Source organism: Candoia aspera, chromosome 2, assembly GCF_035149785.1.
Source record: "Candoia aspera isolate rCanAsp1 chromosome 2, rCanAsp1.hap2, whole genome shotgun sequence".
Lineage (NCBI taxonomy): Eukaryota > Metazoa > Chordata > Lepidosauria > Squamata > Boidae > Candoia > Candoia aspera.
Window position 1 is genome coordinate 211,386,808 of NC_086154.1, and position 126,450 is coordinate 211,513,257.

At 38.1% G+C, this 126,450-nt stretch overlaps 1 protein-coding gene across 1 annotated transcript; it reads right to left on the reverse strand.

Annotated features, from left to right (window-relative positions):
- Positions 1-20,205: 20,205 nt before the first annotated feature.
- On the reverse strand, positions 20,206-110,213 carry PRDM6 (PR/SET domain 6). The gene is made up of 7 exons (XM_063296727.1): positions 109,664-110,213; positions 91,520-91,827; positions 50,703-50,830; positions 44,211-44,335; positions 39,783-40,125; positions 25,895-26,071; positions 20,206-20,487 (listed from the first exon to the last, which is right to left on the reverse strand). Exons 1-7 carry the CDS (start codon positions 110,211-110,213, stop codon positions 20,373-20,375), a joined length of 1,746 nt encoding a protein of 581 aa, XP_063152797.1. The 3' UTR covers positions 20,206-20,372.
- Between the last annotated feature and the right edge of the window lie 16,237 nt (positions 110,214-126,450).

Below are 126,450 nucleotides of genomic sequence, written 5' to 3' on the forward strand. Positions count from 1 at the left end.
AGATAATGTGTAGTCCAGCCTTCTGGGACAGGTTAGGACTACAGCATCCAGAACTCCCACCCAACATGGCTAATGCCCCAATGCTGAACATTTGAGGAGTTGTACTTTCAATGCATTTTCTGGATGTCAGGTTTGGGAAAGCTGTTGTGACTCTTTTTATTTACCTCAGCATCTCATAAGCTATCACTTGAAACACTTGTCCCAATCCAATGTTCCTTTGATTGCGTTAAACAGATCCTGTTCAGAACTGAAATAAAAAACACAGCTGGAACCAAAACTGGGATCTGCTGAGTTAGAATGATACAGTATGTTCCTCGGCAGCAGTCTTCTCTGTAAAGTGGCAGGATGACATAGCAAGCTGTGGACAGAATATGATACCAAAGCACCATCTCAAGATTCCAGAGTTTAACATCTTTATAGCAGAACACTTTTTAAAATAAAAAATTGCCAAGTCTATGGGGCCTTCTTAAATTCCCAAATGAAAAGTTCAAGAATTTATGGCAGCACTGTTAGATGTGGAGGCCAAGTAAACTCAGAATGTTGATCTTAGTTATGTTTAAATTTCTCCTGCCTTCTGGCACTATGAGCCATGGTGGGAAGAAATAATTTACTCATGATGCTTGGAGTATTTAAAGACTCAGGAGTACCAGGCTAGAATATTGAGGGCATAATTTATGTCATTGGTATGGAATTTGGCTAGTAAAGGTGAGGTATACTTTCCCTCTACTTTCTTACAGTGACTTCGGTAGCAGACAATCCCAATATCACTCAAATAGAAGGAATGGAATGCAGCGTTGTGCCAGCTGCTCTTACTATCAGACTTTAATATTATTATAAACAAAGAGTTTTGACATATGAAAACCATTTTTGCCAACTGGAACTCACACTTTTTCATTGTTGTAAGAGTCACATTTGGAGCCCTGTCTGACTCCTTTCATTGTTGTTGTTTTAACTATACATAGACTATATTTATGTGGCTTGTTTTGGCAAGAGGGTGTCATATACAAATATCTTAAAAAAAATAGATACATTATCCAGCTTTGGCCCAAACAAATTATAAAATTAAAAAGTTCCTCAAATAAATAATGTCACTTGACAGTTATAAATAATCAACCTAGGTTTGATGATTTGAAACTATCCAGTGTCAAATGAATGGTTCTGATTTTTCAAAGGTTATATCTCAAATGTGAAATGAAGACCATATCTAATTTCTTTGATCAGACATTGCTGGGACACTTAAATTAATTGTTTTGTAAATATGTTTCCCAGGTTTTGTAGTAACGTTTTCGTGGCAACTTATAATAAACTGTATCAATTCATTTAAAACTAAAAGCGATTAATACTACTTCAATAAAAAGCAAGATCTAACAATGCAAATAAAACTCAGCAAAATCTAAAACATTAAGAACATTTTAAAACCTCAGTTATTGTTCTAAAAACATTTGATTAAAGAGGAAAGTCATTATACTTTCTACCTTTACTCTGAACTGCCTTTGTGACATCATGACATAATTAAATGTTGTTGACTACATGTTTCATCTCATGCATTCTTTGAAGTTGTTAGTGATGTAATGTGACCAGATGTGGGATGTTGTGGTATCATCCAACAGTCCTGGCATCCTCATTGGGTGCTCAGTCAGAAAGAAGATGGAGGTGGAAGTCTCAAAACTGTTTTGCACGTGTGTTTGATTTGTTTATTCTGAATTCTGTCAAAGCAGCTATTGATTGGGCTGCCATGAGCTGAGAATACAATCAAGAAAATGAGTATGGGATTTTAATGTAATCCTCAATCTGAACTAGTCTTAAATTATTTCATTTCACATCAACAAAGTAATTGCAGATGATGTGGTGATGGCTACCACCAAGTCAGGCAGCAAGCATTTTATCAGTAGAATTATGATGAAATTTCAAAAAGCAGGAAATTTTAAGATCATTAGTTAAGGCTACTTTTTAAAAATTTAGAAGATAGCTATAAAGGTTCCCAAAAAAACATTTCATGTAGTCCAAGATACATACAAATGGTAATCCTGTAAATCATTGCATGGTTACTTGATAATCATTTTGGAGCTGAAACTGTACATTTGTTTAAATGATAAGATATAACAAAAGAGTTAATTGACTCAAATCTGTAACTTGATTCAAATCTGGAACTTTTGATATTCAAATTCAATATGTCTCCATCATGTAGTTGCCTACACATAAGTGTTTTATTTCAGTATATAAATATTAGCTGTCCCTAGACTATGTTGGAAATAAAACATTATATAATGGAAGTGATATATTTTCCCCCTTTAGATTCCTCTATAGATGCCTATGCTGTGATGTTCCTTATTTAACAGATTTAGCTGCTTTTATATCACTTCCCTTATTGATAATGCTATAGCTATAAGTGTTTGTTATAAACATAATTAGGATTTAAGGTATCAGACCTGACTATTGGTTGTTTTAATGGTGTAGCTGGACATTCTTTTAAAGTTCAACGCACACATCCTTTGAAGAAGAGGATGATGCTTGCAGAAATAAGGGTGTTGTGACAAGAAAAAGAGATGCTGTGTTTATTGATCAATAAATCACAGTCACTAGAACTGACCTGCTGACTTTAAGTTCTGTAGGTCAAGGAACTCTGTGCTGTTTTGCAACTTCACCTCTTTGGTGAGTCTCTTAATCAAAACTATAAAGCTAGACAGTACATCAAACAATAAAGTTTGGGATGTTTCGGTAGCTTGTTTTAAATGAGTAAATTGCTCTGTAACAAGTTCTGAGGAAGAGAGATGTCTACTAAGGTGTTCAGTATTTGTTGGACCATATTTGCAGTTCTGAGAAGGGAACACTGGGAATTGGGGTGGGAAATCCATTTTGCTATCAACGATTCCCCCTGTCAAGCAGTCTTATACTGTAGCCTTTTTGTCAGCTTTGATTTTAGTAGAATTTATGACTGAGAAACTAAATGAAGAATTGCTGCCGCATGAGACAGCCCTGAACTATTAATGTCTATTTGTATTTCGCTACTGATTTTGGTTTAGAAAAAATTAATCAGTGGGTCATATTGTTAGTGATACTACACCACATCCATACATACTTACACATACATACACACACAACTTATGGAACACACACACACACACAAATACTCAACCCTACAAATACAAGTAATCAGTGTAAAACAAAATGCTAGAACTCATCATTAACTAAACAAACCATACACACAGACACCAAAAGACACAGAAACAAAAAAAGTGCAATAAAAATTTAGAGCACCATTGTATTAAATCTGAAGAGATACAAAGTATTGTTCGGCATTAAAAATAGTTACTAGACACCTAAAGCAAAATCTCATCAATTGTCCTCTGTAAATGGTGCAATGTATAACAAAGAGTTGAAGTATAAGAAATTATGAGACTGTTTATATGGAAGGAGGTACCTTGGACCAAATCATTTTGAATTGTGTTCATCAAACCAGCACCTTAAGTTCTAGACTTTTTTGTTGGAAGTGTTAGCAAATCAGCATGCATCAATTAGCATGTAAATAGAGTTTGTCCCATGATGCTTGTTAGAGGAAGCTGTTTGTTACCACTCCTCCTTCCTCCTTCCTCTCTCTTCCTCCTTCTTCCACCAGGAGCAAAGCATGCAGCATGCTTTGCCTCCCGCTCCATCTTTCTGGGAGCCATGCGGTGGGCCTGGAATTCCCATTTTCTTCCATGCAGCTCTTGGCAGCTATAGGGCTGAAAGTTTAGGCTGAATTAAGTTTAGAAAAAATAGAAGATACAAGGAACATCATTTTTCCACTGAAGATGGATGTACTTGGACCAAACAATAAAGTCAGTAAGATTTTTTTTTACTTATCTTAAACTTACTTTGTCTAAGTGTGTGATTCTTTATGCTTGGGAGGACTGAATGTGAAGGATCAATAACCTGTGTTTTTCTGACATGCTCATTAAAGCTATTTTAGATAATATTCTTTTTCTGTGCACAACTTCCTCCACTGTGTTAAACTCTGCTCCATTATGTGGTCTGAGCTGGCCACTAAATGGCTTCAATTTTAATGTTTTTTTTCCCATGTATTCTTATAGTTCAGTGGCAGGTAACATTTGGGTGCACTGAAGTCTGCAGTGTGATGATTTAGTGATGTCATCTAGGATGGCTGAATGTTCAGGGCTTGGTTTTGGGGAAAAGTGGGGTTGAGTTTATTAAGCAGCCTAAATACCCGATATAAAAAACAGTGCCCAGTTGTATTTCTGTTTCTCAGTAGTTTGTTGACAAAATTTAGATTCAGAATTTCTGGGAAGTTTGAACAGCAAAAAAATGGATTCAGATGTGCATGCAACCAATAACTCTTGTAACAGCCAAGGGTAATTAGGATATAAAGTACAAATGTCAGATGTCATCCTTTTCAGATTATGTTATTCCAAAAGGGGTAAAAAAAACAATAGAGAAGATGCATTCATAATTTTGAAAACTGCTTTTTCTGAGCAAAAAAAAAAATGATTGAAATAAGTCCTTATCTTTGTTTTTACAATTTAATAGACCTTAATTCTGACTTATTTAATTTGACTCTGCCTAAAACAATATTTGGTAATTAAACAATGTAAGTAAATACTTGCAGTGCACAATTACTGTAAAAATCTTTCATCACTACAGTGCTCAAGAAAATAAATCATGACCAACCTATCTTCAAATAACATTTGTGACTCCCATTAGCAACCATTTGTTAACTGCCTAAGATAAAAGTGGGGAAAAAAAACCAGACAATAGTTTACATTCCAAAGTATTTATGTATGGCCCAGTACTGTTAGACTTACTCTCAAAAGTATAATTTATTTGTACTGTTTTTGGCCATCAGTCCTTTTCAGAAATTGGTTTGAGAAGACTTAGCAGGATCATTCATCTTCTCTTCAAGAGGTAATCACTAGCAGTTTTATCAAAGTGAAAGCTCTGTTTAGGTATGCAACTGTCTAACATATTATAATTACAGCATCAAACATTAGAAGCTGTACAGCATATTAGTGTTAACTCTTCTTTCAGTTTGCCCACCTCAACAGCTTATGATGGGGGTCTTCAGGGCCTTCTGCTATTCACACAAGCACAGGCATCAAGAACCAATATTTTCAGGAAAATATAACATAGTTTCCATAATGCAGATCTACAATAATTGCTAGGAGACTATTATTTTAGGACATTTATTTGTTGAGTTAGGTATAAATTCCATTGGTGTACATCACAACTATTACTACCTCCCCCTCCCCTCCTCCTCCTCCTCCTCCTCCTCCTCCTTCTTCTTCTTCTTCTTCTTCTGACTTGTGAACTCTTCTGATAGATTTATGCTTACATTTTAATAGAAGAGGCAGTGGAGAACATAAAGGTGTGACTAACAGGAACATGACATAATGTTTTGAGATACACTGACACTTCCTCCAAACTGGAGAAAGGCTTTCTTCTAAAGTAGTATGGGAAAATTTTAGTGGAATCTGTGGGAACTGAGAAGGTGGTACTCTGGCATCCTGTTTGGAAAATGCTGGCCCCTGACCTGTGCCCAAATTGAGCATCATGTACCAAATCCATGCTTGCTCTGAGACCAGTTGGAAGGATAAAATGTCTCTGTCCTTTGACAAGGTTTTAGAAATCTTGGAGAGCTGAGTGTCAGAGCATCAAAAGAAAATAGGATACTTTGTCATGCTGTTTTTCATTCATTTTAATTAATGATTCTTGTCTTGACATTATAACATCTGTTATTCTCCTTTCCCAAAAAATCCCTTTCCTAAGTATCTTCACATTTAAACTTCTGAAATTTTGCAGGATTCTGAAATAAAACAATCTCTCTGCTATATTCTATTTTCATCCTAATTGAATAATAAGAGTAAGAATACATAATTTTTTAATACTTCCAAATGCATGCTTTTGAACAGTAATATTGGCTTATTTGTATGGAATGGGACAGATTTGATGTTTTACATGTAAGTTTCATCTAATATTCAAGAAATATTTAAGTTATTAAATTTAAAAACTCTTGCATCAATCCATCTGAAATGTGGTTATTATATCTGCAAATATATCCAACTCCATCAACAAGAATAAGTTATGTCCATTTTCATCTCTAGGGTGACAGGAGATAGAAGAATTTGAATTTTCTGAATTGACATTCAGACTTGTGCCCCTGAATCATCCAAAGTCAATTGGGCTGCTAACACAGCCCTAATTTTGTTTCTGGAAATACTAGGAAGTTTCCTATCATTTCAGTCAAGTCTGAAAAAAAACTAAATCAAGAAAAAATATGTAATACAAATCTAATTATTTTAAATACTATATACAAATAAATGCACACACGCACACACCATTAATTATTTTAAAAGGAAATGTAATGTATATTTTCCTTTAAACGTGGCTGAAGAAAGGAATTTCACAGTCTGGAACAAAAGACTTGGAAGTATTTACCAGTAACCCAGGGAGACTTCGAATACTAAGTTTGCTTAGGATGAAAGCTGATTGGGGAAAAAAGGAGGAACAAGAGCTTAAGGATATAGATGCATGAAATGTGGATAGAAGGTATGCATGTGGGACCAAAAAGGTAACTTTGCAAACCTTTGAAGAGCAGGTGTCTGGAAGTACAGGAAATAGACCTTCAAAAGAATACAATTCTGCCTGTCATTAAAAAAGGGAATATTTCTCATCTATCGTCTGTCTGTCTTCTGTCTGTCTGTCTCTCATCTCTCATCTATCTGCAAGCAACAGCTGCTGTGACCTATTGATCATTCATGTCTTACCCAAGAGAAGTAAGAGTGTTCTAGAACTCTTCTGCATCTTTATGCCTTGCAGGTTGGCCATGCTGGCTGAGAATTGCACGCCTGGAGGACACATGCTTAGGGAAGGTGACTATAGACTAAGAGATGTGTGATTAAGTTGATGGTTTTTACTAATCAAAAGAAGAGAATATATGTAGCTCAGGGTTGAACTGTTGTGTTTCATTATGCAACTAGGTAACATCCTCAGTGCACTGATGGAGTTACCTGGCTGGGTAATGAAATGTCTGCAAGCAAACAACCAAGCTCAGAAAACACCAAGGACTCCACGTTCTTTACTAACTTTAGTGGAGCTATATTATTTCACATCTGCATTAATACTTTCATCTTCCTAAAACATGAATGTTGGAAATATAATGTAGGAGATGGATAAAAGTCACAGCAAGGCTTGCTCAATAACTATAGCTATGTGTTCCCATACTTTTCATTATACTTTCTATGCGGAACATTAATTTTGAATTTCCTGTCTTTTTAGTGGTTCAGCTATTGATTTTTTTTTTCAAACCACACACTAAAAGGAAAAAAAAAAACCTAAAACCCACACTACAAATAATTTCCACTTCTTAAGAGAAGGACACTCTTAAATAGATTCAGCATGACAGCTCCATCACTTTGCTAACCTAAGGTGGCCAAATCACACTGTGCTCCTTGAATAAAAAAAAGGACCTGAGTTCAGGTTTTAGTTGACTATTATAATATGAGTCATGGCCATGAATGCCGAGATTATGGAAAGAAAATTTATTCCACTGATGTCCTGTGCCAATGCAAACAAAAGAGAGTCCTTTTCTTAGAAAGTTCACTTGATGTAACTAAATGAGGAGGGTTACTGTGTGGAACAGTGAGATCATGACTGAGATGTGTGAGAGTCAAATGGGAAATTAAAGGAAAATGGATAGCTATGGAGAGACTAGAGTGATTAGAAGGAAAAATGCTAACCTTAACTGCAGGTGGCTTACAGTCCCTTAGGGGCCAACAATTCCCCTGACAAGGAATCGTAGAAGAGTCAGAAGGGAGCTAAGTGGTCATCTAACCCTCTGAACACTGCAGGATTCACTACACCATGCCCTGTAGATGACTATCCAACCTCTGTTTGAAAACCTCCAGTGGAGGGTAAGAAACCACTTCATGTTGTAGCTTATTCCAGTGATCGACAGCTGTTATAGTTAAGAAGTTCTTCCTAATGCCTAACCTGTATTTACATCCTTGAAGTTTCATCCCATCAATTCTAGCCTTACCTCAGGAGCATGTGAGAATAAGTCCGAATCCTCTACAATGTGACAGCCCTTCAGATGTTTGAAGACAGCTATTATGTCCCCTTTCAACCTTCTCTTCTGCAAGCTAAACATATCTCGGTCTTTTAACCGTTCCTCATAGGACCTGGTTTCCAGTCCTTTCACCATCTTGGTAGCCCTTCTCTGGACTTGTTCCAGATTATAAATATTGCTTTTAAACAAGGGTGTGCAGAACTGAATGCAATATTTCAAGTGAGGCCTGACCAAGGCAGAGTTGTTGTTTATTCGTTTAGTCGCTTCCGACTCTTCGTGACTTCATGGACCAGCCCATGCCAGAGCTTCCTGTCAGTTGTCAACACCCCCAGCTCCCCCAGGGACGAGTCCGTCACCTCTAGAATATCTTAGGTTAGCAAAGTGGTGGAGAAGGCAGAGTAGTGAGGGATAATTACTTCCTGTGATCTGGACTTCAGGCTCCTCTTGATGCTCCTCAAGTTGCCGTTGGCCTTCTTTGCAGATGCATAATACTGTTGGGACATGTTGAGCTTGTGATCCAATAGTACACCCAAATCCAGAAAAAAACCCAAGACTTTTCCCCTACTACCCTCCAAGTTTTTCTTTTTCTTTTTCGTTTTTGATAATAATGAATTCAGTAAGACAAGGCTCTTACATAGTGTTATCCTTTATTCTTCTCTAAATGTTTTTCAAGAAGAGGTAACAGAAAGATTTCTATCTATGGTATCACAGCACTACAGTCCCCACATACAGAGAAGCAACATATAGAAGGGCGGAGAAGCTTGTCAAAATCTTAAAACTTCATTTTAAGTCTCAGACTAAGAGGAAAGAAAAACTGCTGTTAATAGTGACAGCTCAGAAAATGAGACGGAATGAACATCTAAAGGCAAAGGTTGTGCAGTAAGTGTCTTGTTTTCCCATTTTACCTCAACTATTTTTAAAAAAATGTGACTACAAGGAAGAAGCTAAATTCAGCTCTGGTGGCTGGATTTCCTAGTATAATTTCCAAGGAGGGTGCATATAACACTGTCGGTGCACATTGGGTGCCAGTTTGCTTCTGGGTCCAATTCAAGGTGTTGGTTATCACCTTTAAAGCCCTACATGGCATAGGTCAAGGTTACCTAAGGGACCACCTCACCCCGTCACATCGACCCATCCCACCCAGCCAGGCAGAGAGGCCATGTTGCGGACCCTGTCCATGAGAGATTGTCAATTGGCAGGGTCCAGGAGGAGGGCCTTCTCCGCTGTGGTACCTGACCTTTGGAACAAGCTACCCTCGGAGGTAAGGCAGGCCCCCACTCTTGGCCTTCTGGAAGGGGGTTAAGACCTGGTTGTGCCACCTTGCTTGGGGTGGGAGGGGGGATAGTCAATCTTGGGGTGGTTGGCACCATGTTGGGGCCAATGATAACATTCTTACTCACCATCTTGAATTTTATATTTTATATTTTGCACTTATATATTTATATGTATTTATATGTATATTTATATTGTTTTATTTTAACAATATGTTATTCTTCTATTTTTAATTGTTTGTAAACTGCCCAGAGTTGTTATGAAATGGGCGGTAAAGAAACATGGCAAATAAATAATAAATAAATAAATAATAAGAGAAACATGTTAATTTGGATGCATTTACATGTTTATTAATCCATTACCTCAAGTATTTGTGCAAGTGCTGGTGGGCCTGCAAAAATACAGACCACCACTAGAGGACTCCAAAGAGAAGTTAAAATAGGGTGACAAAAATGGGTATTCTTTATATTTCTATTTTCCCTAAAATATCCATTAAAAATGACAGAAAAGGTGGATTTTTCCATGGCTTAAAAATTTATAAAATCTATATCTCTAGCTATAATAATACATTACATGTACTATATAATTAGATATTACATATCTAATAGATATTTACTATTGTTAGTTGCCATTATATTTTATTAATATATATTCTAGAACACTAAGCAGCAATTTAGTTTTACAAATATGATGCAGAATCATTAGAAATTTCCATTCCACAAAGTTAGTAGTTGAAAAAAGCAAATCATACAAATAATAAAACAACAGCAAATCAAAGAACAAGAACAAGAAGTTGCCATATTCTCACTTACCCTAAGTTTATAGGTACCATGGGCATATAATTACGGGTTTTGCTTATTTCACTGTGCTACTGTGTTTTAAATGATCACAACCAGTAGAACTGAAGTTGCAATACTGAAACTCATTGCTTTTGAGTACTCCTGTTGGTCTGCTAGGAAAAGTAGTCTAAATAACTGCAAAGAATTCATCCTAAACCAGCTTCAGTCAACCTATTCCAGGTTAGCTGCCTGTGGTTCCAAAATCTGTGATTGGCTCTTGCCATTATTTCCTTTGCCGCCTTTCAAAGGTGAGAAGGTGAACTCAAGAATCTGGGTTCTTCTGAGACTCCCAAAGAACGGACTTAATTCTTACCTCCCAGGTGAACCATTTGTGTCTCATTAGTTTATGACTGATTGCCCAGGTTGAAGGGGAGGGCTGAGATATAATCCCCTGCAGCCTGAATCCATACAATTTCATGCTTTCAAGAACTCTGCTGGCAAAATGAAAGCTGCCTAACTTTGTATGATTGACTAGCCAGGCCACTTGTAAACCAGCAGGCCATCTGTTGGCCAATTACCTGGTTATTTTCTCAAGTACAGTAGTTTTATACAATTATTCTGCCACAGTGGTTCTGGTGCTTATACAAAAGGTCATATAACACGAGGAACAAAACGAAACAAAACAAAAATGACATACTGTTCACAGACTGAAGGAGTGTTTTTTCAAGTGGCATAAGGGGTGAGTTAATGCACTAATCATTGCTTCTTGACATATATGGCTGCAATGAAAGCAGGTTCTACAAGGCAGCGAAGGTCCCTCAGAGGGGAACATGGCTGGAGCATTGAGATTTGGTTTCCTTTCAAACGTGAGATCAGGTAACAAGCACAGCTTGAATTTCGGCCTTGAGCCACTAGATGGTGATCCATTTAAATTAGGATCACGCAGGAGGTGAAAGGATTGTAAGATGTTGAATTAAAAAACACCTTTATTTCAGGAAAGACTAAAAGTGGACCTCTTTTTGCCTTGTCACATCAGAAGCCTGCTTTTAGCCTTTTCTAAAATGAAGTCCAGGACCTTCTGGGCACTTCCAAAGAGCGGTCAAGCTGAACCCTCAAATCTTTCCAAAAAGTTGCACATTAACACAGAAATATTTCCACTGCTGTGCTCGGTCAACCCCTCCAATTATCCAGTCGTTCTCTCCAGCTGGCCAATGGAAGTGGGCAAAAAAAGTCTTTCAGCCAGCTTCCTACCATTATTCTCCTTCTTCCTTTGTTTGGGGGTAGGGGGACAACTGATCACTGTGGAGATGGGGCAACAAAGCAATCCCTTGGAGAAACTGAAACTGGGTTGGGATAGTGGCATCGTGCTTTGGTCACCGAAGGGAAGAAAGAAATTTTATTTATATTTATTTATATTTCATATTTTGTCACTGCCCATTTCACTGAGAGCAACTCTTAGGAGAACCACAGGAGGAAGGAACCAGGTGGCATGATAAAGTTAAAGTTCCCACCAATGGAAATCTCCTGTCCTGCAGCTCATTGAAAACTTCTTGGTTCCCCCCTCCCCCCCAGGAGCACCAGGGTTCACATAAGCCATAATGTGATCTGTCTAGCTTAGCATATTATATGAATATTATGGGATATTGTTATGTGTGAGTTAGGTCATATCTAATCCCATCTATTGACTCTGTGAAGGAAAGTATTTAATATTTAAAGTGCATTTAGAGCACAGTTGAATGGCCTCATTGCAAACGAAGCAGCAGCTCTCCTGATCCATGGGTGGAAGTTGTATTGTGCTTCTGGTATGTGATACAAATGAAGAAAAAGCTGCTGAACCTGAGAAAATAATTTATATTTACTTTGAGATGGAGAGAAATTCAGAATTGAGAAGGACTGCCTAGAGCCACTCTGGAGTTCATTACCGATTTCATGTAAAACTAATGCAATAGCTCAAGCTGCCTGCTCATTGATTATAAAAAGGTTCTACCCACTAACCCATTCTGGGTATGCATTCTCTTGGGGAAAAGTGGTGAATGGTCACAAATTGGCATGAGCAAGAAAAGAGTCTTGGGTTTAAAGCTAAAAGTGAATGGAGATATCACTTCCAAGCTGATCTTTTCAGTCTTCACATGTTTCATTCATTGAAATATATTCATATACCTCAATTCATACACAGCCACATCCCCTGATTCCACGGCCACAACTGGGGGGGGGGGCAAGGCGCCGCACTGGTGGGGCACCAAAATAAGCCCTGGTGGAGTGCCAAAATGAGTCCTGGGGGGCACCAAAATGGGCACGGAATCCATGTTTGCCCCGGGTGACACAGACCCTAGTTGCAGCCCTGCCTGATTCCCATAGTGTTTTGTTTTTTAAGTTCACCTCTCATTCTCTTTCTCTCCCTCTCTCCTGCTGTCTAACAAATTGGTGGCAAAACACAGAAAACTGCCAGAAGGCAGCATCTTCATCCTTTGTCTATTCACTTAGCATATATTCACCGTATTTAACCCCAATGTCCATTCAAAATACACCAACCTGTTAGATGGTGGGAGGAAGCAGGATTAGAAAGAAGAGCTACCAATGGGTTGACATATTCCATTGTGGTGGCTCTTACGATAACTTATCTTCAGGAAGTCCTTCTTCCTCAACTTTCAGTCAGGGTTCAGCTAGGCAAATGGGTTTTATTTTCCATATTGACTTTTTTAGAGTAAAATATTCTAAGGAATATTTCTCTACCACATTCTCTCTAATGACCCTGAACTCTCTCCAGGAGCATTATTTGTTGTGAACTGGACAAACATTACTGTGTTATAATTACTTTTAATTGATTAAAATATGAGTTAAGGGTAATTGTAAGCATGGATCACTGACCTACAATAATCTGGTTGCAGTGCCTATTTGGGAGAGTTCTGAATTCAGAAGGGATCCTTTCTATTTCATTGTTACATCACACACAGAAGAAAATGACTGCAGTTATTCTGAGATCAAAGATACATTAATAGCTTACTTTCAAATAGCTGGGGATTTTTTTTTACAAGAGAAATGATGCAGAAAGTAGTCCTTTCAGGACATAATGATTAATGCATTTCTAAGTCCATAGTTTTGAATATTGATATACTATGAGTTTTTCCTAGTTCCTATACTGAAGCATTTTATTGTGAATTTTACATGGTGGTTAATGAATAACAACAACAATAATATCACAAGGAGCGGGGGTTGCTGCAGGCAGGCGCTGTGGGGTGTGGACAGGCAAAAAAGCAGCGGGAACAGGAGCAACTTCTGTGGCTTCCCCACTGACTTTTCTTGTGGGAAGCCGGCAGGGAACATCAGAACTTGCAATCACGTGACCATGGCTTGCTGTAACATTGTAATTGTGAGCCAGACACTGAGCATATGGATCATGATCACGTGACCATGGGGACACTGCAATGGCTACAACTTTGCAGACTGGTTATAAGTCTCCCTCATTTAGCACTGTTGTATCTTTAAATGGTCACTGAACAAGTGGTCCTAACTCAAGGACTACCTGTATTAAATGCATTTAAAATATAAGGCCTTCAGACAAGGGTTCACAATTATAGAAATATTTGCCCTGCCAGACAGGTATAGATAACACCATCTAGTTGTGCTATTAAAAACCTACATTCCTTTATTAGAATTGCAAATGCACATATATAAATAGGGGGCCATCTGGCCCAGTTTTACTAAACTGAAACTTTAGCGAAGTACACATTCATCTTCCCCAGTCTTTCCAATTTTCACTACTGAGCAAATATGGTTTTCATTGTTTCTTCTTTCTAAATAATCCTATTTTCTGTGTCCTATGTCTTTGATATAAACGTTTAGGATAGCCCCTTTTTTCTTCTTCTCCTGATTACCTCTCTCTTTCTGATTCATATTCCAACACTGAATTAAGTAGTATTATGTACTTAATTTTGTCCATAATGCAAGGATTACTCCTTTTTTGCTTTTATTTTAGGGCATTTTAAAAACATATAGCCTCTTTATTTTTCCTTTCCAGTATATGATGCTACCTAATAAAATCTACTTTTTGGCATAATACTTGCTGCTCATATAACGTCATAACTTGAACTTGGTGTTTCCTACCGTCAGTTTTCTAGAAAGAATTTTATAAAGGACAAACTTCACTGAATCAACATGTTTGTGGGCTGGTATTATTCAGAACTTCTCTGTGGGTATATTAGCCACTGAAAATGCCTGGAAGATTTAGAGGCAGTTACAGTCTGTCAGAAGTAGCAATCACTCAGATGATTTTGTCACTTCAGTTTTGAGTGGTGAATGGAATGTCCCTGTGTACTAAGGGAATACACCTCATCTGGTGACAACCAGCATTTATTTCATCAAGTGGAATTCCTACACATGGGTATTCTTCCAAATTATGGAGGGTGCATTCTTTAAAAAAATGGAATGAATGAGGAACTTGCATGTCTGGATACATCTAATTATGTTGAGATGAGCTGCACCAATATAACCATGACAATAAAATACATGAAATACATGAGAAAATACATGAGGCACATAAAAGTACAAGCAAATATGTTTCTTTCTCCTTCCCCTCTAAAAATACCTTTCGTGAGACTGCTGTTTCACTGCATTTTAGTATTGGGGGGAAAATGTTGAATACCTACATTTAGAACCAGTATCCACGGATCACTCAGGATACACTTTTGTTACCTGCAGAAGACATTTAAATTGCATGCACTTGCTGTCATCTCATGTAAAAAATGGCCAGCCTTTTGCATGCTGAAGTCTTTCATGAATTGCCATGGATTTTTAAAGAGCTTTTTCTACAAGATTGGTTATCACTGCTACTACAATGAAAGAAAAGAAAAACATAGACACTGACTTCCTCAGCAACTGTACTATGTACTGTCAAGTACTTTGATAAGATACGAAAGGCACATGGCTATAAATGACCAGCCGTCTCTTTGAATGCTTTTGGAAAAGAACAACAAAAGGCTATCAAAGTGGAGGCATGTCAATATCCCTTAAAATCATGCACTACCTCAATGACTACATTCTTATTATTATTACTTAATGATTTTATTAGATTTAATGGCGACCCAATTCCATTTAGATTGGACAGTTTACAACAGTGTTTTTCAATCTTAGCACCTTTAAGATGTGTGGGCTTCAACTCCCAGAATTCCCTAGCCAGCATAGAATCATAGAATCATAGGGCTGAAGTCCAGACATCTTAAAGTTGCTGAGGTTGAGAAGCACTGGCTTATAGTATTAAAAGTAATAAAACAGCAAAACAATAAAAAATCCCAAATCGTCCATATCTGCGGTGGGGGGGAATCCTCTTTTGAGTAGTACCTTTTGTGCATCTTTCCCTTTCCTGTTCTATACTACTGGGGAAATTCTGATCGGTCAGTTTCTCAGTTATATTAACAGCTGTTCTAAAGCCAGGCAATCTGGTGTGGATTCTCCAGAGTTTGGCCTACAGCTCCCATGCTTCCCTGCCACTGGCTATTTTGGTTTGGGCTGATGAAGAATTGAAGTCCAAAATATCTGTAGGGCACTGGGTTAAGGAATGACTCTGACAGGCTTTCAAGATTCTGTTGTTATACCCTGCAACAATAAAGTAGCATTCCTGGAATTCTTGCCATGTCTGTTTCCTCATCTGGCCTACCTCGAAGGGCTGACATCAATCTTGAAAACCTGCCAAAGTTTCTCTCTATTCCTTCTTACACTAAACAGAATCAAAGTGGGATTATATTGAATTCTTTTCTCATGTGTTCCACTTTCCAGGACTGAGTTCTCATTTTTCCCTCCCTTAACAGTTCATCCATTCCTTCACCAGGGTTATCTTATCTCCACATTCCTTTTTAGCCCCATCTTAATTTTTCTGACACCCCCACCCCCCTGCAGACACCCATGTGTAGGGCGCATCTGTGGCTTGGAATTAAAAGAGACTCTTCAAGGCTGGCACACTCCAAATTCCACACTGGAATTGTCTGTGCTGACTAGAGAGTTCTAGGAAGTGCGGTTCTCGTTTGTGGGGGGATGCTTTAAATGCTTCAGAAGTAAGTTTGGTTTACTTCAAACCCTAAAACACAGAGGTTTGTAATAGTTGTCTGTGGTGTTACTGTGCACAACATTGCATTAGTACCATCAAATTAGAGAAACTGTTAACCCCCAACACATTCTACAGCCTTGTAATTTTGCTCCAAAAACAAGTAAATTAACATTGCAATCTGTTGCTTATGTATGTATGTCTTTTGATTCTAATATGATCAAAACTGGAGAAAATTGCATCTTATGTATCTTCTGGTGGTGTTTATTGATGCATGCCAGTGAGTCAGAAACACTAGGACTTAAATTTAAATTGATTCTTGTCCTCGAAATCAGTGAAATCAAATTTCTTACCTACCAAACACTTTGGATTCCTTTTCTTAAGTATGAGCCATTATAAGCTATTTTGAACAGATGGGTCGTCCAAACCCTGCAAGAGGTGACTTAGCACAAAAACATGCCAGGAGACACATTATTCAGAAGCAATGTTGTTGATCGTGCTGCTGTCACTCATTCCACAACCAACTTCCTTGAAGTGGACCTGGCTTCCTTCCTTCAAAATTTAATTTGATGCAAGTTGTGCCCTGGGACAGGGGGAGAAGTATTCTTGTGGTAGAATATGGTTTAGAGGATTTTGAAATCAATGAGGTTTACCTCCAGATAATATATTTAGCATGAAAGCTAAAAGTATAGAATTTTACTATGATTTTTATTATGCTCATACCTTTACTAATAATTACCTTGACTTAGATCCAAAGGTTATTTTCCTTCTGACTGCTGGAGAAAAATGATGGCAGATCCAAATAGGTTTTTATATTTATACAAGACTTTGTACAAGTGCATAAAAGCTTTTGTCAACCTGTTGAAGCCCTAAAGGAGCTTGACTCTTGGTGACTTCATGACTGTGCATGTAGTGTATCTGACAGTTAGTTTCCATTTAACTCAACAGAGCTTACTTTTTTGATGAAATGTATAGGATTGTTTTGTTAAATTGTATATGCTTCAAGCCATGTCTTCTTTATTCACCTAATTTAGGTACTATGTTCTTCTTCACATTAATTTAAACAATGGAAAGTCTGATGTAAAAAACAACAATCCTATTATAACACAAAGTTTTGGTGACCACTTTATTAATCTGAAAGAGGAGATTTGGTGGCACAATAAATTATTGAGTCCCTTTTGGGAGATGGGTGGTGATAAATTTGATTAATAAATAAATAAATAAATAATATCCAATAAATATGTGCTGCTTTTGAGGTGGTGTAATAGTGTTCTAAAGCCTTTTTTTCTGCAACAGATTAACATGGTCTAATTTTTAATCTTGCACTTGGAAAGAAAAGAAGACAGTAAACAACACACTGAAAATGGGAAGCACACATAACTGGCCTACTTTCCCAGATTGAACCACAAGCCACGTTTATTAAAATCTGTTGAAGACAGAAACTTTTGTAAGGGAAGCTCAACACTGATTTCCTGGGTACAGAGTTTGGTTAAAGCCAAGTATTTGAAGCTTAGAAAAGACTTGATGATGTAGTAGATCACTAGATGACTTTTGTAGAGTTCTAAAAAGCACTTAAAGAGATGCATTGATACTTCTAATCATAATGCAGTCCACAAGCTAAACATGCCAGTTTTGTTGGAGTTAACTTACTTAGTTGGGAACAAAGTACAAAATAAGAAGGAAAGATTCTCTAGTGCCCTGGATGGTGCAGAAAGTGTTTTATATATTGCACTGAGAAAATTCACTGATCAAGCCCTCAGGCCTCCCATTGTTAGAAAAGCACTGCTAAATACTCTAGTATGCACTTTGGGACTACTGTGAAGTTTCCAACCTCAGTTCCAACCCAGAAAATCCATTGATGTTCTTGGGTGCCAACAGCACCAGATCCTTAAGGCCATCAGAGTTGACAAATGAAGCTAACACTATGCAGGCAAGAGTTTCTTCTAGATCTTTTATTATTGTTACTTTGTTATTTCAATTTTATAATGTGTATTCATATTTATATATTTTTGTCTGCTATTCTTGAAATAGAAAAATGTGATTAAAAAGTATGAAATACACAACTTGCAGCTCTTCAATTCTGTATGTTTAATGGGACAAAGGTGCCTAGTTACTTTTCTAAATGAACCAATACATTAATTCAAGAGGTTTATGAATTATATAGTCATGTTTTCAATCATGAGGTAATGAGGTAGGGTTCTAAAGGCAAAAATGGCAATTACAGTTTATGCCAGCTAAATAGAACTGAAGCTGTCATGCCAATGATGACCTTCAGAATTGGTTTGTACAACATAATCAGTGACATGATGATGATGATGATGAAGATGATGGTGATGGTGATGGTGATGGTGATGATCTCTTACAGCACAGGCCATCCTGAGAATTAGAATAAAGGACATTTTTATCCACATAACAGCAATACATATTGTATTTGATTTCATTAATTTGTTGATTTAACTGTCTGTGTGTTTATATCATCAACACCAAAAGTGGCCTTTATAAATCTTTTGATTTGTTTTTGTTACTAAGTTTTTAATTCAACATTGTAAATTTAACCTTTAATATTGGGCTAACCCCATAAATCACAAAATTAAGGGAAGGAACTAGGGCCAATCATGGGCTGGGTAGGAAGCCCATCTTTCGTGGCCTTAGATTAGTTTTTCGCTACATTTGCTACAACATTCAACTTATGTCTTATTCTCTTTTGGTGCCTTATACATTTTCATGTATTTTCAGTTTTAAAGGCCTTAAAAGCTGGAAGTGGCCAAAATCTCGTTGGCTGTCTTAGAGGATCTGCAAGGAATAAATATTACTCTGAAGTGACAGGAATGGTTATGAGTTCAATCTTTAATATAAAGTCCCCCTGCCTGCATGGTCAACTGAGATTAATACAAATAAGATGCTTCAACAAAAAATTTAAATTGGTCATCTAATGCACATTTGCCCCACATAACCACTTAATATGATAGGACTTTCTTTCATGTAAATATACATAGGAATTGACTGTGCATCTTTACTCCATCATCTTATGCTCAGACGTTATGCTCACCATTACAAGAAATTGGGAAAGCACTTGATATGCACATAGAGTGGAATAAGCTCAGATCATCTTAAGACTGGGCTTTTTGAACATCAGGAGTTACTACAATAATACCAAATGTCTGGGTTCAGGAATGAATTTAGCTCTCTGTCCATGTGGTAATCGCTATCTGGACTGCCTGTATTTATCTATGTTGTACAATAGAAAATTGGAACTGAATTTATCCTGTAAGATAGCTGTATAGCATGAACCTGTTTTTGGATTGTGTGGATGCTTGTAAAATTTTTAAACATGGACAAATTATATTGATTTTTCTTCTTTATAATGAAAGACTGCTTCTTGCTATACCATTTTTTAATATTATGATTTCAAGCATGATACCTTTATATAAGAGAGTGTCACTGTTTCACTGAAATTATTATTCATCAGTTATGAATAATATGTCTTGTTCATTAAAGAAGACAGTTTTTGAAAACTCTACATATTTCAAATGCTTTCCTTATGGATATTTTACAACATATATATCTACAGATTTATTTAACATTTCTGGGATCTCCTTGGCCAGTGCAACACTGGCTAATGAAAACATTTATACAAAAAAGTGCACAAAATGTGAATTCTGAACCCATGGAAATGAAATGTCCATTAGTCAGAGGAGGGCAAAGATGGTCCTGGAACACCTTCTCTCTCTTGTCATTTAGTCTTTTTAAACTACAGTCCAGTCAAAAGCACGGCAATCCAATGGAACCCTGAGAGGAACATACACTTGGGTCCACTGAGTCGTGCTGAAGAAAAAGGTGCAACAATAAACAAGTCCCTGTGCATTTGCAGTCATAGTTATGGGCAGAAAAGCCCTTGACATTTGTTGCTTTGGTATTAAATAGCAATTATAAAAGCTTTTAGAAATAAAGCAATACGTGATGAGGAAGGGCTGGAAAGGCTAGAAGGCTTAGATTTCTTGTCCACTGAAATCCGTCTCATTCTTAGTCATAAATAAATAATCTCTTTTCTGGTTTCGCTTCCATGCCAGGATCAATATCTCTTAACATCTTACTTATTTTATTACTGCTCTTGGTTTTCTGGGACTGATTGAAAGTTGCTCAGAGGAAATCTTTGGTTTTGCTTAAGTGTCCGTGACATTTAATCATGACTTTCCTTGCAGTTTAATTCCAACCAGTCAATCAGTTAATCCACTTCAATTGATTCTGTGCTCTCTGTTATTGGCTTGCACTCATTGGGCATCCTCTGGTGTCGACTCAGCTGGGTGGCTTGGGTGAAGCTCCTCTCACACCTTTCGCACCTGGAAAAGGCAAGAGAGAAAATTGAGACTGGGGAGCTGCTCCTGGGGGTCCTGGGCTTCGTCTTATCATGCCTAATCAGAACAGACACTCAAAAGTGGCTTCAGATTTTACCGGCTCAAGAGGTTTAATTGGTGGCTACTTCCAAGGCCTTGATGCCTATGATGGGACAAGGCCTGTCTGATTCAGAACAAGGGAATCTGTCAATAGATAGGGGAAGGTGATTTCTCTAGAGAGGCCTGTCCTACTGCAGCTCTGATCACTGTCAGTTCAAATAGATAAAGAACAAAAAGAGATTTTTAGGAGTGAGCCATCAAAGAAGCAGCTTGTCTGCAGTTTTCTGCTCTGTAATCCCTCGGAGAAATTGATGACAAATAGAATTTCACCTCCTGCTAATTTAAAACCAGGACTCTTACCTATTGGAACAATCATGAAACTGGGAAACAATAATCACTTCTGTATTTGTCTGAGATTACTGTTTAGCCAATATGATATAAAGGAGGGTTATCATGGATAAAAACAGACTTTTTAAAAAATGTTATCATGGAATCACTATGTTGCTGAAATGGTCAGTGAGAAAACCCCAAATCTCAGCATTGCACATTCCATTGCTATTTCTCCCCATGGATTTAAATGATACGTTGAGATAATGAATACATTAAGATGCAGGGTTTCTGTGCGAACATCCAAGGGAGGTTCATAATTCAAAGAGAGAGAACTTGACCTCTTTTAGATAAGAATATATTTTTCAAACTTTGGCCCTTCAATAATCTGACATAATATTTGGTATAGATACTTGGTAACACTTGAGGAATCTATTGGAGGTAAGTATTCTTTTCAGTAAGGTCCATCTGAGCAAGCCTTCCACAATCTAGTGCCCTCTCAATAATTCAATTCTTACAATTTTAGCTCCCAAGTTTATAGCCAAGCAAATAAAAAAAACCTAGCAAGAAATCTGTCTTAGATCACTTTCTCCAACTAAATCCTCTCCAGATATGTTGGACTACATGCTGGCTGTGGAATTAAGCATCAGAATCATATCAGGCTGAGTAAAGCTCTCAGAGATAGGCTGTATTAGAAAGAATAAAGCCTGTATAAGAACTTGATTATATCACATGGATTTCAATTGAGTTTACAAAGGAGATGCTTGTAAATTACAAACTACAGTTTTAATGTAAAGTTGATAGAATCATATTAACAGTGATTTAAGATGCCTGCTCATAATCCAAGATACCTTTATGGGAAAAAAAATTATTATGAAACGTAAGGAGATGCTGCTCATGTGCATCTTCTTTCTATTGTAAATATTATATAGAAAATGAATTAGCTCATTATGGATACATCAAAAGCCATTTATAAGTATACTGTATATAATTTCAGAATGGTATAAAGTATGCAATTTTTAAAAAAAGAAAATTATGGTTTGAGAAACCTATGGCTTGAATGTTATGAATTCATTCATCTGATCACTACTTCCAGTCTAACATGTCAAGATCTTTAAGTTATGTTTCTTTGATTGTTTCTCTTGGAATATTTTAGTAGCCTGCTCTACTGTTAAAAACTGCACTGTGATCTTGACAAATGTAAAATGTCAGCTCTAATGTATCAGACCTATCAGCTCAATGAAAATAACTCAGAAGTATTGATCACTTAATGATTTCTGGTGTATTCATTAATGTCTATGTGCAGATCTTCCTCTCTCCAGAGTTCCTGAAATGCTGATGACACATTAGTGTATTGCTGATTGTTTATTAGAAAACTGATTAGTTACTGGATTAGTGTGTCAAAATATACTACCTTTCATTGCTTGATAAACTTGCAAATTATGATTTTTTTTCATTATGAAGACCTTAAAATCAATTCATTTTTAGGCTTAGTTTCTGTAGTACAATGCAGTGATCTTTTCTTAGATTTAATTTTTTTTCTTTCTCTTTTCTATACCAACATAGCTACAAATACATTATTCGTATAATATATATTTCATGTGTGTGTGTGTGTGTTTCTATCTATCCATCTATCCATCTATCCATCGTCATCATCATCTATCTAATCTCTGTCTATCATCTATCATCTATCATCTATCACCTATCATCTATCATCATCTCTATCTCTATCTCTGTCTTTGTCTCTATATCTCTATCTAATCTATCAATCATCTATCTATCATCTATCAAATCTCTATCTCTATCTCATCTCTATCTAATCTACCAATTGTCTATATCTATCTATCTATCCATCCATCCATCCATCCATCCATCCATCCATCCATCCATCCTCCAAGTCAGTGTTGACTCCTGGTGACTGCGTGGACAAGTCCCTGCAGTTTTCTTAGCCAGATTCTTCAGATATGGTTTGCCACTGCCTCCTTCCTAGGGCTGAGAGAGTGACTTGCTTAAGATCACCCAGCTGATTTCATCACGTTTCTAGCCTGATACCTTAACCACTACACCAAACTGGATCTCACCTTCTCACTACTGAATTAATAACAAGCATATCAAAGATGCAACTGAAATCTGAAAACTTATGAAATGAGGAGTAATTCTCCTGGATCATAAAGTAGAAACTTGTTCCTACTATAGTGATACCATACCAAACATATTTCAAGTAATTTCCATGTAGTATTCATAATGTATCCACATATAAAGGCATGAACATAACTAGTCTAAGTCCAAAAGAACCACCTACTGAAACAAAATAAAATGATACTTAGAGATTTGGGATTATTAATAATGCAACAAATAAATAAATTTTAAAAATCCTTCATACAAGCTAATATTCATGGTAACCATTCTACGCCTCTAGTGTAGCCAACAGTTAAATTCAATTTTTCCTTATGTCTGAAGGGAATTTCAAATGTGTGTTTTTATATGTGTGTTTTATAATTAATATTATAGTAATGTAATGTAACTGCGGTGGTGCTGCGGGTTAAACCGCTGAGCTGCTGAGCTTGCCGATCGGAAGGTCGGTGGTTCGAATCCACATGACAGGGTGAACTCCTGTTGCTAGTCCCAGCTCCTGCCAACCTAGCAGTTCGAAAACATGCAAATGTGAGTAGATTAATAGGTACCGCTTCGGCGGGCAAGTAATGGTGTTCCATGTAGTCATGCCAGCAACATGACCACGGAAGTGTCTATGGACAAACGCCGGCTCTTCGGCTTTGAAATGGAGATGAGCACCGCCCCCTAGAGTCAGACACGACTGGACTTAATGTCAAGGGAAACCTTTACCTTTACCTAATGTAATGTAATAATAGTATGTGTATTTATATTTAGATACAGTATGTACACACATACACTGGAATGATAGAACTTTTGAGAAGGTACAGTAACAGGCCATTGAATTAAATTATTCCAATTTATTATTTCATACCTTATAAACTCTTACATATGCTATTCTCTAAATTATGATATATCTATTGAGTAAAGATTTTGGTCTTAACACAAAACACTACTGCCATTTTCAACTTAAACAATGCTTTTAAAATTGTATCTTTTACAATTACTTTTTCATTATATAAATGTCTTAATATTAACTACCATACATCTAATATTGGTAAATTCTGTATGTAAAAATCCTGCATTCAACTGAAGTCATAAAACAAACAAAATCAATGTGATTCACATGTATCACATGAATAGGTTCTAGGTAGCTAAGCAGTTTGTTTCATGGATGGAACTGTACTGAAACCACTCCAGATTAATTCAGATATTTTAGAACATACAAAAGAGAAAGAAAATTAAAGAAAAAAATGTAGCACTGGCTCTTAGTGGTGCAAATTGCAGTTTTATCGGAAACATGACAAAAACAGAATGTTATGGGAGTGGAAAGTAAATGGAGTCAACAAGGTTACATATAAGTAACATCTTAACATTAAAAGAAATCTATTTTCCATTTTGACCCGGAAGCCTGTACAATTAATTACTAAAATCTATTTACACAGCAACTACATAAAAATCAATCTGAATTGCTAGTTTTTGGCTTCCCTTCCATTGGCTGTATTAATCCAATGTAATGGTTCAGTAGGCGCCATTTGTTGACAGAGCACTATTGTGTCATTCTAGTTTCAAGCTGAACACTGATTGAGTTGGATTTTGGAAAACATGGAATCTTGTCTCCTTCTCTTCACACTCTAGACATCCCTGTGAGATAGTCAATCATGATTTGTATGACACTTAAGTAACTTGATAGTTATCTCTCATATCACAGTATACTAGACACAATGTAATTTCTTGATTGATTGATATGCCAGAGCAATCATATAAAGTGACAAAACGCAGTGTCGGTGAATGCATGCTCCTTAGCCTGATTTGGGCAACACGTGAAAAAAAGTTATGGACCATTGCTAGTACTTCACCTAAATATGATAGCGGCTACCAAAAGCTGTGCAACAAAACCATTCTACAAACAGAACCTGAAACTGTATCTCCAGTCTAGGTTCCTTTAAGTGCTAAAGTGATACCAAATCTTGCAAAGCAGCCAAATCTCAATATGGAATTCAAATCAACTACAGTGGGGTGATGGGTAGAATATAGGAGGACAGACTCACTAACCCCTTTCTGCTGCTTTTCATTCCTCCATATTGATATCTGCTGTCTCTTGGCTAGATTTGGGAGGCAACTTATTAAAAGCCCCCGAGGGGAACGACTGAACCAGAATGACTTTGATTCCATCTATGGCTCTATGGATATTGTTGGACTACAACTCTCATCAGCCCTGTGAGCATCACCCTATGCCAAAACTAACATAATTCATAGCTCAGTATCCAGAAGCCATGTTTCCATCCCTGAATTAAACTCTAAAATATTACTCGTACTTAAAATTGCTACTTATTATAACAATATAAAATGATATAACCATATGCTTATGTAGTTTTTTCTATCTGAGAAAAATTCTGTCTTAAAGTATGCAATCACTGTTGGTATTGCTTTGATATTCACTGATTGTCCCTGCTTTGATATTTTTCAATATACTGTACATTGCATACCCTTGAAAAACCCTTCTATCTGTTTGGCATTCTTAGATACTATTACTGGAAAGATTGTTACTGAAAACTTAAAAAAAAACCACCACCACCACCGCCACCATTTTCTGGTGAAATTACAGGATTATGTAACTGAGATATAGATAGATGAGGGAGGCAAAGGTAGAAATAAAAGTAGAGGTAGATATATACAGTAGATATATGGATACTGTCATAATCTAAGGACTCAACTAGCAAGTTGATTGCTGCCACATATCTTTCTCCTGAACAAATGGCACTGAAATAAAGAAGGAGCACAGCCAGGCTCCCAGGTCTGTCTGGTATTCAGAACTTGAATTCCAAAAGGACACCTCTGAAAGGGTGGTATCTATTCATTTAGCCTAGTGCTCTAATTCCCTTCCTGCTCATTTGAGCCTTCGGTTACTTACTTAAAGGGTTTCTCCCCTGTATGTGTCCGGATATGATTGTTGAGTGTAGTAGCACCAGCAAAGGCACGACCGCAATAGCCACACTTGAAAGGTCTGTCACTGGAGTGAGTGACTACGTGGTTCCGGAGCTCTGAAGGTTGGGAGAAGGATTGGGAGCAGTGTCCACACTGATAGGGCCTGCAGAAAATAGAAACACCCAATGTGATCACTACTTTTTTTTTAAACTGCAGCACATGGAAAATCATGTGGGTGGTGCCGCCAACTTTGGTTGCTTACTTCAAAAGGGAATTTAATCGTGAGCTTTCTTAAACTTTGAAATTTTCGGTTTCTCATCTTCCCTGCTGATGTCCTCCACGTGTTAAATATCATCTCCTATAATTCCTAGCAAGCACTGTCAATAGCTATGCTGGCTAGATGTTACCAACGTCCAATTCATCTGGGGGACATCAAGTTAGGGATGCATTGTCTATATAGTCTTTTTTTTAAAAAAGTAGGGAACCTCAGTTTCATATAAGGTCCTCCTGAAAAAATATTTTCACTGCCTCCCTCACAAGAAAACCTTAAGCTTATTACCATCTCCAAACAGTAGCATCTTTGATTCTTCAGAGAATGTGCAATGTAGTTGTTACATATACTCAAAGAATCCAACAGGGTGCTCCAACTATTTTCTGTTTGGAATCCCTAAGGCAGGTCATGCTTAATAAATCAGGGACTTGGAGAATGGTCTCAGTCTGGAATTCAATCTTCAGTCTGAAAGCTTTCACTGCTGAATATAACAACTCTTCTATGCTATATATTATCAATGCCTATGGAATCTAGATACAGGCTTTATTCATTAATTCTAGAAGACTCTTAGAACAGCTTGGAGTTACTTAATACACTGGAAGCTAGGCTAGGCACTTTTTCATTTTATTTTACTAAGGCATTTGGTCCTGATGAGCTCCTGTCTGTGCTCCTTATTCAGTAGTGCTGCTGTCACATTCAGGACTCATGTACATGGTCTGTATGTGCCTTTCTATCAATAATACCAAGGTATGTATACAGGCAGCCCCCCTCCAGCTCTGTACTCAGTACATGCAACTGCTGTTAGAGCAAGGGCAAAAACACACACAGAATAAGTCTGTTACTTCTAACATTATTATATAAATCTTATTGGTAGTGTAGAGATCTATTTGGGTAGAGAAGCATCTCAACAATATAAAAATTGAAGCGTGTGTAGATTTGTTTTGCATGTGACTATGCCTGCTGAGGTGGGAGGGGAGATATATAATCTGGATTTTGCAGCCAATTGTGCAGGATCTATGATGTTTCACTTTGGACTATGGTATTTTTAAATGTGTCTGTTACTTTTAAATCAAACAGCAAATGATTTCATCTGATTCATCAACTGCTTGTGTTACTAAGTTCAAGCATAAAATACGTTGTAAACTCCACCTAGAATCACTAGAATATGCAGCATACAAATGGATAGATATGGATGGATAGACGGATAAATAAATAGATAAACAAGCCAATATGTATAGACCTTAATTTATGGTTTTGGTAAAATCTAACATCCAACCATTGCTTTTTGATTGCTTTTCGTTTTTCTTTCTTGTGCATGCTCTCTCTCCTACATGTATACACACTTCAAGTGTTATGCTATATACGTGTTATATAGATGCTAGTGAGATCAAATATTAGGCAGACTGGTTGGACAGGCAAAGGAAGCTAGAGCACTAGTGTCTCCTTGTTATTGGAGATATCCAAGGATAAAACATAGCAAATTAAGCCACTGAGGGCTCAAGAGTAAAAAATGGAAATACAGTTTGTATACCCTAATCAAGTTACCACTTTTAAAATCTTTAAAATCCACACCTTCATTCCAGTGGATCTGTAAATTCATTGAATCCAACTGGAATTAGCTTTTAGGATTTTAGCCTAAGCAAAATCAAGTTGCAAGTTTCCAGATATTCCTAGTAAGTTCACATAAAATGAAAACCTTGATTCAGCAAAGCCAATATAAAAATATCTTACGCTTGGAATATTTTAAATATACAAAGGAGAAATGTATGCCTCTTTCTTTTTCCATAATAATAATAATAATAATAATAAAAATTCATTATTCTTCATCTTAACTACATATATGGCTGGTTTCATGTCTTTATATAATCCCATTCTAAAACAATAGGTTTCTTTCTTTTTATATGACATAAACTTTATTACAGTATCTTATAATGCTGCAAAGTCTAAAGAAAAAAACCTACAAGAAAGTATATATATAAACATGTTTACTTAAAATGCTACTAATTTCCAGAAAAGCAATGCAACAAAAATACATTTAAAAATTTTTTTTACTGCTTATATGAGATACTCAAGTTCTCTGCAGACTGTAGCCTTAAAGGCAGAGATTCAGTTCAAGGTAATAATGAATATTTCTGAAGACTTCCATGAATTGAAACCAACATTCCTGAAAGGCAGTGTCCTTATGTGTTCCTGTCATCTTCAGCTGCATGATGTCCCATTCAGTGTTTGACTACCAAGAAAGACGTGTTTGGCAACAAGACAAGACAGGACACCCTGGTCCTAGAAATCTCTTCTACAGGAAGTTCAGCGGGCCCATTCTTTCACAGAGCTTGCTATTAGAATAGAATCAAAGGAAATTGATGCTGAGATTTTTTAAAATCTACATTCTTTTAAAATCTGTTTGTTTTAAAATAACTTGTAAGGTTTTGTTTTGTTTTGTTTTTTAATTGAGGCAGAAAAAAATGCCATGAAAATAACTCCTATTATGACAAATACCCATACTACATTTCAAACAGATTGAGGCTACTTTGTGCAAATGGAAAAAGTGTGTTGATGAGAAACAATGACACTCCTTCCAGAATATAATGAAGTTCCCTGGTTGAAGGAACGGAATAGTCTAAAAAATGTACTGGTATTTTCCTCAAAAGAAAACAGTCATTAAGTCAATCATCTAGCTAAAACAGTTCACCTTGTTGTACAACTGTCATGGATGAAAGACTAACAAATAATGGAAGGAATAGGAAAAACTATGGTCCTCTGTCCCCAAATCTCTTAACTCACTCCCCAAATGCTCATCTTAAGACATTCAAGGGTGGTCTGCTCATAAGAGTCACCCTTACTTGAAGTACATCACTGGATCTAATCCTCTTTCCTCTCCTTCCCATCATAGCATTTAATCCAATGCAGATATGGGTTCCATGTCGATATAGCTGCATCAAGGTGACTGGAGCTTTGAGAAGATTATAAATTAGGATATGTTGTACTGATCTACCCCCAAAATTATCCCAATCTATCTGAGAATTCAGGCTTTATCTGAGTGTGATGCACAGCTCTGGTTAACAATTGTAAAGTACTTAAAGCAAGATATTTAAAAAGAGTTAAATACCTTGGACACTGTTCAGTTGTACTATATTGTACTATACATAAAGTTCTGATGCACCCTTCCTAGAGAATAAGCTCAGTCAGGCTTACTATACTTTATCCTGGTACCTTACATGATATGCTGTTTTTTTATGTTCTGCATCAGCATCAAGTAGGTCTTGGTATCCATGACAACTCTTCCGTTATCCTCCGCCACCCTCCCCGGCTTTCCACCATTATGTCCACAGTAAATGCTAGAGCTAAGCTGCTTGAACACCCTAGTACTTACTTCTGAATGCCTAAGCTTACCCTGGGGATATACATCTTAAATTTCAAAGCATGTAAATGAAATATGTACATATTCTATTTTTACACTGCCTTTCCCGTGTCACATTTCACTGTGTGCTGTATATGGATATGGATATGGATAATGCTGTAGAAATCTGTATCAGATCAATTTACAAACCTATCCTGTGGCTGCCTGTCAGTCTCAAAATCACACATACAAAAGAGATGGTACAAAACAATGAAAATTCAAGAATATACACAGAAAACATATCAAAATCCAGTATCCCTTATCCCCTTGTGAATTATAAGAAAGTTCATTGGGGAAGGGAACACATGACAGCACCTTTCAAATATCTGAAGGACTGTCATATAAAAAAAGGGCAAAAACTGCTACCCTAGACCTGAAGTCAGATCTAAATAGTTTAAGTTACAGGTTGGCTTTCCACTGAACGTTAGAAGTCTTTTCTCAGTGGTAAGAACTATAAAAGAATTAAACATTTAGAAAAAGATAAGCCCTTTCTTGATGCAGGTGTTCAAGGAGAAATTGGGCCTGATCTAGCAGATTTCCAGTACTGTATGACATGTGGGATTGGCTTAGAAGGCCAATTAAATGGGATTATATGAATTCTGCACACCTCTTCAATGCAAACAATCTGTTTTGCCTCAAAGAAGCCTAAGTTAGCTATACTGGTATTTCAAAGCTAGAAGGCAGAAATATTATTTTATAGCCTCAGAAAAACCTGGGCTGTGTGTCTTCCGTACACATCCTGGAAGCTACATTTTATAGTTATATTTTTTTTATTTTGCTTTCCAAAACGAGACAAAATAATTCACTTGTTTTGCCTTTAACTAGACAGCTACAATTAGTAGCCTCCTTTTGTTGAAAACACTCTATGTTGCAAATGGAAACTTCAAAGCACTTGATTAAGCATATTTACTCTACTGGCCCTTTTATTTATTTATATTTAGTTTCTATCAATCTCCTTAAAAAATAAGGACATATCTTTAAGCACCTCAATGATTTTAGCCCTGAGGAGCAAGCACCTTAAGCTACAATTCCTAAAACCTGTATTTTTAATGATAATTGACACTGATGTCTTACCAGTGCTTTGTTCTGAACAAATACATATTGCTGAAGAGCTAAAATCCAGAGCAAAGGAAAGAGACAATGGTGACCAGGCCTACAGAACAATTCAATTAAATATAAAATAAAATGTTATCCCTCATTCATCAGCTGGACTGCTTAATTGTGACTACTTGCATCACTGATCACCAATACTATTATTTTACAGTGCTTCAGAGCACTGATCACAGAATTTTTTCGCTTGATTAATGACCCAGCTTTGGTCAATAGTTCAATACTATATTATTTTAATTACATTATAAAATCTGTGATGAGTGTTCCACAACAAGTTTCAAATGAAAGGTTCTATAGCTGTAAGATACCAGTTGAATTGAGATTATTTAAGGATTGGAAATGGAATTTTGGTTTTCCTAACATTAATAATCAGATTTCCAAACATTATTTGACCATTTCTTATGTAAAGTGCTTGCAGGAAGAAATAAAAAAGGAATTCTTTTCCTTTCTGCTGAACTATCATAAAGAACTTTCAGTAAACCCTAATTCTAATGCTACTAATAAATAGGATTTATGCATGCATGCATGCATGCATGCTAGTAAATGAAAAAGAATTGTCTTGAAATAAAATCCTGTAGAATCCAGAACTATATCTTTGGAATGATAATGCAGTATCCTCCAGGCTGATATATGTATTACACTAAATTTATTCAGCACTTTGATATTAAATTTTATTATTGGATAATTTTCATAAATATGATTGGTTGCTAGACAGACAGACCGGCAATCCCTCACCTCCTTGTTCTAATCTTGCCATCCATTTACAGGTCGTTATTGCCCTTTGAAATGCAAGACCTTTGATCTGAGGGTTCACTTAGGACATATTGTATCTATGTGCTCTGAAAATCCTGAGCTCTGCTTGCACTGGGGTGGAGAAAAGTTCATTAAAAAATACATAATGGTTTTCAGTACACTGTCTTCTTTTGTTCTTTCTTCTGTATAATTAATACATAAAAAATTATATATGCTTTTTCCTTCATTTTCCCCTTTGTTCTACAGACTTTCTGTAGAAAACTTGCAATGTATGAAACATGCCCTGCCTTTTTTTTTAAACCAATGGGAAATGTTTCGGAAACACAGTGAGAAGTCTTCCTTGCATAAGTGGATACATAACATTTTAATATGCTGAAGACTTGGGAGTAGCTCCATTTCACAGAAAACTCAATATATGCAGAGTTCAGATTTTTAAAAAAATCTGGTATTTTACATACTAATATTACATATTAATACTTCTTACATTCTAATACTATTATGATTGGGAGGTTTTTTGTTCAAACGAACTATTTTTGTTCAAAGGAACATTTTTTGTTCAAAGGAACTATTCACTTATATAGAAAGTAAAGCTGTGTAAGTTATCAAATGTATAAAAATCTACCAATGATTAAGTATTTCACTATAGTGTATTATTTTTTCTTAAAGCACTTAATATTAGAATAGAATAGAATAGAATAGAATAGAATACTTTATTGGCCAAGTATGATTAGACATACAAGGAATTTTTATTAATATTAAAGCGCTTAATATTAATAATGTGTTGTAACAAGTTATTTTTAATATTACATTCTTTTAGTAGAAAGATACACCAAGATAGGCTGTAATCATGACCAATTGATTTTCTGACAATGAGTGGGATCATTAACATTTATTAGCCCCTGGTCATCTATTTTTTAACTAGTACCACAATAAACAAATAAGTCACTAAATAAAATCAATTAATCTCTTATTTCAATGTGATTAATTTTTTTCTGCAAAATCGAATCATTCTTTGTTTATAAACAATAACCTCTCTGAAACAATTGCAACCGAATAGGAGATACACTAAGCCCTTAAAATTTTTCATAAAGCCTGCACATGCTATACTTTCATCATTTTTTCATTAAAAAAATGCACAGTGATTGCTTAGCATATTATAGTAAGTCATTTTCTGAAATAGTGGTTCTATTATGGAGAAATCACCTCATGAGATGAAGGGGGAAAAAGCCTTCTTCAAACAAGTCCCTTCCAGATATTCTGCTCCTATTGGCTGAATCTAAGCTTTCATGTAAAGTAGTAAAGATTAGCATAAGCAAGAATATTCAGTTGTATCATAGTGATGTTACACAGAAATAGTGCACATATTTTAAAATATTAAATTACAAACAAGTAAATTTACAGGCAAGTAAATTTACAAACAAGTAAATTTACAGAGATTATGCAAGAGGAATTGAATGTTGAATTTGATTGATTGTCAGTTCTTTGATAGCATAGTCAAGGTATACACAGAGAAACAAATCCTGGTAACATGTCCTTGATTATTTATTTTATATTATCTTCAAAAATGTGATGTAAATATGGAGGATATCCCACACTGGGTAAGGAAACCGTCATGGCTATTGCAGAGGTGGGGTAGGGGATGGGTAACAGTGCTACTGGTGATAATATGTAACTTGCAACATTTTAGGCATATCTCTCTAAATACCATCTTTTGGGAAATATGAGCAGGAGGATGCTGTTGTTCTTATGTGTTGCTTGTGGGCTGTGCATAGATTTCTGGATAATCACTATCAAACAGAAATGGTGGACCACATTGCATAGTTCTTAAGATCAAATGCTGTCATGTAATAAAAAAGGTACTCCAGAGGATATATTTGAAGAAAATTCAACATACCATTGCTCTACAAACACAAGCCTCTAAGACAGATACATTTGTGTGCCATAAAAGGTCCGCAGCTGTGCTGCATCAGCAAGCCAAAGTAACTGACAGGAAGTGCTGCACAGCCAGAACCCCACAGCTGGAACATCACCAGGGGCAGACTGCCTCCATCTTTCCTTCCAAGTCCCAGCAACTTGTGATGTCACGGCACACATCTCATGCGTATGAGTTGTGTGCCGTGAGATGAAAAAGGTTGAAAACCACTGCTCTAAGAACTTGAAAAACTCAGTAATAAAAACAAGAGCTCAAAACACAGCAAATCCCACTGTTTTTATGGAAAAGGCAAATTAGACACTGATTCGCACATATCTCATGATATATGCTTGCATACAGTACTCTGTATTTATTACTCTGTCAACATGTTATACATAGGACAATTTATCAAATTAAAATTTGCCACAAATGTTTTTAAAAAATTATATATGAAACTGTCAGGGAGAATATCCAAATGATCCAAAATATATATTAATCATTTAAAATGCATTGTAGACTGTGCATGACATCAAAAAATAAAGATGTATATTTTAAGAACTGCTTTTTAGTTCAAAAATGCATTATGAAAAAGTTATGTTTTTTTTTAAAGTCACTTTGATTGAAGGCTTCTGCTTACCCCTTTCTGGAGCCCCCCAAATGGGATTGTTGGGAATTTCTGCAGCGGAAAAACAGAAGAGAAAAGGGATTTCTAATCCTGGTTCATGGAATAATGGGTCAGTTTGCCAAGAACCAGGCAAAAACAAGCAAACAAGCAAACCAAATCTTGGAAACCCCTCAGCCACTTACTTCTAGGTGTGTTTCTAAATGTTAGTCTTTAAGTTGTTTCCAGGAGAAGCACAAATTTATTTAGCAATTTAAAAAATGCATTCTAGTGTAAGTGGTAGCGGCATCTATGGAGAGGAGGCGATATCAAAAACTGAAGATGGCAGCCTGACCTGCTTGCAAAGCCATGCCCCATTTCTACACGGGGCATGGCCTCCATCATTCCTTTTTTTATTCTTCCCCTCCCACACCTGGTAAGACACTATGTAACTAAAATGGTGAAAACCATTTCAAAAAAATCTAATTAGTATAAATTTCAAATATTGCCTACATACAAACTTGAACATACTTGACTTCTGCCCTGGGGATATGACTATCTACCATGAATTTTAAAAGCGGCCATTTGCATATTAAATCATATAATTAATTACTACTAATTAATATAAATATTAAATATTGTTCTCATATTATTACTCTGAAAAAAATTCCATGAATTTCTTGCTTATAATAGTTTTTTCACAATTCAAACTATGCCATAGGGACCATAAGACCCCTCCCCTCCTTTTTTTTATCCATTTAATTGTATCTGATTCTCGGACACTTCCTGGACAAGTCCCTGCAGCTTTCTTGGCAAGGTTTTTCAGAAGTGGCTTGCCTAGGGCTGAGAGGAGCGACTGGCCCAAGGTCATCCCGCTGGCTTTGTGCCTAAAACAGAACTAGAACTCACGGTCTCCCAGTTTCTAGCCTCAACCACTACACCAAACTGGTTCTCAAGACCCTTTTACAGCACTACAAGGGTTTGGCTTCAGATTTCTGGAGAGCTTAGGGAAGGCTGTTGTGTTGCCTTATAGAAGAGCTATTAGAAACAGCACAAGGTGTCTAATTACATCCTGGGAGCAGGTCAAATTATTTCTTTGCTTTAGAAATAATCCATCATAGTAAATAGCCTCAAATGATTTCTTAATTTTTTTAATAAAAGAAAAAAACATTGTGTTTAAATTAAAATAGATACTTACTGTCTAGAATGGGAATAGAAAATCTGAATGAAAGAATTCATGCAGTATATATTGTAAAAGAAACAGTCAAAAGTTACTACTGTATTCCTTCAGTAGAAAACAGGCAGAAAAACATAGATGGATTTGGTGAATATATTTCTTCTCATTTAGTGGGAATGGAAGATATCTGCAAAATAATTCTGCTTCTTTTTGAAATGCCATATATCATTTATGTAGAAAGGCATTTGCACTGTGCCACTATAATCCTGCTACAGGCACTGCATGTCTTTGTTCTTGGCACATATCACTCACAGTTATTTTATGGTCACATCTAGGTTGGGCAATCATCCATAATATCCATAAATCAATGGAAGTTAGTGAATTACAGGTGAAAAGTATCCAGGCATGACTTAGGAGGAACTGACTTTGCACATGCAAACCTATCTCTGCTACCCTGCGAAGTAAGGAAGGGTCCATCATACTCCTATTCAGTAATAATGGTGGAAGGGATGGGTGAAAGCACCAGTGGGTTAAGTGTGTTACTATCAATCCAGGTGGATTATTAATTTATGCTGATGTTTGACTCTCTGCCTAGGCCAATTTTCTCAACTCTAGCACCTTTCAGATGTGTGGACTTCAACTCCCAGAATCCCCAAGACATGGCTGGCTGGGAGATTCTGGGAGTTGAAGTCCACACATCTGAAAGGCGCTGAAGTTGAGAAACACTGGCCTAGGAGAATATGACTTGGAAGTCATTTTGTTGGCAACTTAAGAAAAGTTTGTTTATTTATTTATTTAATTTATGTCCTGCCTTTATTATTTTTATAAATAACTCAAGGCAGCAAACATACCTAATACTCCTTCCTCCTCCTATTTTCCCCACAACAAGTTGTCCTTCTTCCCCTAGCCGTCCCTGCTCTCAACAGACCAACTCTGTGACTACTTCTTGTAAAATAATTTTAATGTCACATCCAGTTTTTGACATCAATGGCTTTGTTAGGGTGAATAGGGTGTCCTCTTTGCCTCCATGCAGTGAATTGCTTTGCTAGAAGTGAATCTATGTTGCTTTGCATGGGCCTAATGATCACATAGTATTAAAGATTAATGACATTATTAGCCATACATTATGCTTGTATTCATGTGCATCATTCTACAATTCACCCAGAATTGTAAATACACGTACCAGTTAAATTTCTTGATTCTCCCCAAATCTAGCTCCAATATTCTCCTCTGCAGAACAGCAATAACCCTGACAGGAAAATCTTGTTCATTTCTTCTATTGCAAGATATTTTACATTAAAACCACAGATAATCTTCCAGCAAATCTATGACCTAATTCATAGATCTCGACTAATCCAATGGAAAAATTTTCAGAGTGTATGTTCAGCAAATGGAAAAAATGTAATTCTTATCATATTCCAAGATAGAAGAATAGTTGACCAAAGCCTATTGTTTCTTAAGGAAGACTGAATAATTGTCTCTACTCTTTTAATGCAGAATTGTGATAATGTCAATTTCCAAGTTGTCCTCCTTCTCCTAGCTGTCCCTACTCTCAACAGACCAACTCTGTGACTACTTCTTGTAAAATAATTTCAATGTTGCATCCAGTTTTTGTGTCCAGAAAGCAAACCCAGAAAGCTGCTTATAATGAGACTTCATTCAGGTCTGTCTTATGTAGGGTGTTTGAAGAGGAAGTTTTTTCCTCATCCCCTGGATTGACGCTATAGCCTTTTTCTGCCACTGAGTTGACCCTTCCCCCAAGCAACTGGTCATGGATAAGCTGAGGTGAAGCAGACCTTCACCTCCAAGAACACTGTGATAACCTTATTTTGGTTCATCACTATCAGAACGTTGATCTGTTGGTGGTGAAAAGTCTCAGTATCTAAATTCCAACCTGTAGCTTCTCAGGTCAACAACGACACCATAACAGTGCTGCCAAAGAACCACACTTTGTCTTACTGCTCTACACAATTAAAGAAACATCAACAAAAAGTGCAAGCACAACCTTCTCATGCATACAACATCATTCTTTATTCGGTGAGAAAAAATTTGGCTTGCTAATACATACCACTGGGAAACTAAAAAAAAAAAAAAGTACAATACTCACTGCTACCGTTACTGGCTACTGATTGAAAGTTGTGCTTTCTACTACCCCTTGCATAGTTTGGACTATTCAAATCTTCCATTTGGTAACCGCTACTTATTTTACTGGGCTAGGAGCAAAAGGAACACTTTTATTGAAGTTCTCATTCATAAGTCTAGAGCACTTGCAATGTCTGAAAAAGGCCCCAGAATTGGTATGTTGTATGAGTATCAGGAATAAAAATAATTGGGGTGGATTTCCATTGATACTAATATTAATGGTAGATTTCCATTAATACTTTTCTTCTTAGTACATGTGGAATCTCCGGATAAATTCAAGCATTGTTCTTTTATAGAAGGTGATGAAAAACCTCTTCCTCCCTCTCACTTCAGACTATGCCAGCCTTATAGCCAAACTGTCATGAGCACTGATGGTGAGCAGGAGGGGGCCCCTACCCAGGGGGGAAAACGCATGCGTAGTAGAGAGAGTTTGGGCTGTCATTCAAAGAGAACCAGAACAGACCCGCCTTGACTTTTGGGGCTTATCTGTCTGGGTTTTCCCACACTTCTTCAGTTTGGTGGGATTCTGTCTACAATAGCAGTAATAAAACACTAGAGACTTCTTCCTTGTCTCGGCGTGGTTCTTGCTTAGTCGGGACACAAACAGCCTAAATGGCTGCTGCTTGAAGACTGCTTTGCGAGTTTCAGCATCAATACAAGGTTAGGGTTAAGATCCAACAATAGGTTGGGTCATGCTTAGGAGCATGATTATAAGTCTGGAAGGCAATTTTGGAAGGCAATAGAAACTTGCATTTTATTGGTGGCAGTGCTGTTAACTATTCGTCCTCATGGAAACACTGTTGACACAGTAAAAGCATTTAGGAGGAAATTAAAGCAATGAGCAACACTGGAAATTGCTACCTCTTACAAGCATTTTGCCAATACCTGCCTTAGATGTAAAGAATTTGGGAAAAAAATATATTGACAGTCTATCTTATTTTTTATCCTTAAATATGTTATTGTAGATTCTTTTAGCTATGATTCAGTGTTTTGCACATTTTAATGCAGTGAGAATACCGGCATGAATTTAATCCAAAGGTCTGATTTCTTACAGGCACAGAATATTCGATGCACACATATGGTACATACATAGAGTATTTTGGAAAATTACCTAATTTACTTCAGTGGAGAAATCAGCACCAAACACACATCTTGCCATGCAACCTGTTTCCTGCCTTTATTGAAATGAACAAAACACTCTGAAAGGTTGCTGTGTATTCACTCAAGCCTTTGTAGATCTCTGGTTGACCCATCCTTCAAATTCCTTTGGAAATTTTCAAGCAAAATTGAAAAGGCCTTTTTTTCCCCCCTCTTGGAAATTATCATCTAGCAATTCTACAAGCTTTTAATTTGTTCTAATGCAAAGCCCACATAGAAGGTTTACTGAAAAGAACGGAGGTTGCACAGTAAAAAATATGATTTACGTATTTTGATGAAATTCCTATAAAATGACAGAAACGATTTATATATGCAATGACAATGTATTAAATATTTGATGAAATGGCATATTGTTTTCCAAAACTTCTTTCCAACGCACTAAGGCTCCTTCTCACCACTGAAGTAGCAGAAGCACAATACCTGTGGATTGTTTCCCAAATGATTGCTCCAGGACATTCAATTGCTTTTGTTAAAGCACCTCTTTGTCACTAAAGGAACAACAAAATCCCAAACAATATTTTTATTGGGTTAATCTGATTTTTGCCTTTTGTGCTGCCAGCTATCAAGATTGTCAGATAAACCAGATTTGATTCATAAATAATAGTTCCATTATCTCTACTGGGGCACTGGTCAGGGTACCTGAAATTTTAATTCACTTGTTCAGCTAAATTTCATCCTCAGTTCATGGCCATAAAATTCTGTATTGACAAACTTTCAACCAACTTTGACTCTGAGGTATCTAGTCAACATTTTTCTTCGGTGTGGATATTAGTTTATTGAATAAATGGCATCTGTTTTCCTCCACATCACTAGTGGAGTAGGTATTTCCTTTTGACAGCTTTGCACGATTTATGGCTTTGCATGCTCTGAAGAAAAATAGTACTAAGCAAAAAATTCCAATTCATTACCCCTTAGTACTTAATTAAGTTCATACACATTGCACACTATAGGTGAACCCTGAAATGGCTATGACAGCTGCTGAGCCGCAAGTAATATTATCTCTCAAAGATAGAATGACTTTTAATTATCTTGACCTCTTTTTCCCCATCTGGTATATCCATATATTTTCCTTCTATTTTGTCCCCACCCCACCCCTTTCCAAGAGATGTACCAAACCAAGATTATATTCTTAGCTATTTTCTCTTATCTGTGTCTTTAGGTACCCAATATTTTCACAAATAATAACCCTAACCTACGGCCATTATCTGTATGTTTCATACAGCAGCAGATGAATTGCACTGCACAGGTTCCTCCTAATAACACTCTGTTGCTGAAAGGGGTGACAGCCTGATAAAGCAAAAGCAATGCCGTTTATATCAGCAGATACAGAAGTAAAGAGTGCCCATGTTTTACCTGTCAGGATTCTGTGTGCAAACATGCATTTGCAAGAGGATCCGCTGGGTGAAAGTCTTAAAGCATTGCCCACATTTCCAAAGATGCCAGTCACTAAACTCAGAATTTAATTGGCTTGTTGATGTAGGACTTGCAAGAACTCGTTGATTTTTTACACTGATCTGGTTAAATCCTGATTCGATAGAACCTGATTTATCCAGGAGAGAGAAATTCCTGTTACACGGAGTCTGCGGAAACACTATGGATCGCTGTGGAGGGGCAGAGGGTAGCTTGCTACTTTTGCTAAATGGCTGGAGGGTGTCTTGTCTTGACATGGCTTCCATTACAGTTGAAGGAACATTCACTAGGGGAAAAGAAAGAAAGAAAATAATTCCTAACATGATAACAAAGCCTTCAGAAATATTTAAAAAATAAAAAATAAAAGCATTGGCATAACCTACTTACCCTTCCTTGTATTTAAGATAAAGCACTGAATACTAATGAAGATAAAGAGATAAGCATTGCAGGGAAATGTTTCCTGGTCTACAAGTGCAGTCGTGTATGGTGGACAGGAAGTGGTAAAATAGAATGGACTATACATATTCCAAGAGCAGACTAGAGATTCCATTTCTGGGTGTTTCCTCATGCAACAAATGTCATGTAAGTGGAGGCACAGCAGAGCAACAAAGAATATATCACCCATTGTGATAGTTTTCTGTTTGCAGGAGGCATTAGAAAAATGGAAACTCTTATGTGCAAAATGTGGTACATTCCAACCTACCATTTTAAGAATTTTATCACCATTTTCATAACAATGGCAACAAAGTTAGTTTTAGTTCACTGTAAGAATGTGAAATAGTCCTGGATATATATACCCATCTAATATTTATAGATGAATTTTGCGATCATATCCTTGGGAAGTAGACATTGTACACAAACATTTCAGATGACAAAATGTATTCCTCTATGGCTAAACAAGAAACTAATTTCCTACATGATCACCCGCCCATATCTCTCTGCATTCTAGTAGGAAGTGGATGGTGAGAAATGGAGAGAGTCAGCAATCTCAACTTGCTATCAACTTGAGGAACTGAAAGTGGAGTTATGGGCTGAATTAAGTCTGCATCCTTTATAAAGTAATGGTTGACTTTGCAAACAAAGGCTAAACATTTACTTGGAGGTCAGCCTCACTGCCAGTTTAGGCTTGGGGTGTAAGATTCATTATAGCCCTTAAGTTCTTGGAAGTGCTATTGCCTGAAGCACTGCTAAAGAGTTGCTAGGGATCCTGAAAGTTCAGGATGGTTATAAGAAAGTGGATTAGCTCCTATCTAAGACAGTCGGTCTATGATACCTACACAAAAGAAGGCCTGCCGCTAACAGCTTTAGTAATATTGGCTTTTTTGCTCAGTGGCTTGATAAGTCCTAGTTACATTAAAAAATGCAAGAGAAAATATTTTCTTTGAGAAGAGGGTGGGGATTATTTTTGTCCTTTTGATTTGGCTTCCGATTTGGCTCACTACAGTATCATCAGACAAGAATAATTCTCATGCAAAAGGATTCACAATGTCTTTGCAGTAAAAGATCTTTGGATTCTGATGTCTGTAATGAGTCTGAGAAATCAGTGGCTAATTCAGGACCATATTGTTATTTCACACAAAATGAATGGCTTGGATCCAGAGGTGCAAGAACTGAATTCCTCCTTCAAACGGGTTTTCCACTGTTTCTTTTGGATGTAGCACCCTTTTGCTCCTTTTATCATCCATGTGAAAATCAGAGAACTCTCTGGAATGATGTAGGATATGGTTTGAAATGGGATGTAGCTGCAAGAATAACTGATGGAGACTGGAGACTTCCACATGTTTATATGGAATAGCCTTCAGCAGGGGCAAGAAACAAGTTTTGTTCTCAGAATATTTAAATTTTATATTCTTGATTAAGAAACTGACTAGATCTATGTTATCATTCACGTAATTTTTAATTATGTAAAATGTTAATTAAAAATTAATTTAAGCCCCCAACAGGCACATTATGGCGGAATAGGAGTTCTAAACTTTTGCCCTCATGGACCCTCTCATACAACTAGTTTCTGCTGCAGAAGGAAAAACACTTCTGCAAAACCCATGGAAACTTCCAATCCAGTCCACGCAGCAGGCATCCCAAAGGGCTACAGTGAAGGCAAATGGTTCATACCCACTTCCTGATGTACTCCCAATCCATTTTTTAAAAAAGATCCAAACAATCCAAAGTAGTGTGAATTCCATCAAACCTAGTTTTGTCTGAAGATCAGAATCTTATTTTAAGAGAAAAGAAATTAATCTTACATTTTTCATTATTTCTCTTTTGCAAATTTATACTCATTAAGAAAAATTGGCATAAAATTGGTATAAAATAAACTTTTTACACAAACATACATGAAGAAAAACGATTTATTAGGCATGCAGTCCAATGCAGATGAACATAAAAATAAATCTTGATGTCTTCTATATTTTCTCCAAGCAAGCACTTTCTGGACGGAATAGGATGGGCGCAGTCCAAGTCCCTTCCCTTAAATACTGCCAACTTGTGATCTGAGGAAGTGCATCTTTTCCACTGCAATTCTTGCCCTACGGAACACCCTCCCTCCTGAGATCTGACAGGGCCCACCCTTTTAGGAGGGCCCTTTAGGAGAGCACTTAAGACTTGGCTCCTCCCTCAACCGTCGGAATAGGGAGAGGTCAGAGTGGGAGGAGAATGTGTGGGTAGTGCTGGGGAAGTGGGGCTGTGGCGCCAGGTTTTTCTGTTTCTTGCTTTTACTGTTTCTTGCTTTTATTGTGTATATGTTCTTTTATTCTTGGTTGTAAGCCACTGAGAGTTTGGTTTAAGATTGGCGACTATATAAATGTTTAAAATAAATAAATCTGGGATCCTATCGTGAAATACTATTAATTTACTCATAGTTACTGAGACTGAACCTCCCTCCCTCTCTCTCTCTCTCTCTCTCAGAACAAATTCCACTGAACTCAGTGGAAGTTATGTATGAATACACATGAATAACATTATGAACAATATACTAAATTGCACAGAGAAAGTTAGTAAATAAAATTCATTTTTCAAGTGTCACAGATGTCTAAAGTAACAGTTGTTTGCAACTGTTACTAGGATGTGTGTGTGTGTATGTGTGTGTTTAATTGACATATTCCAGAAACCATAAAATTAATTATATGTCCAGTAACCAATAATATCAATGACTCCTCACACTTCATTTCATGTGCTTCCTCAGCTGGAGCAGAGATGGCAATCCATTCTATCCACATTTAAATGCACTTCTGCTTTTCCACAATGCATATAGCCCTCTGAGAGTCAAAATTTGAAAATATCATGGCGTGATTATTATAAATTTAGTACCACGGTTGTTTATTCATTTATAGAGTGTCCCTGGTGTCCATAGCACTTTCCAGAGAACAAGAGGATAAGTTTGTTGGAGTTCTAAGGAATTTATCATTTAAAATTTGACACATTGCAAAATGGAGGAAGTGGGGAAAATGCAGGCAGGATAAATAAAAACAACCAAAAACACAGGTTGTGTTCAGCTGTAAATGCTTAGGTTTCATGACAGGCTAAGTTACATGCAGGCCATGGGAACAAAGCCATTATATTAAAAGTTGCACTGAGAAAGTGGGCATACTGTTGCATTATTTTTTACTATGTCTCCCCATTATATATCTGTGGATGTTGGATTCAGCATCTGGGACTGCCCATGATGCAGTGGCTAGAAAACAGTTACAGCTGATGCACACATACAGTATATTTGGACCAGTTCCCTCCCTTTTAAATGCAAACCTCTCCCATTCAGGTTAAACATAAAAGTGTGTATTTCTTTATGTGCATGAACAGCAGCAATGTTAGTTTCCCATTTACTTTTTTTTTTAATTAAAGAGAGGTCCACAGAACCTGGTGTGTATCAAGCGAAGCATCTGTGTACACAATGGGGATGTGACAGCTTTTGTGATGGACCAATGACAAATTTCACTGCTGATCTCATATTTCACAATGATTTATAAAATTGATAATACTTCATACTGCTCACTAAAGTGATGAATTTTTCCAGCTCCTAACTAACATCTTAATGGGAAGGAAGGGCATGTCCAGTGTATTCATAAAACTCTCTTTTGTAGTCCACTGCTTTTCACTTATTTGTGTTTCAGTGCTTAAGAAAGCAAACCCTCAAGTTAATGGACTTCAGATACAACAGACAAATGTTTATTGCAATCGTAAGTAATAGTGACATGTCTTGTACTATCATATTACTAGTTTCCATAGTTAGCACCTTCAAAACAGTTTTTCATACCTAAGGTGGAAAATTTGTGCTTGTTTGTTGACATGGTTCAGTTCCTAGGGTAGGGACCTACTTTAATCTAAATACAAAACATGAATGCATAGGATACTATGTTTAGATAAAGTGGCACTTACAGTTCTCATCCTGTGCAATGCACTGCAAAGGGATTCCGAAGAAAGATGTGTAGCTGTCGTTATACCACACCAACAACTCTGTGCCCCTGGGAATATCCATGCAAGCTCGGTAGAATATATTTGATCTGGTTATAAAACAAAAGAGAAAGAAAGAAAGAATGAATGAATGAGTGAGAGCCCAGGTATTTTTATTAAAGAGCATCCACCTGATCACCAGCCCAACTGAGTGAAAACAGTATAGCCTAGCAAAAGCGATGCATTCTGGTGGTCCCAGATATTACAAGTCAAGCTGACCTAATTCCTCTTTGCAGAAACAGTCATCTCAGGACAGATATACTAGTACCAACCTGCATCTTAAGGTGAAGTTAAATACAGAAGAGATGAGGGACAGCTATTAGACTGATAAAGTGGCTACCATAAATGACATTTTGAACTTCAGTACCATATGTAGATCTCAGCAGCTGGCTGCATGTAGCTAACCACTTGTTTGTCTCATAAAACAAATCATGTTCTGACCTGGCTAGTATTAGGATGGGAGACCACCAGGGAATCCAAGGCTGTAGGCTAGACAGGGAAGCCAAAACAAAATCCCAGAAGGCCGCAATGGCAAAACCCTTTGGTTTTGCTATCAAGGACACTGTAGGGATGTGTCCATATAGTCACCAGGAATCAAGCTCAATTTGAAGGAGCTTCTCCTTTTTTACTATGTATAGTCTAAATGTATTATGTATTTTTAAAAATTCAGTATTGTTTCAGGCTGCATACTTTTTTTAATTTTTAAAAGAAAGTTGAGTAATAAATAAAGATAGTGTCTCTCAGAAGTACAGAAATAAAGCAGAAAATAATGTAAACTCTTAGCTTATTTAAAGGTGCCTGATAATAAATTGTGCCCGACTTCCTTTTTGAGACAATTTAAAATATATTTTTTAAAACCCATACTTTTGAAATATTTTTCCAGCTTGCAATGTTTTGTCTACAAATATATTTTAAAGATATCATGCCTAAATAGTGTATTTATACTTGCACAGTTTTAGAGTGTAATCCTAACCCCCTGAAGTTGTCTAATGGAGAAAAATACCATCATAGATAGCTTGGCAGATAAAGAGCTACCACCAGCTGGTGATAGTTGATGTGACATTTCAAAATGAGATATTCCAGGAGTAAGAATATATCCATTTTGTTAGCATTCAGTGGTTTAAAATTGATATATAAATTATAAATATGTTACATGCCTTCTTCAACAGACAACACAGAACCATCTTGCAGGTTTTTAAAAGTCACTAATTTAGCCAAAACTAAACAATGATATCTGTAATTTATCAGCAAAGACAGCTGTCTAGCACAGTGGTTCTGGACCTTGGCAACTTTAAGCTGTGTGGACTTCAATTCCCATAATTCCCCAGCCAGCAGTGAGTCAAAGTCCACACAGCTTAAAGTTGCCAAGGTCCAGAACCACTGTGCTAGCATATCAGAATGTTCCAAGTGTATTTCATGAAAATAACAGAATCAGTGATAGTAATGATCTATCCAGTAATGGGAGGCTAGTTGTTGTGAGTGGTTCTGAACATTCTGAAAGTTGGCTTTAACGTAATTAACTGATTCCTTAACTCAACTTTTCTTCATCTTGTACAGTAACCTAGACAAAGTTGGGCTGCTTTAAGCAATAGCAAGGAGATGCTGTGTTCATTATAGGTTGAAGCCCTTCTTCCAATTCATTTACATTCCATCCCCCTCTGTGCCTGTGCACATAGGTTCACACACACACATGTATACCTACTCAAATGAAATCCATCTGATTGCATCAAGGCATGCTGTCATTTAGTTGTGCTTAGCACACCTGAGATCTGTATAGACTGGGCGGAGGGATGCCCACTAAACTAGAGCTATACAAAGCAGGCTTCTCCTAACAATCCATTTGTTTATTCATTCATACTTCTCTTTATGTATCATCTTATACTATAGCTCAGGGTTCCTCAACCTTGGCAACTCTAAGCTGTGCGGACTTCAACTCCCAGAGCTGGCTGGGGAATTCTGGGAGTTGAAGTCCGCACAGCTTAGAGTTGCCAAGGTGGAGGAACCCTGCTGTAGCTGATATAATATTTTCTTAGAAGGAAGCACATCAATCTGAAACAATAATGGGAGGCTACATACAGCGGTAAAACCAACCTGAAAGGAGGCATTTAGGAGCCAAAAGAGAAATTATTATCTTGACACTCTAGCTTGTCATTTAAGCCAGTTACAGTAATGTAAAACATCCTTATATGTGATGGATAGCAATTCAATAAATACAAGATGAGCATTCCTTTCTACCTGGAATAGTACCCTGCAGAATGATACGGCCATAGTAGTAAGGAAGGACCATTTGTAACACCACCTTGTGTGAAGCATAGATATAAATGGAGTTTTGAAAAAAGTTGAATCTCAACTGGTTCCTGCAGTGAAGAATTGCTAAAAGCCTGAAGTTTGAGATAAAAGCTTGCAGGGTTGGTAGGCCTTAAATTTAGTCTCTTCGTAAAAAATTGGCTAGAGTGGTGCAATTTGTTTCTTGTGTAACACTGCCGACATAAGGAGAATCCTTAACCACATTTTTCATGGCAGTGAGATATGCACTTGTCAACATATTTTGTCACTGCAAAGTGGCTCTTGGCAACAGGATCATAAAGATCAATAAAAAAGTGCAGATTCTCAATATTTTACGAGCAGCTGCAAAAATTTCATTTATCTTGTTATTTTCCTCGCTTACTGCCACCCTGTCTCAGGAGGGCACTGCTGGCTAAGCAGAATGCTTTTTCCCAACCTTCTATGAATATCTGACAAAAACTCAAGCCTTGCACTCTTTCCTGCCCTCACTCTCTACCCCTCCCACTATTTCCACCCCGAGCTGTACATTTTATTAATTCTTTCCACCATTACATAAAAATCAAATTGGGGCAGAGTTATAAATCACCCGCATCTCCTGACTTTGGAGAAAAAAAATAGTCTACTTCGTACTTCACCCTTGTAACTTTTCATCTCTCTGTTTGGTTTCACCTAACATAAACATAGCAGCCCAGCAAATGAATGTGCTAAAGCCCAATGACACACTTTGGTGCTGAAAGAACTGAACTGTTTTCGAGCAATGGGTGGTCTCTGAGGAGTAGGCCAAAAAAAGAGGAAAAAAACGTGTAAGCATACACCATTCCTTACAAGCTTACAAGCTTCCAAAACTTGCAGAAATCTCTGCATGCTGAAGTACATCAAAGGGATTTTTCCTCTTTCGGATAATATTTCCTTTGCTGACATGTATTTAGTATTGTGGTTGGATGACTCATAAAGATAGCTTCGTGGCGTCCCAACGCAGTTGAAGCAGAACACATGCCAACAAACATTATTGTCAGCTTCAAAATAAAAACAAAACGTTCAGCTAAGGGTCAATCAATCAAGAGCTCTTTGAAGAAAATTCCATTTAGATATTACAAATCATAACAGAATGAATTTAAACCAGCTGACTTTCAGTGAGGAGGACGTCCATGTACAATAAAAATTAGATGGATTTTCAGAGTCCAGCGTTTTTATTTCTTTACACTTGGATTTAGTCCCTGGTGATAGATGCCAGGTTTTTTTTTAAACTGTGTTTTTAAAAGCAATGGAAAACAGATCAACAGAGAAAACTCTAAGCAACAGTTACAGAATGGAGAGTTGTACGATCTGTTTAATATTGACAGATGTTTAATGGTTACCCATGGTTGCATTTTGATTGAGATTTTGTCTTTCTGCTTACAAATATGCACAGTTTAAGCCAGTAAATTATTGGGGGAACATTGTTCCTATGCAATCAACTATATCCGCTGTCTGGAGGGGTTCTTCTACACTCCTTTCTTGGAAAGAGCAAGCAGAAGTATGACATCATTCATCTCTCTCTTTCTGTCTTTCTCTAAGGGGATATCAGACGTGACACAGGGCTCTACATAAGGGCAACATATGTTCACAACTGTCTGCTTAGATCAGAAAATACCTAGATTACAAACACACCATCTACACTCCGTTGTTCAGGCAAGATGAGTGGCAGGCCTGGAGGGAGGAGTTCCATCACCACTAGCACCATACCTGATGTGGCACATGGTGCAATGTCATGGCCCCCAACCTCTCCACTGTGCTTCAACAGCTGTAAATAGTGTACTCTTTAGGACTCCAGGAACAATGTATTAATGTCCATGCTAGTTTTGCTATTGATTAAAATATTTGCAGTCCGCCAAAGCAGGGATCTGAACACAGTGAATAAAAGAAGGACAAACCAGGTTAACAGCAAGTCACATTAACAGAGCTGACAGTAAAACCTCAGGGAACGGACTCAGCCCCTTAGAAATGAAACAATCCAACCGCAGGATAAAACTGTCCAGCTTCACCTCCCTAGGGAAGGAACCACACACAGAGAAGTCTATGTTTCCACCAACATGCAGGATGAGCTCTTCATGAGGGCGCCCTCAACATTCTTTTACTAATAATATTTTACTGAAACCTGTCTTCTCACAGAAAAAGTTTAGCGGCCCAAACTGGCAAGCTGTTTTCCTTTAAATTCTTATTATCTACTTCCATGTTTAAGTCAGGAAAAAAAAAAAGGCATAATGGCCATTGTTTCTGGGTTGTGAAGCTACTTTTTTTTTCTCTTATTCATCTGTGAAAATGATTTAAAATTAAAAGTTGATGCATTGTAACAAAACAGCTAATACAGCAGTCGCCAAATTGGCCATATTGCCATAATGCCTAGTTGTGCCAAATCACTGTTTCTGATTTTAAAAGGGAAATACTGATCACTGGAAGTTCATCTATCTATGCAGCTCATTTACCAGGTTGTTGGTTTACAAATATGAGTTCTACATCCAGGTACAACTTCTCATGTTTGACCTTTATTTCTTACCTAACTATAGGCTCTGGTCTTCTTACAGACACATGCTAGCAGAAGGTGTCGGCAGAGCTTTCTGGTTTTCCCACAGAGGAACTGATATTATTGTGAGTAAAGGCAACTACGTTCCAAACTTTTCAAGCCTGCATGCCATTTGAAAAATGCACAAACAACACATGCTGTACTGCGCAAAGCGAGGTCCTTGTTCCCCCAAGCCTGTCTGCCCAAGAATGGTACTAAGCATCTACAGCTGCACAGAAGAGATACATCCAGAAGTATAGTCTGATAAACAGACAAAACACTTTATTAAACACTGTGGGACTTCTCCCCTGTTCCGTTCTCTTTATTTTGGCCCTGATGTGTGCTCAGTGAAGCCACTGGAAAACTTTAAGAGACAAATTTCTATCCCATGATAGTGTGGTGTTCCTTACAGATAACAAAGGTAAAGGTAAAGGTTTCCCTTGACATTAAGTCCAGTCGTGTCCGACTCTAGGGGGCGGTGCTCATCTCCGTTTCAAAGCCGAAGAGCCGGCGTTTGTCCGTAGACACTTCCGTGGTCATGTGGCCGGCATGACTACACGGAACGCTGTTACCTGCCGCCGAAGCGGTACCTATTAATCTACTCACATTCGCATGTTTTCGAACTGCTAGGTTGGCAGGAGCTGGGACTAGCAACGGGAGCTCACCCTGTCACCCTGTTGGATTCGAACCGCCGACCTTCCGATCGGCAAGCTCAGCAGCTCAGCGGTTTAACCCGCAGCACCACCGCATCTGAGATAACAAAACTCAGACATAAATGCATTGTAGGCTTATATTTCTCAACATTAACACATACAATTTTCTAGCCATTTTTCTACAATCATTGTAGAAGATGCAAGTTCACTTTAAATTAGCAGTTGGGAACTTAACTGCCAGATGACCTTAAAAGGGAATTAGACAATTTTATGATCTATCAGTGGACAGGACAGCTATATCCAGAGCTGCTGCCAAAGGAGTAAATCAAGGTTACTGGGAATAAGTGCAACTGAACTCAGTAGAGGTTGCTTTCCATCAATATGCATACAGTATGCACATTATAAATAAATGAAGCTTCAGTCCAATCTAACATGGCTCATGGTCTGTTTTTAAGACTGGAGCCTTAAATATGAACTCCTCTGCCAAAAGGAAACCAGGAAATCAATTCAATGATTCAGATCAAAATGTATTTTTGCACTGGCTTTGTTTTCTATCAAGAGTTTTTGCAGGACACAGCTCGAGTGCAAGCATGTGTGCTGCAACATTATTTAACACTTTCTGCTAGCTGATATTGTGCACCCCTAGTTCAGGTGATTGATTGTTCTTATACTAACAGAAAGTCATCACAGGATGTCGGTGCAATTTTTGCACACAAACATCTTGCACCCTTTCAAGAAAAGCACTTACCTCTAGATGCAACCTAGTAAGCACAGCTTCTCACAGTAAGAGAATTTACAAAGCCAGTTTCTTGCTGCAGTGAGATATGCTATTCCCAAGGCCTATTTGGTTGCTTTCTGGCACACATTGGTTTGACAAAATGTTTATCATAGCAAATAAATTGAGATATTTGTAGAATAAACTGAAGTGGAGCTCACCTGTACTGGACTACAGTTAAATTTTGTTCCCCACAGTGGCGTGCACATCGAATATATCTCATCCAACTTGACTTACTGGGTTCCCCGCCATCAATAAAGTGCTGTAGTGTCCCATCCTGGTCATATATCTGTAAAGAGGTCAGAAGTCAAGTAGTTAGAATGAATCATCAGCAGTCATATTTACTGTTGCTATGTGCCATTCTCAGAAATTTATTGCAGTGAGATTTCGCAGCTTATTAATGCTCCCAGAAACCAAAGGAAACGAATGACAACATATTTTTAGTGGTAGAAGTTTGTCATGCTTTTCTTATCAGGTTAATCTTTCCTACATTTAGCGTGTTGCTCATGTATCAAAGATGCAACCATATTTCCCAAAGAACATTTAACCTATTTTGACAGAGTAAGCTTAAATAATGAACTGTCGTATAAACACACACGCATACACATATGGGATCTGAATGGGAAAGGCTGAACAAGGGTCAGTACTCACTGAACATTTTGTTGTTGTTGCTGCTCTACCAAAATCTTTCCTGTATTTCCCAAAGCGACTTACAAAATGTTAAACAGTGAGGAGGAAAATGAGAGAAGCCACGCTGGGAGAAATGTATGATATTCCTTCACACCATCCAGCTGAAGAAATGAAATTAATAACTGAAACTGAAGATCCAAACCTAATCAGGGCAGGGATTCTCCAATAAGGCTGCAGCTTTACACTGAGTTGGAGTACGCTCATCAGCATCCATCCCTGAAGATGAATTTAGCAAAAATATATACAACTTCAACTATAGGAAGAAGCCTCATAGAAGTTAGATTCTTTTCACTCAGCATTATTCTGATTCTCAGACAAAAAATTTATCCAGCCCTATTTGGAGATAAAACTTATTGAACAGAGGACAAATTTGATGCATGTATTCTACATGGAGTTAGTCTCTCAAGAGCTGGGAACCCATTTAGGAAAAAGTATCCTTTTTAAAAAATTACACTCTTCATGTTGATAGGAAAATCATAGTCTAAAGGTCCTGTATTTTTACCTAATGCCTTTTCTTTTGAGCTTTATTCTTCTACCAAGGTTAAAGAAACAATTGTTAAGCAAGATTGTGAATGTTTAATATTTTCTTTTGATGGCACAGATTTCATAGCTTTTTGGTCCTATACAGAATTAGAAACCCAAGACCTAAGTGAAAACAAAGCAAGGAGATTCTTTAGGGCTCATAGCTCCAGTGTAAAAATAACTGAAAATATAATTATCCTAAAGTAAGATAAAGTAAAACTTCCTCTTTATTTTAAGTTATCCCATCTATTTAGAATTGTGGGTTTGATACATTCAAATACTTGCAGAACTGCTAATTATTGCCATTGTTGACAATTGGCTTCCAATATTTCCAAACATTCAAATGTATGCTGAAAATGTATTTAATAACTGTGTTATGTAGATATGAAAAAGCCAGAATTAACTGAAAAATCAAAGCCTCTGGGAACGAAGGGGCACCATGATTGAGTCACATTTTGGCTCCCAAAGCCATTAAAAGTTATTTACAATGTAAAAACCTTAAAACAATATTACAAACGGATTTTCTGAACACTTAAAGAATTCAGCTGTGATAACTAACAATTATTACTTCAAGAATCCAAAACAGCTGTCTCCAGTCTTGTCACCAAGATCTGTATGGGAATGAATTATATTTATTTTAATATAATATTTATGATCTATAAAAGCAAATACACACAAAAAGATTGCCCATACACACACAGCACTTGTCAAAGCTAATTTCAATGGAAAAGATTTAACTTATGTCAACAATATTTCAAAGGGGTTCATGTAAAGTTTGCAGTATATGTCACAAAGGAATAAAATAAAAATACTGAAATGTTATGTAATAAATGCAAATTTTAAAGTGTGTAAGGCCAGGACAAATAATAACATTAGAATACTTTTACAAAAACATTCTTAGGTATAATACAGGGCAAATACAGGGCAGCAAAGAAATGTTATTATCTTATACCTTAAAAAATGACAATGAAAATTCTATTTACCAGATTAAGTACAACAGGCTTTACATGGAACTTTTGTAAATATGCCATTTGCACCATTTTACCACATTTGGTACCAACGTCATTATACAGTGTAAACTACAGTAATGGTATAATTTCATATTTAACCAAGGTTGATGAATAAAAGACATCCCTCCCCACAAATAGTCCATTAAAATGTTCCGCTGTATTATTTTATCCAGAAATAGGATACAGTTCTATGCAATGTCCCTTGGAATGACCCCAGTTGAATATATAGATATATGGATGTCTATATTAGTTCATGTACATACAGTTTATATACATCATTTTCCATTTTTTACAGTGTTGTTGATAAAAGGGTTGTACACGAGATGGGTGGCAGAGAAATTCAATATATAAATAAATAAACAAACAAATAAATAAAATGTTTATAATTTAATTGTGTCACCTGACATTAGTATATGTGTAAGGCTAGCTTTGTCTGGAATACAAGACAGATACTGTATGCTTTTGTGGGCTTCTCTTGTGGGCTTTTCCTTTTTTTGTGTTTGTGTGTGTGTGTGTGTAAGTTATATATAAAAAAGGGAAATAAAAACTTGACTGAATGAAAATCCCCCATCCTTACTCTTTATAGGTTCACATATTGTATAATCAAGTTTAACAGAAAATGTTTAATTTTAAAGGAGCAATGTCATTTTATATGTTACAAACATCTTTGATATTGTATGAACTACATCAGAAACAAGTCCAATTTTAGGCTTCAGTTAAACAATAGAAAAAAAGAAAAAGCAATCATTTGGTACCCATATGTTCAAGAACAGGGTGGAAATTTGTTCAGTTTGTTGCTGAAGACTGATAGTTTTACAAATATTCTAATATTTATGCCAACTGCAGAAGCTTAGAAATTCAGAAATCCCGTAACAACTTATTTTTCTTTTCCAATATTCAAATATACCATCGTTCTGATGAAAAAAAAAATCTGGCTTCCCTTCGTTTCAATCAATATATGTTGAATTTTCTTCCTATCGGTATTCCAGCCATGCTGGATAAATGTATGGCTTTGGGCCCCATCTTGCACCATTCATTTCCTGGTGGTATGCTTCATATGAAGATATTATCTGAGAACCCAGATAAGGGTGGGTAATCCTTCCTTCCAACAATTTTAACTTAAAACCTTCTGTACAGTACTTACAGTAAACTCACAATGTCACAATCAGAAAGAAAAAGATAAACCTTTGCAGTACAGGTAGTCCTCATTTAGCAACCACAATTGGGACCAGCAACTTGGTCGTTAAGCAAAATGGTCACTAAGTGAAACTGACACTGTGCTTATGATCTTACTTCAGCTTTCTTTTGGCTTACAGACCTGCAACATTGTAAAGTTATTTTTTCATCACTGTCATAACTGTGAACGGTGTCCTTATTTCCACAAACCAACTTTCCAAACTTGTGGTAGGGTAGGACAAGGACACCACACTTTAGATTAGGAGCTTCTGAACGTCCCAATTTCTTGTCAGAAGTTCTGCCACTTCGTTTATCCTTTCTGCCTTACCCGCAGATCCTATGAACATGTGAACGGACATATACATGCATAACTCCCTTTCTTTTAATTAATCTGTCTACAAGAATATGAATGAAATTTTCAATTTTCAAATTATACTGGGGGGATATATCCCATGTTTCAACAGGAAAACAAGATTAGGAGATCTCTATTCACTCATATCAAATCTTTGCCCCAAACACCACATTCTCTAATTGTTTATAGAAAGATTCCATTCGCAGAATGGTGGGATATATGCATTTTTTATTTTTCTACACCTGATTGAAAAGTTCAATATATTTTTGTGAACTTTAGTTCACTGTGATAAACAAATATTTTCAATACTAAAGTGGCCTATATATTTTCCACATATGTGTACAGAATATCTAGTGGATACTTTCATGTTTAGAGGTATTTTGAATTCAACTCTGTTCGTTGTTTTTATGTGATCTGATTTCCCTCCTCCCCAGTGACTAATCTTCTGTGCTGCTCTTAGTCAAACTCAACACTTAATAGCACAAGGATTGTTTAATGCCTCTGTGTATCTACTGTAACCATTCATCATATTACATGTTTAGACAAAAATAAAAGAAAAAGCCAAATGGCTAATTTTGCTTAGGGTGCTGAAGCAATTTCAACTGGTAATGGCTCCAATTTTGACCAAACTATATAATATGATTTACTCCCTAATAGGCTACAACTTGAAGGAGATTATGTAGTAAATATATTGAAAGAGTGGCAACTTTGATGGAGTTGTGAACCTGATATGGCAAATAGTAGTCCTAATATGTTGCAAATACATTGCAAGAACTTGTGAATGCATCTGTTCCCCATCCTTGTTGCCAGGAAGTATTTCTGGTTGCAAACAGTGGTGTGTAAGAACAGCTTTGCATCAATCACAGCTTTGGTGTGACTAATTTCTCCCCAAAGCAGCCCACATGTTATGGACTAACTTGTCCTGACTGAGTGTACTACATTTTCTCTGGTCCATCCATCCCATCTCCTTGTTTCATTTTGGGAACAGAGAAAAGCTGAGAGGCTCAAGTTTGCACAATACTGCTTTCATTCCCAGTCTCTCCAAAGCAATCTGAAGTGGATCTGCCAGTTGTTTTGCCAAACAAGGAACAATATGAGAACAATATGAGAGCCTAATGAACCAACCAGCTAACCAAAAGAAGCCTGCAAAAAAGTTGAGTCAATGCTTCGTCCAAGCTATTACCAATCCTGAAGCCACAAATTGTCCCTTCCTTCCATAATATATAGAAGAGAATTAAAATAAATGGATACACCTCACTCCAATTTATGCTAAGGACCTTTAATTACTTGCAGAAACAAAACAAAACAATATCCCTGACCTCCACCCCAGGCACTTATAATGGGATAAAACTGCCAGACTACTAAGTCATCATTCCTTCCGTATTGAAAAATACTGCCACAAAGCCTGAAAGATATGAAGGCGGCATGATATCATATTATCAGTTTTGCAACCAGACACTTTTCCTAACACCTCTAATCATGGTTAAAGGCTACAACAGTAGCTAAAGTAGGAGAGCGGGGCAACATGTTCTAAATAAAGTATACACGTTTTAGGCTGGAAGGACTGGTACTCATTGCAAGGCACCTACAGTCCGTAACATTTCCACTCCATAGCAGTAAACTAATCACCTTGCTGCCACTCACACTTTACACAAAAGGGGGAATTTTTTTTTAAAAAGCTCCAAGCTGTCTTTGGTAGTTACTCTCCAGGGTGAAAAGAAAGGGAGAACAGGCCCTCCTCCTCCTCAATTTCATTCTTGCTAAGAATATGCATCAGTCCCCCCACACCCCCAACAGTGCTAACTGTTGGTAGCAGACAGTGGTGTGCAGGAACCATTCCTCTTAAAGGACCCATTAGGATGGCTGAAGCTCAGAAGCTGACAGGTGGCAGGCAATCCCTGCACTGAAGCAGAATGCCCAAAGGTTCTTCAGAGCTTCATCACTGCAAAATGAAATACTGCTTTGCAGGAGTGGTGTTCTGGGTTGCTGATAAGCCATTTTTTTTCCTTTCAATCTGTTGTTGAACTTAACCAATGATGTCAGATCATTTATTCTGAAGCTTACTTTGAGCTGGCACAGAGTCCTTGTTTAGAAGAACCCTCACTTATTCTTTTCAACTAAATTGTACCAGCTGGTGGAGAATCTTGGGCTTACATGAGGTATAAACTATAACAATATTTAGTATTTATACACTGCTTTTTCTAAACACTCAAACACATTCAATATTAAGTATCAGCTTCCTAAGATAAAAGCAGCATTATTATCTCCATGGAATGGGGAGTGGACTAAGAAAAGATAAAGGCTTGTTTGGCTTAGGGCTAGTGAAGGGGTTAGGGTATCCCATTGGAGCTCCCTGCCAAAAACTCACACTGACTTAAGATTTCAACAGCGAATCCTCTGTCTCATCCTTTATGTTTATTATAACTGCAACACAGAGATTTTATTGTGTGTACTGGCATCAGCATTTGGGGCCATATACAAAACTGTAGAAACACTTACATAAAACCTTATCTCAAATTTAATTTGGATTGTAAATTTCACTACAGAATAATTTATCACTGTAGACAAGCCCAGATTCCCTTATTCATTTTCTCTGGCACATCCATCCCAACTCCTTGTTTCACTTTGGGGACAGAGAGAAGCTGAAAGGCTCAAGTTTGCACAATAACATTTTCCCTGTAGGGCTACCAGATGTGAGCTGCACATATCCAGATGATGACACAGATGCCTAACACTTTGCTGCTATCTACTGATCATTTGGATTTTTGCTGAAATAATTTATATTTCAAGCTAAAATCACAATTTTGAAAGACTTAGTCTTACAAAAAGACTGAAGTTTCAAAGACTTACACATATTATTTTTAAACTCTTTTGCAAGGATTCCAAAATGAAAACACTGTAAAAAGTTTTGTATATTTTGTAACAGATGAACCGTCAAGTTCCCAGGATGATATTTAAAAGTTCAAGTAATAAAATATATGGTAAACTATGTCTGAAATCCCCCATAAAATAAATGAGCAATGATTGTAAAAGCTGGAGTCATATTTTCATGGTGATAAAAGCCCATTATGTTGCAATTCTTCACATTCATTAGATGGAGGATAGAAAAGCAGCACGTTTCCTTGTACGACTAACCCTTAAAGTTGCATCCAGCTGGCATTTTAGAAATTAGCGAAAAGCCTATGTTCACATTGTGTAGTAAAACAAGTGCCCTTCCCTTCAGTGTGGCTTTTGTTCAGTATTGTGCCACATATCACAATGTTGGTTAAGGCTGGTGTTTTTGTTTTTGCAGAGATTAGAATGTTTACATCAGAACATGTTCCCTTCACAGGAGTCCTTCAGAGTTATTCAACATTTCCCCTGTCCTACTTATCTCTAAGAGTAGCAGAGGCCATAGTACAAAGTGGACCATCAATCATCTCGGGTCTTCTTCAGGCATCTCTTGTCAGCTGATCAGAAGAAAACTTTGGGAAAGAGCTTTCCATTATCAGAGCATGCTTTATGATCAGAATAAACCATAACCTTCTTTACTTCTTTCTTGGCAAAACTTTATTATACTAGAAAAAAACCATGACAGTTCATTCATTTTGTTCCACCCTGGAGCCAGATGATGTTTGACTGAACAGACCCACCCTCTTTGATCTTGCAGCCTATTGAGAGTGCCCTACTGTGGGAAAAAAAAAAGATCCTTCCAAATTAAAGAGAAATATTTCTGCATCCAGCTGTTAAAATGTGGCATATTTGCCATTTTTCAGTGTCCTGGCAAAGTGCCACCTTTCAGGCTGTGTTTCAAACCTATCTTTTTTCCCCTTTTCTCAGCAACGATAGCCACAAATATGTTCAACATCACTATATAACATCAATACCAAAAGGGAAAATAGAAGTAATACTTCATATCTCTGTGAGCTTTATTACAAATATTTATACATATTTCTCTTATGTGAGTGTGTATGTTTGGTTTTCTAAGAACTATCTAAATCAGAAATTGTTTTGAGCATTATATGTTACATGATATGAAATACCAAGTTTTAAAATATCTTTTACCTAAGAAAAATGAATTTCACTTTAGTTCTGATTACAGTAACCAAACCATGAAGTGAAGCTTGTAGAGGCTTCGTTTACAAATGAAAAGTGTTTGGATGTTATTAAGGGTGTTTCATGGGCACTTGAGCCCACATCAAAAAAGTGGCTCCAGTATAGCAGGAGCTCGTTCTGTTTAAATTAAGACAAACTTCTCATGAAAGCTTGAATAAACATTTAGATTTAAGCAATCAAGAAAATCTGTATCTTCTCATATTTATTAAGTGCAATTTTTAGAGTTATAAAAACTTCTGTCACAAATTGTGTATACTGTAAATTAAGTATAGGCCACATCATTACAGTACTTCCCCATCTGTTGAAGTGAAATGAGACACAGTAGATCCTAAATTCTCTTTCGCGTCAGCTGACTCTCTTTCTTTTCACTTCTAGGTTTATTCATATGAATAAAAATCACATTTAACTAGATGCTGGCATATTCATAGCCTCTGGAACTTCCATCCCACTATTTATTTTAGAGAATGAATTACTTGCACACAAAACACTAATAAAATGCTACAGTTTTAAAAAAGAATCAACACTTATCTGGGTCCAAAAGGAAATACTCATTTATTTTAATTATTCAAAGTAAATTAACATTTTTCAAAACCAAAGTTGATTCTTAACAGAACTAGAAAGAAAAGAACAGGAATCATCATCATCATCACCATCATTCTGTTGTTTTCAGAGATCTAACTTCAATATGATAGTAATAATTACAGATAGTCCTTCGTTAATGACCACTCATTCAGCAACCGTTCGAAATTGTGACAGTGCTGAAGGAGTAGTACTTATGACCGGTCCTCGAAGTTCTGGCCATCGCAACACCCATACAATCACATGATCATGGGCACTTGGCAATGGGCTCACACGACGATCACAGTGTACCGCGGTCACACAATTGCCATTTTCAACTTTCCCTGCCAGCTTCCCACAAACAAAGCTTGTGCTGCAGCACTCCCTCCCCAGCCCACACGCACTTGCCAGAGCACCCCCACTTCACTCTGTAGTACTCACTCACCCTCTGGTCTGCTTGTGAGCCACCAGGGTCTTGCAACATCCAGCTTGCTTCCCCACTGATTTTTTAAAAAGATTTTTTTAATCCCGCCTTTATTATTTTTTTAAATAACTCAAGGCAGTGAACATACCTCATACTCCTTCCTCCTCCTATTTTCCCCACAACAACCACCCTGTTGCTTGTAGGAAGCCGGCAGGAAGTCGCAAGTCACAGTCACGTGAGGTCCTTGCTTAACTACCCATGTTTTTTGCTTAACGATAGCAGTGGGGAACTGCCAGGATTGCCATTGCTACGTGATGAAGTCACATGACATTGCACTTTACAACTGCATCACAGCATGGGAATTCCAGTCCCAGTTACCGTCATCAAGTGAGGACTACCTGCAACGGTATGTTATATTTTCTTTAGTACACATATAATAGTGGTAGTTGTTCATTTCAATAGTTAAAAATTTCAATGAAATTTTTAGTGGGTTGTATTATTAAAATTACACCTCAGGGCATCAAAATTCCAGTGCTCTTCCCTGGACCACAGTGCCTTTCATTTCAAATTCCAAACAACATATTTTATGGAAATAAATGATGTACTACAGCAAGCAACGACACTGCATAAGTGGCACACTCCTTTACAATATTGAGTCAACACCTGTGGCTAAAATGTTTGGTCTATATAATTGATTAATAAGTGAAATGCATCACTCTCTATATTTAAAGCAAATATCCCTTATCTCTACCTTTTGAAATACAGGATTTTTTTCCCATGTTGTTTATTCGTTTAGTCGCTTCCGACTCCTCGTGACTTCATGGACCAGTCCATGCCAGAGCTTCCTGTCGGTCGTCAATACCCCCAGCTCCTCCAGGGACGAGTCCGTCACCTCTAGAATATCATCCATCCACCTTGCCCTTGGTCGGCCCCTCTTCCTTTTGCCCTCCGCTCTCCCTAGCATCAGCATCTTCTCCAGGGTGTCCTTTTTTCCATACAAATCCCAATTTTTTTTTTCTAATTTCCCTCATGGTTTTTTGATTAATGAAATTTTTTCTAAGGAAAAAGACTGCTGTACTGGATTCAGAAAGAGAACTACTAAGTATTCTACTTATTATGGTACAACAATCTTTTGATAACTATCCTCTTTAAGCAATGATTTAGATACAGAGAAAAAATGTTACTATTCTATCTGGGTTGTGGATTATTTTTGCATAGTACTATAAAACTGGCTTTATTTGTTTCCATGCGATTACATTACAAATTGGTGTTGCTCTCCACATAAGATATAGCTCAGGTCTTTTTCAAGGCTGTAGCACAGATATCCTTTAATTTTAAGACTTATCTTCCATATTTCTTCCAAGAAGACCTAAATGTATTCTTTTTGCAAATTCCTAAGTATATTTGTTCTCATTCTCTGAACATAATTAAGATGTCATCTCTGATACTTAAGTAATATTTAACAGCTTTAAAAATGAGGAAATACCCCAGAGAATTTTCCTCACACAATTTTTTTTAAAATAAAGAAGGGGTTCTTTTTTACTAGAAATGGTAGCCACAATTGTTTCCAAGGTTCTCCTCTGTACTACCTACAGCTTTATTTTCTTGTTGAAATGTGTCACTTTATAATGTTATGGTGTTTACCTAAATCCACTTCATTCTGTTGCTTACCACCTATAAAGGACTCTAGGACAATCAGACCTCCAATATATTTGAGTCATTCTTGTAACACTTGTAACATTTACTTTTTATAATGACCTCATTTTTTCATCTTATTCAATCCAGTAAAAGTAAACTGAATTTAAAGACATCTGTCAGGGCAAGAAAATACTATGAAGACACAACAGCCCCAGGGAATCTCTGATTATTACAAGAGTCACAGCCAGCTTAGATAAGATACTGCTGCGATATAGAGCCCACTGTGACTATTGTTCCTAGACTTATCATTTTAGACAGCTAAGCTTTGTTTAATGACAGTCTAAGAGCTGCTAGTAGAAAAACAGGGAGAGATCAAGATGGTGTGGTTTTTCCCTATATGGACTAAAGATTACTTCATTTCAAAATGATTGTCAAGTGGAGCACATTTAGTTCCTTTTCTTGAAAGATTTATCATTGCTTGAATAAGACATTAAATGCATCAAGCAATCCTTAGTATTTTGTTTCTTTTGACTCTAGAAGTAATCTTCCCATATTAATATTCAGTATTCAAAGTCCTATAAAGTATTATACTATTAGCATAACATTATGGGGAAAATTATCTACTCTGGAGGAAACAACCCAGGAGAATTATAATGCAACGTGCCAGTTTCTCAATAAGCAGACAGAAAGATAGCATTTCTCAATCTATCTCTTGTGGATAGCATGTGGATGGCATAAAAACTAACATAATAAATAGTCTGAAGTTCTTCAGGAAGGCACAGCAAGAGAACAGTCCAAGTTTTCTTAAGAATTATTATGTAAGCCATAAAAGGAAGCTATGGTGGATGCCACTGGACAACAAGACAAGCAAACAATAGGAAAAAAAATCCATTCAAGTATTTTATTGAATTATAGGATGGTCAAAAAATTTAGTGGTATAAAAGAAGACATATAGTATCTCATGCTTATTACGTAGCCAATTGTTTAGCCAGAATAATGAATAGAATATAGTAGCAGATGGCTAGAAATATTTTAATCTGTTGCTAAAATGAGTATTAGAAATCTATAAAGTTGGTTCCAGCAAAGCTTTCCTGTGGACAAGAAGCTTCACAGACTCCAGAGTTAACTTTCAATTTAATTTCTGCTGACAGCATGGAGTACTATGTGATTTCTACTAATGCACCTTGCCTATAGCATCCAAGATCTGTGGGTGAGTATTAAGCAGCTCTCCTCAATCATGGGCAAGGGGCACTGAGGCTACCGGAGGAAGGACAATCAGTCAGAATTGGCTTCCCTGCTTTTTTCCAGCAGGAACTTTCTGAATGGCACTTGTTTAAAGAACTCTACCAGCGGCTGAATGAAATGCTGAATCCAAACTAGTTTGCCTTATTCTTATTTCATTCAGCTGCATATTTGTAGCATTATTTTGTATCCTGCCCTTCTGCCCATTTAAGGCAGCAAGCCATAAAAAAAAAAACATAAAGAGGTAAAATATTAAAAATAAAAACAATTAAAATAACTCAAACTAAAAAGGCCCGGCTGAAGAGATTTATCATAATTCACTTCCTGTTATTATAAGGATTGCATATTCTGTGTATTTTTGTTCTTATTAGAGCCTTGCGTGATGCAGAGTGGTAGACGTCAGTATTGCAACCGAAACTCTCCCCATGACCCAAGTTCGATCCCAGTGGAAGCTGGATTCTTGGGTAGCTGGCTCAGGTCGACTCAGCCTTCCATCCTTCTGAGGTTGGTAAAATGAGCACCCAGCTTGTTGAGGAAGGTGACGATTGGGGAAGGCAATGGCAAACCACCCCACTATAGTCTGCCAAGAAAATGTCGTGAAAGCGGCGTCCCCCCAAAGGGTCAGACATAACTCAGTGCTTACACAGGGGACCTTTCACCTTTCACATTAGTATAATTACCCAGATCTTATTTCTGAACACACTTTTAAACAAAATCCTAAGTATTGACAATAACTACATACTAGAAAATCTGAAACAATTACAGCCTGATCTTATTCATATTTACTCAGAAAAACGTCCAATGAGACCAGTGGGACTTATTCCTGCATGCTGTAATTCTAAAACACAATTGAAGTCAGCTTGATTGAATTGAATGGGATTTCTTCTGATGAGTTTTATAAGATACTGATGTAAATAAGTGATCATAAAATTACTTGCTCCTTGTTTATGGAGCATATAAAAATTAATTAATTCCACTTACGGCAAGAGGTAATCTTAAAATCAGCTCATGCTTCATGAATATTTACATATAACATGTTAACATTTAAAATATCATGGAGTACTCTTCTCTGAAATGCATTGTTTCTGTCAGAAATACCACAACATGTATCAAAATCTATATTTAAAGATTGAACTATGAGCTACTTATAAAAGCTATTAACTTGGTTTACCAGCAATTCAATTGATTCTCAAAATCATATTCAGCTTTTGGAGGTCAAACTATTAATATGCACAAATAAAAAAAAACCCGACAGTAATAGTTAACCCATTCCTGTTAAGATAAGGCTACCAATGTTACTTTATAAAGATTAATGATCCGAGGCTCTAATAATCCCAGTGGATTACCACCTTGACAAAGTGGGAGATTCAGTAGCCTTAGTAACGCAATGGCAGTGCTGTTAGGAATGTGACTAGTGACCAGGAAGTCTGATCACTGATGGTACAGTATTGAAAGAGGACTTCCTCCCTTTACAAGGATATTTACCATTAGAATGTGGAAGCATGAACCAATGAAAACTTGACATTCCTAAACCAGGAATCAAGTGCACCAAAACTGGTACTTTAGGAATAAGTGAACGGATGGATCAGAATGAGCTACTTTATATTAGTTGGTAAATGATATAATCTTCCAGTCTGATGGTACTTGAAGGAATAAACAGCATTTATATATAAAAAAGAGAGATGGTTACATTTGTGTTTGGCTATAATTCCACACACACATATAATATATATACAGACAGACAATAAATTCAGAAGTGTTGTCAATTGACAATCAACTACAGAGAAATCGTAAGAAAATTTATAGCTAAACTAGGAATATCCAGTTGTACTCATGGAAGATATTTAATAGAAACAAATGAGGATAAGGGAAGATGGCAATATTCAAACGCTTTACAAATGGGATTACAGAATGCAGAAATATTTGGAGAAAGAGATTATGTTCAGGAACTCACTCCACTAGAAACTGAGATTCAACAGACAATAGATCAGCTGTCACATTGGAAGCACCAGCCACAGATGAAATACCTGAACTGTTTAAAGCATCAGAACAAGCAATAAAAGTGGTGACAGCTCTATGTCAACAAATACGGAACAATACATGGCCGAGAGACTAGAAAATATTGTTGAATATACTTACACCAAAGAAAGGAGATGCAAGAAAATGAACGAATTATTGAATGATTTCACTAATTCTTCACTTAAGTGTTTTCCATAAGATCTTCAAAACAGCAATGCATCCATATATAGAGGAATGCCTTGTGAACAGACAGGTGTTAGAAAAGGTAGAAAGAGCCAAGGTTGAATAACTGACGTGAGGTGAGCATGTCAGGAGAGCAAAATATAATAAGAAATTTGGTTTTGTTTCATTAATTAGAGCAAAATCTTTGATCGTATAGATCGTGCCAGAATGTGGAACACGATAAGGTTAATGAATATGCAGAACACCTGATTATTCTGAGAAATACCTGCAGTGAACAAGTTGCTACTGAAAATGAAGAATCACAGTGGCTCAGAGAGAAAAGAAATGAACAAGGATGCACATTAGCCCCATGTCTACACAACAAACATAAGAATGAATGATTGGAAAAACTGACCAATGAAATCAAATTAGGAGGCCTAACAACTTGAAATATGAGGACAGTGTAATGTATGGCTGTGAACGTTAGATACTGAGATAGAATAAAAAAAATAACATGGAACTTTTGGATTATGGCTTTGGAAATGGGAAACCCTTCAGCCAAGCAGAAACTCACATACTTTGGGAATGTGATATAAGCAAGTGATGGACTAGAACAAAACACTACAGCATGCTTGGCAAGGAGAAGATAAAAAAAGGGGAGGGCAATAAATATGGTATATGAATGGTATCAAAGAGATCACAGGATGGAATGTCCTTGGAAAGACAATGGGAGATGACTAGAGACAGATCAAGGCAGTGAGCATTTGTCTATACAGGCTCCAGGAGCTGAACTTGACTCACTGATACCTAATTAAATTAAATAATCAGTGAAAATTACTTATTTTAGAAAATAAATATAGTCCATTTGCTAAAATAATCTGAAGTCTGATTACCATTCAAAAGAGTAGAAATATTTGCTTTTGATAAGTCATTACGACATAAAAATAAAATCATAACACAAAAATGTAAAATAATGTTAAATGTACGGTACTAAAACTAGAAACATACGTCCAGTAGAGCCAAATCACAGAAAGTAAAAACAGTTATAAAATTAGATGAAATAATGAGACAAATGAAACATTTTCCCTAGAAAAGAATTTCATATATGAAACTCAAATATGAAAACGTCCTGTTTCTGATCTCCGTCTAACATGAGATGCAGGAAAATCTGGAGAAGAATCTAACATTTAAATGTCTAGACATTACACTTTCAACAATTAATAATCTGTAGAGCAAATGGGAGTAAAAAATTAATCAGAAATTATTAGAGATGGATTTAGAAACTGAAGTAACTACAATATTTATGCCATACAGTATTTTATGTTCTTTTTTGTGTATATCTCTTTACTAAATTGTAGTGACTAAGGATGGGCAGCTACACTTTCACTCAAGTTCATATTTTTCCAACCTTGAGTTCATTTCATACTGTTACTTTATAAATTTCTGATTTTTGTTTTGTTTTAAAAAAAATCCCTATCTCAAGTGATGACTTATCTTTCACCTCGGTAGAAAAATGATGAAAATAAATAGTTTGCTAATTTTTTATCCTGCCCCAACCAAACGCTCTGTTTGTAAAAACCTTTGGTTGCTTCAGATCCAATACTGCCCACCAATAATTTTAACAATATTTGCTTTGAATTTTTAAATTTAATTCTCCACAGACATTTTAGGTTTCAATTTCCTTCCTGAATTTTGCCTCCGGGTGGGAAAACTTTACATCTTCTATGATTGTACAATGCTCTGGATTCAGTTTGACATGATGCTTCAAAATATACAGAGGCACAAATTTAACATTAGTCTACAATTGCTGACTGCAGCCAGGAAATCAGAAGATGTTTAATTCTTGGGAGGAGAGCAATGACAAATCTTGATAAAATAGTTAAGAGCAGAGACATCGCACTGACAACAAAGGTCTGCATAGTTAAAGCAATGGTATTCCCCATAGTAACATATGGCTGCGAGAGCTGGACCATAAGGAAGGCTGAGAGAAGGAAGATAGATGCTTTTGAACTGTGGTGTTGGAGGAAAATTCTGAGAGTGCCTTGGACTGCAAGAAGATCAAACCAGTCCATCCTCCAGGAAATAAAGCCAGACTGCTCACTTGAGGGAACGATATTAAAGGCAAAACTGAAATACTTTGGCCGCATAATGAGAAGACAGGACACCCTGGAGAAGATGCTGATGCTAGGGAGAGTGGAAGGCAAAAGGAAGAGGGGCCAACCAAGGGCAAGGTGGATGGATGATATTCTAGAGGTGACGGACTCATCCTTGGGGGAGCTGGGGGAGTTGACGACCAACAGGAAGCTCTGGCATGGGCTGGTCCATGAAGTCACGAAGAGTCGGAAGCGACTAAACGAATAAACAACAACAAAAAAACAATTGCTTAAAGCAGCTACAATATTTCCTGGGATTACCCAACAGGTTAAGGGCCACTTTAAGGATCTGCTGGAGCTAAAGACCTCTGGAACCTAAGGAGATGCTTAATTTCTGTCTCCCAAACACCCCAAATCACCTTTTCCAAATCAAATTCAAGCCACTGCTCAGCCCTAGTTTCCAGTATCTAGATAAAAGAGGGATCCATCATTGTTCTCCCAAGCAGCTATGTCATTATTCCCATCACAAATTCATCAGTTTCCTAATTACTGAATTGCCTTTAGGATATTGTGAGTTGGCTGCCTTTGTTTTTTTCAGCCTAATTTAAAAATCTATTTATTAGGGTGATGCACATTTTAGAATACGTGCTCCAAAACTCACCTCAGTTTAGCACTTCCTTTCCATCCATTAAAGAAGGCTGAATTTGTTTTCAGGCTTCTGAGCCAGCTTGAAAAAAAGATGCCATATTAACTTTAATGAGCCAATTCCTTAAAGCAGCCACATCATTTTTCAGGCTTGTATAGAAAGCAGGAAAAAAAATGGGATTTTGTTTTTTAATGAATAGTGCAGAGGTAGTCTGCTTGCAACAGTGTGAGCTTCAAAGCATTTCATCCATTTTTTTTTTTAATGTCCACAGACTGACTATTTATTGCTTTAAATTTTAAAAGTGTGCTAAAATATCACTGGCATATCAAATGAAACACTATCAATGCATAAATTGTAAACATAGAACTTGTAGTTCAAGCATTCTATGGATGCTTTAAGAATGTTATGATATAAAATTGCTAAAGACCATTTTTGCTGTATTGCTAGATTACTTTCCCAAGTGATATATGCCATAAAGTTGTTTTGGACTTGTTCTGACCTTATTGAACAAGAAAGGCTAAAATTAAGAACAAATGTTTTACAAGAAAAATATTTGTGACTTTAAATTTGCAAAACATAGACTGTTTAAAGTATACAAATTTAGTGAATCTTTTGTATGTATCATCAAAGGTAGATTACATTCTACTCCTGCATATGCTGCTATAAAATCAATGCTAATTGTTGCTTTATAAATTTATTTTTTTATTCTGGATTTATACAAATATAAAATGATAGCTGAATGTTTACATTGAGAATAGCATCATAATCTCAGGAAAGCTATCTCGCAAACTATAATTTAGTTCTAAATCTGGATAGGCACTGGAACTGACAGGTACTGTATGCATTCACTGACGATTTTTATAAAAGACAAAAAATTGTTAACCTAAAAGTTGCCCTTCACTTATTTTATTTAGCAGCTATATCTGCACAGGCAACAGGATAACATGAACCTAAGAATGTACAACATGTCAGCCTTCCCAGGTAGATCAGACAGGAAACATGACCAGATGAGCTAATTCTACTTTATTGTAAGGCTACAGTAATAGAATCTTGCAAGTCTGAGAGTACATATCTCCCACTGTCTATTTTACAGCCCGGGAAACTAGGGAGGGTCCCTTCTGAGCCTCTTTCTCCACCCATTATGCAGGTGTGAGCTATGCTCTCTTATCTGACCGTTCCCTAGGCAGCATCTCTTTGCACTGTTTTTCACATACCATTACACAATAGTAGTGGAAAATGAAGAATGTAAGCAGATCAATACAAGATATGACGTTCCTAATAGTAAATCCAGGCCATGGTCTGTTTAGTCTAATAATGTCTATGCTGACGGATTTCAGCCACAGATCACTCCTAGTCCTGTTATGACATACTACAACTAAAGGACCAAACCTGAAGACTTATGCTTGTAACTTATGTACTTTATCATAGAACTATGCTGATTTCTTCAGTGTTTGTAAGAGATCACGAGTGCCTTTTTTGACAGATATTTGCATCATTATGTCACAGGAGAGAGAACATGATTCTTTACTCCAGCCTACCCAAGGTCTAGGATATATCACAATGACATTAGACCATACCACAGACATTCCATAATTAATGATCCTCTTACTAAAAAGCAGAACTCACTATCACAATCATTATCAAATGTTGCAGAAGAGAATCCAGATGTGTTTATCCTATACAATGCAGTAAATGAAAGCATCATTTCTAAAGAACCAAGCTGAAGTATAGAGGGCCATTCGATTGTTGAGACTTGTGTCAAGGGATCCATCTGGAAATACTATTAAAAGTTTTGTATAGGGAAACAGATAAAATTAAATGGCTACCTGTTACATATACAAATGCCCTTTCACTGAATACAGTGAAACTTAAAATCTTTCATCTAAGTTACATTTCAATATCATCTATCATTTTATTTCAGAGCCAAGTAATGTTCTGAACGCTGCATAGTCTATGCCAAATATACACATAATCTTGCCCACAGCACCAATTATCATTATTTCTTACCAGACCACTGGATACAAAGCCCAAAAGAAAAAGGGTGGGGAAAATAAGGGTGTGGAACATTGTTAAATAAAGAGAAAATCTGGTATGTGAATATAATTTATTGACACTACAGCAGAATTAAATGAGGTATCTGTAATATAAAATTCTTTATATTTCTTCTTGGCTAAGGGTTTAGATGTATTCCACCCTTAGTTTTCTGTTTTGTATATAGATAATTTCTGTATACATAGATTTTAAACACATCCCTTTAAATAATTACATGGCATTAAAAAATAGCATTTGGGCTTCTTTTTTAAATAAAGAAGGCCAGCCCTATATCAATAGAAAAAGAAGACACTATATAGTTGGGTTAAACTATTTAGAGTACATACCGCTGAATTCAGAAAATGACTCCTGGTGATTTGCATCATAAAAAACATAATAAAAACAAACGAACAAAAAACAATAAAAGCACAAACCTACCATAGAGCAGTGCGACAATGATGATCATTCACTCCTCAAGGTCCCTCCAGAACAGCTCTGTCTTTAATAGTTTCTGGTAGGCCAACAAGGCAGGTCTCCCCTTAATTTCCAGAGGGAAACAGTTCCCTAATGTGGGGCTGCAACTGAAAACATTGCCTGAGAACCCCGGCCCTGCTCATTTCACATCACCAGGGGACCATGAAAAGACGTCTAGGTTACTGTTGTGCGTGTGTATTAGTCTCAATGCTACAAATACTCAAATGCCAATTAGACCCTCACTGAGCTGGCTCTTAATATAGGCATATCTCAGCTTTTGAAAATGTTTCTTAGTTTGTAAAGACAACTAATAAAACTAAAGACATGGGGATATACTGATAGAAATACATTTGATAAGCTGTTAAAGTGTCTTTGAGTTAGACTGTGCTATTTCAGACTAATCTTTAGCTTTGTCTAGAGCTATTTAAACTCAGCTGATAAAGAGAAGGTATGCAAGTGACAAGACAGAATGGAAAGTTCTCTGTGATGCTGAGGAAACCACCCAAGTAGTTAAATCAATTGCCTTCTGTTTAATTTTGCTGTTTACTTTCACTCTCTGAACTGTCTATTGTCAAGCATATTACAGAAGTCTGTAGATTGATGACCATCACCTTGTCTTCTTTCTTCTTCTTTTCTACTTTAGGCGAATCAATTCCACAGAGGTGTTTGTTTTCTAAACCAGAATTTGGAAGGCTGCTGTTACACTGTTTTTAACGTACCTACTGTCAAAAAATTATTTAAATTTTTTTTATCAAAGATGCCATCACCAGCATGCCATAACAATTCACCTCACCCTTGACCCGCAGTGTATACATCATCTTGTCAACATATAAACAAACACATGATAGGTCATATTTTAATAGATTTTGTAAATATCAGGATCCAATTTATCAAGTGGTTCGCTAAAGTGACAGTCATGGCAGCTGCTGAATAATAACTGCACAGTTTATTTACAGTTATTTTAGCAGAATTATGCATTGAAAGAAACAATTAACTGTTGCTCCAAAAACATGCATCAGATTTTAGAATTCTGGTTCTAGTGCCAAAGGTCAACAATTACAAGCCAAAGTACATACATGATGCATAAACAAAATTTAACTCCTAGGTGGAGGCTACTGAACTCAAATTGATAGCTTAATTTTTCATCCCATCATTACTACCTGATCTTGACTTTAGATGAAGAGAAGCTAAAATACACAAGTCTGAGATAATCATCAAGACCCCTCTGAGTTTTCAAAACTCCATGATCCACTTTTAGATTGCAGGGATAGGTGACTCAATTAGTTTATCATTTTCATTCTTGCAATAAATATCAATATTGCTTTAGTAATGTTAATATTACTAAATATTAGTAATATTTTTTTAGAAAAATACTTTGTGCGTAAGAAATAAAACTATTATTTTAGAATACTAATAGATCTTACTCATGCTCTGAAACATCTGTTCATCTATCAATCTTCACTTGCATTATCTATAGGGACTGATCTCCAAGTCGTGGACCTTTATACTGCAACTAGAGGATAATCCTCTTAACTGATAGTGGCAGCACTATCTTATCTTTCCTGGAGTATAAGCCATTGAAAGTATTACGCAGACACAAAACCAGAGTTCACATTTACAATTCCATCTGTGTATTATCCCTTTTTTAAAAGCTTTAACTATCTAAAATAAATAGGCTGATATTCAGAAGTTTCAGAAAATGAAAGTATATTTATATAAAATAGGAAACTTAAACTTTAGCAGGATATCTTATTGCATCAAGCAGTACTTACAGTACTTATAGTAAATATTGTGAGAAAGATTTCAAAAATTTAGCAAAAACTTAAAACTGTGTGTGATCCTTCCATTTACTTATTTCAGGCATCTGTAACCCCATCCCAGAAGATAGGCATCCCGAGTTCACGAGCTATGGACCAGGATTTGCTAGGTATCATTATTACAAGAACAAAGTAAGGCAACAGAGATCTTTCTATAGGACACAAGGAAAAATTGCAAACAGCAGCTGAGGAAAGCAAAGACAGCTTTTGTTAGGCAAGACTACATGAGTAAGGAGTATCTGATTGAAACTTTTTTTTAGTTTTACATCCCATTTCTTCCTGATCTCTAGATCAGAGTTGCTCAACCTTGGCCACTGGAAGAAGTGTGGACTTAAACTCCCAGAATTCTGGCTGGGGAATTCTGGGAGTTGAAGTCCACCCATCTTCCAGTGACCAAGGTTGAGAAACACTGATTTAGATTATCTAAACGGGCCCGGTTTAGAAGTTCAGATTCTGCCTTTTGGTTGCTGTTGTTTTACCTCTACTTTCAGACAAGCTGTGAAACAAAAAGAACTACAGTTATTTGCTAGGCCTGATTCAAGCACTGTAGTTAATGGCTTTCAAACAAGCCAGGATTCAGAAACAAACTTTAAACTATGGTTCAAACACAGATTAAATATATTTTAAATGTAAAAGATTTTTAGAAGGGGAGAACAGTACCGTATTTTAAGCAGACGACTCTGGCAAAGATTGTAGGAATAATTAATAAATTATTAATTTCAGTAGAAAAATTAAGCCCCTATCTAAGCTATTAGAAATCATAAAATCATAGGGTTGGAAGGGACATATTATGAATTTTATTACGTTGCTACAGTATTTCAGATTTGGATATTGTCAGGCTCCCTTTTCTTCATTCGCCTGCCATAAGAAGTTTCTACACATGTTAGCTGGCTTCACACATTCACCCTATTCCCACAGAACCAACCCGTGTTAGCTTCACATTCCTTTGCCTCAGCCATTTCAGCCAAGGATGCTTTGCTGCTGATAAGACACCTGCCTTATTAATTAATCACTCTAACGAACTGCCGAGATGGGATGGGGGAACTCAGGAGTGAAAAACAGCTTGTTTGCGAGACAGGGAGAAGGGATGATATCAGAGGAGGGAAAGAATCACTTTGAGTGTCTTGGCACCAAAATCTCACTTGGAGCTTTGATTACTATCCTATGTTAATTGGATCCTTAATAAAGAATTATTTAAGCTTTCTGATGGACTGTCTGGAGAATTTCTAAGTTAGGATCTTGGTACTGGGATCGTCACAGATATATGGAACCGACTACACCTCTATTGAGTCAACACTTATAAAATGTTTCTCATTTTAATTTTAATTTATTTATAATTTTATTTTCAATTATTAGAAGTGCCAATTATAACATGTTACCTAATAAATCCCAGAGGAAAACAGATCAACAGCAAATTTCATGAAAGCAACCGAATTGTTCTTAACCAAGAATTTTATAGTTCCCCTCTGCTTTCCACAAAATTAAATAAGGACAGTAAGCCAAAACAAAGATAAAAACAAAAATAGATTCCAAGTTTATTACAAATGAGGTCTTACTCAGATCTGAATATATTACAATTTTTTTTCACATCTCAAAATAAATTACTTCTGTAAAAATAAGCGGTTGTGTAAATGAAGAATACATTTTCCCTGTATGAGATACAGTAAATTACTAGAAGAAAATGGAATGTAGACAAATCACATACCCATCCATATATGAGTAAGTAATCAGCTGAATAAGTATTAAACAGCTTTACTGCACCGAGCACTCTCTACGGATCTATGGGACTACAACTTTTAGAGCTGTAACCACTTTGGCCTGGTTGGCTGTGGAATTCTACCAGATGTAGTCCTATGATATTTGGAGAGTATGTGGTTGGAGAAAGCTTTGTAGGAATATAGCAATCTATTATAAGTATGTTCATCACAGAGAGTGAAATATTTTATATGCCTACTCAGAAATAAATTTTGTGATATTATTCACAGGAAAGTGGAGTGCAAGAATGCAATCCACAGAAAGCATATTAGCCGACTATTTTGTTTTAATCCTTTTCCCCCCAATGGTACTATAAAGCATTGTGAAGCATGGGTTTCTGAGTCACTTTACAACTTATGTCAGCTACTACTAAACTCACATTAAGTCAAAAGAAAGGAAAAGCTAAAGGTGCAGCACAAGGAAAAGGGCACTGATTTCATATAATATCAGGTCATATCTCTATACTATTTATAACTCACAAACAGTGGGAGAACAGAATCCTATTGAACATAAGCTGGTACTGTCAGTGATTATTTTACAATAGCGTAGTTGCTAGGACTTTTGACACTAGTTACTTGACACAATATCCAACTTTTATCTTTCATTAATCATATAGATTTAAAATATTTAAAGGGCAATCTTGTATGGGATGAATTTAAGCATTTTGTGGCTATGCACAGGGATCATTCTCACTGGGCAAGATACAAAACTGTGTAATGGGTAAACATGAATTTTCCTGGGGTTAGGATAACTCATTTGCCAAAATTCCTATTGATGTTGATACATTTATCATGCAGCCAATGTCATTCATGTTGGCTTGGCATTATACTGCAGTTCTGCACAACCTGTAGAAGGAAAAAGGCCATGTTGGTAAATTAAAAACTATTGCAGGCCACAAAGGAATATCTGGCATACCAATCAGCTGTTCGGTCACTTGCAGAGCAGCAGCAGCACTGGTGCCTGCAATGAGACTTGGAGGTGCTTGGCAGTGTGTCTTTGTGGTGGTGTGAATTTCTTGACTTTTTAAAAAAACAGTGGACCACATAAGGCTGCTTGGTGGACCACATATTGTACAGACCTGCTACATTGTATTTCAGTGTTTTTCAAACTTGGCAAATTTAAAATGTATGGACTTCAACTCCCAGAATTCCCCAGCCAGCACTCCTCACTTGACAACCCTAACTGGAACTAGAATTTCCACTGCTAATGAAGCAGTCGTTAGGCGAAGCATCATCTGACCACACTGCTTAGCAATGGTAGTTCCGGTAGTCCCAGTTCTGGTTGTTAGGCTATTGTTAGGCAAGGGCCTCATGAAGGCCTCGCAAAGGGCCAGTAGCTGCCCAGCCTGGCATGCCTCGTCAGCAGCAGGAGAAAGAAGTTGGCAAAGATGAGCTGGGGGCAGCAGGGGTGGGCGGCAGCAGTAGAGTACAGAGCAGCCAAAAGGGCAGAGATGGGGGAAGATAGGCAGGTGGAGGGAGTTGAAGCATACACTGTGGTTGTAAATGCAGGCAGCCTGCCAAGAGCCCGAATTTTGATCATGTGACTGCAGGGACATTGCAACGGCCATAACTGTGAGGACTGGTTGTAACTGCCATTCCTTCAGCACCATCATAACAGAAAATTATTGTGCTTCTCCAACAACCTGATTTTAAGCAGATTAGACTGATAATAAAGCCTTTTCTTCATAATCTTCCTAAGGGATATGTATGAGGATCCATTGTAATTTTTACATATTATGACAAAAACATTTTATCTGAAATAACACATCACATGGGTATTCTTCTATGCCATTTCAATTTTATTTTAAAAAAAAGTTAAACAGTAAATTAATATTATTTAAATATGCTAATATTCTGATAAGATCTCCATACAGGTATGGCATTTCAGTTGCATTTCTGTTTCAAAAATGACACTTTAGCAAACTCATTATTTTCATAGAAATTAAGAATTTATAATTTTATTCTGTAGGGCCAATTCTGCCATTCTCAATCTACAGAGAAATCTCATTTTAACAGACCAATCAGGGGATGGTATGTCCTTTATTTACAGATTTTCATTAAATAGCAAACTGGGTCATAACAGCAATTTGTATAAGTTCTGGGATGATGTCATTACACAAATGATTTCAATGACCACAGAAATTTGCATCCAAAACATGTAATACCAGGGTCTGCTAAATCAAAATTTCACTGTTCTTTGTTACAGATGCAGCAAGATGTGGCCAAGATACAAAACCATCTTTCTGTTATGGAAACTTTTTAACATTATCAGAATTATACATACATGCCTACATACTAAGCCAATGAAATTAAAGGCCTGAGATAAAAGGAAATGTAGCTAACTCATTTATACCAATTCCATTCACTCGACCTCTCCACAGCTTTCTATCCTTACAAACTATCCTTGCTTCAATAATTATCAACTTATTTCAGTTTTCGCCTCCCTTCTCAACTCATTCGCTCTTCCATCCTTATTTGTTTTGAAATTCAGCGCTCTTTCACAGTACTAAATTGTGACTAGGATAGAAAGCATTTTTTGCATATTCAAAAAGAAACTTCTTTCTTTGGCCAGCCTACACTACAAAAGCAAACTTTGTTCAATGTGTTCAGACTAAACATAATGAGCTAGTCTAGCATCAACACACAGCATCTTTGGTGAACTACTAATGTCTTGATGGGACCTACTGCTGATGTCTTTCCTTGGTTTGATTTGGTCCTCTGAGAGCAATGAGAGTCACTGCCTAAGATCTGTAACTTAATGTCACACTATATCTGCAAAACTCACTTGTAGTTATTACGGGAAACTGAATAATGGCCCACATCTAGTTTCTAGAGCTCGCTGAGCCAGTGAGATAGAGTATTAACAGTAGTTTCCCTGGAGTTCAGTGGTAGAGTCCCTACAGTCCATGTTTTCCCTCTAAATCAAATGTTTGTACTTGGCCAACATCAAAACCCAAGAAAGGAACAAGAAGAAGAAATAAACACTCTAAGAAGAAAAATGAACAGACAGGAATCAGGAATCAGCAATTTTGACCTATAATGCCTGCAGCATGATTGTCTTCCTGCCTGAAAAACAATTTGCATTATATTTGCAGCAAATTCAAGTTTGTAGCAGTCCTGGAAGTCAAAGATTTGTGCCCTAACCCTCCATAAGGAAGAGAGGTAAACATAGAAGCAAGGCAGTAGATGAGAGTAACAAAAGATAAATGAGATCTTTTGCACTGCTGGAACTCAATATTTTTCAGGCCCTTGCTGATGAAACAGGTTCTTAGTTTCCAAGAGAAGAAAAAGAGGCCATGCTCAACAGGTGACTTGATAATGGATCCTTAAAGGGCAGAAAGAATGTAACTGTGCCTTCTAAGATGACAAGAAAAATAATAATGGTAGTTAGTGAGCCACTACTATGAGGAATTATGATATATGTGAACCATACCCATTGGCTTGGGAAACATGCTGTTTTCCAGGAGTAAGACTCAACTACAGAACTATTTCAAGACTTATCAAGTTCAGTGACAATTATCCATTATTGCTGATACACATGAAGACAAATGAACAGCTACAGATATCACCACAGACTTTGAAAAGGAAGGAAGCCTTTCCTTCTAGATTAGAAGAAACTTCAAGACCCTGGCAGCTCATTCTCATGCATCTTCCAGTCTATAGGACAAGACTGGAAAGGCAAAGAAGAATACTGCAAGTGAGTGACTGAACATGGAAGTGATGTTAAGGGGGAAGATTTGGTTTCTGGAACCTTGGTCTGGTGTATCTCAAAGATGGACTGTTGGCAAGAGATGTTGTACTTCACAAGGTCTGGTAAAATGTATTTGTCTAAAGCTTGGTAAGTTTGATTAGGAGAGATTTGAACTGAATTCTGTGGGGAGAAGGGGTGTAGAAATGAAAACAAGAGAAAGAGTCACAGATAAAAGCTTGTACACCACAGAAAGTAGGAGATTTGCAGACATGGAGCCTTTTAAATCGCTCATTGTCTCACAGAGTTCATGGCCTTCAGTGTCTACACTCTAATGCTCAAAGTATATGAAATGAAGATAAGTTTGAACTCCTAGTACAGAATGGAAAATATGATTTGACAGATATAACAGGAACGTGGTAGGATGAATCCTATGACTAAAAGCTATAATGTATTCTCAAGAACTGGTCTAGAGCCAGTTTGGTGTAGTGGTTAAAGCATCAGTCTAGAACCTGGGAAGCCATGAGTTTTAGTCTTGCCTTAGGCACAAAGCCAGCTGGATAATCTTGAGCCTGTCACTCTCTCTCAGCCCTAGGAAGCAGGCAATGGCAAACCACTTCTGAAATCTTGCCAAGAAAGCTGCAGGGACTTGTCCAGGCAGTCACCAGGAGTCAACACTGACTCAAGCAAAATAATAATAATAACCAGCATAGTGATTATACCTATACCATGCCACTGGATAACCTCCCCAATAGATGTTTACAAGGAGTAGGGAGGGAATTGAGCCCTGAAGCCCCCACAGAGCAAGAGCCAAGTGCTATACATATCCCTTCCATTAACATGCACTGGACCAGGAAAGATCAGAACCACTGCAACCCTGTGCCTCCCACTCCCAGCCCAGGCTAGTTTTCAGCCCTTGTTTTCTCTGGTGGACTTTCATACAAGTACTAACCACATGCCTTAGTTTTCCAAGTTTAGCTAAGAATGTCTAGGTGCTGCCACCTACCCTGTTCTGATGTAGCACAAATTTAACAAAGAATAACCAAAACTTTCACAGCAGTAGTACTTAAAGGTTAAAGTTTAATAGATGTAATACTTGTAGGCCAATTTCACAACAGTAATGTTGTTGGAAAGTGGTTCTCAATGTTAGAGGTATGGTTATAGTACATTCATAGCAGTTAGTAACATTTATCTAAGTTCTTCTTCAGACTACTGGTGCAGTTTTGTTTCTTGGAACCACATCTTTCTCAACCTGTCCGTAAAAAAGTGTTGGAAGAGCTAAAGTGGATTAAACCAGACAAATATACTGAAAAGTAAACACACCCACCCACCCACATACACACACAAACACCAAAACCAAATTACAAATACTACAATTGAACTGCTTAAGAATATTATGCATCCTAAGGCAGAACAGAAACACATCTGATTTACACAGTAGCTGTTAAGTCATTCAACTGATTCATATCATATGACTTGAGGACAAGTCTTTGTGCTGTTGTGCACATCACAACACTATAAAATATGATTAATTGCAACTATAAAAACAGTGCAGGCAGTTTAGCATCATCTCTAAGAGTTCAGCATCATGCTGCCAATTACCTTACTTTTAAATATGTGCAGGCTAGGTTCTAAAGCATTTTTGCCAAATGTAAATTACCAAGACTAGAAATAATTAGATTCCTGTTTTATATAACAGTGTTATGATCAGTCCTTTCATTTTGCAGTTCCATAGTAGAAAACAAAATTATTAGCAAAGATATGAGCAGTAACAGCTATAAAGACATGTGCCAAACTCTTGCAAGATGACAAACATGGAAAACAAGAGCCATTTGAATCCCTGGAAATATCTTTACTGTTAGTAGGGTACTGTAGCAGAATATTGAAAGCTTGTTAAAGCAGTTCTCCTGCTCAACTTATTTCTACAGTAGTGTAATTAAAGCAGAGTCACTCTCAGTCTCTTTTTTTCACACTTCCCCTCTTCCCCAGGCTGAGGTTTTTCCAACAGTCCTATATTCTTCCTTGTATTCCCAGGACTGGCTAGACATTCCATCACACTATACCTTTCAAATACAGTCCTAACATGATAAAATATTGTATGACACTTTCTCTTTGGCACTTTAGCTGTAGCAAGCATTTTTGTAAACTTAAGTTAGAACCCTTAAAAGTGATGTAGAGCAAGTCTACTGATTAAAAAACAGACCCTAAAGAAAAGTTAATGTAACTAACTACAGTATATAGGAAGCTACATAAACATGATAGGTCTATGTAGCCAATATTATTTCTTCTGGCAATGTCTTTGCAGGGTCTCAACCAGAGCTCTTTCCCATAACTAGCTTCTGGTTTTTTAACTAGAATTGCTAGGACAGCTTTTTCCAACTTGCTACCTTCAAGATACCACCTCCACACCCAGCTAGCATAGGAAGCAGGTTGTGGAAAGGGGAGTCATAGTTCAATCAATGTGGGGAGTATTAGGTGGGGGAAGATATGCTGTAGACCAATCTTGGCATGCAAATCCAGCATGTGCTAAACTGCTAAGTTATAGTCCCTTCCTATTTAACATCATTCTATCATGGCTGTCTGTTTTGTCAGCAAACAGAAACAGAGTTGTAAGAAACTATAATAGAGTCAGCATCAGAGTATGAGCATAGAACATGTCCGTGGAGTACAACCAAGACAAGGAGCCTGGAAAAAAACAAATAAAGAACATTGGAGATGTGGGGTATGTTTATGCTGGAGCAGATAGGACTGTGGAGAGACATAACAGTTCTCTTCAAGTACCGGAAGGGTGGTCAGTAGAACATGGGGAAGAATTGTTCAGAGTTGTTCCAGAAAAAATGGATTTAAATTCCAAGACAATAGATTTTAGTTGGACATAGGAAACATTTTTTAATGTAAGAGCTGTTCAACAATGGAACAGACTGCCTTGGAAGTTGGTGGATAGCTATCTGTTAAGTTATTCTGTAGTAGCAGATTTCTACACTATGCAAAGGGTTGGACTAGATGATCTCCAAGGTCAATTCCAACCCTTACATTCTATGATGCTTTGCTCATCATAGTGGCAGAAACAAAATTCAACTTATATACATCCATCAAATACATGTTGAGCGATCACACATCCATAGCTCTCTTTATAAGAAGGTAGCTGCTGGATAATGAAATTGCCACCACAATGATACCCCTAAGCATGAAGCAGAAGGGAGAAGATCCATTAAAAACAAAGCAAAAAATTGGTGCTTTGTTTTATTTTTCATTCTCCAAAGTAACCAGCAATCAGCCAACTCACAGAAGATTCTGCAGAGCTGAGGATTCTGGTATCACCACTTCCTCTGGAACACATGGGGACGAAGTGGATAAACTAATGGAGCTGACTGCATTGAGAGATACATGCAGTCCAAGTGGGAATGAGGCAGCCCGAGTCATCCCATGCCTGCCCTAATCAGATTGCTTGCCCATCTTCCTGAGTTGGAACTGGTTGAAGAGAGATACTGCAATCAATTTACTAAATGTTGGTGCTTTAGATTTCAGCTCAAATAAGTGTTTGGACTACACCAGCTTGCATGGAGAAGAACAGGCAATTACATTTATTTAGAATACTTCCTCAGCATGAGATGCTGTTGATGACATGGCCCAACCCCTTTCTGAGCACTGCAGACTATAAACCTGTTATTGCTGACTTCATAGGTTACTGTTTAATGTCTGACTTTTTTGTGACTTGTGTATTTATAAAAAGAAAAGTTTTGTATCTTAGGGCCTTTTCCTAATTGCATCTAACCATAGTACAAACATGCCCTGACAACATCATTTTTCAGCTGTGTCCCCATGATGTTGCCTTCATCTTGTTCCAAGCCCAAGAGTGAGACAGACATAAGTTGTCCTTAGCATTTTCCCCCTTATTCTAACACCAACCAAGAACAGCCTCAACATATACAAAAATTGTTAGGCTTTGTCAGCTATTACTTTGGAAAGGAGTCAGGTCTCAGAACAGGCAAGAGAGGCGGAATAGGGGCAATTGGGACAGCAAGTTTAGTTTTCTGATGACTCAAGTATGGCTGGAGAACACTTCAACAGTGTGGAAAAACCCATGGTCTATTTGAATGTCATCCTTCCCTAAAATTTTCAAATTATGCTTCCGTGTTCCAATTACATGAAGACTGGTTGTACTGCTTACTGGTGTGCTAATAAAAAGTTATCACTTCACATTTCTGAGAACTGAGCTATACACGGCAAAATTATACTTCTAATGCTATGCACTAATGTGTCCTAGCTCAATAACCATTTTTGTCTGATGTACCTAGAATAATTTGTTATTTCCAGGTTAAAAAAAGAAGGGAAGTAATGAAAACTCAGATGGGATTCCTGGAAGAAATAAAACCATAAGCATTCAGAAGCAAGTAACCCTGACATTTCAAAAGTTTGATACATTTGGCAAGGGATGTGTAGCTATTCCTATAAATACAAACATTCAAAAATGCATGCCATGAGATGTCTTAATTTCTGATTTAGAGGTATGAAATTAGCTTTGCCTGGAAATCATTCTTAGATCCTCTTCCATAGAAGACCACACACAGTACCTAAGTGGGCAAAACTAACTGATGCATTTCAATGGAAAAATAATATCGTACTGCACATGTTTAATTATACACTTTCTGAATATATAAGTCCCACTGTTAAAAAACCCAACAATTCAAATAATTGTTAGCAACCACTGGTTATGTGACCAGTTGCTTGTAATTTATAAAGCTAACCTACCCACCAGACAATGGGACTGCCAGATGAAGGACTAGCAGGTACACAAACTTTGCCAAAACCACAATTACAGCAATGGTCCAAATAATCACTATAAATGATATGTATCCTAGCTTACATTTTGTAGTAAAAGCATTTGTTATGTCTAATATATTTTTTTCAAAAAGGCAATTTTCCAGAAAATATGTGTACTTCTATTTTTCATACACAAAGAGAAAATGTGGTTTTGTGGTTAATATCCATGTAGTTAGAGGGTTTCTTTTATTGCTTCTGGAATGGAAAGCTTAACTGAAGACAGACCATCATTATTTTATTTTCTGGATTTTCCAGAATGCAGGATTACTCATTGTTCATAAGTTTTTCATCCTGCAGCTCAAAAGAGAACGTTCAAGGAAACCTGAAACAATTGCAGCAGCCTACCAGGTTATATGGAAAATAATTTTACAATCTTAAGACTGTGACAGATGCAGGCTGATAGCCTTCCCTAACCTTTTTTTTTTTTTTTTGGTGCCTTCACATCAGTGTTGATTCCTGGCGACTGCCTGGACAAGATTTTTCGAAAGTGGTTTGTCATTGCCTCCTTCCTAGCACTGAGAAAGAGTGACTGGCCCAAGGTCACCCAGGTGGGTTTGTGTCCAAGGCAGGACTAGAACTCAGTATCCCCTGGTTTCTAGCCTGATGCCTTAACTACTACCCTAACCTGGAACCCTCTAGATGTGTAACTTCCAGGAGTACCAGTGTTGACTGAAGTTGTAATCCCAACACATATGGAGGGTATTAGGTTGGGGAAGGCCGCTCCATAGCTTCAACCCCTGCTGGTTATTTCTTCACCCCCTCTCCACTCATTTTGATTACTGTTTAGCATGCTGATAAGTTCTAGAAGCCTTGAAACCTTCCATGTTATTTTGAAACGTTTGAGGTGGCTTAATAAAAACATTTCCCAAATGTGGACTTGGCATCTTTATTATAATTTCTATGCGAAAATAATATCAAGTTATTTGATCAAGTATACCTACTGAATAATTAGAACTTTTCAAGAAACAAATAAAATCTTTATTGACTTTGATATTTTCAATCAAATAAATGTTTACTACTGCATTGCATAAAAATTATTCATCTCTCAATAGGAGATCGCAAAGAGAATATGCAGTATAGACACCAATAAATGTCTAAGACCATCAGGTCTTAAAATAAGGAACAAAGAAAAAAAAGAGCTTTCTAGTTATCTTGACTAGTCTATAATTACCATGTGAGTCTTCTTTAAAGATATGCCATCTCTTACATTAAGACACTTACTTCAGTGCATGATTGACCTTGAGATGGACAGAAGCATCTCATTTTAGTGAACAGTGAATATAGATATTCAAGTGCATGCCTCTTGTCAATGATCATTGTTAGAATCTGCCTATGCCACACTTGGACAATCAATTTTGTAAATGGTTGCAGTAATCAAGGAAATTGCCTAATTTATAAATCATCACATCCAGCATTTTAATGGATTCTTATATTTTCATGCTGATGCCTTCAAAGCTAAATGAATTGTTGTCCAAACTGTCATTGCACAAAATGATAAAAACATTCAGTCTTGTAAGTTACTGTATCTCATGGCTATTCAAACCCTCAAAACATAATCACTCATTAGTGACTTACACATTACAGAACTGCAGCATGAGTAAAGAGCACCTTTCCTTCCAAACAAAGCTTTGATAAAACCAGAGGAGCAACTTAGGACCTTTGAGCATATTACTGATGGTTGAAAATTATTTAACTTTATTGAAGTTAGATAAAAACTCAGCTGATGACATTACTAACATATTGTTTTTTTTATTTCCTCCTTCCTCACCCTCATACTGAAGAAGGAAAAGGAAGAGATGAACAAAAGCATGAACAGTATGTTTTCCCACCAGTAGCCTAACAGATGCTGCTGCAATCATCAAGCAAATGTCGGTTTCCAGATAATAAAATAAAATTAAGAGACACTTTGGATATTGTGCATGGTAGAATATTTGCTCTATGGTACAGAGGGATTTCCTTCAAATAAAGGGAATTCCTTTAAGTAAATTATAACTGGTACCACTTTCTCTTACTGATCCATAAATCTGCACATTCTACTGTGGAACTCTCTACATATTTAGACATGGTTATACACAGATTGCTATTCTCCGTTAAATCTTAAGCAATTGATTTGAGGCAATGTTGGGCTGTCAGTGTTTTACTTACTGCTCAATCTCACTAACCTGACATTTATGGTTTACTGATTGGCCTCTGTCAGTGGTGGTGGCTGTAAATTCACTTTGAAAAGCTTTGTGTTAACAGCCTTCAGCCAGGCTCGGAGAAGGGTACGAGCAGGCAGCTGACAATTGCTCGACCTTCTGCCCTTATTACAGTGAGTAAATCAGGCTTTGAGCTATTAAGCTGGAGCCTGAGGCCTACACAAAAAGGATTGACATGACTAAAGGTCAACCTCTGTCACACATGTGTAACAATTTGGATAATGGAATTCTCTAAGTTATTGGGGAGGGGGGAGGGGGGAGGGAGAAAGATGGCCATGACTTAGAAACTGAGCAAATGCTGGCTATAATTCCATGCTTCTTTGCAGGAGAGGGAGATAGGGGTAATGGTTATTGCAAAGCAACCATATTCAAATTCAAGGAAAAAATATCTACACTGAGTGATAATGGGCAGTGGATCTATGTTCTATGGGTTTAATAAGATCTCCTTTAGTATCAGGACTCATCTATTTCAGATAAAACAGTTTCACAGGTTACAGTTATTAGTGAATTGAAGGAATAGAAATAAACTAGAGGGCCATTATCTTTGCATATATAAAAACTACTGGATCATGTATATGACAACCTTTTTTTAACATCTATTAGCATAATAGTACCTATATAGCTAAAATATGATCCAAAATGAGATGCAGAGATATAACAGGCCAATCCTTAAAAACTCTAATCAGAAGTCCCATTGTGTTGAATAAGACTGATTTCCAAATAATTGTATGCACCTGGGGGGATCTACTGGATGACTTCTTTTGAAACCTGTTTTGACATTATACATATGATGCAATACCACAGCCTAAGCACATGAAAGGGAGCTGATTATGTTACAGTATATATCATTGTAACTCTTAAAAATGTACTTGTTTTGAATACATATGAAACAAATGCAAATAAGTTATATCTTATTGATAAAAAATAAGAAGTACAGCTCGAGTTCCTTTTCTGCCTGCGGCTAATGATAAAATCTCATGTCCAAAAAGTTTTTGTCCACCACAAAAATTGAAGAGGACATTCAAAGATATATTTATGATAGTTATACTGACAGCAGATTAAATTTGTACCGGCAGGTTCTGTGAATTTTTATTAATCAACTCAGTTACATCAATATTGCACAGCTATACATGTAGAATGCATTCAAAGAGATCTTTGTTGGGATTTCAGTGTTGGTATATATGCACATGGAATTGACTGGGGCACAAAAGTCACTGGCAGAACTTACTGGCAGACAAAAACATTTTGGGAGATAAGAAAGGAACAAGAGCCAGAAGTACTTCCTCTCTGACATTGTTATTTATTTTGTATACTAACTTGTTGTTTTAAGTCAGGCTCAGTCCTGATTAAAACAGGAGTAATGATTTCTGTACTCATATTTATGTTCTTCAATTAAACTTTCAGGATTTGGATAGAAAAATGGATGATGATGATGATGATGATGATGATGATGATGATGATGATGAAGAATAATTCATTTATCGAACATACTTTAATCATAAGAAAGATAATGCATACATCCAAGCCAGTTGGACTTATGGAACAGAACACATATGAACACAGAAATTTATTTTATCAGAACTCATCATGTTGGCTTGATGGGTAGGTAGGGGACTATATTTAGTCCCGAACCCTTCCACACACAAGTGATGAATGTCAGTGAATCTGGCAGCACTAAGCATTAAAACACAAATATACAATTCATTACTGCATGCATGTACTGTATCTGGACTGGCATTTTCTAAATACATTTTAACAATGGTCATCTATATGTATACACACACACGTGCACAAGAATTATAGCTGAAGTTTTGGTGACATTTATTTGGAACAAACCCTATGGAAAACAATTGCCAACCAAAACAATGGAGGAATAATTTAGGACTCTTGCCAATAAGACTTTTCTAAGTAAATATGCTTTCTAAGTCAGATGTGTTCTATTACATACTACATAAGCAACAGAATTAAGATGTTGAAGTAGGGGTTTAATGTCCTAATCCAGTCCTAAACTAGTTGAGAAGCAAATAGCTGTATACAAATCTGGTTTACTGCTGAGTGGTAAGTGGAATTTCTCAGTAGTAATAATGTTAGTTATAGCATTCCCTGTGCATTTTAATTATTTTTCCATTCTATCATATTCAAACGAAAGACTGAACCAAATTTCTCCTTTAGCAAGATAATCTAAAGGTCCAAAATAGTCAGACATTTAATTTAGCATAATTTATACACTCCATATGTGTTGGGATTACAACCTCAGTCAACACTGGTAACCCTGCAGGTAACTCTAGAGGGTGCCATGTTAGCGAAAAGAGCCAGTTTGGTGCAGTGGTTAAGGCAACAAGCGAAAAACTGGGAGACTGTGAGTTCTAGTCCTGCCTTAGGCACAAAGCCAGCTGGGTGGCCTGGGCTGAACACTTTGGTTTGCACTGAAGGTGTTGCCTAGCCTGGCAATGAAACATCTACAAGAAAACAACAAGGCTCAGAGAGCACCAAGGACTCTACAAACACTTTCCCTCAGCCTCAGGAAGGCAATGGCACACCACTTCTGAAAAATGTTGCCAAGAAAACTGCAGGGACTTGTCCAGGCAGTCTCTGAGAATTGGAGATTAAAGATTAAAAAAGATTAAATTAAAAGATTAAAGATTAAAAAAGATCAAAGATTTAAAAAAAGATATAAACATCTTATCAGAACTTCTTTTTCTAAACCCCCAACCACAACTAGTAGAAAAGAGATCTAAAGATCTAAAGAAAACAGTTTAAACAGAAGGTCCTCCTGGCACATTCTGAACTTATATTCAGTACCAGAATTTTTCACATAACTATTCAACTTCTGGTTACCTTTCTTCATTTAGGTATGGTAAATCATATAAACGCTACCGTAAAACAACTGAGATTTTCTGACCTAATATAAATCACTAGTAGATACAGTACCTATCTATCTTCAGCCTACCCCCAATGTTAGCTCCTTTTCTCTATATACTGTAGTCTGAGATGCTAACATTATTTCCAGGGCAAAATGGTCTGAATTTCATGAACATGATTTATCTGAAATAGAGCTGACAAGCAGTCTAGAAATACAGATGATGGATTCTGTCTTTCCAAGGTTTTCACAATTTTTAAAATTCTTGTGAGATTCAAAATGTGTTAGGTAAATGGGCTTTCTTGCAGTTCCTGAAATCTGCTTACTGCAGATTTCATAAGGTTTAAAAATCATTTTATAAGCCTTAGTCATCACTTCTATTGTAATCAACAGCTCTCGTACCTTCAGTGAGAATTGCATTCTAACTGAAGAACATACGAATGTCATTTCCATAAAATAAATATATAAATATAAAAAACATATAAATAATATCTAAACAAAAAGCTCAACTATGATCTAAAGAAGGATACATAACAATTTGGATCAAGGGCCACAGTTGTTTTTGAGCTGACTAGGGAGCAAGGCACCTCAAAAGCTGGGCAGGGTCCAGTCAACTAGGTCAGAACAAAACTAATTTTGAATTGAATTAAATTAAATTGAATATGGCTAAATAGCCATTCCCATTTGTCATATTAAAGACTATAATTTGATGCAAGACCCAATACAGATAATTATTTTAAGTGTAGTGGAAGAAATGTGAAGACACATTTATTCTCAGATTAGCAAATGAGTGTCTGGACTATTTCCTTCCAGCATACTTAAAATGTTCTCTTTATCTTCAGTTTTACCTTTGTTGCATTTTAGTTTCCTTTGACATCAAAGGAATTTAACATAGTTCCAGCAGACAAGTCCCATTGCTCTTAATAGGATGTAAGCACAAATAACTTTCTAAGAAATGAGAACACCCTTTCAAGGCTATGATGTTAAACTCACTTCCTAGAAATTTAACTGCCATTAAATTTAAAAGACAAATGATATATTATTGCAATGAAGGGTTTTGTTGGCTGCATAATCATACAGTACATATATTTACACAGAAGTAAAACCCATTGATCTTAATGAATCTTATTCCCAGATAAGAATGCACAGAATTGCAAACTCAATCTATTTTTAAAGAATACATTTGTAGATGGTAGTAAATAAAACCCTTTTTAAGTCATTCAACATTCTGAAATAGCATAAGGATGCCATATATTTCTGATTATTAAACAAAACTTCAAAAACATTATAGGCATGGAAAGTCTTTCAATCTAATAGTGTAATCCTCACTAAATCAGTAAAGCCATAAACGTCTCAAGGAGAAGGAAACATTAATTTGCATGTAAAAATCTGCGAAAAAATTGCAAACAGAAAATGTAGGAATTAATCCTTTGATAGATTAGTTAAAGGGTACTAGCATTCATTTCAGCCCTACGTCTCAGATAGTTATAGAAGTTTCCACCATATGGAGAAGGGAGGGAAGAGGGCATAATTTGCCATTCACAGGTCTTCAGATCTTACAGTTTGAAAAACCTCAGTAATGAGACTTTGCAAACCTTTTAAATGTCTATATTATATTCCCATGGAACTTAAAGTGCGCCTTCTATGCATTCCTTGAGTCTGGTCTTACTACAGTTTGATGTTAAACAGAAAGTAGAAACCTTGTGCAACTAGATTAATTTATCTCTGGGGAATAAAAACATTAATAACCGAGATAATGTTTTCATACATGTTGGAAGCAAGTGTAAATCCCCCCCCTTTTTTTTTTTACTAGAAACACATTAAGAAAAATATCTCATTACCATCTATAACATCTAATTTTTGAAAAAGTTTATTTACAAGAATATTAGGAAGGAATTGTTTTCATTAACTTAAAATGAACACATTAGAAATAATACTGACTTTCAAAGGAATCAATGCTTATATTAAGAAGCATTTACTAATTATGTCCAGTGCTATTTTTCTGTTAAATAAATAAATCAGAGCTTATTGTCTCTGCATAAAACATACAGTATTAAAACTGTTCCCAGCTAAAAATGGGCCAATGGAAAATTAAAAGAATCACTACAGAAATAAATCATATTCTTGGCTTCCTGAAGAAATTGTCTTCTCCCTGAGCTATAAAAAAATCACTTGGCTGATTGATAAAATACTGTACAATTTCCCAATGAACACCCATAGGTGTCAGGCCATGTTGTGAGGTAATGGAATGGTGTTTAATTTACTTCAAACTGCTGTATATTGAACTGTATGGATTACACACAAAGCAAACACTAAATGTGTGGCAGGAACTCTTGCACAGACAAGCCAAAAAATGTGTCTACAGTGTCCAACTATACATCAAATGCAATAATCCTGATGTTTGCTAAAGCAAAACAAATAAAAGAGCACTACATCTGCACTAGGGCTTCATTGGTTTTCTACTCATACTAGAAATTACTCCAAGACCATTAAGAATCAGAGGTTTCAGGGCACATGAATAGAAGGAAGAGTAGGAAGCTGGATGCTTCATTAGTACACCATTTTGCTGAACCTTATTTGTTGAAATTTTAAGTGGATGTTGCTGTAGATTTGATGATATGACCTAAGTATAATTGCGTTGCCATTTCCCCTCTGCTACAAATCATCTTTTCTGCTTTATTAATTGTAACCAATTGCAATTGTTTTGTCTCCAATTTCTTGCATACTATATGCCTTCAGACTACTTTCACACTCCCATTATTTACCTGTCTTTTCTCCAAATCTTCTTTAGACTCACTGCAACTCAATTTTCATTGTCTGCAGTACACAGAAATGTCAAAGTCCGACTTGAGCATTCTTTGTCCTGTGTTATTATCTTTCTAAACAAGTTAATGTGTTAAATAATACCTCCGTTCTGATGTTACTGATCCAAGCTTCTTCTCCTCCGTCCAATACTACATTCTCTGATTGTTTGACTGATTCTTCTGCTGAATGTTATATTGCCATAACAAATTTAACACAACCAAGACTAAACCCTTTACCTTTCTTTCCAAGCCTTCATATTCAATTGCTGCATCATATTGAATCCTACTAACTACATGTACAACCTTAAGTTTACCCTTTTTTCTCCCTCCCTTTAGTTAATTCACGGTCAATCTATATTTAAGATATAGAATTCTTCCTACCCAGTGTAACAAAGATATGGTCCTTCATCTCACTCTCTCAACACAATTCTGGTTCACCCTCTGGCCATCTCCCACACGGATTACCATGTTCTCTGTGTTTGATTGTCACATCTTAAGTCTTTCATCTGAACTGAACTGACTTCAGAAGACTCTCATCCTTAATTCTTGCACTAGTTTTTTCCCCTTCTAAACCAGGCTTTTTATTCCACGCAATGTAACGTGTATGTCAATGACGGTACAACAGAATGCTTGACCCAGAGGCCTCCTTGTTCCTTCTGTCATTTAATGAGCACTAATGGTGCTCTGGAAGGACCACCTCCAGTTGAAATTCCTACCTGCTGTTTTGGAGAATATGCCGAGAGAATATATTGCCACTAAGACATATTCTTTTGCATTCAGTGACATGTAGTTTTGATACACTTTCATTGAATTTATCCCAACCTACACAGTGATATTATAATCTTATGGAAAAACTAAAATGTTCAGCTAGGAACATAGAGACTTTATTTCTACTACACTAGAAGCAGTGTTGTGGTTATGCTCCCACGGCAGCATGAAATTCAGTCATAATCTAAAACGAAACTATGAGCTAATTCCAATGAATGAACAGAAGACAGACAGCCATGCATTCCCTTGTACCTTTGCCACATTCTTTCATACGACACTTGAGGGTGCATTGCTTCTTTAGACATTTCATCTGGCAGGTGGAACGGATTTAATATTGGCTTACTAGCCAGAATCAAGACATGGTTTAATATATAATAGATAGGGAACTATGGTTTAACGTCCCCACACTAAAATTCCAAAAGGAGGCAGTAAGAGGAAGAATTTCCAGCTTCTTAAACCAAAGAAGGCAGTAAGTGGAAGAATTTCCAGCTTCTTAAACCACAGTTTAAGAATTTGGAACCATTATCTGAAAAAAGCCTTCAAAAATCACTGTGCATTGAAAAATAAGTTTTTAAACTAAACCAACTTGTTTTTGTCAAGCAGTAAAATGTTCTTAGCAGCTAATGTGCTAGTTAATAGAGAAATTGCTTAAATAAATGTAGCCTTTATGGGACAAAAAATCCAGATGACCACCAGATGGAGCTAACACTGTTTTCTGTTATCTATCTGCTGCCATCTAGTGGTTGTCCAGATTTTGCAAGGCTAGCTTTCAGATATTCTTCACTTTCAGAACAGATAGTCAAAAACCAGTTCTCCCCCTGCCCAAAACATTTATGATCAAAGCTTTACACAATGTGCCAGCTTTAAAACTATGACTGTAGTTAGAAGCTCACTTGCTTCAGAATCATATTAACAACAGAACTTTACATTTCTGTTGCTTCCACGTGACTGCTAACAATATGAAAGATTGGACAGAAAGGACACATTTAGACTGAAAAAGTGTCAGATGTTCCATGTTCACACTATTAGTGCACATACTGAAACCCACTGGGGATTGACAATGAAGACAAATGAAACCAACATCTCATGAAACAAAACCCAAACTCTCATTTGGATTTTAAACTGTGACTTACTTCCCAGAGGTGCTGAGTATTTCTGGCTCCTCCTGTTTGTACCTTTTCGGGCAGGAGAAGAATTCCCTGGAAAGGCCCAATCCAAGTGCCCTGTTGAATTCTCTGGGCCGCACAGATGCCATAGGCCAAGCCAGGAACAGTGCTGGTGCACAGACACACTTCCCGAGGCAGATCCCGAAGCCACTCCGGAATCTCAGGGGGAGGTGCTGCCGCTGCTGCACTGCTGGTTCCCACCAGCCGGCGCAGAGAGTGCAGAGGTCCGTGCATGGGACATTCTCCATTACGGTTATCGGCACACATGTCACACCCTGGGGAGAAAAGAGAAGTTAAAGAAATGCTAAGCATTGCTAGGCTGTGGTTCTCTGACTCCTAGGCTGACCAAGAAGAATTCATCCACTACATTTTAAATGCAAATATCATAGGAGATATATAGCAATACCCTTGTTAGGCACTCTTGCTTTGAGAAGATGAATAAACCACATTAGAAGAGACATAGGAGACTCAATAATGCTTAAACGTGTCTGTATGCATTTATGGGTTTCTTAATCCTTAGCTTGTTTTCATATTCACTTGCTAATTATATAGGCTCTTCACTTTAATTCCTCCCAGAGGCTAACCCTGAAATCTACATAGAACCAGCCCCTCCACTAGACCAGGGTTTCTCGACCAGGGTTCCATGGAACCCTAGAGTTCCACGAGAGGTCACTAGGGGTTCCCTGGGAGAACATGATTTATTTAAAAAAATATTTCAAATTCAGGCAACTTCACATTAAAGAGGTAACTTTCATTCTTTATTTTTAGTTGAAGAACACTGTTAATGCTTATATACAGGCTATACACATGAAACAAATATAATAATTCTGTAACTTCTGGCTTATATTTGAGCCTGAATGTGCAGGGATTCCCTGAGGCCTGAAAAATATTTCCAGGGTTCCTCCACAGTCAAAAAGTTAAGAAAGGCTGCACTAGGCAGAATGAATAGCTGACTCAAGAAGTTAAATTTTGGGGATGCGCTATCCTCTGGCAATTCCATCTTTCTTAGCCAGCTCTAAACTGGTAGTTGCTCGTTGTAACTATATTGCCTAGTCAACTCTCCCAAAATGTCACAGACATCACTGTTCAAAATGGGCCCTGACTGAGCAGAGAAAAAGGCAACAGCCTCCAGGCCATGCATTCCCACAGACGGTGGAGCATTTCACTAGGGTGGATTACAGTAAGCAGGCACCAGGCTCAGCCATGGACAAGTAGTAGCAAGGTGTCAGAGATCAGAAGCCTGCTGTGCTCAGATATGATACAAAATATGACTGTCACCTGTATTGAAGGAAGGATCAGTTGCCACTCCTTTACCTCAAACAGTGAAAATATTGTAGTAGCTTTGCATCTAAACCAATTTATATGGGGGCAGGGAGTAGATTCTATTGACTGGAATGAGATTTATTTTCTAGGAAGCATACACATGATTGCACTGCATCTTACTATCTTTCAACTGATTTGTGGATTAAAACTGAAGAGATTTATTTCAATGAAGCATTCAAAATCAAGGCCTAGTTCACACATGTTAAACCAAAATTTATTGTGTCCATCATAATACACAAACCATGATTTATTTGGGGTGAGGAATCATCTAATTTAAAGCTATGATTTACAGGTTGGTTTCCATATCTTGGCTTGCTTTAACAATTCTTGCATTATGTTCAACTCTGAAATCTTGCATTATTCCTACACTGGTTTGCATGTTTCACCCAAATGCCTTACTTGTACCCAAACACATGAAATTACATTTCCCTCCATTACTATTTCAGTTATTCCATATTGCAGTTAATATCTAATGAATCATATGGCCACAAAAAAAAAGACTGCACCAAAGAGGCTAACCTGCCACCTAAGTCATAGGATTTTTTGATACCATGTGAAAACCTTTTTCTAATTCTCCCAGGCACTATATTATCTAAAGCTGGTACTGTAGAACTATAGTTTTGCTAATTTATTGTATTATGATTTTACTGTATGTGCTGTCATTATTATTCCTATTATGGATTTTATATTGGCTTTCCTAGAATAGATTTTCATTAATTTGCAGGCTTCACAAAGAGCTATGGTTATTGGATGTCTTAGAAAGCAACAAATTAATAATTTTATTAATACAAAACACTGCTGGATATATACTGCAACAAATGGGCAACACTGTTATGTTATATTAAATTTTTAACTGTTAATCTTGAATAAAGAAAACTTTAGAAGTTTTGTTTTCTATTTCAAGTTAATAGTTTCCACATTCTTTATATATTTTAAGTTCTGGACTTCCAAGGACATAGCTTATGAACAGAAATATATTTTGCAAATAAAATAAAAATGAACTTCTTTGAATTAACTACAGTCCCTAGCATATTTGGGACATTAAAACACAATTAAAGGTTTCAAACGCTGTTCCAGAAATATATTCAAAAAGTAATGCTTGTTCTTTATTATTTACACAGCAATTCCTTTCCCCCCAATAATTTTGCATCATATACATCTTGCAGCTAAAAATAAAACAAAAATATTCACTAGCTGGTTGGGGATTTGGCGGTCTAAACCATAAATTTGGAATAAGTATGCATCCTGGAACCACAAGTAATAAACCTAGTAGAACTGACACAGTTTTCTTTCCTCCTGTGTCAGATAAATTTCAGTTAAGTTTGATGTTTCAGAGAGCACAAAAATCCTTTCTATCCAACACGATTATCAGTTATATAACTAAAATCTAGCCTCTATTTCTGCTGTTGCTAAATTAGACATACATACCAGGGTATCCAGCTACTATTTAGTTTAAAACCATTTTTTCCAATAAATTACTCAAAAGGTGAATATAAATTTCTTTTTCTTTACCGTTATCTACAGTAGATCAGCCATCTACAACCTTTCATCTTCCAAATCTGTCAGATTACAATTCCATCATCCCCAGCCGTGACCTGGGGTGGTTGGCAATAATCTAGCACATTTGCAAAGACCCAGGTTAAGAAGCATATTATATATCTAGAAATACATATGAATTATACATTGCAATTTGAATAATCCTTTGAGAATGGATGATTTGACAACAGTAGTAAATTCTTGTTTTTTTAATGACCTCTTAGTTTCAAATCCATGAAACACTGGTGGTTTGTGTTTGAAAAGTATCAACTTGCTTAGGTACCTAAAAGTAGGTGCAGAATGCTATGGATCCTAACAGAAAGTCCATTTGAAGAGGTTCATATTTTTCAATTAGTATATTTATGATGCAAGTACTGAATCAGGTCAGTTTCAAGTGAAACATTCTTGACCCAAAACCTCTGAAACCATTTACACCTAACCATAGCACAAAGAAAGGCTTGCAACATCTTTTTTCCACTGTGTCCCCATGACAAGGCATGCTCCGTTCCATGAGGAAGGCAGGCTTGAGTCAACCTTACCTGCCAACATGAAAGAAGCATTTTCCTCCTTAATCTGACATGGCCAAGGGCAGTCTCAAGGTGTGTAAAACTTGGGAAACTACCCAAGTTTCAACAGTGTTTGGTAGTTGAGACAGCTACTGGCATGAAGTAGCTGTCTCAACTACCAAACCCTGTTTTCTCCCTATTGTTTTTGTTTGTAGTATCTGCCCATACCTGAGTTCCCCCCAAAGCCTAACAAGTTTTACATACCTTGAGATTGCCCTTGGCCATGTCAGATTAAGGAGGAAAATGCTTCTTTAATGCTGGCAGGTAAGGTTGACTCAAGCCTGTCTTCCTCTGACTCAAGGGTGGATGGATGGCAGTATAATTTTGTGGTGGGGAAGACCCATAAACTAGAGTGCTTACAAAAGAAGAATTATTAATTCTAGAAATCCAAATATATTTTATGGCCATTCTGCATTTTCCGGTTGAATAGAATTCTTTAAACTGCAAAATAAAACTACAGCTTGGTGGTTCTGACATCCTACATACACTGTAGCCAACTGGAGGATGGAAGGGGGAGGGAAAGATTGAATTATCAAGGTTGTAGATTGTTCCCATTCCAACATAACTTAATTTTCATTATATGTGATATAGGAAAAATGTAATGCCAGCATTACATATGAAAGAAATCATGATGATACAAGTATTTAACTTTGCTATACCTAACAATTATCACTCCTATTCACAAATAAGTTTCATCTACAATCTTCTTTACAAGTTAAACTACTTGAGGTTAGTTTAATTCTTCGCTTCAATGGAGTTTGAACTCATGTACTGTAAATTCCAGACCAAGATAATAATTGCAGTGTGTGCAAGCAAATACCTTCCCAAATGCAGCAGAATCTAATGCTGATAAGCATTTCCTCTTAGTAAACATGCATGTCTATTCAGATGTAGGATTGCAAGGTTTTATTTTTTTTAAAAAGCAGGTAACTGTCAGACTTTATTCTTATTCTCCAATAATTTTCCCATTCAGATAATTCAGCTAGCTTTACAGATGTTCAGTAAAACTAACATTTCTCCTTATTACTTATTTTCATAGAACAGCTCATTCAAATACAACCTGTACTTTGTGTTTTGTAATCATTTTATATAAGATGTGGCTTTTTTATTATGTCCGTTCACATAAATGGCATTTGTATATTTGTTTGCAGTTTTATATCAAATTTGCTTTTACATTCCTGGTTAAGTTACACACTGAAAATGCATAAATGTAGAAATTGCTTCCAAAGAGTATCTATAGTGGCAGTTAGCATATAAGCAGTTAGCATTCTACAACTTAAGCTGTTTTAATTCTATAATATATAGTTTTCTTTCTATGGAACTATACCAGTAAGGCTGAAATCCTTAGATTGCTGAATTCAGTGAGACCTGATTTTGATTCTATGGGAGAGATCTTAAAATAGTTTGTAGACTATCCTATATATAATTACTAGGCGAACTATGAAAGATGCAGTCTAGAAAAAGGCATCTAGATATGAAAATCACAACGAAGTTTCAGTACTATTTCTTCCCCCAAGGAAAGTTGTAAGGGAAATCTAACAAGGTTATCCCTAAAAATAAATTTGTCTTTTAAGAAAAAAGTTCAGTATTATACAATAGCATCACATCATGGGGCCCAGCATTATCATTTGACTTGTGCCAATCTTATTTTAGGAATAATGCTTTTTTTCCCCATATATGCATATATTCACCCTGTTTTAGTTCCATAGGTTCAATTTGTAACCCCAGGTTGCAAATACCATAAACAGCAAAACTGCAAAACAAAACATGTACCCCCCCAATCTATCGTTTTATATAGCTTTAAAATTGTATTAGATTCTGTATACAATTAAACAACTTTAAAATGAGAAAAAACAGAATTAGAAACTTGGTACGTCTCAAGATTTAGGAAATGTCTGGTCAAGATTTCAGTTACTTTTTAGTGCAGACCCTTGATTCTAGAATAATTTGTTCCCTGCTGACAATCTTTTAGATGTGTAACCTCCTCCCAGCTTCCTGATTATTAATGGCTCTCTTGGAGACACCATGTCTACTAAGCAGCTTCAATTAAATGAAGCCAAAGCATCTTTTTGTTTTTTCCTCTAGCCATACAGTTTTAGGATCAAACTCTTATATTTAATATGCAGTATCACTCACATTTATGCACACATGTAGACTTCAAAACATCATGTAAACATGAAGTTCTGAGATGGTTATACATACTAGGTCTAAACACAGTTTTTGGAACATTTTCTGAACTGCTGCCCAAAAAACAAAGATCAGCATTACAAATTAGGGAGAACAAACTGTAGACTATACGCCAAGGAGAATTTTCCAGTCCCAGGAATAGATTCCACCTGAACAATTATGGAACTGAACTGTTATGTTTTATATTAAAAAATTATCTGCTTGACTACTCAGCACCGTTCTTCCTTTATGACTTTCCACTATTTATATTAAGGTGCCATAAACAGAAAGACATTATTACTGTAGCCATATTTGGGATTATATTGTTATAAATTATTACAAATGTTTTGGCAATTTGCATTCAATTCTATCTACAACTATTCTTGAGTAAAATATTACAAGTCCAGCTTGATCATTTGCTATATTTTATATTCCAAAAAGTTTCTAAAAATGACTAAGCATACCCAATTATTGCCTGGGTACATTTCTAAATTGATTTCAGAACAGATCTATTAACACTTCAGAACTGTTCCATGTTTTACGTCTTTTTTTCAGGACATTTAAATTTTTATGAATATAATGCACAAACTACTTTTTCATCTTTTAATGCAACTTTTTAGCTGCAATCCTAACATTATTGGATTACATTCATACATATAGTAGATCTAATAAAATCAATAAGCTGTATGTTAGTAACTTGCTCCATTTATTTTAATGAGGATATTCTAAGTAACATAGTCTACATTTTATCATTGTTTACAACTAAATCTCATTCAGATAAATGGATTGCATTTCTACTCAAAAGCTTAGGAGTCAAGATTTAAGTTACACTAAAATCAATTTACATTCAATTTACAGGCACTAGATCCCTTTCACATCAACAAAATTTGAACCAGAGCATGGATAGATGAAGAGTATGCTTAGAAGCAAAAATATTCACTAGATGTAAACTCCACATGGTTAGAAACAACACACTTTTATATCTTAATCTTAAATACTTCAGGTACAAGTCTGTTTCATTTAAGTAAGTGTACCTGATAAAATCAGGAACTTAACAGCTTGCTTTCCCTAATGTGGATAATTATCTCCATGTCAGGATAAAAAATGATAATGTGTGCATGATTGTGCTTTTTTTTTTTTTGCCATCATTACATATAAAGCATGATCAGCTTTCTGATCCATTTGCCAAAATTAAAATGTTCACATATTAAATAATACATGTTATGCCAACACAGGAGTTAATTTTTCTACTGCAAAGGAAAGAAAAGAAATCATCAATTTTCAAGGGATAAAGAAAAGAAATTATAAATTTTCAAGGGATAAAAAAAAGAAATTCAATTTTAAAGAAGAAATATAAAGGAACCGATAAGCTATTTACATATTAATGAATATAAGGAATGTCAGAAGGAAAAGGCAATATAGACTGCAGTTTGATTAGTCATATTTTTCAAGAAAAAGTTCTAAATTACTTTGGGTTACAGTTAGATATAGAACAACACACAAGAATCCTGAAAGTATTATTTATATTGTGTTTCATTCTGGCGCATATGGAAGGACTACCATGATTTTTACATATATAACAGAACAAGTCTTTTCAGAGGATTGTTAATAAGGGTATCAAAACAGCCATATATAAGACTGTCTCATCTTGCCTTCAAAATTTATTCTGAAACTAGAGGAAATTTTCTTCCTCTAGTTTCAAAGGAGCATTTGTTCAGACCTCTAATTGTCAAGAGAACTCTGAAAAAAATGATTGCAACAAATCAGTTATTAATAAAACAACAAAGGATTTTATTTCTGCAAATGCAGTGAAAAATAAAACACAATTAAAATTGTCTGATAAGGGCATATGGAACATACTAAAAGTTTCTTACCGTGAGTTACAAACATCAAGCAATATATTTCATTAAAAAGATCTTTATATGTGAATTGGCAGACTCTAACATAAGCCTTCTAACAATTTGGGATTTTGTTTAAGATTATTGGAAAGAAATATCCAAAAATGTTTAAAAACAATTCATATTACTTTTCTTTGTATCTTTTCCACCAGGAGAAATTATTCTTTTTTTGTCAACAGAAAATTATTAATTACACTTTTGTCATAAGCCTCTTATAAAGAGTAAGCTGTAAACAAATAAAAGGGGAAAAAAACCAAATATTCTGGATTGGAGTTATTAGTAAATAGGAGGTTTTTTGTTGATTAAATGTTGGTTTTCCCCCCTCCCCAATTAATCAATTAATTAACTGGATATAACAACTTTCTCAATTGAGCTGATATTGGTGAAGGGAAACCGTTTTTTAAACTCACACAGCGATCCTGAGCATTATTCTTCAAAAGTAATAATGATCTCAATAAAATTGTATATTAAAGTATTTAGGCTTTTTTTTTTCAGCCCTAAGCATACATAGGTGGAAACTTTACTGAACTCAATCAAAATTGTTTCTCAGTAACTTCTCACATAGTTTTCGGCATATAATACATGAATGCTACTTTCCTATAATGGATTAGAGCTCACAATAAGAGTTTGCAATAAGAATATGCCCCAATACTGGAGAAACTAAACATGGTACTTTGTGTATATTCAAACCTAGATGCTCACTTATTAAATTTAATTTTAATAAAAAATCTTAAGTTTTTCCTATGTACTGTTTCCATTTAAAAATATTTATTCTTCTTCTTCCTTGTCCCAGATTTTCAAGAAATAATCGGTGTTGCCTGAGCATTCAACCTTGCCCACCTATAAATCTAACTATATTGCTGCCAAGAGATTAAAAGCAAAAAACTATCTAAAAGTCTCAATCTTTTACAGTCTTTAACAGTACATACATTAGGGCCCAACAGCTATCTAAGTGAAAGCCTGTGCTGTTGCTATGCCAGGTGCCTACAGCTCAGTAAATCCGAAAGAGTTTGACATATGAGCTTCACAAACACAACAGCTAAACTAGACTGACAACCATGGGCTGATCGCACATGTGACACTAAAAACCAACTCTGAGCTTCTCCCATGCTATGACTGCTGCTCAGATCTTGTTAGACAGCAACTGCAAGACTATAATTTTAAAATCTAACATGTATTGTAGTCGGTGTAAATGTTATATTTTTTGCATTAAGCAGATACAGTCCTAATCCCAAATGTAAGATTCAACATATTTCTTCCATTTTAAGTGCATCTAATGGGGTAGAGAGACCTAACATCTTCATAAACAAAAGTTACCCAAGGATGAAGCAAAATCTGTAGTTACTTAGATGAATTTCTAACTCACACAGTCTTTCAGAATGACACATAATAGATAACTTTTAAAAACATGACAAGATGTTAACAAAAGATAGGTATCTATATGTAGCCCAGGGCTGAGCTACATCTTATACATACAAGAAGATGCAAACAAAACAATATCACATTGTTCCAAGTACTTTATATAAATCAGCTTTACACAAATATTCTCCCAAATATTCAGTTAGGTTATTTAGCTTTGGGAGGAAAAAATCTGTTGGAACTGACAAGCAGCCACCTAGAATCCCTTCTGAAATTCCCACCGTTTTTAGCTAGGACAACATTACAATCAAAAACTCAGTCAGTTTTTTATGATTGAATGAAAGTATGAAACTTTGCATCATACAAAGCAATATGGGAACCATCCCCAGAAAATAAGTCTGTTCTTAACATTGCTCTGGATCAGGTCTCTCCACTCTTGAACTCTTCAGATGTTTGAGCTGAACTTCTTAATAATGTCTAACCCAGCAAATAATGGATGGTACTAGGGAAGGACGGAAGGAAGGAAGGAAGGAAGGAAGGAAGGAAGGAAGGAAGGAAGGAAGGAAGGACGGAAGGAAGGAAGGAAGGAAGGAAGGAAGGAAGGACGGAAGGAAGGAAGGAAGGAAGGATGGAAGGAAGGAAGGAAGGAAGGAAGGAAGGAAGGAAGGAAGGATGGAAGGACGGACGGAAGGAAGGAAGGAAGGAAGGACGGAAGGAAGGAAGGAAGGAAGGAAGGAAGGAAGGAAGGAAGGAAGGAAGGAAATCCAAGCAAGGACGCCCCAGTTACAGAGGCAAACAAACCCACTCTGGACTGGGGCATAGATGGAATTTAATCACTTCAAGAATCAACTACACTTTGGCCAAAAGGACTTAGCTGCAGTTTAGCAGCTCATCTTCCAAGCAATGTTAGTCCCAGCAGTAGTGTTGTTGTAGTCCCAAGGCTGATCTCACCCTTTTGTCCATTCTAAAATATCATAAACTGTTTTTGAAAGATGAAAAGAAGATCATAAAAGGCAATCACACGTTTTCAGTTTGGCCCAAGCTGACATTTTTATTTCTTTTCGCTGCACATATCTGTTGATTCATATTTCCAGCTGTTGCACATAGCGATTTACTTATGAATTCAGAGGGGGAAAAACAGTCTCCAAGTTACTCCTTTAATACTGTGATCCTAAGAACAATATAGATATGAAGGGATGATAACATTTGCCATGATTTTTCCAAGGAAAAAAGAAAAATTAAGCCAGCCCCGAGTCTGAAATACTACATGTTTATGACCTACACTACCTGTTAGTTTTCTGTTTTGCTCATTTCCTTGAATTGATAATACAAAACATATTCCATATAGTTCTGCCAAATCATTTTGGTAACATAGACAAAGATAAAGAACAAGGATGTCTCCTGTTCCATTTTAAATAAGTTATGTTGCTGTGGAAGAGGGCAATAAAGAATGCCATGTGAGATTCTATACAAAATTTTAGGATTTCCATACTCTTTTTGGCACACATGGTTCTTTGAAACAGTCAGTTTGGTAAGTTTTCCAAATGCCAGCCACCAGTCTAAACAGACAGGGTCTTTCTACTCATAGACCTGTCTTAAGTAAGAGTGTGCTTTGAAGCCACCCTGCCTTCTGTCTTATTAATAAATTAACTGACCTTACATCCTGGCTGCATTATTTAGGACACTGTTTCTCAGCCTTAGCAACTTTAAGGTATGTGGATTTCAATTCCCAGCATGCTGGCTTGGGAATTCTGGGAGTTGAAGTCCACATATCTTAAAGTGGCCAAGGTTGAGAAACAGTGACCTAGAAGATCCTCAGAGATGATTGCATTATACTTACACAATTGCATTAATCTAATTTGCACCCACATGTAATTGTACCTTGAGTATTTGCAGCTTGGTTTGAGTTTTTGGTTAGACGTGCCCCCAAAGTATACCAGTATGCTAGCAAAGAGATCTTGATCCTTGGCTTCCTAAAGAGCAATTACCACAGAGAAAGTTTCAGAAATACCTTGTAAAATGCAATTCGATTTTCCTGTGCATGAGTTAGTTATCTGAATCCTACTCCTAAATATTAATACTAATATGACAGCTACTAATCATGTTATAAATCAACCTGAATTATTAAATAACTTCAGGCCTGTAACTTATAATTTTATATAAGTTATGTAAGTTATATACATGATTACACAGTTCAAACTTATTCTGTGTTTTGGGGTCATATAGGCCACTTCCTCTCAATGATTTATAGGATTTTAAAGGAAAAGCCAGCCCTTGTTGTGGCCATATAAAAGCTTATTGCAGCAGAGGTAGACTAACCCTATAAAGCACAAGTGACAAAACAGCTTTAGTGCAGTTTGAATCTTTAATCAGCACATCAAGGCAACAACAGCAGTCCTGATTATTAATAAAAGCAATAGTAATATGGAACAAATCAACCAAGAGCCCTCACACAAGGCACAAATGACCAGGCTCAAATTATCCCACTTCACAGATCTCTGGAAAAGGCTCTAAGGCTGGGAAGGGAGGAAGGAAAGAGAAGAGGACAAGCTGCAGCAGTCCTGATGGGTGCGCCATTGGAAGACCTGAAGGAACAGGTTAGGGATAGATCATCACAGAGAAAATCTGTGTGGTTGCTAAGAGTCAACAAAGACTTGATGGCAGGTATTCATCAGCATCATTACCATCATCACAGAGAAAATTGTGGTGCCTCCCCACCGCAAGACAAAATAGCCAAAGGCATCCCCGCTACCCAACCCAGCACAGGGGTAAAAAGGCGACCCAAGCGCCCCCCAAGGCCTCCCCACATCCCACCCAGTGGCAACACCTGAGGCCCTTGAGCCCAGCGACGACTTCTCCAATTGGAGGCCACAGCCCCTGACCCTCGAGACGGAGTGGCGAGGAAGCCACGCCCTCGCCCGTTGCTCCCCAAGTTCTCCCCACTGAAAGTTTCCAAACGTTCCGGATCCCGCCCAGAAGGTTCAGAGACCCCGCGCCGCGCTCCCAGCAGCCTTCGCCCCGAAAGGAGGAGCGGGGCGGGGGCGGCGGCCTCCGAGCTCCTCGCCTCGCCTCGCCCGCCCGCCTGCCTGCAACCCTGCGAGCGACCTGGGATTCCCAACCTCGCGGCAGGTGACTGGAGCTCAGCCTCAGCCTCGTTCTGGGACGCCTGACAGATGCGCCACGTACAGACACACATTACGGCTACCTCCTGAGCCCAGTCGCCTGCCCGCTTCATTGATTGGCACCCAGCGGAGGGGAGGGAGGAGGGCAGACACACGCATCTCGCCCTCGAGTAAGGATACGCGCAAATCTTAGTGTTAGAAGGCGAAAAGAAAGGAAGCGACCGACTGCCTGACAGGATCCGGAGGCCGTTTGGTGACCCTTTTGCTCCCACGCCCCCCGCCCCCCACTGCTCTTCCACGCCAAGAGGCCCCCGATAAACTCAACAGGACTTCTGCAAAAAATTTCACTAGCTGTGGTTGCACCTCCGGATGTACGCGCCTTTCGATCCACACGCCCGTTAAACTGAGTGTCAGGATGCGGCCAGGTTCAGCAGTAGAACGAAACGGCGAACCCTGAAAATGTAAGCGCGCGTTTTGTCGATTATGCACCACACATACACACTTTCCTTTCCTTTCCTTTCCTTTCCTTTCCTTTCCTTTCCTTTCCTTTCCTTTCCTCTTTTTTTTCTTTTTCTTTTTCTTTTTCTTTTTTTTTCGCCCCCAGTAAGCTAGTTAGAAGTATCTGATCGGCAGTTCTGCAAAGCAAACGGATCAAAGAAATCCAACACTGCGTGGTGGGGATTTTGAGGTGGGAGAGCTGAGGAAACCCGGTTCTTCGGCCTGGGACAAGGTCTAAGCTGCTACCATCTTTTGCAGAAAGCCTTGTGATGAACGTAAGCGGCAAGGAATATATATATATATATCCTTCGATCGCGTGTACGAATGAATTAAATTTCAGTGTCAAGTATCAGAAGGTTAGGAGAATATTGTGTGCAGATAAACCTTGCCACCCCTTGCCCCTGGGGGAGCCCCATACACAATGTGGAGATGATGAATGGGCATTGGGAGAGGAGATCGAAGCGAGGGCCGCCTTGCCTCCACTCTCTCCTACAAAACTATAGGGCAATTAATTGTGCCTTGTCCCCTCATCCTTCATCTCCTTGTGGCACATATCGATGGAGATTACTGCTGATGGACCATTTTATCACCTTAAATAAACAGTCACCACCTCTTCTAACCTCAATCTAATATATGGGCCGCGAGTCCTCCTTGTAAAGTTGCTGCTCCTGCTTGGGCGGGGGGGGGGGATGGTGGAAAATAGCTACAGTACGTTGAAGATACAGTAGCAATTTGGGGAATATATATATATATACGCGCATACATACAGATTTAACCCTAAGAGGAGGAATGCCTCCTCCTCCTCCTCCCCGCCCCCCCACCCCGCGTTTCCCCGCCTGGCTGGGAGTGTGGCAAAAGACACCCCGCCAGGCGGCTGAATGCGCGGAAGGGGGCGGGCTGCGGAACCTGCTGGTTCGTTTCACACGGCGCTGAGTGGCGAGGGGCAGCAGTGTCTTCGTTGCTTTTAAACCTCCGGGGGAGGGGCAGCGAGGGAGCAAAGGTACCTTTGAGAACTAGACTTCAAGAACATAAAAGCTGGATTTAGGGCTTGGTGCTAAAGGAAAGGTCTCTCCTCGCCCTTCAAGATCATGGCCTTTGGCTCTGCCGTAATTAAGGATTTCGCTCCATAAGACTGCCCTTACTGAAAGAAACTGAAAGGCGCCTGCTTGGACATACAGTAACACAAACTGCTTAAAGGGGTTTAAAAATAAGAGACTAGGCCAAAAATGTTTCGTCTGAGTTATCGCCCTTCAGAACTTTGCATGTCTTAGGATGGGAAACCTTCCACACCGTAAAAGCATTGAACTTGTTTACACGTGTGGACGCTGTGAGAGAGAAAAGAGGTTCTTTTTCATCTGCAGGGAAAACGCCCTGACTTGCTCGGAAACCTCGGGGTGCATCAAACCTTTGCCACGTCGGACCGCTTATTCCACCGAATCCATTTGACTCCCAGTTCTCCCAGCTTGCTGTGATTTCCTCAAATATTTCCGCTAGAAACAGCGGACCTTCAACGTTGGAAAAAATAAATAAAAATCAACCTGTGCGAGCAATATCTTCTGAATGTTAACCTCACATCAATTTATGTCAAGGACTGGAGATTCCTAAGTGCCAACGACAGCACTCATGTATCCATTTATCTGGAAGTCGATGTGTAAGTGAAGTAATAACTATTGGTATTTTTTTAAGTATGAAATTGCAAAATTAGCTACTATTCATGTTATGAAATCATTGCCATACTGCAAAACAGATGCCTTAACAGAAATGTATAAAGTTACATGACATTGTGCCAGTTTCAATTGTCATATATTAATGTCAACAATAGAGCCAGTTTGGTGTAGTGGTTAAGGGACCCAGCTAGAAACTAGGAGACCTTGAGTTCTAGTCCCGCCATGGGCACAAAGCCAGCTGGGTGACCTTGGGCCAGTCACTCTCTCTCAGCCCTAGGAAGGAGGCAATGACAAAATACTTCTAAAAAATCTTGCCAAGAAAACTGCAGGGACTTGTCCAGGCAGTCTCCAAGAATTGGTCACAATTGAACGGCTTAAAAAAAAGTCAATAATAAATAGTATAACATTATAATGAATATTAATAATGATATTGGTGATATAATGAATGTTAATTAATATTAATCTAGGATTAAGTACAGCAGCTTTTTCTCTGCTTGCACTACAGACTTAATTAAACTTTAGAATTACAGTCCATATTTTGCCTGGAAAGCATTTAGATTGAATAGTGTTACTGACAGCTGGATTTGTATCCTAATTAAGCAAAATATTGGAACTCAACTCATTAAGGCTTAGGCTCCATCCATGGAGCAAAGACACACTAAAATTAGTACATGAGTTTTGGGTAAGAGTGCTAAATGACAAATCCAATAACTTGTTTTAACTGGATTACAAGGGCTAAGGGTGACAAAAGATATTTGCTTTAGAACAGTCAAGGCAAGATTAATGATGGGGAATAGGGCAAGCAAATGAAGGCATCATCAACACTCACAAATTCTTGTGTTGGAGACTAGACTGCCCCCTCCCCTTCCAGAATTTCTGACTTTCTGGCCCAGGACTTGAGAATGCATAACTATTTTTGTTTAGATATCGTTCTCAATCCCATCAAGAAACCTGGGAGGTTTCAGAAGTGCTCACCTCAAGTTGCAAAAGACTCGTGTCTTGTGCGTGCTGCTAAATCGAGCAAGTCGTACGTACGTCCAGCGGACGCCTTTTTTTTTTTTTTTTTGCGTTCTTGATCCGGACACTGGGCACATTCGAACCGGTCAGGCAGCAGGCGAAGTGGCGAAGCCAAACAGCGAAACAAAAGGCAGCTTCATTCATTTAGGCACCAGAAGTGCCGATAGCGGCGGGGGGTGGGGCGGGGGAAGAAGGTGGTGGAAGATCTCTATTTCTCGCTCAGCTTTGGTGGTCTTTGCTGCCAGCTCGCAAGATTCCGCCCAGTTAGGTCCCTTCAAAGAGCAGGTGCGACCTCCTTTGCACTAGATCACATTTTCGCCCACAGTAGAGATAGGGATGGTACTTTGCTGAGACACACCACCACCACCCCGCGCCAATCCGGAGAAAAGATTTGGGAACCTCTCTGCTGGCCACGGAACAAGACACACCCGGCGCTGAAGTCACGGCCGGGAGTGGAAAGAAAAGGAGCGGTGCTCGAGGTCCGGGCGTCGTCGTCGGCCCGATCCACCAGCCTCAGCTCATAGCTTGGCCTGCCGCCAAACGGTCGGAAGGAAGGAAGTCCTGTCGGCAATAATCAGACCCCTGTCAAGGAGGGAAAGAGAAGGGAGGAGGCCGGGTCGGAGCCGAGGCTCGGGTGCGGGTGGGCAGGAGCGGGTTGGCGCGAGCGAGCTGCCCTGCTGGGGCCTAAACCCGCCCCGCGCGCGGTTGAACGCCACTGCCAGGACGACCCATCCTTTCGAGTGACTGAAGGCCACCTGGTGGCTCTTGCAAGCCACTCTGGGAAGAAGAGCGCGCGGCTTCGGAAAACTTATTTTTAATTCCGGACAAAGAGAAAGGAGAGCAGGTTCGGTCACGAGAGGCGGCTTTTTTTTAAAATTCATCCTCTTGCTCTTTAGAAGCCCTTTATCTCCCGGATTACTGATTTCTGTCTCCGAGGAGTAAAGCTACCTCTGCTGGCAATTAAAAGCGCCTCTCAGAATCTCTTAATTTATGGGACCAATAATTTATGGGATCTCTTCTCCGGCCGTCTCTCTCTAACCGCTCTGCGGTTCTGGAGGAAAACGACGCGCTCCTGTATCAGGTGATAGACAACGAGGCAGGCTCTGAAGAGGAGCGTCTGGGAAATACGGGAAATGAATCCAAACTGCCGCCCCACTTTCAGAGGACGATTAAAGAGAGAAAAGTTAAGACTACAATATCCCACTGAATACGGGGTGAAGAAAAGATCTAGGATTGTGCCTTCTCCTCTCCTAGATTCAGAGTAAACAAGGGTCAGATTTGGCTCACTTTCTCAGGAGTACTCGGCACTGAGTAACCTGGAGTTTACTTCCAAGTTAACTTGCACTGTCGCTGTTTGAGTTCCCTGATTTCCGAAGACATTTACTTTCACCTAAATTCAATCCACGTGTAGTCTTACTACGTTATTATAATTAACCTGGAAATTTCTGTAACTTTGGAAGGAAATTTTGGATTCAGACTGAAATGCCCATTTGAATGATTGCTCCTTTTCTGCCCGACCAGCCCGACCATTTAAACCATAAACTTTGGAAATGACATCAGTTTAATTCTAATGTTAGAATTAAAGTGCTCTTACTCAGGCTTTACATGGATTATGCCGGCCACACAGATCGATATGCACACGAAGCCCAAAATAAATTTGATGACTCTCCTAACTTGATTGCATTTGTTTATAAAGAAATATGGTGAAGGTGTAAGTCATGAAATTTCACTGGGCTGAAAATCGACTATCTTAAAACACTACAAATAAAACTTCTTAGAAGAAAAGAGAGCTACAACTCTATTGCCAGTATTTTCTCACAATGCGTATTACTTATAGGCTGCCATTATGTAGTTATTTAAGATATCTAAAAAGACTTTTAAACAATTCCAAATGCCATCCACAATGCAAGCAAATGCAGTGCAAGCTACAATCCTGAAAAAAGATGTTCTGTCAAAATCTGTATTTTTTGGAAAAAAGAAAAACTATCAAAAAAGAATTCCATCTTCTTTTCTGTAAAGTAAATGTGATTCTTTTAAATAAAAAAAAATCATTATGAAATTCCTCCATTCCATATTGGTTTTGACACTCAATTAGGCTTTTGACATTTCTACTTTTGAAAACAAACTTCCTATAAAATGGCTCTGACGCTAGTGAGGAAAACCCAGTGGCCCGGTGTTAATGATGTGAACAAGAGCCGAAAGGTATATGGTATTTCCAAAGGAGCCGAGGGAATAGTTGGCTTTGAAACAAGTTAAATTTCTTCCTCCTTGAACAATATTCTCAATGAAGGAAAAAGTCTTTCCAGCTCAGACTTTCTTGCTACAGCATCAAGAGTAAAACCTTGAAAGTAAATAAACTTGAATAAAACCACTTACATTCAAGAAAGTTCCAGTAAGGTAAGGCTTTGATAAACAACCTAATGTGGGATAACTATGTTTTCCAGAAAACACTTGTGACGACAAGTGCTGTCCAAGATTTAACTTAAGCTTACTCTAAGTTCCTGAAACTTTGGGGAAGGGAGTCCCACTGTGTTGAACAGGGCGCACTACAAAATGCAAGGGCTGAAAGGCCGAGTTTTAAGCCTCTTTCTGACATGCTTAATTTAGATGCCAAAGTAAATTGTAGGCATATTTCAGATATCTAGGAGGTTGGCTAATCGGTCCTGTGCCTCTCATTTAAGAGTAGGTTTGGGATAGTCCTACTTGATAGTGATTTTGGTTGTAATCTTGCTAGGCACAATTCCCTACAGCGGGCTCACTGAACACCCGCGAATTTATTTCTGAGTAAAACTTGCACAGGTTTGTTTCAGAGCTGGGCTGTGTCGACCAGCAAACTCGGATGAGAGGCCTCCAAACACCAAGAGACACTTGAGAAAAGAAACGACCCCTGTCCCCGCATCCAAAAAGCCCCCAAGCCCGAGCTGCGCCTAGAGAAAACTCAGCGGGTAGCGGTACGTACGATTGTTGGGGTCCCCGGTGTGCTGGTTGAGGGGAATGATCTCCATGCGCTGCTGCCCGTAGAGGTAATAGTCCAGCTCCTCGGCGGTGCAGCGAATCCTAGGCGCCCCCCTCTCGCTGCACTTGGCCAGGCTGCCGCCGCCGCCGCCCCCTCCCAAGTCCTTGGTCTGCAAGAGGGAAGCAGGGGCTCCCGTTGCGGGATCGGAGGTTTGGATCGGCCCAAAGACAGGGATCTGCGCCATCGGCAGCGAAGTCAAGCTGGCCAGGGAAGCGGCGGCGCACGAAGATGGGGCGGACGACGGGGTGGACGAAGAGGAGGAGGACGAGGAGGACGAGGAGGACGAGGCTGCCGAAGAGAGAGAGGCCGGGAGCTGTCGGAGGCTGTCACACGTTGGGTCAACGGCTCTTTCGGGCGCCTGGAGGGGGTGGCCCAGCAGCCCCGCGGCGCCTTTCAGCTGGCTGCTAGGCGGAAAAAGCTGCTGCCAGTGTTGGAGGTAAGCCGGGTCCACCTTGAGGAAAGCCGATCCGCCGGGGTCGCCGGGCTTCAGCATCTCCGCGAGCCTGCGGAGGAGGAAGGGGGGAGCGCTGAGAGGTCCTGCCGGGACTTTGGTCACCCAGGTGGGTTGCCAGCACCCCGGACAAGCGCGGGGGGAAATGCGCGGGGCCTTGTACTGGGCGCCCTCCCGAGATTTTCTCGGCACCTTTGAGAACCGGGGAGGCTTGTTCAGGTTCGGGCGCAGCGCCTGACAGAGCAAGACCCCAACTTTCCAGGGGGGAGGAGAGGGAGGAGCCTGGGAGGGTTGTTTCACGAAGGCTTTGACCTCTCCCACCCTCCAAAGAGCTCCAAAAACTTCCCGCTCCTCTGGGTTCTATTTCCCCTCCTGATTCCCGCCGCCTTTCCCACCGCCCCACTGCACGTCCTACCGCAGCCCCCGGCCAGACCTCTTCCACCAACCCAGGGACGCCTCCCCGTTCTTTTCCACGGGTTGAAAGTCCTCTGATTTTCCGCACCCCCGGGGGAAAGGGAAAGGGAAGGAGCCGAGCCACAGAATCTCGAAGCAAGCGAGGCCGCTGACTCGGTCCGCGGCGTCCCGGCGAGAAGTTGGCTCGCGGAAAGAAAACTTCATCCGATCGCGGGCAGGAAGCAAAGAGCCCTGATGGGCAAAGCCCCCTCCTCGCTGCCCGGTTACCGGCCTTTCCTAGTACCTGAGCTGCGTGGACTTGGAGACGAGGAGGAGGAGGAGGAAGAGGCGAACTCTTCGGTGTCCCAGCAGATCCAAAGAAAGAGGCTAAAGACAGGAGGAGGTCGATTTCCGACAACCTGGACTTCGAGCGACGCGGGGAGGGAGGGGAGAAGCGGCCGAGGCCGGAGGGGTGTCTGTTGCCCGGCAGGGAGAGCAGCTTGCCTCTCGCTGGCGGGCGCGCTCTTGCTGTGGCTCGTCGGCGGACGCAGCTGGGCTCCGCCGCGTTCAGCGCGCTGGCCGCCTTTGGGTTAGACACGTGGGCTTGACGACAGCACCAAACACAAGCGCGGGGGGGAGGGGGAGGGAGAGCGGGAGCGGGAGCGGGAGCGGGAGCGGGAGAAAGTGGCGGATCTGGGGCTGAGGAGACCCGCGCTCCTTTCCCAGCCCCCCTCCGCGCCCACCCCCGGCCCGCAGGAAGACGCGCGTGCGCGCGCCCGTGCCGCCCCGGGGCCGGCTGAAGTTGCGGGCGCTCGGAGCCGGAGGAAAGGGCTGCTGCCGCCGTTCCCCTCGCAAGTTCACGGGGCGGCTTGGGCGGAAAGCAGAGTCGAGCACGCGGGCGGCACGCGGGCGGGAGGCCGGCCGCCGCTGGGGACTTTCTCAGTTCCGGAAGAGAGCAAGATGGCCCGGCGGCGTCGTGGAAGAGCTGGGCCGCCCAAAGGGGAACTTGTTGAGAACGAAATCGCCGAGGAGCAAATGAGGATTCGCTGGGCATGTGAGCGGGCCATTTCGCTGATCTTGAAGTCGCGTCAGACAGGAGATGTTGATAGCCTTGGCCTTTTACTTTCTCTCCGCTGTCCCCCCTCCCATTTGCAGACCTTCAACTAAAGTCAAACTGCGTTTCCGAAATTCAGAGCTTGCTCGGTCTCGTTTCTAATAGTCCTTACATTGGTTGCCAATAAGCGACGGGGACCCGCACCTCGGCCAAGCCACCAAGCCCAGATTGTCAACACATGACTAAGCTTTGTGGACGACCACTTATTGTTGTGCTCCAAACAACATGGGTTTCCTTTCCCAGACTGGGGTGCATACCTCAGCCGTGTCTGTATGGCCGCCGCCGTGCAGTATTTTTCATCAGGGATTAATCTAAGGAAGGGATGGGTTATAAAGCGCTGAAGAAGTGTTTCACTATTTTGCCCAGAAATAAATGAGAACCGACCGTCGTATCTAGTAGTTGTGTGTGGATAGAGAGACATTTGAATTATAAATAGGTTCACGCCTTACCCTTTGAGTCAGGTTGGTTAAATATAAGATTGCAGGAATTACCAATTAACTGATAATCGGAGCCAATTACCCAGCCCTATTGTTTCAGGCTGTACATTACACGAACGGAATTCTGTCCGCGAAATGGACGAGAAGCTTCCACAACTGTGGAAGACCTTCCATTGCAGGCAGTTGGGTCAATTATGAATAGTAATTAACCAAAAATAAATTAACCTTTCTCTCCCTGCACAATGCTGTTCCAAGATGGACTTCTCACCCTGGAATACTTTTCATAAATCCATTTTTGCACGACCTGGTTCTCTCCCACCCGTCGTCACACCAACTTGGCTCTTAATGGAGGGAGTCTGGGAATTCTGTTGCTTAGTTTTTGTCTGTGTCTAAGGAAGGACATTTTCACACAAATCTGAACAGAACAGCTTGGGCTAAAAGCGAAAAAAAATGTTTTGACTGGAGTCATTGTGACAAGGTCATCCATCATTTTTCGGGACAGATTGATAACACCTAAATTAAAGGCAAACATCAACCAAGGAGGCGGGCGAGGGAAAAGACCAAGGTCTGCTCTCGAATATCAAACTCATTCGGAGGTATCAAATGGATCGCTAGCCTTTTCATTGTCTTTCATTCACTCGGGGATGTTCGGTGCCACGATTTTTCACTGCTTCTTCCCCAGTCATTGCCTTTTAAAGACACTGACATCAAGTATTGCTCTTTGCAGCACTGGAGAGAAGAGCTCCTAAAAAGAAGTTTTAGACCAGTGGGAGGAGGTACAAACTCGAGAGTAAGGCGGAAGAAGAGCTATTTTACACCCAAGACGGTTCTTTTCCCAATGTTTAAGAGCGCAGAGCCTTAGATGGTACTGTGGATTAATAAAAGTTACTTCCGAGTAAATTGAGGCTTGAACTTCAACTCCTTCGAAAGCAATAGTCCAGGTCCAGTTCTATGGTCCCTATTAGAAATGTCTTGTTCTATTTATGTCCCCGCCCGGCCCCTTCCAATAAAACAACGATTTATGTTACTGCGACGGATTTTTTTTTTTAATATGCGAGGAAAGCAACCGAACTAGCAAGTGGGGTGGGAAGAGGGTCAGAAAAGGGAAGGGAAGGTTCTATGCAGCTGTTCGCTGCCTTGTCAATAGCTCCATTTGTCTTCCAGGCTAAGCTGGAGGACCGGAGATTCGAAGCGGGCGGATCGGCAGGAGGCTCTTGGCGCGGGCGAATCTCGCGGAACCGTTTCGGAAGAACTACCGCAAGAGGATCCGTGATCAAACCTGAATGTTGAAGGATACATGCCAGACTTAGCGCTCAATTCCTTTAAAAGCGCCGGCCTTTCTTCCCATCTTAGATGGCTGATGTTTAAAAAGTCCAAGGCTGCCGGCTGAGCCTGAAAGTTTTTCCACACAAGTCTTCCCTTTCTTCGGGCAAATCAGCAGAGGATAAGGTCTTCTAGACTCAGGGCAGCCATTAGGCATGCTGGCAGGAGATGATGGGAACTGTAGTCCGATATATCTGGACGGCCTGGGACGGAGAAAGACCAGAGGTCCTTCCTTTCCCGCTTCCCTCAGAGGAGTCTACGTCTTGGCTCCGCGCCTTCAACAGTGGCTAAGGAGCCTCGGCTGGGGACCGTGGAGGCAGTGGCCCAGGGCTCCGACGCTGGGGGCGTCCTTCGCTGGGGACGTCCCAATCTCCTCCCCGGTAACGCTTGAGTGCCTCGGTGGGAGATGGAGCAATTGCTCTGGTACATGCGCGGGAGTGTGGGAGTGCATGTGTGCGGGGCACTGGAGCCCCAAGGTGCGACCAAGGAGTGACACCTTTCTCTACTCCAGTTCAGGCAGGGCCAGCCTTTCTTTTCTTCTTTGCTTTTAATAAGCCTCACCCTATGCTTTCGGGGTTTTCCCCTTTGCTGGTTTGGAGAAAGTGGCTTCTGCGTTTACAGAGGTCGTGAGCGAGACCTCCCCCCCCCCCCCCCCCGCGCAGACTTCGCAGTCCGGCACAGCCACGCGCCCACCCTTCGCCGCCCCTCCCTTTCTCATCGGATTTTTTTTAATGATTATTATTTATAGGGCGAACAGAGAAACAAATCACATCGACCCTTTTGAAAGCGATCACACTTTGATAAAAATCCACCGCCCACACCAAATCGATTGGCGAATATTTGTTAGGAATCCATTCCCAGAGAAATAAATAAGGAAAGGCGAAGTGTATTACATGCAAAAAGGTGAGATGCAGTGGTGTTTTTCTTCATTGATTAATGACCTCTAAAATAAAACAAGCAGGAAGAGGAGCCAGGATCGATAAATTAACTGCCCAAATCCATCATTTTTTTCCCTGGGAATATTGCATATATCCCCCCCCTTTTTTTTTTTCAATGCGTTCTTTTTGAGAAAGTAAGGAAACATAAGCTGGGAGAAACGAAGACCGTAAAAGAGGCATTGAATCGGGGAGGCCCTATCTGATTTCGTTTGACACACAATTAAAAAAGTTTCTTTTCATATTAATTAATTCTCCCAATCTGATGGGGAAGACAAATGGTCGAGTGCCTCTGACAGGAGACCGATAAAGGCTTCAGCAGTTTCCTTTCCAGCCCTGGGCGCCTCTTCATCCTACTTTTAAGGTCAGGAGAGCGGACTTAATAATTCATTAATAGAGACATTTATCCAGAAGCCCTTCCCGCCCCACTCCTGCGCAGCATTTTGGAGGTCGAGGGATTTGGGGGCTGACAAAGGGGATGAGAGTCGTGGGATGGCAAGAGGGAGGACAAAAAGTGCCTGGCACTTGGTCTCACGGAGGCATTTTTGGACTAAAGCCCTAACACAAAGTAATCAGAAATGACGACCCTTCCTTCTAAGGAACTCGCTGGAAATGGGCGCCGCTTTTCTTGGATTCGGCTTTTTGTCGGAACCTCCCTATGATGGGTGGGGCTGGAGATCTGGGGATGCTTGGCGTTAGGATGTGGGAGTGGACAGAAGATGGCAGGCAACTTGGTTTCAACACCCGAGGACAGTACTGAGACAGCCTTGGCTAGAAAGAATCCTTCTAACACGGAACATTGGCTTATTGACCAAGCCCTGGTTCAGGTCACCATGGGGGTGTCACTGAAACCCAGCCAAGGAGAGGGAATTCTCAAAGGGAGTAACCAAAGCCCAAAAGTAGGCAGATTTTGTTAACTGTTCAGAGCTGTGGAGAAAAGGGGAATTCTACTGGGGACTGGCTACTGTCTGACTACTGTCAACCGTTCTTTGTTTGCATCAGTCCTGCCCTCCATTCCAAGCCAGCATTTTTAGCACAAGAGGAGACATGAGCAGTATCTTCAGATGTGGCCTTTAGTGAGCAGTCTCCTTGCCTCCTTCACAGGACTTTTCCTCACCCATCCTTCCTTTTTCTTAACACAGATACACAGCTGCTCAGATACACCTTACAGTGCTGGCTGGCCAAGGTTTATTGCATGGGACCATCAGGGAGACAGAATCTTTTAATCATTAATACATGGTTTAAATTATTGTATATCTTTTTTTCCACATTCATGTTTAATTTTTATGGGGGTAATCTGTTAAATCAGACTCATCACAGAAGCTCAGTTCTTGAAAGGTGGTGTGTTGTGCCTTAATATTGTACGGTTTGAGGTTACTCCTGCTGGTCTTTTCTTCCTCTTTCCTGCAACAACTATTGATGGTTGTGAACACATACGTTGCATTTTGAATATGTGCTATAATGTTCTCCACCTCTTCCTTTTTTAAGTCATAATTTGGGGATTTCAAAAGACTACAAACTCAGTGATTTGGAATTTAGGTCTGACCTCTGCCTCTCATCTTTTTTCATTCTGAAACCATGTACATACAATAGGTGAACAGGCAACCCTCAAACATCTCCTCTTTTGGAAAAATAGTTTTGCTAGGCTTGTAGACAATATGGTGCTCTTCAGCTGTTTTATAATTCAACTCCCATATGGCAAAGCGAGCATCATTTGTGATCATGGATTCTGGAAATTGCAGCCCAAACATTTGGAAGGCAGGCAGTTGCCTTTGACAACACTGATACGAAGGAGGGACAGAAGTGGCTGAAACAATTGCCAGCCCTCTGGCACAGGGTTACACAACCTCTGAGGGCTCTCTTCAGCTTTGTACATCTGGTCAAAGGCCCAACTTTCCTCTTCTGGAAGGTGGGAAGCTTCAAGGGTTTAATGAGTGCCTGAAGCCAGCCATTTTGCTCCTTAAAGCCCTGAACATCCCCACCCACTCTGAAGAAAGCATTGAGGGCTGCAAAAAGGATGTGGGTGGACTGCGTAGGACCCTTCCTGGCCACACTTCTTGCACCTCTGCTCTAACACCTACTGTCCAAAATATTTTTCTCTAAAATTAATTTTAATTTTCCACATTAATCTGTTTTACTTGACTTTCTGAACCCTATTAAAGGACTAATTGCAATTAATACAGCCCATTAACTTTACCAGATGTAGGAGTCTAATACAATGATAAGAATGTAAGAAGGACTGCACAGAACAGAAGCACTATATTTCCAAGGGGTTTTTTTATTTGTGCTTTTGATGGCAATGGCAGAGAGATACTTTGCCATTCTCTTCTCCCTAGATAGGGTTGGGTTTGTTTTTTTTTTTGATAGTTTCCTAGATAGGCATTTTTGTTTTTGTTTTGCTTACCTTGATTTATTGTGTAGACATACTTGCACTCATGTTCACAACAGTTGCTGTGTTTGAGGGAGCAAAGAGGGAGCAATTGAGAAGGAACAGGTAAAACTGTCATAAGTATCTGAATACCATCCATTGCTTGTATGGATGGGATGCTGCAGGTTTTCTAACCCCAGCATATAGTAGGAATGAACCATAGGGTGGTATGCAGTAATTCTGCTAGGAACAAAATATGGAAGAGAAATGCCATAATGGGAAAGAAGGCTCTTGCCTGGAATGCTAGAAAACCCATTCAGAGAAACTGGATTAGCTGTGCAATGCCTGTTGACTGAAGCTCTCATAGGAAGAAGAGCTGCTCTGGCGAAGAGCATTAAGCATCACCCACATATTACCCTACATCAGAACTCAAACCATAAGCTGGTTCAAACAATGCATAATATAATTTGATTACATTATGCTAGGGCCACCAGAGAGCATTTGCAGAAATTCCAGTAATTACTAGGTGGTGCCAAAGCGATATTGCAAACTCTACCCTTTGCTTCCATCTAGTGGCCATCCAAAGTGTTGCAGTCCAGAGCTGACAGCCCTGTTTTATGTTTGCTAGCCAGTAACTAAACAGCAGCATTGCTTCTCAAGTGGATTACATCTGAAGCACTCATGCCTGCTCAGTCAGTGGAAAACTCCTTCCTCCCCTCATCACATGTTTTAAAAATGTTTCTCAAGCTCACTTCCTGGAAAAGCTCTGAATCTTGCTGGTTCCTTAATATCTTCCATGGGCATATTGTTACCTAGATTCAATGATTTGGTACACCGCACACATGTATTTTTTTGGCAAATGTAGTCAGTTTCTGGTTCAGCATTACCAGACAGACATCAGCATGGTCTCTGGCTGAATCAAGCTAGGATTGCCATGGGAAATGGCTCTCTTTTCCTCTTGGACACAAGTTCTCCTTCCATTTTTGCTTTGGAAGAGCTTATGCCCTGAACATGTAGATGCAACACAGGGAGAAACATAGCAAGCAAATCTGAAACTAAGTATTTACTTGAAGTAACTGGGGCTTAATTCTCAGTAGGCATATATAAGATTTCATTGTTACAGGAAAGTAGGTTTCTTTTCATTTCTTTAAGATATGTTTCTAAACCTGCATGCTTGTGAAATACAATTTGGAAAATATCAGTAGGTGATTTCTTGGTTTGGTCCTCATGGCACCCAACGCAGATCAGAGTTATCAAGTATTATAAGGAATGGGAGACTTGCTTTTCCTTTTAAAATTCCATTTTAATCATTGCGCTAATGAACATCTGGTTGGTTTGCGAGCTGAGAAGTGTGTTAAATTATCTGGAAAATGCGTTTCCAGACACATTATGGATTCAGCACTGTGTTTCTAGGTCAGATATATAGCAACATCTGACTTGAGAGGGGGAAAATGTGTTTGGAATAGATTTCTTCTTACATCCTTAGATACTAGAAAGAATGGAGGTGCTAGAACAATTAGGATGGAAGTAGCCTTAGGGAACTGCTCTTCCGAATGGCTCCAGGTCTAGAGGGGCACTTCTATATTACTTGTCTGGCTTTGCTATTCATGCATGACTTTGTGATTACCTTGTTCTTAGACTGACTGCTGCTTTAGGAATTACAATCTCAGCCTGAGCATTTTAGAATCTAATGTAGGCTTCTGTGCCCTTGAAATTAAGTATTTGAGATAATGCAGCATTTCTTAACAACTCCTCATTACAATCACATTTGAGAGAATTCAGATCTGGATGTCAAATTAAGGTGATCAAGTGTACCTCTCACTTACCTTTTTATTTCTGCTTATGGTGAAAATAAAATTTCTTCAGTGGGACAGAGAGCTGCTATCTCATGTTTCAGGCTGGGTGGCTACAAATAGCAGATGAAGAAGTAAATTAGTGTCTCTATTGTACCACTTTAAGATACTAGTAAGGGAAGACTTCTCAAAGTTATGCAAAGGAGGCCTTGCATTTAGCAAATTGGATCCCAGGAAGAAGACTGTGTTGGGACTCTTACTGCTGATGCAACTTTCTGGGTGTAATTTCATTCATTTTATTGTAATGAATGGAAGAATATCTGAGCATGTGAACCCCTAATTGCAGTCTGAAGGAGGTTGTTCCAAACACCAATTGGCTGTTTTTGAGAACTAAGCCATAGTGATTTAGCCAGGGAGGGGGGGGGGGATATTTTCCCAGTTGATAGAAAAGAATAGCCCCTTCTGCCTCTTTGCAAAGGGGCAATCCTTCATTAACAAGAAATGTACCAGTGATAACATTTTGCATGTTTTAAAAAACCCATTATTCCTTAGTGAGGATGGAAATGCTGTGTGAAGAGCACCTCCCCTTGGCACCAGTCTGAATGTGTCAACTGATTCTACAAAGACAACCAAACAGATGCCAGACAACTAATGACTTTCTGCCACTATTGACCTAATACGGATATGTTCCAGTGACCTTAGAGGTGAAAGGTCATGTACCTTATTACCAATTCCCTTGGCTATCCCTTATCAGATTCAGATATTGGTTTTTCTCATTTACAATAAATTTAATAATATGTCTCATGGATCCCAATAAGAAAAAAACCTGGAAAATTAAATGACAGAAACAATCCATGCATTAGAAGCATTGAGACATATAATCTGGTAGCTTCAAGATTAAGGTAAGATGTGTACGATTGCTTTTTAAATTGCCTTATATTCTATACATTGAATGATTGCTCACTTAAGGTAATACTAACTTTCAACTTCCCGCTTTCTATAATCAGCCTTTCCCCACCTTTTTTATATTTATTAATCAAACCAATTCAATATATTCTTCAATGAGGAAACATCATTATAACTGAAGATGTTATGAAACCCACCTCTGAGTTGGGCAGCAAGCTTTGACATTTGTACACATCAGACAGAATTGTTATACCCTAATCTTCATAAACAATACTGTTCTATCAGTAATGTCGTAACTTATATCTACATGATTGTCACCTGGCTATGAAATGCTATGTATGTCATAGTGTGGACTATGCTGGCATAGATGTTATAATTCCTGAGTGCTGTTGGCTTAGTTGCTTCAGTAAGGGTGTCCCCAAGGTATGCTCAGGAAGTGAGGATGGCAGCCACAACAGTGTGATTGAAGCTCCACCTCTTCTTTATATACATTTTGTATTAAAAAAAGAGGTGGAGCTTCAATTGCACCACTGACTGTTTTTTTTTATCATACTCTGTGAACACTCTGCTCCAGTGGCATAGCAAGGCCTCAGTGAGCTTTCTCTAAATTGGTTATTTTGCTACTTATGGTGTGGGATGCACAACAGATAAAAATAATGGTACGTTGCTAATCAACTGCATCTTTAAAGAAAAAAAAACGTTGAGGGTTAGGCAAAAGTGGGTTGTTATTTAAGGTAGCTCTTTGATAAGGCATCCACCTTATAAAAAGTGCATGCCAGATACTAAGGTAATTAGAGGGGGAAATTGAAATTAAGAATAAAATGGGTAGTGTCTTAGAGAGGATCCATGTCCAATCTTAGACAAGAATCTAATTTCAAAGCAGCCTCATAATAAGACTTTTGCCAAAGTTGTTTTTAAATTCAAAATTCTCCCAGGTATTCTAACTGCATCTACATTTAAATGAGAAAATTGTCACCTAAGCTGTATATCCAAACATGCTGTAAATTAGAACCATAATAAAATATACTGAATTAATTTTCAGTTTTCAGAAAGTAAAAAGAAGAAAACTAAAAGTTGCAATATTCCAAAAGAAGCAAAGTCCCAAAGTAAGATGCAAAGTGATTTGTTCCTGAGAAAAATGAACAAAAGGGTCCCATTTTTAAGAGAGAAAGAATATACAGAAGAATTGGATAGTAAACTAGATTAGAACAATGTGCTCTTATGCAACGTACCTGGAAAAGAAAGAAAACAATTTGTCATTGTAGAGTAAGGAAAGGAAAAATGTGATTCTCTTCATTCTAACACTTCGCATCTTGAAAAGGCTACTGCAGTGTTTCTCAACCTTGGCGACTTCAAGATGTGTGGACTTCAACTCCCAGAATTTCCCAGCCAGCAAGGCTGGTTGGGGAATTCTGGGAGTTGAAGTCCACACATCTTCAAGCTGCTAAGGTTGAGAAACACTGAGCTACTGTAGGTATCTAAAAAGAAGATAAGAGTCTTTACCCAAATAATTTACCTTTAAATAAGGAGCATCTTCTTCTATTTTTGAGAATACATTAGAGGATTTTTAGTTAAGCTTTCTTTTGTGGAGGAGTAGGGACTAAATTGCTAGAAACCAGGAGACTGTGAGTTCTAGTTCCTACTTAGGCATGAAAGCCAACTGGGTGACCTTGGGCCAGTCACTCTCTCTCAGCCTAATTCACCTCACAGGGTGGTTGTTGTGGGGAAAATAGGAGGAGGAAGGAGTATTAGGTATGTTCCCTGCCTTGAGTTATTTATAAAAAATAATAAAGGCAGGATAGAAAATAGATAGATAGATAGATAGATAGATATGTTCTTTTTAACTACCTTAAATAATTTATTCAGTGAGCAATATCTGTAGTCAAACCTTTTCCTGAGACATTGTGAAAACAACAATTTTTGAAATTTGTTATTACTATCTACTGCACCTAAATATTAACTGTGATGTGCCTTGACTTTTCAGTTAACCATTTGTTTTAAAAATAAGAAAATATATATCTTTGATAAGAACAAATTATTTCAGTCTACATGAAATAATCTGCACTGTGCAAATACTGCTGTATTTTTTTTCAAAAAAAGGATAATTACCTAGATATTTGGGTTTCCCTTCCCCCCTACATATTTTTAGGTTCTGCTTCCTTGCTTCATTATAGTACAGTGTTAGTATGTTTATTTGGTATGATATCTAAGTGTAATAGAAGACCTATGGCTAGGCTGTACCTGGCTCAAAATCACCCAGTGAACTTCCATGGTTAAGAGTAGATTAGAACCTGGGTCTCCCCATTCTTAGTCCAACAATTTAAGCATTACACCACACTGCCATTATCAGACATTGTGTAATTCTTTTCTAGCCCTATGGTAAATACAATTTTTGAACATAGCTTTAGACAGTGTAGGGCAAAAATGTGCAATCCATAACCACCATGTGGCCCCAGTAACTCATTTGCATTTCCCAAAGCACCCTAAGATCATGTTGGCCCTTTTAGATTGGATGCCAAAAATTATAAACATTTGTGTAATTTTTGCTTGGCTTTGCATTTGTGATTGTTTTCTGGGTATGGAAGCAAAAGCATCTGTAAAGCAAAACATTCCCCTATCACCATTAAACTCTCCCAACTTCTAAAAATCAACCAAAAACTCACTCTTCAAAATATGTTCCTTCCTCCCTCTCCTACCTCTTCAGATGATGTAATCAAGTTACTGGAAGATCTGCTGAAGCTTGCCAACAGGTCAAATATTGAGCTGTGCCCACCTCCAGCCCCCTTTAGCAGAAGTTGTCTGTACCTAGGATACTGATTTCTGAATAAGCAGATCCTTCTGGGGTAATAATCCTTATTTTTGCAATGATTGGGGCTGGAAAGAAGCAAGAAGAGCTATTCAGATACATGAACTTGCTTATGCTTAATCCTTCCTTACGTCTTATCTTTGAGCCAGTCCTTATTCCAAACTCCCAAGCTCTTTCCTGAATTCTTGTTCTCCTGTTCCAGCCATTCTAGAAGTTGTTTATTTTATTGTCCTGTTATTTTAGTCTCCCATGTGTCTCCTCCTCCACCCCCAACAACCACAATGTGAAGTGTGTGTTTTTGTAATGTGCATAAAACATACATTGTCAATAAAATATATGTGTACAAATAAGCCTAATTTCTGGACCCTGACCTATTTTTCTGAAAAGCTGGCAAGTCTCATCCTCTCAGAAGGCTCTATTGTGCCTGTAAATGTCATATAATTTTGTTAAAATGTAAAATGGTCAAATTTGTGGGGTTTTCATGCTAGTTAATGGAAGCATGAGGCTTTGAGGTTTTGGGTTTTGGGCTTTGAATAAAATGGGCCTGAACCAAATCAGGATGTGGTAGATTCAAAGCCTAATGTTAATCTTAAGAATGGGTCATGACAGGCGGTGGGAGTATCCATGTGCACATGTTTTTAAAATGCTAGTGTCTCTTTAAGAAGAAGACATATAGCATGTGTTCACAGAAGGTAGTCAATACATAGAAAGCCACCATAAAATATTTTGTTGACAAGACATGGAAGTCACTGCTGGTCATCTCTAATTATGCCCTGAACAACTAGAAATATGCTTCTTTCTTGTTTCATTTCCCCCACAATGGGTGATCGTTCTGTATGAACAGGAATAACAAAAGTAGTTTACCAGTGTTTAATGTAAATGTTATTTTTGGATATTTCTTCCTGTCCTATTTCTTGATCTGGTAAAAGAATAAAAATAAATAAATAAATAAACATTCTTAAATGGCTTATAAGATGTTTTTATGTGACAAGACAACCATCAGTAGAAGAAAGCTGAAAACCAGCATACTTCCTTCAACACTAAAAGAACATGACTAAATTTGTGTATGTATGTATATATGTATATATATACACAACACACACACACACACACACACACATATACATACATACATACAATTATAATGTCAACTTTTCTCCTATAAACCACTTCTTGATATGGATTGGAGAGAAATCACCAGACAGCTGAAAAGTAAAGTAACAGAACCTGTGATTATCTATCTGTCCATCCATCCATCCATCACCAACCATGAAGTATGACAGCAATGGCAGAGAAAAGTTCAGCACATAAAACGGAAATAAGTTTTTTATCAAAATGAACAAATATTAAAACAAATAACTATCCAATAAAACAAATATTTGTCTTAGCCATATAAGGAAATTAAATCTCCTGGCCCAGGGTAAAAAAATCCTCAGTTCACATGCAGCCACAAGACAGCTATTTCTCTTGTTTCCATCAGCTTAGCTTTCATCTTATTTGGGGCAGAAAGAAGGATTTCTCCATTAGATCTTAGGGTACAAAAAGGTTGGTATTGGAGAAGGGAGTTCCTACAGCATCCTGGATCCAAGCTATTAAAACTTTAAAAATCAGCACCGATACTTTAAATCGTGTCTGAATAAATAGGTAGTCAGTTCAGCATCTTCAGGATGTATGTAATACTATCCTGTACATAGAAGTCCATCCGCATTTGTGCTGCTGTATCTTGGACCAACGTCAGCTTCCAAAATATTTTAGGACAGGATCAGTGCAGGATACACTACAACGTTACAACAATCCAGTCTGGCCAGGTTTAATTTCATGAAGAAAGTTTGCCACCAGCATAAACCCTGACTTCTGGATGCAAAGCTGGCTCCAGAAGCACCTTAACTATGAAGGTAATATTTCAAGCAGATCATGGCTCTGTCCACAATGGGATGAATTCATACTGTGTTATTAAATAACTTTGAATTGTTTTCTGATTTTTCCCCTTTATATGGGCTTGTTGTTAATCTCTCAGAGTTGTTGTGATTGGAGTGGCACATAAGTCAGTGAAACATGCAGATCCCTTCAACCAGGAACATCTAAATTTAATTTCAATTTACTAGTCTTTATCTCTGCCTCCTGCACCAGTTCAGCAGGTGAAAAGCATAAGAACCATACACATTCATATATCAATGGCAACACATCCCACTTCATGGGATGTTCTTCCAAATGTTCCATATGGATTCACAATAGCATGGTGGACAGGAATAAACCTCGTAAACCCATATACCAATTGCTAAGGGACTAAACAAGCAGTGTTACTCCTGGGAAAAATGCCATTGAGAAATATGTGTTTTGCTGATGTTATGTAAAAAAGTCTACGACTGACTGACTATTCTATCACATAGACCCAGAGAAAGCACAAGAGACGAAGAAAGGTCCAAGAATTAAACAGGCTGAGCGTGCCCAAGTCAAACTCACAGTCACTAAAGAAAATAGGGATCCAAACCCAGTCTTAGCCAAGAGACATAAAATATAATTTGCAATATTGTAAGCCGCTCAGAATCCTCCCGTAGGGGAGAGATGGGCGGTGAATAAATTTATAAATAAATAAATAGATAAATAAATAAATAAATAAATAAATAATTGCTGTATTAACTGTGTTTCAGTAACTCCTTAGCTTTCACGCAGCTCTTTAAAGCTCCAAGCAGCCTTCCCTCCCAGACTAGCTAAAGTTTCTTGTTACTTCTCTGTGATTGACTACTCTTCTTTTCAGCTCTTTTATTCTTCATCATGGTAGCAACTGCGCTGTTTTGGAATCAGATCCTCTGAGTTTAAGCCAGGAATAAGAGTAGCATTATCTGTAGGCATTAAAGGGACTGGATCTTTTCCAGCTTCCAATCATGGACCTGGGCCTTCAGGCAAAGCAAGCTCAATGAATCTTTTTTGAAACCAAGCTCAAGAACTGACCCATATCTGCTGTGGAAAGCAAAATCCCAAGATAGAATTTTATTAAACAAAGCATGTGGAAATCAAATGGTAATAGTTTCATTTTTCACAGGCTTAATGAGATAGGATGCAAATTATGGATGGGAGAGCTCGCCAGCATTCAGTCCTAAAGAGATTATCTGCTTCTGATTCTCAGTTGACTAAAGATATTTTGTTCCAGTTAGTTTTGATCCCATCCCATTACTGATTGCAAGTATTCAGAGAGGGAAAACAGTCCCTTCATTCTTAATAGGTTAATGAAATCTCTCCCCCTCTCCCCCCCCCCTCTCTCTTTCCATGTTTGTGTGATCACTGGGGATCACAGGAGAATTACAGACTTGAAAAACATATATCAGACAGTTAAACACAAGTACTGTGAAATCATTTTAATAGAGACTTAAGTCATGCCTAGGGACTAGAGTAATTCCCTAAAATAGCTATTTAATAGAAGGGAAATGGTTCCTCAGCTCAAACAAAATGGCCTAAAGAAATGACTGAATCATTGTTACTTTTTTACAGCTTTTCCCCATAGTATAATTGACCATAAAAGAGGGATAATAACAGCATTCTGATAAGGCATTTTGATTCTCAGGAGGGAAAACAATTCTTTCCATTCTCAAATTTTACTGCTTGGTAAAAATGTGGTTGTGTGACTCTTGCGTGCTAGAAAAAGTTGAATTTATAAATGATTATTAGCCTGTGTTCCTTAAATAAGAAGTAGAGCTTGGACAGTTTGAAGGAAAGACTCATTCAATTCCTAGCTCACTACTCAGTGTCTTGCTGGCTGCATGTGGGAAGAATTTTCATTGTAAAAATGTTGTATCTGTAGTATAATTGGGTAATTTGGAAACTCTATTTCTTGTTCAATTTGTTTGTGATGGCTTTTTTGCATATTCAGTGACAAAGATGCATGTCCTCAAAGTCATCAAAATCACTATATTCAAATTAGTATTATATCTCTTTGTAGAAAAAAAAACTATAGTCAATGATTTAGCTTACTGCATTTTTCAGCTCATCCTTTATCATGCTTGGCCCATAAAAAGACTTTATAGAGGCCCAAAATTTACACATAGAGAAATAAGTCTTTGAACCATTACAATGGAGACTTAATTTATAGGCCATTCTTACCATCTAAATATTTCTTTAATGTCTTATTTATTCTCTGCAAGTGACCCTTTATCCCACTGAGGTTTAACATCTTACCTACTAGAGTGTTGGAGGGACGATAGTTGTA

Excerpts from the sequence above, each read along its gene's own strand:
- PRDM6 (XM_063296727.1), bottom strand. The coding sequence starts at position 110,213 with ATGCTGAAGCCCGGCGACCCCGGCGGATCGGCTTTCCTCAAGGTGGAC. Across the intron at positions 26,072-39,782 it reads TGCACACAGAATCCTGACAG|GCCCTATCAGTGTGGACACT; the intron begins GTAAAACATGGG and ends TATTTTCTGCAG. Across the intron at positions 20,488-25,894 it reads ACAGGGGAGAAACCCTTTAA|GTGCGAAAGGTGTGAGAGGA; the intron begins GTAAGTAACCGA and ends TGCCTTTTCCAG.